General features: G+C 37.5%; 1 protein-coding gene, 1 long non-coding RNA gene and 1 other non-coding gene across 6 annotated transcripts; 1 reads left to right on the top strand and 2 right to left on the bottom strand.

Moving 5' to 3' along the window:
- Positions 1–44,240: 44,240 nt before the first annotated feature.
- On the bottom strand, positions 44,241–137,278 carry LOC119539461. Of its 3 annotated transcripts, none has more exons than XR_005217884.1 (5): positions 137,168–137,278; positions 136,302–136,353; positions 127,806–127,967; positions 124,381–124,497; positions 44,241–44,286 (listed from the first exon to the last, which is right to left on the bottom strand). It is a non-coding gene; the product is annotated as an uncharacterized LOC119539461 (long non-coding RNA). The 3 variants fall into 3 exon arrangements; XR_005217883.1 differs by lacking the exon at positions 44,241–44,286 and adding an exon at positions 106,374–106,767; XR_005217882.1 differs by lacking the exon at positions 44,241–44,286 and having other exon boundaries at positions 123,834–124,497.
- Positions 73,571–122,200, top strand: AGTR1 (angiotensin II receptor type 1). Of its 2 annotated transcripts, XM_037843025.1 has the most exons (4): positions 73,571–73,797; positions 82,833–82,923; positions 112,109–112,194; positions 119,677–122,200. In XM_037843025.1, exon 4 carries the CDS (start codon positions 119,726–119,728, stop codon positions 120,803–120,805), a length of 1,080 nt encoding a protein of 359 aa, XP_037698953.1. In that variant the 5' UTR covers positions 73,571–73,797; positions 82,833–82,923; positions 112,109–112,194; positions 119,677–119,725; the 3' UTR covers positions 120,806–122,200. The 2 variants fall into 2 exon arrangements, with proteins under 2 accessions (XP_037698953.1, XP_037698963.1); XM_037843035.1 differs by lacking the exon at positions 112,109–112,194.
- LOC119510432 lies at positions 133,386–133,492 on the bottom strand. The gene has a single exon (XR_005211927.1). It is a non-coding gene; the product is annotated as a U6 spliceosomal RNA (small nuclear RNA).
- Positions 137,279–144,179: the final 6,901 nt, after the last annotated feature.

Genomic DNA, 144,179 nt, shown 5'->3' with positions numbered 1-144,179 from the left:
AGAGAAGTTCTCTGCATAACAGGAAGCCACTCAAGTTCTGGAAATAAGGAACAGAGAGAGGGAAGAGGAGAAGAAAGGCATTAACTGTGATGGATTAGGCCCTATGATTGGGATTTTAAAAATAAGACTTATGAGGAGAAAGACAGGTGGTTCGGCTCCCTGTTGCACACTTCCAAGAGTGGGAGAAGGGATTACTCTCTCTTCAGTTCTCATGGTACCACCCAGACAATACTCTAAGAATGACCAAGGAAGATTTCAAGCAGTATGATCTGGTCTAGGGTTCCTGTCTGCACATAGTGTAAAGAAATCAGAAATTCCCATAGGTCTTAATGGAGGTGGGGATGTGTCCTGAAAGTTCTAAGTGAACCATAGGCTAGAAGAGGTCTAGAGTTAAAAGAAGAAGGCTATACCTTTCTGAAGGTCAGTGTGGTGGTTCCACAAAAAGTTAAGTATGTGGGGACCATAAGGTCCTGCAACCTCATTATGGGGTATGTCATTTGAAGATCTGAGAGCAGAGACATGAATGGACATTTGCAAACTGTTGTTCATGGAGACAGTAATCATGATTTGCAATGGGTGGAGGTGACCTAAGGGTACACAGACTGAGGAACAGAATGGTGAACTGTGGCGTATGCATACCATGGAATATTGAGCAACTACAAGAAGGAGTGAAGCTGTGAGACACACAGTGAGGTGAATGGATCCTGTACACAGTATTTGAGTGAAGTATACCAGAAATAAAGGCAAACACTATAATGCCTCACCAATATGGACTAACTACAATGTGTAAACTCAAAATTGAATCTTAGAACATAGCCTAATGTGGACATGATTATTGTAATAGTCCCTAGATGGTAAGCTCTTACAGCAGTCAACTCTATTCCTGAATTGTAATGCTTATCTCTAAATTTTGAGATGCTGATCCCTTAGTGTATAACCTGATTGGTCTCTGGAACAATGCATATCTCTGAGACACCTGAAACTCAGAACTAGAGCTCGGCAGATATGAATGTCAGTATTAGTGCATACAGCAACTCTTTAAAAAAAGCTGAAAAAGAATCCAGACTTCAATTAGTGATATGAATGAAGCAGATCTGGTTAAGACTAGGGCAAACCAGTCCAAAGGGTAAAGGTCGAAACTGACTGTGCTTTAAAACTTCAATTTCCATGTGAGACCAAGGGAAGAGATGTCTATTTGGTGCAGGATCTATATTTTCTAAACAGTGTAACTCTACAGTCAGTTTGTTCAAACACCACAATTACATGGAAATTTGAATAGGAAGTGAGATACGGTAGGTTAGTATATGTTAGCGTGAAATAGTGACACATCCCAAAGTAATTTGGGCAGAGAATAAAAAATATATTTACAGCCCTCCCTCCACCCCCACCCCGAGGAGCTGGGGGAAGGTGAAGAAGTGTTGGATTTCCTCACCTGGACAGGTGTTGATGTTGTCACAAACATTGGGACTGGCGGTTTGATGTGCTGAGCCCTCGATCATGGGACTTGCCCTTTTGAAGCTTGTTACTGCAAAGGAGAGGCTAAACGTGCATATAATTGTGCCTAAGAGTCTCCCTCTGAGTATCTCTTTGTTGCTCAGATGTGGCCCTCTCTCTCTCTAACTGAGCCACCTCGGCAGGTGAACTCGCTGCCCTCCCCCCTACATGGGACCCGACTCCCAGGGGTGTAAATCTCCCTGGCAATGCAGGATATGACTCCCAGGGATGAATCTGGACCCAGCATCGTGGGATTGAGAATATCTTCTTGACCAAAAGGGGGATGCAAAATGAGATGAAATAGTTTCAGTTGCTGAGAGATTTCAAATGGAGTCGAGAGGTCACTCTGGTGGACATTCTTATGCACTATATAGATAACACCTCTTAGGTTTCAATGTATTGGAATAGCTAGAAGTAAATACCTGAAACTACCAAACTCCAACCCAGTAGCCTGGACTCCTGAAGATGATTATATAATAATGTAGATTACAAGGGGTGACAGTGTGATTGTGAAAACCTTGTAGCTCACACTCCCTTTATCTAGTGTATGGATGGATGAGTAGAAAAATGGGGATAAAAACTAAATGACAAGTAGAGTGGGATGGGGGGGATGGTTTGGATGTTCTTGTTTTACTTTTATTATTTTACTCTTATTCTGATTCTTTCTGATGTAAGGAAAATGTTCAGAAATAGATTGTGGTGATGAATGCATAACTATATGATCTTACTGTGAGCAGTTGATTGTATACCATGGATAACTGTATGGTATGTGAATATATTCCAATAAAACTGAATTTAAAAAACAGAAAAGAAAAAAAAAAGAAGGCGGCTACAAATTTCAGCAAGTTTCAAACTGAGGCTAGGTAAGGATTACATATAAGTCAGCAGATACCAGTGCTAACATCAAAGCATACCCTATTGGAGATGAGTAAGGAGCAAGAAGACCCAAGTTTTCTATATCTGACACCATATAATGATACAAGCTTATTCCTTCATCCCTTTGCCAATTTGGAAAGTTGAAGGGACATGAACTTACTGAAAGAAATAGCCTTGATTGAGAATTTTGCTTAAAATTAACTTGCATATTTACCCCTGAGATCCTGAGATGCCAAGGCATCCTCAAACTGTTTTAAACGAATGAGCCCAGAACATGTTGAGTTAAATATTTTCTGAACTCAGCAGGAATGGGAGCTTGAAATAAAGATGAAATTGATTACAGTTAAAAATGGTATCTATTTGGAGGAAAATTTATCAGGAGCTTAATGATGAGAAGTTTAGTGAAATTGATTTGGAAACATGTTGGAATCAATTGAGTCCCTGAGGGCCAACAATCAGAAAAAACAAGAATTGACCTGCAGCAAGTGTAACCTGAGGATAATGTCACTCCTGTAAATTAATGAACACCCACTCTTTTCAGCTTTTTTGCCTTGGAAAGGAACGCCTGACTGGCTGAGTTTGGACAAGGGCCCTTTCCTCGGTGAGGGGAAGGCTAGTCACTCTTACAACAGTTTATGGGGAAGGGGTGATTCCTGACAGAAAACTCAGGTTTTGTTGAAAATGGAAGCTCAAGATCAAAAGCCCACACCTATCTGCCTCACCAGGCCAAAGACAACTAAGACTTTAGAGGGGGGAGAGTTTCTCCTACTTCCTTAGAGTCACCTTTCAAGCACCAATTTCAACCTACAGGATGAATAAGGAAGCAACATCCACTCCCTTCGAGTTTACATCATCTCCCTCAACAGCTCATGGTCTTGTCTTTTGCCTCCCATTCCCCATCAAAACATCAGAACACTGTAGTTTGACAATACTAATATTCCCCAAAGTCTGGGTAATTGCATCTTAGAAAATAAGCCAAGATCCAAGGAAAGCCTAGCCTTTGTACACTGTTCACACAGCTCCCCATCTCCTAAAGTCATCTGGTCAAAGAAAAACAAGCAGAACTCTGCAGAAAGCCATGCTTACAAAAATTTGTGTTCCTCAATATTTATTCTATAGGAAATAAAATCCACAAAAATGTAGATGTAACAAAAGAGAAACCCAATTTATATCAAACTCTCATCTGTAGAGTTTACATTTAGATCATTTCTCATCATTCAGATCTTCCCCAAGAACCATGATTGAGTACTTGCTTTAAACATACATAAACCTGAAAACCTAACTGTTTCTTATTTTTGTTTCAAAGTAAATGAAAATTCCACCTTAAATCTATTTACTTGACATGCAGAGATCACTGCACCAAAAAAATGTAGAATACATTCTTTTAAAGTGTACACAGAGCATTACCAAATTTAAGCATATAGTGGTACATAAAGCAAGTGTCAACAAGTTTTAAAAGATTTAAATCATACTGAGAATGTTTTTGACCATAAAATAATTAAGATGGAAATCAATAACAAAAAGAAATGAGAAAATCCACTCATGTGGAAATTAAGCAATTTACTTCAAAAAAAACAACCAAAAAAAACCTTTGGGACAAAGAAGAAATCACAAGGAAAATAAAAACTCACAAGAAAATGTTTTAAATCCAATAATAAAAATTGTACAAATCAAAATTTGGGAGATGCAGCCAAAATTATGCTTAAAGGGAAATTTATAGCCTTAAATGCATATATCAGTAAAGACAAAGGCTAAGAATATTAATCTAAGCATCTATCTCAAAGAGCTAATAAAAGAAGGCAAATTGAATAAAAAATAAGTAGTAGAAAGGCAACAAGAGATATGAGAGCAGATGTAAAAGAAATAAAATACTTACAACAGATCAGATTAAAAAAAAAAGAAAAAGCCAAATGTTGGTTCTTTGAAAAGTTGAGTAAAATTGGTCACAGAAGAAAAGAGAAAATACAGATCAATAGCATGAAAATGACAAAGTGTAAGTCACTACAGTACTGTAGACATTATAAAGATCATATTAGGAGATATTATGAACAACCTTATGCTGATAAATGTTAAAATGTGATGATAAACAAATTTCTAAAAACTAAAATGTAACCTACTTACCAAAACTGATATAAGAAGAAACAAAATCTGTATATTTCTATATCTTTAAAGAAATTTAAATGATTTTTAAAAACTGCACAAAGAAAATTCCAGAAAATAGTAAAAGAAAACATGATTGACATAATTCCCTATGCAGATAATTAAAAAGAATATATAAGTAAAGTTTAGAATTAATAAGTGATGCAATGAGACTGAATAAAAATCAATATAAAAATAAATTTTATTTCTGTAAATCAGCCACAATAATCAGAAAATGAAATTTTAGGAGTAATCATTTGCAATAACACAAAAATTTCAAATACCTAGAAATTAATAAAACAAAACCTTGCCTCAAAAAATTATAAAATATTATGAAAGAAAATAAAGAATGTTTACATAGAAAAATATATCAATAGTAAGTTCCTGGACTGAAAGCCTCAAGATCATAATTTGTTCCCAAATTAATCTTTAGTTTCAGTGCAATCCAAATCAAAATTCCATCAGATTTTTCAAGTCAATCTGATTTTAAAATATATATGATTTCAAGGGCCAAGAAAAGTCTTATCTAACAGAAGAAACAAGTTAAGAGGACTACTCTAATTTGTTTTGTTAGAGATCAGGTCCTATTTTAAGCTATAATAATTAAGACAGCTTTTATTGATGCAAAAATAGACAAATCGATAAACACAGAACAAAATGGAAGTTGCATATCAGACCCTCACGTATGGAAATCTGACAGGACATAAGTGGCACTACAGAGTGATGGGAAAAGGACTGTCCTTCAAAAAATAGTGCTGAAAAAAAATTAGATAGCTATACGGCAAACTATTAAACTATACCCCTTCCTCACATCCAGAAAAATTAATGCCAACGAGATTGCACTTTGAAAGATGAAAGGATCACAGTAAAGGTTCATGAAGGTAACACTGGAGAATGTACTTATAACCTGGGGGCAGCAAAGATTACTTCAGTAGGACACCAAGCACACTGACCAATAAAAGAAAAGCTGATTACTTGGAATACATGGACATTAAAAATCCTTTCAACAAAAGATTTTACTAAGTGAACAAGCAAGCCACAAGGGCAGAGAAGATAACTGTAGCAAATAAAATCAACAGAGAGCTTGTCTCTCAAATATATAAAGAACTCTTACAAATCATAAAAAGACAAGAAAATAGAAAAATAGGCAAAAGACTGGAAGGGGCACTTCATAGGAGGATATCCAAATGGCCAATAAAAATATTAAAAGATGCACAACCTCATTGGTCATCAAGAAAACGAAAATTAAATTATAAATATGTATTACCCTACACCTACCAGAATTGGTGAAAAAGAGACTAACAATACCAAGTGGTACTGAGAATGTAGAACAACTGGAAACCAGAGTCATACTGAAAAACTGTGTGGCAATATCCACTGAAGCTGAATGAACACATGCAAACCCTTTGACCCAGCAATTCTATTCCCAGGTATATGAGCAACAGAAAAAGTTGCACAAGTGTATCAAAAGACAGGTATAAAACACTCACAGCAGCATTAATTTGTAATGGTTGAAAACTGAAAACAATTCAAAGATCCATCAATAGGAAAAGTGATGAAAGATTAAATAATTAAATAACTCATGGTATAGCCATATAATGGAACACAATATAATTGCAAATAAACAATTTCAGCTACAAAGATCACAAATGATTCCACAAACATATGTTGAGTGAAAGCTACCAGATCCAAACATTGTTATTCTAAGAGATAAATTTTAAAGACATTCAAGACTGTGGTAGGTAATGTGGCTACTGGGACCCATAAATACATCCTGTACTCAGGCCCAGGAGTGTCCACATAATGAGATAAAACACAATCCCTTAGCAGGTAAAGGGGTTGCTGGTACATTCCTTCCTCTATTATCCATACCATATTTGACTATTTCACTGAGACAATCTGATTAAAGTGGGCATGCAGCTCACACTCCCAGTGGTATAACTGTCCCTAGCAGGAAGGGAGCAGGTTCCTCCAGGATAGCACATACAAGAGAGGTATCCTGCACATAGAACATCTCCCTGAACTGGCCACAGATTAAGAACCACTGGCTATGGAGGACCGACATCCACTCTCTCTTCTGTATGTAACTAAATCATTGTTCCACCCAGTGCTGTGTGCTTCTGTTGGCGACCCAGACACCTGCCAGCCATGGAGAGAGTTGGTTCCCTTAAGACTGAGTTCCTGGAGGCAGTTATGCCACCCTCCATGTGGTAAGACTCCATCCCTGGCAGATGATACTTGCCTCTTTTTCTTACCAAGGAAGACTCATCTGGGGTTAGAAGCCAGGATAGTGTCACCTTTGGGAGGAGCAAGGAGATATTACTGGGAGGGGACATGAGGGCTTCTAAAGTGTTGAAAATGTTGTATTTTGTAAATTGTGTGCCGTTAACGTGTGTGTGTTCATTTTATGATCATTCCTTGAACCATACACTTATCATATGTGCACTTTATTTTAAACAGATGTTATACTTCAGTAAAAAAGATATCTTTAAAAATACTCTTGTGACTGTTAAATAATGCTATTTCTGGTAGCTCTTCAATAAGTGTTCCAAAACAATCATAGGGTCTATATTCTCTGAAGGTCAACATGATTTGGGGAAAAAAAAAATTTAGATGTTAAATATTAACATGGAATGTTAGAATAGGTGAACACTGGAAAGAAAGAAAATCCCAAATATATTAAGATATTAGTAAATGGAATAGCAAACTTGTATAATAGATCTCAGCTCTGGCTGATTATCCCCAAAACACCATACTGTATTAACTTGATGACAAAAATGAATGTGATGCTCTCTACACAGGCATAGAAACTCATGTATTAAAAACCTCTTAGCTTGACTTGGATCATTTCAATGCATTCCGCTTTCACTTCAGGAAGCAACCATGAAAGAAAATGTGTGTAAAAAATAAAATAATGATGAACAATTGGACATTTAGATAAAGGATTAAACCAATGCAAAAAGAAAATGAGGTGTTTTTACAATTCTGCTATTGTGTTAAATGTTTTCTCCACTAATGAAAAAGGAAAATGGAAAAAACTGACAGAATGCAGGAATTGCTGAAAAACAAAATAATTCAAAATGAGGAATTTAAGCATTTGTTTTGAAATCGTTCTAACTCATTCCTGGTATACAGTAACACGAGATAAAATTTAATTATCCCCCCCCAAAAGTAAACAATTTCAGAGGTAATTATCCTTTATCTGCAGACACATTCTTAGCATTTGGTCTTGGTCAGGAGTTTAATACTTTCAATACTCTCCAAGTGGGGGTGTACACACCAAATGCCTGCTGTATTTTCAGAATTTTTTGAACCGAAGATTGCCATTGGTGCCAAGTCAGGCAAAGCACGAATCCCTGTGGTAGGCAATGTGAATGGTAAAAGAAAACAGAATTTGAATTCCTTCAAGCTGACTTACCCCCTCAGAGACATTTAGGGTAGAAGGGAGAAATACTTTAAATGGCGTTTCATTTTGTGCTATTTTCAGCATTTGAGGTTTTTCTGTTTGTTTTTGTTTTTAAGTTTTGTTTTGTTTTTGTGTATATAAGGTTTAGACAGAAAGTTTAGCCTACTCAGAATTGGCATGCCACTTTCAATTTTTTTGTTTGATTCCTCCTGGGTATTGATGCATTCACCAAAATCTAATTAAATAATAAGTTTCTTCCTGGTTCCCATCCTTGGAAGAAAGAGGATAAATCCATGTGATTTAGGGTAGACTGGACTTGAGATTAACTCCTAAAATAAATCTAGCACCTTCCAATTGCCAAATCTATCTTCAAGCTACTTTGAGTACACCTCTGAAACTGCATTTTATTACTTTTAAGACTTTATTTTTAAAAAGTCTTATTGATATGTTTTGGTTAACTATGTCCCCCACCCATCCAAATGCGTGTATGTCCATATGGTGTTTAACAATGTGAGTTCTTTTTCTCCTTAGCCTATTAATGGTCAATGTTCACACTTAGCTGTTCCCAGGTAGCCTGGTGAATGCAGTGCTAAATTTTCACTGTCTCTCTGATGTTTTCCTTTCCTTGCTTTATATCATGTATATCTTGAACAAGAAGTGTATTGACAAGACACTATTAAAAAGGTGATGGTACTAACAGGATATAAACAGGAACATGAGAAGGAAGAAACCAAGTAGTCAATGGGAGTAGAAAACAACCAAGTTGTAAGTGACAACACAGGAAGACTCAGCTCACAGCTAATCTATCCCTGACGCTCTCACCCCAAAGCCTAGCACATTGGAGGTGTTCAATGGTATAATTTGAGTTAATGAATGATTCTCAGAGCATAACATGGGGAAAAGAGTGAGATCTAAAGCTAGCTTGCCCAGTTATTGATTGTATAACTCTGGGCAGCTTCCTCCTTGTGGTTACATACATATACACACATTTGTAGCAATAATAAAATGTATGAAAACATTTTTATTATTATTATTAATAAACTTCCAAAGAGGGAAAACCTCGTTGCAAGTTGAAATGTCTACTGCCGAACAGGCTTCATAACCATTTCCTGTTTAATGTGGCTTTCCAATGGCATGGGAGAAAAAGTAATCACCATGGCTGCCAATTTTCACATCCACATTGTGGAAACTTCAGCCAGATGCTCCTTATAATGGCAATCATTTCCTCTATGGCTCTGGGAAATTTCCCTAATCATTATTTATTTAAAATAAGGGAAATTATATAGTCAACAATGGTGTTATTTTTGCTGTCAAAAGGCATGACGGCTTGTTTATCTTAAAAAACTGGTATCTAACTTGGCATCCGTTACAAACTTTCAAAGATATAAATAGTTCCTTGCTCAGCGCTTGTAATATATCTTTTTCCAGATCAATATGGCTACTCGGTTCCAGGAGATCAGGGTGGTTACCGCATTTTCTACAATCCCTTTCTACTGTGTCCTTGTCATCTGCTGGTCGTTCACTGCCTCTCCAGACAGGTCACAGAGACCTTCTTGACAGCTCTCTGCAGTCACAAGGAACTCACCACTGTTTTCCAGCATCCTCCCAGCAAATACACACAAACACTCCTTCCGGTACAAGAAAACCAAACCCAAGCCTTTCACTCACCCTTTATCGTATTCTTCCCCAAAATGACCTTGACAGGCTGGTTTGTTGCCTTTTGAACCACAGAGTAGTTTTAATGTCCCTTGGGGCAAGGGATGCAGGAACAAATAGGCAAGACTATATTTCTAAAGATAGTATTTTAGGGAATGTCAGGGATAGAAAGGAGAAAGTTACTTTTTGTTCATTCAATTTCCCATGGAAGCAAGAACAGAATTGATGTTAAACTCTCAAAAGATCATTCTTCTGCATAAATTATATGGAAGAAGTGATAGCTGTCTTGGATAATGAGAAAGAACAGGGCTCACAGTCAGACAGACCATGGTTTAAGATTGACCCAACAATTCTACTTTTAGGTATATACACCCAAGAGAAATTAAAACATATATCCACACAAAAAATTTTACATGAATGTTCATAAAAATTATTCATAATTTCCCAAAAAGGCAAACAACCTAAATGTCCATCAATTGACAGTTTAGCAAAGTGTAGCATATCCTTACAATGGAAAATTGTTCAGCAATAAAAAGCAGTGAAGTACTTATACATGGTACAACATGATCTTGAAAAAGTTATGCTAAGTGAAAGAAGCCAAACATGAAGGCCACATATCATATTATTCCATTTATATGCAATGTCGATAGTAGGCAAATCTACAGAGAGAAGAAAGTGAGTTAGTAGTTGCCCAGGGCCCAGGGAGAAAGGGCCACAGAATGAGTGATTTCCAGTGGATATGGGATTTCTTTGGGGGATAACAAAAATATCCTAAAACTAGATTGCAGTGATGGTTGTAGAACTCTGAGAATATTAAGTCCATTGAGTTGTAAAATTTATGTGGGTGGACTTTATGATATATGAATTATAAAGCTAAAAGGCAGTTAAAGAAATCTCTGAGTTTCTATGGGCAAGTTACTTATCCTTTAAGAGCCTCTATTTTCCTCTGAAAAACAAAAATACTATTGGAAGATATGAAGCAAATGGTCAATGATTTATTTTTCTTTTCTTCTATATCATTTCTGCCTTACAATTTTTATTGAAAGAGTAAGGAAAAGTGTAGTTTCTGTCTGATAATTATGAAGATATTCTCAGTTTTTCAGAAGCAGTAGTAAGCTTTAAATTATGATTTTATAAATTTCCCCCTCCAATCTAAGAAATAAAATAACCTCTACATAGTAAGATAAATATTATTATATCATGTTAAATCATAGAAAAAACACAAGAATTTGTGTTAGGATGTCAAAAGGAGTCACATGTGTCTCTAAAATTTAAAAATAGATACATTTGCAGTAATCAAGACAGTATGTTATTGCTGTAATGAAAGGCATATAGATTAATGGAAGGAAGAGAGATGAGAAATAGACATTTGCACTTATGATCAACTAATTTTTGACAAAAAAGTGCCAGGTAATTCAATGAAGGAAGTAATAGTCTGTAGGACAAATAATATTAGAAGAATTGGATATCCATATGAAAAAATGAATTGTGACCCTCTACCTCAAAACACACAAAACATTAACTTAAAATAAATCATAGACTTAAATGTGAAAATCTAAAATTATAAAACTTCTAGAAGAAAATATTGGAGAAAATCTTCATGACTTAGAGTTAAGCAATGATGTCTTAGGGCTCAAAAAGCACAAACTATAAGAGAAAACACTGAATAAATTTTACCTCATCAGAGTTAAAAACTTCTATACTTACAAAGATACCATTAAGAAAGTGAAAAAGCAAGTCTTTGGTATGAAATATTCACAATATATATATCAGACAACTGACTTGTATCCACAGAACTCTTAAAACTCAAAAACCACTCAAGCAAAAAGTGAGCAAATAAACACATGAAAATATGTTTAATGTTAGCCACCTGGGAAATGCAAATTAAAATCACAATGTGATAAAATGAACACCCAGAAGTATGGCAAAATTTTTAAAAGACTAACAATGCCAAGTGTTGGTGAGGATGTGGAGCAACTAAACTTTCATACATTATTATTCAGAATGTAAAATGGTACGATCACTTTATAAAACAGTGTGGCAGTTTCTTAAAAATTAAACATACACTTAACCATGTGATCCAAAAATTCCACTCCTACATATTTACCCAACACAAATGAAAGCTCATGTCCACACAAAGCTTGTACACAAATGTTCATGGCAACTTTATTTGTAATATCCAAAAACTGAAAACAACCCAAATGTCCACTACCAACTAAATAGATAAACAAATTGTGGTATATCCATATAATGGAATACAACCTAGCAATTAAAAAGAATGAACACTGAAATACAATATTTTGAATCTCAAATGCATTATGCTAAGTGCAAAGAAACTAGACAAAAGAGAACATAGCACAATTCCATTTATATGAAACTCCAGGAAAGACACAACTAATCTTTAATGATAGAAAACAGATCCATGGTCACCTAAGGATGTGGGTGGGGAACGTAATTGAAAGGAAACCTTTCAGAATGATGGAAATGTCCTATACATTGACTGTGGTCATCAGCGTATAGAGTCGTTGACTCAAATGACTCAAATGACACTTAGGTGGTCTGTGAGCAACCCAAGGGTCTAATATCTACAATAACCTTTCACAAATATCTAGTTTGACACAAAGAGACTCCAAATAGGAAAAAGAATTCCATGAGGACATGTATCAGACAGAAGGGTGGTCACATGGGTGTATGCACGTGTCAAAACTAATTAACTGTATAGTTTAAATGTGTGTACTTTATTGTATATAAATTATGTCTAAAGAGAGAGAAAGGAAAACAATGCATTAGGATTAGATTTGGCTGAAAGGAATAGAGGCTTTAAAATAGTGACTGAGAAATGTAGAAGTTTATTTTTCTCACATATAAAAAGTGCAGAGTCCAGAGGTATAGTGTGAGCTCTGCAGTCGTCTAGAATCTGCCTTTCCATTGCACTCTCCCTAAAGTGTGGTCCCCGTCCTTGTGGTCCAAGATGGAACTCCAGCCATTATGGTCATCTTTCAAGCAGTGGAATGGAGAAAGTGTAGAAAAGGGAGCCAAAGGCAGTGCCTAATGTCTTTTAAGAAATGTTCACTGTCACTTCTACTGACATCCCATCAGCCATATCTCATTCACATGGCCTCATCCGGCTGTTTAGTAAAGCTGGAAAACGTAAATCTTTTTCTGAATGACCATGTGCACAGCTAAAATTTGGGGATTCTAACACTTAGAAGAAAAACAAAACTCAGTATTGGGGGACAACCACAACAAACACTGATCTCAACATGGAAATCTTGAGAGCAGGAATTCATGGTGTCCTGAGACTCAATCATGGAGCTTGGCAGATGATAAATGTTCAGTAAATGCACAATGAATGAATGAATGAATGAATGAATGAACCATATCCAAGAGGGCAAGGATCATGTCTTCTCTTTCCCAATCATTCAGCACAGAGGGTAGAAACTCACTGACCACTTGGTTGGCTAATTTACGAGCTATTGTTCCCTAGTAGTCAAAGACAGTGCTCAATTTATTTCATCATTTAAACCTGCATCCCCTGTCCTTATAATGTGTCCTCCTCCTAAGTCATATGAAAGTAAGTACTTACATGCCCTGATAGTTTCACCCAGGGGCATCCAGCCAGGAAAGCACCAGTTTAGCATGTTTTGTTGCTGGGAGTTGATTATTGCCACATCGTCATATATTTTATATTAAATTTGAATTCCTAAGAGTGTAAAATTAGTGCTCCTGGTAAGAGTATGAATCAGTCATATGAAATAAAAGCCTCTGTTGGTGGAACAATTTTTATGGAGATAACAACTATTTTCTGACAAGTACAAAGAGTATGTCATGTTTGGTTAATGCCTTAGGAGAAAATTCATCAGTGTGAACAACATAGTCATTATGTTTATTTAATTTTGTCATTCTATTTGCAGTAAAATGAGAACAATGGATAATGCCAAACTGCAATAGTATTAATTGGCACAAATGATCATAAATCACACTTAATTTCACATTTCGTTACCTCAAATTTCCCTTACTGCAGGCAAAATAAGTTTATTACAGCAATAGATAATACAACTGGACATGAGAGTATAATGAATAACACTGAATACTCAGAACACTCAAATAAGGGTAATTATCCATAGGGTCATTAATTGGTCTATAAAACAGAAAGTCAGATGAGCCTTGAGTACCATCTAATCTGACTCTTCATTTTAGAAATGAAAACACTGAGGCTAAGGGAAGTCTCACATCTGGTTAGTGGTCAGTTCATATTTCTGTAATATTCCTTATACAAGGAACAGAACCTTCTTGAACAAGCTCAAGAAGCAATGTTGCTAATGGCATATGGAGCATGATAGTTGAAACCATAAATTACCTGGACCTCAGAGACAGCACTGGAAAGGGTCTTGGGCCAGGGAGGGCCAAAAACATCAGCCGTAGGAGTTCCTAGAACTCTTCTCTAGTACTCCAGCAGTAATGCTGTTTATTTATTCTGTGCTGCCTGCTTCTCACTGCCTCAATACTCACTGACCAATTCTCACCCTATCTCTGGATATCTTATGGTCTTTTAGCCTTTGCTGAATTGTAATTCATATTTCCTTATAAGTTAGCCCTTTGGGACCCTGAAAATCTCTGCTTGCTTTCAGTGGCCATCACTGATTTCTTTGTCCAGTATTTTAAAATTTAATTTCCCCAAAAATGGAACCTGGCTTGCCCAGCTCATCTCTTCATGCCAGACCACATTTTAGGTCCTTGGCCTGCATACATCCTCAGATCAAGTGCTCAATGCTGATTCAATAAGCTATGGCCTGGGGGAAACAAATTCTCAGGTAATACCAAATATGGCCACCCACAGCTGTCCCTGAATGGAGGTGTGGATGTGGCAGTGTCTCCTTAGAAAAGACTTTGGGGCACATCAGGAGTGTTATTGACTAATGAATAGAACAAGGGTGAAAACCCACAAAACTGGTGCTTGTTCCTCTGCACTTCCAGAGTCTTCTAATATTTGAACAGATACAAACATTTTAATTGTAATCCCTTGCTGGATACAATTTATGACTGCATTAAATATGAGTAAACTTGTTGTAAGACAGAAGTTAGCGTACAGGCCCAAAAGATAAGGGCAAAGAATAGCAGGCTAGTCAAGGATAAGAAGTGGACACCATCTTCAAGGCTGGTTGTTAAAATGTTTAATAGTTCTGTACCAGTTGATAAATAACATAGGTTATTGAATAAGGTCTAGAAGTAGGAGCAGTGGGCTGAAGTGTCATTAGGGAGACAGCAGGAAGGTAAAGTACCCAGCATTGTCAGTGGGGCTGTGGGAGCAATACACCAGTCATATGGGGATCAACAGCATCCACACGCTATATGGCCAGAGGCTATGGGCAAGAAGGGTGTGCAGATGCCACAACCAAGTACTGGGCATTGGGGCCCTAATAAATTTCCATTTATTGTCAAAGTCATTGAAAGAGTTTAGTGTGGTTTCCTATTTCAAATCATGGCCTAGGTGGGGCATTATTTAGCAAGGGACAGATGCATCCAATGAAAGATTCCATCAATGATTTCTAAACATCAACAAAAAATTTGGAATTATAGGATAATTTGTGAAAAATCTATGCTACTTGTTCCAGTTTGCTAATGCTGCCATTTTGCAAAAGACCAGAAATGGATTGACTTTTATAAAGGGGGGTTATTTGGTTGCAAAGTTATGGTCTTAAGGCCATAAAGTGCCCAAGCTAAGGCATCAACAATAAGGTACCTTCACTGGAGAAAGCCATTGGCATCCAGAAAACCTCTGTTAGCCGGGAAGGCACGTAGCTGGCATCTGCTTGCTTCCAGGTTGTGTTTCAAAATGGTGTTCTCCAAAACGTCTGCATCAGCTTCCAACAGCCGTCCTCAATATCTGTCTCAGCTCCAGCTTGGTATGAGCTCCTTCTGCTGAGCTTATATAGTGCTCCAGTAAACTAAACAAGGCCCAGGCTGAATGGGCAGGGCCACACCTCCATGGAAATTATCCAATCAGAGTTATCACCTACAGTTGGGTGGGTCACATCTCCATGGACACTGAACCGATAGGTTCCAACCCAATCCACACTAATATGTCTGCCCCCACAAGAATGCATTAAAGAATATGGCTTTTTCTGGAGGACATAAATATACAAACCAGCATACCTGCTCAACCCAATTTAACTTAAAAACCAAATGACAGTGGGTATGCATTTATTGGCCAGGGTTGTCTGGATCCAGAGGCTGGAAGAATCCTATTGGGACCCAATCTCTCTCTCTCCACCTCTCAACTCTGCTTATTCATGAGTTGGCTTCATTCTCAGACTGATTCTTTCTGTCTTGGCAGTCCCAGACTTAACATCTGAGCAGTTTCACAACTTCAACTTTTTAAATAGTTCCAGAAAGAGTCTTGTGATTGACGTTTATTGCATCGAGTTAGGTCGTATGTCTGTCACCGAACCAGTCATTCTTCCCTAAGGGATGGCATTTGCTGATTGCTCATCACTGGTCATTTAACCTCTCTAGAGCCAAAGGATAAAGTCAAGTCACTAGAACCACATGGACTGAGATAATAGGAGAGGCTTTTATTTTTGTCCCCAAGGTAAAATCAGAAGAGAAAATGGTTTCCAACCAAGTAAGAATAATAGATGGCCAAAATAACTTTGGAAGAAAAAAAAAAAAACACCAATAATTTTTCCCTTCATTTGTGTTGCAAAGGATAAGTATTTATCAAGCAATGGGACCATATAATTGCTTTGGTGTGATCTCAGATGTCCTTGATATTTGAAGTTGGGACCCACATATGCCTCTACACTTTTGCTACAAAATCCATGTAATTGCTACATGAAGGCATAAAATTGACAAACCAGAAGGACCTTAAATTCATTTCTTCCAAATCCCATGCATTGTAAATAAAAAAAATTAAAGCACAGAGAGACCATCTTATCAAAGTGCGTATAACATGGCACAATGGAGACTAAAATCCAGCTTCTTCTGTGCCTGTGAGTGAGTTAAATGCCATTTAGTATGATCTCAAATGATTGTAATACGATGATGAAAACAGCCAGTGCTATTAGGAAGGTACAAATAAAGTACTATGAGAATTCAAATATAGTAATCATCTTTGGGAAGGAGGCAGGCCATGCATTTCATCTAGATAGCTCAAACTTACCCCTTTGGATGCTCAAACCTATTTTTTATACCATTTTATGTAAATTTTTGAAAACTGCACTAAATTCTTCCCTACCTTTTAAAAATAGCAGCTGCTGAACATAATTTTGCCTTTCTGATAACTGTGGCATCATCATGAACCACTGTCACTGCATTATTCTGTAACACAGAGTTCTCAGCCTGTTTCTTAATGTTCTGTTTCCTCCTTCCTTATCTTATAACAGCCACTTTGCTGCTGCCAATTTGCTTGCCTCTAATATCCCCTCACCCCTTTATAATTTGTTACTTATAATCTACTTTGAGCTGGGAAATGAGAAAGCCCACAATTATTATCACCTCATTAAGTAAGAATAAACAATCTCTAAGTGAGAGCACACAAGCCTTTCTTAAGAAGGAAAGTCTATGGCTTCAGTTTGGGGACATGAAAGCTATTTTGGGTAGTCAGGGCCTTTTTTTTTTTTTTTTTTTCTTATTTCTGAGATTGCATTCCAGGGAACAGAGAGTGCTGGGAGTTTGACCCCTGGTCAAGTAGGATATTGCTGTGTAAACATTGTGGAGATCTAACGAGAAGTTCCATAAAAGATGCAAGATGTGCTGCCAGGTAAGTATGGGTGCTATGACAACCAGCTCATGCAGAAGCTCCCCCAGACACACTCCAAGAAGGCTCCTAGTATATTGCATGTGGTTTCAAACTTGTTTTAATATGAGCCTAGATTTGTTGTATATCCCAGTTTCTATTGGCAAGAACGTAAACCCAAGTCCCGGTCCCCGAAAGCACTAAGTTGCTCAGAGTTCTGAGGTTAGAACCACGAGTCTCTTCCCATCACAAAGGTGATCTCACATCTTCCAGCTGGTATCAATGTGGGCTTTGTGTAGCCCACAAAAACTTCAAATCAGGCCAAACATTCCAGCTCATCTTATCCTAGAGTACTTATTTCTGTTTAAACTCAGTATCCCTGATCTTCATAAAGGAATGGGATCACAGAAAAATTATAACTCATTCTTTCACTGGCTCTTGCCTCTGAGAGTGGATTCAAAACCATCAGTTCCCTACAGAATTCTCCATCAAGTATTTCTGGGAATCCCCAGGGAGTTCCAACAACAAAAATGCGATGATACTGTTCTTCCATCTTTCACCAGGAATGGAACATGCCACCTAATGTCCCCATTGTCCAAATAAGAAGTATCTCCAAAGCACTTAAAACTTCACACAGCCCATCGGCTCAGTGATCAGAACAATTAGGAGTGTGTGCCTGTTTCTTCTTCCTGCTTCACTAGTTAGAGGCATCTCTAAAGCTGTGCTGTTTGTGTTTCAATGGTTTACAAAGTTTTCAGAGCAAGAGGTGTTTTTTGTAGCTGCTGTAATCTGCATAGGACTCACCCATGAGTCAGAGGTAAAGTTGCCTGAATCAGAAGATTTAGCTGAGGAGCAGGTACCCTGTTCTTCCCAGAAAGGCTTTCTCAGCCAGTGGAGCTCGCAGTCCAGGAGCCTTTGCCTCAGGGTAAATGTTTTCCTAGGCAAGTCCTCAACTCCCATGCAAAAGGCCTCCAGTAAACTTGTCCTGTTAATTTGCAATATATTCCACAAAATGTTGGAATTCCCCTAAGAATTTAGTTGTGGAGGTTGAAAAGGAAGAATGTATTTGAATTGAAATTCTGGTGGTTATTAATTGCTTCTCCTCCCTTAATTTTAACGTAATTGATCTTCATTCAGCTGTGTCCCCTCAAGTTTACCTTTAAATTTCATCCTTTCCTTCATTTGTGTTGAATAAATCAATGCTCATTGCATGGGAGCAGCTTGATGAACTGATTTATAAAGGGAAAAATTACTTTATTAAAGGACTATTTGTCTCCTCGTTTATTTGCTTCATGCTCAACTATTACCATGATTCATTTTGTAAACATGGCAAATCTGGGTATGTGGTCTCTATGCTTTGAATCCCTAGAAGGCCAAAAAAAAAAAAAAGTGAATAAATGAATAAACGAAATATTTGTACCCTGGGGAAATGTGTAGAAGCTGCATGTTGTAAATGTTTCATATTTTCTAGAAGAGTGCATTCCTATCAAAAAGATAAGTCCATTCAGATATAACCCCCATTAATTTTCATGTTTTTTCAAGCAGATATTATCATTTTCCCTCTTCTGGCTATGAGAAACAGCACCTTCCAGGAAGAGGCAGGGACTAGGTAAATATAAGAGCTGTGTCAAATGGTAGAATACCAAGTATCCCAGGTAATGAAATTCATTTTATAACAAAGTTGGAAATATGTTACACACTGCTTCAGAAATTTGCAGACTGGGCAGCCAAATAGCATAGGGGGTTGGGAGATATGAAAAGACATTTTCTCAGGCTGGATTTGTGGCAGAGGCCCCCAGGCCTGACAGACCTGGGCACAGTCTTCTCAGAGAGAGCAGAGCCCAATTCATGGCACTGTTAAATCCCAGGCACCCACCCAGCATTCTGGGAGAGGTCACTGAGGGCTGGAATAGCTAAGCAAAGGCTGCACACACACACTTGCATGGGGCCTCAAGTGTACCCTCATGTACTCGTAGGGCACACACACAGTATTTTACCATTTATGCAGCACTTTCACACATGTATTCTAGGTGAGTGAGCTTCACTTGAAAATGCAGGGACATCAGCCTTGTCCCTCCCTATTGTTTATTTAGAGCAGTTGTAGGTTTACAGAAAAATCATGTAAAATGTACAGAGTTCCCTCACACATGCAGTTTTCCCTATTGTTACATTTTTCATTAGAGTTGTACTTTGTTACAATTAGTGAAAGTGTTATTATAATTAAGCTATTAATTTTATGGTTTTTTTTGAAGAGCAATCCTCAAGATCAAGGGCTTGACTTATTAAATAGGGGTTCCTAATTTCACGTAGCATATATTCTGTCCAAGATAAACAGTGTCTCACATTATCTTCACTTGGTTGTACAATCATCATCTCACTCTCAATTTTAAATAATTACTATAACACAAAACACCCCAAAGTTCTTAACCCCTAATTATTCATCCCTAGTATTAGTAGAGTACTGGTAAGATATTCCTATTAAATGTAGTCTATAATATGCAATGGGTAGTTGTTCCCATTTACTACTCTGTTGTTCACTCTTTGTATCAGTGTCACATCTTAGAAGTATATCATGCAAACATTTATATTTGTAGTGCTAATCTGGGATACATGCCTTTAAACAACCACTTTCGATCATGCTCGCCTTCTATTCAGCACTGATATTTATAATTCCATTAACAAACAAGCATCACCCCTGTTCATTCCCATACCTTTAAGTTCACCCTCATTATCATATCTGTACATATTAGGTTACCATTCCCCCTTCACCAGCTTCTGTCTATATCTAGGTCCCCTATATTATACATTATAAGACATTGATTTTACATTGATCAGAGGGTTTATAGCAGTGGTAACATACAATATCTCTCCTTTTGTATCTGACTTATTTCACTAAGCATTTATGTCTTAAGGTTCATCCATATTGTCATTTGTTTCAGGACCTCATTCCTTCTTACTGCTGCGTAGTATTCCATCATATGTATAGACCACATTTTGTTTATCCACTTGTCTATTGAAGGACACTTGGATTGTTTCCATCTCTTGGCAATTGTGAACAACGCTGCTGTGAACATCAGTATGCAAGTCTGTTTCTATCACTGTTTTCAGATATTCTGGGTATATCATGAAAAGTGGAATTGCCGGATTTTATGATAACTCAATATCTATTTTTCTGAGGAACCGCCAAACTGTCTTCCACAACAGTTGTATCATTATACATTTCCACCAGCAGTGAATAAAAGTTCCAATTTCTCCACATCCTCTCCAGCATTTGTAGTTTCCTGTTTGTTTAATGGCAGCAATTCTTATTGATGTGAGATGATATCTCATTCTGTTTTTGATCTGCATTTCCCTAATAGCTAGTGAAGACGAAAATTTTTTCATGTGTTTTTTGGCCTTTAGTATTTCCTCTTCAGAAAAAAATGATTTTTCATGTCTTTTTCCCATTTTATAATTGGGCTATTTGTATTATTGTCATTGAATTGTAGGATTTCTTTATATATGCTGGATATCAGTCTCTTATCAGGTACATGGTGTCCAAATATTTTCTCCCATTGAGTTAGTTGACTCTTCACCTTTTTAAACAAAGTCCTTTGGGGTACAGAAGCTTTTGATTTTCAAGAGTCCACATTTATCTATTTTTTTTCTTTCATTGCTTATGCTTTGGATGTAAGGTCTAAGAAGCTACCACCTAATACTAGGTCTTAAAGATAAGACATTATCTTCTAGGGGTTTTATGGTACTGTCTCTTATAATTGAGGTCTTTGATCCACTTTGAGTTAATTTTTTATAGGGTGTGAGGAAGGGGTCTTCTTTCAATCTTTGGATATGGATATCCAGTTCTCCCAGTCCCATTTGGTGAAGAGACTGTTCTGTCCCAGTTTGGTGGACTTGGAGGCCTTATCAAAGATCAATTGACCATAGATCTGTGGGTCTATTTCTAAACTCTTGATTTGATTCCATTCATCAATATGTCTATCTTTGTGTCAGTACCATGTTGTTTTGACTACTGTGGCTTTATAGAAGTCTTTAAAGTCAGGAAATACAAGTCCTCCCACTTCATTCTTCTTTTTTAGAATGTTTTTGGCATTTTGATGTCACTTTCTCTTCCAGACAAATTTGATAACTAACTTCTCCAAGTCTGCAAAGTAAGTTGTTGGAATTTTGATTGGAATTGCATTGAATCTGTAGATCAGTTTGGGTAGAATTGACATCATAATGATGTTTAGCCTTCCTATCTATGAACACGCAATATCTTTCCACTTATTTAGATCCTCTTTGATTTCTTTTAGCAAATTTTTGCAATTTTCCTTATAGATGTCTTTTATGTCCTTGTTAAGTTTATTCCTAGGTCTTCATTTTTTTGTTGTTGTTGCTATTGCAAATGGAATTTTTTTCTTGAGTGTCTCTTCAGTTAGGTCATTTCTAGTGTATAGGAACATTACTGACTTTCGCACATTAATCTTGTATCCTGCCACTTTGCTGAATTTGTTTATTAGCTCAAGTAGCTTTGTTGTCAATTTCTCAGGATTTTCCAAATATATGATCATATTGTCTACAAATAAGGACAGTTTTACTTCTTCATTTCCAATTTGGATGCCTTTTATTTCTTTGTCTTGCCAGATTACTCTGGCTAGAACTTATAGCACAATGTTGAATAATAGCAGTGACAGCAGGTATGCTTGTCTCGTTCCCAGTCATAGAGAGAAGGTTTTCAGTCTCTCACCATTGAGTAGTATGCTGGCTATGGATTTTTCATTTATGCCCTTTAACATATTGAGGAAATTTCCCTCAATTCCTACCTTTTGAAGTGATTTTATCAAAAAATGGATGCTGAATTTTGTTGAATGCTTTTTCAGTGTCTATCAAGATGATGCTATTAACTTGAAGCTCCTATTTACATTAGAGATCACTCTTTGTGTTGTACAGTTCTATGTGTTCCTGGTTTTATGTTAATTATAACAACCTAAAATTTCCCTTTTTAATTCCTTTTTAAATATACAATTCAGCAGTGTTAATTATATTCACAAAGTAATTCTTCTGTCACCATCATCCATTGCCAAAATTTTCCCATCATCTCATCACTACATACCAATTAAACATTAATTCTCCATTCCCCTCCCCCACTAGGCCCCTGGCAACATGTATTCTAGTTTCTGGCTATGAATTTCCATATTCTGCTTACTCCAAATAAGAAAGGCCATACAATTGTTGTCCTTTTATGTCTGGCTTGTCTCGCTCAACATGGTGTCTTCAGGGTTCATCCAGGTTGTAGCATGCATCAGAATTTTACTCCTTTTATGGTCAAATAATATTCCATTTTATATATATGTATATATCACATTTTGTTTATTCATTCATCCTGTTGTTGGACACTGGGTTTCTTCCACCTTTGGCAATTGTGAATAATGCTTTTATGAACATTGGTGTGCAAATATCTGTTTGAGTCCCTGCTGTCAATTCTTTTGGGTTTATGCCTAGAGGTGGAATTGCAAGGTTATATGGTAAATCTATACTTAACTTTCTGAGTCATAGGAAGTTTTCCACAGCAGCTGTTCCATTCTACATTCCCACCAACAATGCATGAGTGTTCCTATTTGTCCACATCCTTTCCAACATTTGCTATTTTCCATTTTTTTAAGAGTGGCCATTCTTGTGTGTGTGTGATGGTATCTCATTGTCATTTTGATTTGCATTCCCTTCATGGTTAGTAATGTTGATCATATTTTCATATATTTATTGGCCATTTGTATATCTTTTTAAGATATGCAAGTCTTTGTATTCAAGTCTTTTACCCACTTTTTAATTGGGTTGTTTGTCTTTTTGTTGTTGTGTCATAGGGGTTTTCATATATTCTGTATATTAAATCCTTATCAGATATATGGTTTCCAAATATTTTCTCCCTTTCCGTGGGTTGTCTTTTTTACTTTCTTGATAAAGCCCTTTGATGTACAAAAGGTTTTTAATTTTGACTAAGTCTCATTTATCTATTTCTTTTCTTTTGTTGCTTATGCTCTTGGTGTAAAGTCTAAGAAATCATTGCCTAACACAAGGTCCTGAGCTGCTTCCCTATGTTTTCTTCTAGGAGTTTTATAGTTTTAGTTCTTATATTTAGGTCTTTGATGCATTTTGAGTTAATTTTTGTATATGGTGTGAGGGAGTGGGTCTACCTTCATTCTTCTGTGTATGGCTATCTAGTTCTCCCAGCACCATTTGTTCAAGACTATTCTTTCCTCATTGAGTGGACTTGGCACCTTTACAAAGATCAGTAGGTCAAAGGTGTGAGGGTTTATTTCTGAATTCTCAGTTCAAATCCATTGGCTTATAAGTCTGTCCCTGTGCCAGTACCGTTCTGTTTTGATCATTTGTTTCTTCATTTCTTCCTCTGTCTCCATCTCCCATTTTCTCCTTCCACTCTCTCTTCTCCATTCATCTTGTTCTTCCCTTCCACTTTCCCTGCTCTCCCTTCAGGTATGCCTGTCCTTCCCCTTTCCTCCACATTCCTTTATCACCTTTCTCCTCTTCAGCTTCTGAGAGGACTGGGAAGGCAATGCTCTGAATATGTGGGAATACTTCTCTGGACTTTTTATGTTCATTCTACGACGAATAGCAAAGTTTCCCAAAACAACATGGCAGAGCACAGCCCTTTCACAAATAGAAGTAATATTGCCTTGAGTAAAAGGCATTGCAGAGGGGAGACATTAGGTGCCCCAGTCACCCAGAGTCCCTCCAAGACACTAGCTCCCCAAGCCTTGGGCTGTGTATCTTAAGCTTTTCACAGCTGCCAGGCAATTGCCCTTTCCCGTGGATGGTCTGTAGACTCAGGAAGCCTTCGCAGATCTCACATACAATCCAAGTTGTGCCTGGTTCCAGAGGCAGGCTGTAATTTCATATATTTCCATTGTTGCTTTATCCCTGTGCCAACGCAACATATTTTTCATCAGCCTCTTGCTGTTTTAATCGGCATCTCAAGGACTCCATTTGGAGAACAGGTAATTTAGTTCAATGTTGCCAGGGGTCAGGTGAGCCTAAAATGTTCATTTGTCATTCCCATAAACTACTGAGATTATCCTACAGAAACATCTATCAAAATGTTTGAAAAATCTGTTAAAAATGAATCTCTGAATGTCTGAACTCTGCACCTCTTCTCACATATACAAAAGGAACACAAGATTTTTAAAAAGAATGCCCTTTTTGTGTCAATTTCTCAGTCATTGAACTGCATGTTCTTTTATAGATCATTCTTATTTCTCTTCTGAGAATAGGAAAATGGGAGACCCTTTAAGGGATTTTTTTTTTTTCAATTAAAATGAGTTGCAGAAAACTAAGAAATGTAACACTTCATTAGCAGGCATTTAATTCCCTAGCTTTTTATTTTTAAGAAAATTAAAAAACCATATGCTCTCTGGTACCATTTGTGTATTTTCAATTGCAGTATACTTTATAACCTATAACAGGGAATTTTTTGATAAATCTGAAGTTTTTAACAAACGACTTCAACCAGAATTACTAACTGCAATTTCTGTCATTTAATGCCAATGAATGTAAGTTGTTTTTGCTTGAGGAAGCAAGAAGAATGATTTAAAAGCATATATTAGAATCGGCGCATTCTATGGATGTAATGTTTTAAACGTGCTTGCTTTTAATGTTGGATGTCAAACTATTCTTTTAAAGTAGTCCTAATAAATAAAAATTAAACAACATCTTTTCTAATATTGACCTATTTAATATTAAAACTGCTTACCCATTCATGAAACATTTTGCTTTTAAGCAGCATTTTTGGAGATCAGAACATGGTACAGTAAATTCTAATAGATTCAGAATGGTAGGAGAGAATTAAATTTTGACTGGCTGAAAAATTCCATACATATTATATGCCTAGTAGGAATTTTTACAGAATTCAAGTTCAGCCAAAATACCTTTCTCACTAAAGCAACTCTGGAACAAAATTTAATTTTTTTATGGTGATGATTCATAAATCATTTGTAAGTCTGGTGTATATAAGTTAGTGCTATGAATAACCATTCTCATTGCACAATACAAGCATTAAAGTGTTTCTTCTGGGCATTTTACTGAGTACAACTGCTTGAATCCTACATAAAGGGGAGTTTAACATAAATTCAAATTCTGCAACAGAAATGAGAATGCTGTCTTTTGGCTTTATGACATCAAACCATTGTCCCAACTTTAGGCATGTAAGATACAGCCCCATAAGAAGAATAACAGATACATGTCAAAAACTATAATAAAGTATCCTGGTACTAAATTAATATTGTCACATTCTCTCCTATATAGAACAATACAAACCTAACTCTTTTTTTCTCATTTACTTTTTTTTTTTCCAGGATGTTCTTCTTTGTGGAGCAGACCAAAATTCTAGTATATTCTATCTGCACTTTAATCTTCAAATGTGACATGAAAGTATTAACAACTTTTTATATGAGGCATTATGGTCAAATTTATATGCACATATAATCATCAAATGTGTACCAGCGTAACTTCTGATCTAAATAAACCACTTATATATGATTTCAGAGGCTTTCCTGAAATTGCTTCACTAAGGCCCCGTTCAAATGAAGCTTCCAAAATTACTTTTAATTTAAAAAAAAAAAATCTAAAGCTCCTCTCTAGTTGTATTAGCTACAGCTCAGCTTTTTTAAACTTTTTTAATTTTTTTTTATTGCCAGAATTCTTAGTTTATTCAGTTTATGACCATTCCTGAATCATTTAAAATACACATTCTAGAAATAGTCACAGCTCTTTTACTCAATGTTTCCTGCCTTTATTTCCTTTAAATAAAATATTTTCCATTTTACAAGTCTAAGCAAATATAATGAGCAATTTGTGATAAAAGGGTGACAATTTAGAGACAGAGTATATGCATTTTACATGCTGACTACAAAAAGATAGAGATTTCAGCTGAGCTCTTTATGTGCTGCTTGCCATCCTTAGAATAATGGCTGATAATGACAGAAATCACACTGGCTAATAGCACTATTAACATCTTCCACGCTAGCATACACTCTTTCTATATATGAATTCCTTTTACAAATTTTTGAAGTTCTATCTGGATTTTCTATGCAAAAAAATTAAACAAATAAAACAAGAAACATGATAATTTGGAGAATTTAATTACTAAGCCACAAACGTTGTCTTCCATCTTTAGTCTTCTTTTGTTGAAACCAAAGATCTTGACTTCATATTCAATTCATAATTCTGTTTCTCACAATTCTTTGAACCTAATCTATGAAATCTCTTGTGGATCCAGTGGATCATTAAGCAGTACAGTTGTCATTAGATGAATTTATCTTTTTGAAACAATGTGAGGCTAAGAAACAGTGTGACGACGATGCATATGTTCTTTCAGAGGCTGCAATTTAGATTCTGGACATTAGTCCAGTACTGATATGAATGTATGTACATTTTTATTAAAAACACCAGACCATTATGAACAAAATGTGTGTCCTAAGTGTTAAGCTGTTTTTGTTGTTTTTTCCCTCTTGGTGACTTTTGAAAGGACACAACTTATAGAAAGAACACCTACAGGAAAATTGAATCCACAATTGGTCATGTAGCTCTTTTCCCCGAGGATTCTTTGCACAATTTATTTTGGCCAGTTTCTGTTTCTTATGATGAATCATAGAAACTTTGCAGGAAAAACTGCCTCGGTCTCTTGAGCCAAGATTATTACAGTTGAAAAGAATGGGTTCATTTCTTGAAGATAGGGAAGTTAAAACACAGACGTCGTAGCTCAACTAAAAAGAGATTTGCTACCTAAAAGATATGGCATCTGAGTTTTCCACAGTGTAACTGTGAACACGAATAATTCATTTTTAGCAATGTTTCTCAATTTATTGTTTATAAACCACCCTCAGTTTAAATCAACAGAGTAAGTTCCAACAGTGCATTTGTAACTCACTTATTGGGAACTCAAACATATTTTCTTACAGACGAAATGTTATGAATGTTTTTAGGCAGCAAAGCAAGCCCACGAAATGTGTTTCATGCTTTCCATCCCTTCACGTGTGTTTATCAAGCACCAGTCAGGCATAGTCTAAGAAACTGGGGGTGCTAGTATAATTGATAAGGTTCCTCTCCTCATGAAGTTCATGATCTATACCAGGGATGTCCAGGTTTTTCTGCAATGAACTAGATGAACAACAACAACAAAAAAAAAAAAACACTTGTAGGCAGATAATTCAACCTTAACAAAAAACAGCCTTTAAAAGAATACAATCAAGTATATTGCTCTTCTGTTACTTCAAATATTGTCTTAAGTTAGCTTGCATGGCATCCATACAACAGTGACACAAGCAGAGCTGCAGGCATATTTTTAGGCATTGCTGGTTTTCCAGAGTTTGTGTTATCTTGGTTGTTGAAACTCAGAAATCTCAAGCAAGCCAAAGTGTCAGGCATTCAAGCTGAGTCAGGGTAGAGTGGGAAAGAAAGGTCTATAGTTGGAGCTGCCTCTCCTGGCAATCACAAGGTTACAGGGTAGTGGTGTTTGAGTTTTAGGTAATGGAGACATGCATTCCTGAAGGTGCCCCCATAATTCAAAACTGACATTATTCAAGATTAATTTTCCAATGGAATAAATGGAAAGTAAGGGAATAAATGGAAAGTAAGGGAGATGCATCCCAGCCTACATAAATCTACAATCCTTATAGTTTATTTTTGCTTAATGTTGCCTTTGATTTTCTCAGCATTATGTCTGATATTTTGCAGAGTGCTCCCTCCTAACTGCGCACAGCAACAGTTTGGGCTTCATGTTGTTTTATGACCTCTAACTTTGATTCCACAGGTACTGACTTTTAGGTAAGTTTTCCAGTACTAGCTAGCTCCACCCTTAATTAATGCTCATGATACTCTTCAAGGATATTTTACAAGATTTTAATGTATAATAACCATGGAGTTTAAAAAAAAAAAAAAACAACCAATAGTAAAGTAGTGACCATAAGAATTCCCAGAAGCGCCAGTCTATGTAAGCATGTGTCCACAGGACGGTGTCAAAAGTTGGTGGTTATTTCTGAATTCCAGTGATAGGAATAACATGGTTTGTAATTTACTGGACCCATTGGCATTGAAATTATACAAGCCTTTTGTTTCTGTTTTTTGTTTGCCCAAGGGGAAAACTCTCTTGATCTTGATTTTCAGCATAAATACAGATCATGAAGGTGGGACCTCCTGACGTTTTAGGTTATAAGAAAGAGGTGTCAGAAAAGTTACCACAGGAATATCAGTTGATTTCCAATTTGACATGGATGTAAGACTTCATTAATATTTTGTCATAGTATTTTAAATGATCATATTTCAGGTTAATATAAAAAGGGATTAATCACAGTTCCCAGGAATACTCATAGCACAGTACCTTATTCTTACTCCCCAAAGTGTGACCAGAGAAATATGGGTTACCTTTGATTTTACAATGGGGAAGAAACTAACTCTACTCTCCACCTCGTGGGCAGGGACTTGGTTTTGAAGGAGGAGGAAGGGAAGGTGGTGTCAGAGGGAATGTGAAGGTTTGGATCCTGCAGCCTGACCAGATTTGGCAACTGTTCTCACTCAAGTCTCTGCCCGGAGAGCTGAAGCTGAGGCACACTCAGTCCTGCTAGTCCAGGAACCCCAGAATACCTAGGGTATTTTTTTTTTAACAATTTGCAAGAATTTAATTCTTCCTTTAATATAAATAAGTCAGCACGAAACACCAAGTGTCTGCAAAGAGTCCCGTTGTATTTTGCATCAGAAGCAGCTTTGGTACATAAAGGATCCCCATTTCCCCACTGAGTTCTGTTGTTTCTGTGTAAACAAGAAGCCATAAGTTATTTTTCAGTGAACGTTCTCCAGGAAGCAAAGGTGAATGCTGAAGGAGATCAAGGTTCGTTCTTGGCTTCTGAAGGCTGATTCTTGGTTGCTGGGGTCTCTTCAAAGCACAATGGGATAAGAAAAAAGAGGGGACAGGAAAGGTATAGGTCGTAATGAATAACGAAATTCACCCCGATTCTGAAAATGGATCCCAATGGAATGGAGGCTCGGGGCTGTTGTTAGAGGTGTACATGATGAGGAAGTTAATGGGAAATTCATGCAACAGGATGATGAACATGAAAATTCAGTGCCGTCAGGTGTAATCTTTGAGGATAAACGTTTAAGAGTCTCTTCTAGTCAGGATCAGTTAAGTTTGTTTAGAGAAACCTCAATGTTCAAAGTAGTATAATATAAACACGGAAAAAAAGGGTACTGAGGAAAATAATGGAAGTTTGAAAATAGGATGTAAATAAAGAACTATATGTAGAAAAGTACAGAATTTGACCTAAACTTTTTCTTTAAGCCTTGCCTGTGACTGACACTCTATCTTGTATCTTCTTCTGTTTTTGATATATCTTAAAATCTTACCATTTTGCTATTCCTCTGTTTTTCTAAGTAAAAGAAAGTGCATAAGACTTTCTATGTGTTTTCCCAGTGACATTTCAAAAATCCTTTCATAATTCCCTCTACTTAAACCTGATGCTTTTATTAGTGCCTCATGGAATTGTTTAGAAGGTTGTTACTATGAAAACCTATGCGGAATCTTTTATGTGCTTTTCTACCCATACCCAGAGATTCTTTTCCTCTTGAATGTTTTGCAACATATGGCTACTGACAGCACATCCCTTTTGAATTTAGTTTCTAGGATCATTACCTTACATTTCTATATACTGAATACCACTTATTTACATATGCTTTCTAGTCAACTAATTCCCTCAATTTTATTGCATCTTTTATGCTTAGCATCCACCACCACCATTTTATGTCATTTGCACATTTCATCACGTCAGTTCATGTTTCTTTTTGCAAGTGATTGCTCTATTTATATATTTTTAAATTGTCTTTAGGGCTTCTTGGGAAGTTCTGCAAGTTGCTTTTTATAAAGCACAAATTGAAATTTTAACTAGCTGATGTCTTTTTTTTTTTTTGGTCTCTTCTTCAGTATGGTAAAGAAATGCATCAGAGTCTCCTGAAAGTGTTACTTTTCAGGTCTATGACTTTTTAACGCTTTATAATGATGAGGAACATTTTTGGTAATGAAATCTCTTTGGATTTTTGCCCAAGACATAAAGGCTTTGTATGGAATTTGACACTGGCAAAGAGGGAGTAGCCATTGCATTTAGAATATGACATTTATCCCATTATGTTTGGAATTCCAGGAAATAAATGCATAAATCCCTTTAATATTTCTGTGTAGAATCTTCTTATAAAATTATTAGTATTCAATTTTTTCTCTGTTTTCAAATATATTTCTAAATTATGTTATAGCACCTTCCCAGTTACAATCAAGTATAATTCCAGGATGGCATTGATTTCTGAAACTTTTATCATCCTGACATTCTAAACCAGGTCATAAAACACAATTGTGTTTTATCCAATTTCTAAATTCCTTTGTTAAGTCTTTGCTTTATTCTGTGATTATATTTCTAAGTTTCGCAATTACAAGGTAACACTGAAAGATCCTTATTAGACTGTGAACTCTTAGAGGGAAGAGACCCCATCTTATTTATCTAACTCTGGTACCCTTTTGGAAAATAACCCTACTAGAAATATAAAACATATTTGCCAAATTGGCTTTTGAATGCATTTTTTTTCCCCAAAAGTTTTAGTACTTTCTCAATTTCCTATTAAATTCACTGCCACCTTCAGGTTTTCATTCTATTCTCCCACTGCATTTTGTATCCCATTCTCCACTGGGGACTCCAACATATTTCGCAGTTTTTAGTTAAATTTTATTACACGATATATGTTCAAGATAGAAAAGTTAGAAAACACGAAAACAGAATTACCATGAACTTCTCACCCAGAGATAACAATGATGGGTGTTTTCTGTGGGTATAGTATAAGTCTTTCCCTCTGTATAAAAATGGGACAAATATATGTGATATGTACTTTGCACAAATTGGGATCATAACACACATGCTATTTTTTTCAACATCTGGAAAATCTTTACATGTCAGTAAAGATACAATTATAGCATCACTTTTAGTGGTGACATTTTGCTCCACTATAGATTTTCATATGATTTATTTTTACAAGTGTAGTATACTGGCAACCCATGTCTAAGGGCCCAAAACTTCATTTGCTTTTGCCTGCACATAATTTTAAACTTTGGAAGATACCTTTAAAAAATACGAATTTTCATTTCTTTTGATAACTGCAAACCTCTGACAGTCCTAGGCCAAAACTCTTATGTAGCTACCTGCAGCTACAAATGCCTGCATGGTTTGTCTCTCTCCCTCCTTGCCACCCTCCCTATTGACTGGCACCCAGTCTACTTCACTTATTTCAGTCTCTATTCATTTGAGTTATTACCTCTGATTAGATAACTCCCTGTTTTAGAGGATTTTTAAACCCCTATGATGAATAAACATTTTTATACAGGCTTCTTTGTACTTTCTTCTGATTTTTTACTTACGATAAGTTCCTAGAAGTGGAAATGCAAGGTCAAAGAATATTTTAAGTGTTTTGATTCATATCACCAGAGTACCCTCCAAAATATTTTTACAACTGAGCACTCCCACCAGCAGAACTGGCTAGCATGCCTATTTCCACCCGCCAGCCCTCCTCACCTTGGTCCGTGTGGGCTTTTTCTTATGCTTTATTGACCCGTAAAGTCAAACATAATGACAGTTCTCATTGTTGGAAAGGATGAGGCAGAAATGGGATATCCCATACTTGCCCAAATCAGTATTTCTCTAACTGCTTGCCTGCATTGTAAATATTCACATGTTTCTTTCCTTATTATAGTTCCTAGAACATTGTTAGACATGGAATTTTCAGCCTACTCATTATGATTAATAATAATACAAAATTTACACTTTTCACAAGATTCCTTGATTGTACTTCTATTCTGTTAACCAAGCTTATTCTGTAATTGAGGAAAATTAAAAAGGAGAATTTAATTTAAAATATTAAATTTAATTTAAAATATTAAATCATATACTAACTGATAATATCTCCAGGAACCTCTTCAGTTATTTACTTTATGTGAGAAATCCAGTTTACATAATATTATCCTTTGAGGGAAGAGTTACTAATCATGCAGGTCATGTTGATTTCAACCCATCCTCGGTTATTAAAAGAGTTCTGATAATGGAGAGGAAACACTGAGGGAAAGAGATTTCAACCATTAGATTCTGAATTTTTTTTCATACAAATGATGGATAACCCCATAATAAAGGCCAATCCTAAATTGTCACTTTCTGAGGAACGAGGATACAAGAGATTTCCTTTGTGTTTCACTCTTCTCCCCTCCCCTATACTTGCTTCTAGACTTACAGATGATGTTCAAAGCATACTTGGTAAATCCAGTGAATTTCACAATTAAACAATCAATTCTCTTAAAAGGAAATAATTTCCTGGCATTTTACCCAACTTTCACCTCAATGACATTTATATCTATATTTATTAATGCATTCAATCAACTCAGAATCTCATTGTACAAGAAAAGACTTCAGTTTTGAAATAAAAAAAAAAAAAGGGAAAGGTGTGATAATGTTCTTCAGTTTTAAAAAAGACCTTATGGTTAATGTGGTTCAATTACAATCATTTCATCAGCAATATGCTATAGTAAGTATCACTTAAGACATATTCTTAGCTTTTGCAGACAGGCTATTTGTAAGTGATTGTCAGAATTAACAAATTAATAACTCAAAATATCTCTCATGTGTGAAAATTCCTAAATGGAGGAAACTTTCCATTGGCAAAATATATCTTGGGGAGAATTATGTTTTTCTCCTCTTCCAATAAAATCCTGGAAGGTGGGGAAACTTTCAAACCCGCAGTTAGATAACTGAAGAGACTTTTCTCTTTTCTAACTCAAGAAGATATTGCTGAAAGACACTAACATCAACATAGACTGTAGCATTATCACCAATGAAACTTTTTTCCACAAGAAATAATAGAAATAGAGATAGATGAGCGAGGGCTACTTTATAAATCATATTTTGAATTGTGAATTTTTTCAGGTGACTAAACTGAAGGGTAGAAGATGGTAAACCATTTGCCATTTAATCCATTTCATTTAAAGGATCACTAGCTATATTTAATGACATCCAAAACTAAACTCTTCAGATGCCAAAATACTAGGTTAGGAAGGCAGGTAGTGGAAGCAGGAAGGTTATTCTAGTTTTATTTCATTTTCTTGAAGGGCAAAGGCAGCTTCTCATTCATAATAAGGAACTGACCCCAAGTGACAGGAGATAAAAACTATTCCAGGATTGTGGAACCTGAGCTGACAATTGATATCTATCCACTAGCAGTAAATTGTTTCCTTTTATAGAAATTCAGGAGAGTCTCTGCCTCTTATGAAGCTGGATATTGTAGTGGTCATTAATTCATCTAAATAATGTGAGGAAGTATTACGTAAAAAGTGTGAGTAGATCAAGTATTGATTTGGAGCAAATAAGTTCTTAGTGATTGCATAATGCACACTTTTCAAAGGAACTGAGATTACTAAGGAACTATTTCATTTAGCGTTTCCAACATCCATTTTCTTTTTATACAATCAAATTTTTAATAACAAACATTTATTTTTTAAAATGGTCAAATATACTTGGCTAAGTCCAGATTTAGGGGAAAAAAATGCATCTAGCCCAGCAGTACAAACATACAGCTTTGTACAGAACCTTTCATAGATCAACAGAAAACACATTTGAGCACAAAAATAAAAAATACTTAAAGAGAATCTCTAACAGCATTTTTATGCTATAGTAGCTCAAGTGGATTAGCATTGTCAAACTGGATAAGAAGTTCTGAAACTTCCACCTTGTATTATGGATCTTGAATTTGTATATTAGTATCTTTTTCTTTTTTTTCTTTTTCTTTGTTTTCTTTCCTTTTCTACTTTCCTTCTTTCTTTCTCCCTTTCTTTCTTTCTTTTTTGCTTCGTTTCAGGAGTATGAAACACCCACATAGATAATACCTGTCAAAAAGCTGTCCTTACTAATTAGATAGCTGTTGCACAGTTGGATTGTTTAGCTAGAGTCAGTACACAATATATTTAAAACAATTACTTAATGGGTTATAGCTGTCTCTGTTAAAACACTGAGAATATTTCTTATTGCCTTTTCTTCTTTCTAGATTCCCTGCATTCTAACGACTGAGCTCTCTGGATTAGTCATGTGGAGCCCATTCAGTTTTATTCAGGCAGTAACCGAATCTTGAAACAAATAATGTATCAGCAGTCTACAAGATGGAGACATGGCCTGCCAAAGAGTGTCATATCAGAAACTCCTAAAGCACTTTTTCAAACTGTACATATAGACACCCCTCACTGGAGATTTGCAGTTGTTTCTCTGGGCAGGTGGGGGTGAGAGAAAATGACATATCATAACAGTTGAAAATCAATACCACAGAGTCACTCTTGTTGACTGTGAATATGTGATATCCCTTAAGTATGCTGGTAAAGAAAATGTTGAGAACTATTCATCTAACACCAGCTCCCCACCAAGAAATATACTTATGGCTGAATTCCTCTTCAAGCACCATGCCTGGTCTATAATAAGCAATCAGGGCATTATTGAATTAATGAGATAATCAATGGATGAATAAATGTGAATTTTTTACATGTGCTAAATATTTTAACATTTACTTTACAGTTTAAAATTCTTGAAACCATTGTGGTGGGATCAGAGATTTCACAATAAATACTGCTCCTGAACAAAGCAATAAGAGCGATTCAACAGTGAAATACCAAAATGAACATTAATTCTTAGAAGTCTCAATTAAATGAGGGCTCAATTTAGTAGAAGGCCATACCCTTGTTCCTCTAATAGCTAAATCTCCTCCTGTTCCAGAGGCCACCTCTGTGCACTTTCTGAATAAATATTTCCTTCAATCCCCACTTGCTCCAAAAAAAATCGGGGTCTTCAGGAGGGGTGAAAAGACAACTATTTATCTACCACCCATACTCTCCTCTACCAGTAAACAGCCCCACATATTTTTTTCAGCTCTCATTTCATTCTTTAATTAAACTAATCAATGAGAAGACAATATGGCTAAAGGGACAAGTTGTTCGTGATGACTGAGACAGCTCACTGTCCACAAAATCTGGTGCTTCTGTAATATTAGTTGTTGAGAAGAGGACTATATTCCCTAGCTCTCTTTGCATTTAGGTGTGGTCCATGTGACTAGTTCTCTAGTTCCTGACAATTTAAGTGTCAACAGTAGTGAGATCTGCTACTTCTTGACTAAGACATTTTGAGAAGTAGATGCACATTTTTCTCATTCTCTTTCCTCTTTTGCAAGCTGGATGCAAGAAAGACAAGGTCTTAGGAGATGGCAGAACCACAAGATGGAAGGACCCTGGGTCCTTGAATCATTGTATGGACATAGAAGAAAAGCAATTGCCAATCAGGAACACCCACACTGGCTTCTTACATGAATAAGAAATAAACTTGTGTTCTGTTAATTCACTGAAATGTAGGAATTTATTTGTTACAGCTGCAAGAATTATACTAATGAATACACTCACCTGCCTACTGCATGTCATGCTCCAGCAGTAACAACCTAAGTGCAAATTCCCAAACCAGCCATGTGGTTTCACGCTTCCATGTGTCTGCACATGCTGATCCTTCTACTTGTAGTGCCTAATTTTCTTTACCTATTCTCTCTCCTTTCCAGCCTTGTTGTCCTTGATTGGCTCTTATTAATCCTTAAAAATCCAGTTCCTGAGCATCTCTGAAGCATTGTCCTGGCACTGGGCTCCATGTGCTCTGCTAGTTTACACATAATTCCACTCTTGTACATGTCACAATATTTTAGGATTCTCAGTTTACAAATATGTCAACCTTACCTGTTACACATTTATCATCTTTCTACCCCCTAAAGCTCCTTAGCAGAGTGGCGATATGACTGTATGCTAAATTACTATCTAATCAGGATTTTGTTTCTTCTCAGTTAATCTAATCCATGGAGGATTGGAAAATTGAGAATCTGTTAACCATTGAAAGACACGGACAGCAAAAATGAGAATCCTGATGTGTGCTGTTAATTAGTCCCTGAATGAGTAACAGCAAAGCAAGCTTGTAAATAAGAAAACAAAAGAAAAAGCACACAGTCACTTTTATAGATTTATAAATTTGGCAGAAGTTCGTGGGAAACACAGACCCTGATTTGGGTGGCCAGGCCCGATCCCTAGGTTAAAGTCAATAAATCCACCTAATACCTTTATGGTATGTGGCATTCATATTTTAATATAAATGGATTTTATTTTAAAAGATATAATCCTGGTTTTTGCTGGAACTTCTGTGGGGAATAAATGAGATAACATATGTAAAAGTACCTAGAATAGATACTTTTGGGTAAATGAACCTACAGAATGATGTGTCAATGACCAAAACTGTTTTTAAACTGAATAGTATCATTTTTATATCATAAGTGCTAACCCATGTTTTTCATCCTCTATCTTTTCTTGAGGCCAGGGTAAGAGGGTAGTACATGGGAAAAGAATAGGGGACACTGTGGGTCAATTCTTTTTTTTTTTTTTTTTGATTCATTTTATTGAGATATATTCACATACCATGCAGTCATACAAAACAAAGCATACATTCGATTATTCACAGTACCATTACATAGTTGTGCATTCATCACCAAAATTAATCCCTGGCACCTTCATTACCACACACACAAAAATAACAAGGATAATAATTAGAGTGAAAAAGAGCAATTAAAGTAAAAAAGAACAGTGGGTGCCTTTGTTTGTTTTTTCCTTCCCCCATTTTTCTACTCATCCATCCATAAACTAGAAAAAGGGGAGTGTGGTCCATATGGCTTTCCCAATCACATTGTCACCCCTTATGAGCTACATTTTATACAATTGTCTTCAAGATTCATGGATTCTGGGTTGTAGTTTGATAGTCTCAGGTATTTACTCCTAGCTACTCCAATTCACTAGAACCTAAAAAGGGTTGTCTATATTGTGCATAAGAGTGCCCCCCAGAGTGACTTCTTAGCTCCTTTTGGAATCTCTCTGCCACTGCAGCTCATTTCCTTTCACAACCTGTGGGTCAATTCTTAAGGCCTTAGGAGCCAAGGGAGCTCATCTAAAGCTCTTCTGGTTCCTCCATTTGATGCAGATTTGAGATGGCTTGTTTTTCAGTCTAGAAAAAGAATCTCCCCTTGAATTTTTCTTTTTAAATTATATTTTATTCTACTGACTAGTTTTATACTGGTCTCCATAAAATGTACATTATGAAAAAACACAAAACCTCATTTGATAAGCCTATTACCTTATGTTCATGGCTGCCAGCTTTATTCTATTGAATTCAAATTTGCCTGTGGCAGTGCTTCGTATCTAATTTGTGACTTTTACAAGGTGAACCCTGCATCATTTTCCTTTGCCTCTGCTTTCATTTATCTAAATGAAAACAGTTTCTCTTAATGCATAGGTTTGCTTGATAAGCCATTAATACCACAGATGGGCCCTGAACTGCTCATAAAAAAAAGCATCACAATAAATATTTATTGTTGTTTCACCCAGACACACAAACCCTGGATATCTTTAGTATGGCTGGCTACTTGGTTTCTCTTTTAATAGAGCTTATTTACTTGATTTCATTTTCTCAAATAATTGCTCTTCCTCTGAGGGTTATCCGAGGGGAAGGGGTGGTTGAAGGAATGGGAAGAATATTGAAATATGTGAGAGAGAGGCTGGTAGTGCATTTAAATTGATTAGAAGATGACTGAAACGAAATGAGGGTCAACTGTTTTGTGCTTAAATGGATGAACTTGTATGAAATTTATCTAACTCTGAAAAATATATCTTTGTTAAGCAGAGCATTTCATAAACACAGCTTAAGGAAACACAAACAGGGTTCTTGACTTACCAAATTTCACAGAGAATAATTCTCAAAGGGAAAAACAAATCATAGAGGTGCTAGTGATGTTTTCTTTAGCTTCTATATCCTTTATAGTTAATACCCAGTACATTTCAAAATCATATTCACCCTCCAAATGACTTCTACAATGTGACAAGTTACATTTGCTCAAATTCAAAAAATCCTTAAGAGATATTTAAAACAATAAATTGTATTAAAGGACACACAACGAATTCAAAAATTCCTCTTTTACTGCAGAATCTTGGGAAGGGCATAGAGTCTCTGAGGGTCTTGAGTTCATAGTCTCGTGGAAAAAGTCACGTGTTAAGTGTGTCATGGACACAAATGGGAAAAGTCAGCCCAGTGTGGGTATCAGGGAAGATGTTTTTGGATGGGACGTCAATTGAACTAGGCTTAAAAAATGTGGTGAAAGGGAAATTAGGGGGCAAAAAAGGAAGTGGAGAAAAGGAATTCTGATGAAGGGAAAAATATGGATCAATTTCCCCATGTGTGAAAGAGCATGAAGTGCAAGAGAGAAAACAACTAGTTCCTTATTGCTGGAACATTTCTGAACTTCCATTTCTTGATGGCATTTGAGGACATTATTTTTAGGAATTATGTCTATTTCATTACAGGTTCTTTAACTGAAGGTTTATTCAGTTAAACCATGACTTTTTTTAAAAGTACTTATAATGAGGATGGAAGCATGGGATACTTTCTAGAAAAGGAAATGTACTATATATGGGTGTCTATATATGTCTATATTTGTGTGTTTACTACATATACATATACACGGATCTGAGACACTTAAGAGGGAAAATTGTGAAAACCATGAAAAGTAAAATGAGCACATTGAAAACCATCAGATTTCCTTTTCACAAAATGGTCAAAAAAGCTAAGGAAACTTTTCTTACTTGAAAGCATTTTACTCTGCTTTTTTGTAATTAAGGGAGAAACTGGGGTAAGTGAAGAATCTTTATTTAAGAGAATGATGACTTTAAAGTTGTTGGAAGAGACTGTAAATTAAATAAAATTTAATCTATCTAAGCTTAGATTTAACAAATCCCTGGTGCATCGTTTGAACCAAATGAAAATTATCTCCTATAGAGTCCTCCAGATACTTCCCTGGAAATAGCATCCCCTGGGAACCAAAAGAGATATGACTAATACTGGGGAAACATACACCTAATCTACAGAGAAAACTTAGTTTGTATTTCCATAGGGTATTCTTTGATGATTATATACTATTTACTTGTTAACAAAAGAGGTTCATCTATTATTTCCTCATTTTTAACCCACTCAGTTTCAGGAGTTATATGTATTTTGCACTTATTCTAATTCTTAGCAAGTAATTATATGTGATTCTTCAAATTAAAGCTTCCTAAATTGAAAGAGTAAATAATTTACATTTTGTCAGAGGAGTTAAGTCTGCAGAGGATTCTAGTTTTATAGGTAAAGCAATGCTAGGAATGACATCAGTCTTGCACAAGCAGATTTCTAAAATCTCATTTCTGTGACCACAACAATTTTAGATGAACTCAAAAATACTCAAAACTTCTATTACTATGAAGTATAATAGCCAATCTACTTAGACTTAAGTAACCTCTCCAGATATATAGACATTGATTCCATAACTGGATTGTGAACTCCTTGAAGCTAGGAATTACTGTGCCATGTGCCACCTCAGAAACTGATTTTTCTTCTGGAAGCATCCATATTTGTAATTTTTTTTGTATTTTTCAACAAATAATCATTAGTGTGCAGCTATTTTTTAACTTGAAAAATAACCTGTAGAACATTAGCTTGAATTAGATACCTAATTCTCAAACACAGAGCCCACTGACTGAAAGAGATGCTGGCATCGCAAAAAAAGGACCCCACAACACCATGGCAAATGTGTAAAATAGTGATTTCCCAAGTCCCCCATAAAGAAACCCATAGCCACTTATTCAGGTAACCATATACAGAGCAAAGGATAATACCCTATTGGAGACAGGGTCCAAGTTGATGCTTATACCCAGTCATCCAAAGCACCGTCACAACGCCTCTGTTAATGTAGGGACATATGGGTGCCAGGAGTCCAGGTCTGTCTCAGAGAGAGTTCAAGGATCCACCTTGTGGCCATTTCACCATTTCTCAAATAAATAATTGGAATGGATATACTTAGCACTGGTAGAGGCCTCACATTGAACTCACATTGATTATTTGATCTATAGAGTGAGAGTTATGGTAAGAGGAACCAAGTAGAAATCCCTGAGACTACCCTTCTACTCCACCAAAATAGTAAATAAAAACAATAATGCAACCTAGGGGAATGGCAGAGATTTGTGCCACCAACAACGACGTTAGGACGTTGGAGTTGCAGTCCTCATCATATCATCATTTAATTCAGCAGTCTGGCCTTTGTGAAAACTAGATGCGCCATGGAAGATGACAGTGGACTACCACAAACCTAACCAAGTTATGGCTCCTGTTGCAACTGCTGTGCTGAATGTGGTATCTTTATTGGAAGAGAGCAATACATTGATATACAGCTATTGAAAGAGCAAGTGCAGTTTTCCATACTTATCAGAAAGAAGGATCAGAAGCAGCTTGCATTATTTTGGAATGGACTTCAGTGTACCTTCCTGCTTTTGTCCCAGAGCTGTGTTAATTGTCCTGCTCTGTCATAATATAGCTCAAGGGACCCATATGATCTGATCTTCCTGCAGAATCTCACCGTGGTCCACTATATTGATGAACCATGTTAATCAGAACTGATATGAAAGAAACGCCAAGTACTTGGAGCCTTGGTAAGACACATGAGCTTTAGATTGTGAGAGATAAACCCTACAGTGATTCAGGGACATTCAAAATAAGTGAAGTTTTTAGAGGTCTAATGGTCTGGGCATGCTGGAATATCCTCTTCAAAGTAAAAGACACCTAATACTGCTAAGGAAAAAAGCACAATGATTGGTGGACCTCTTTCAGTTTGGGAAGCAGCATTTGGGAATACTGCTATGGCTCTTTTATTGGATTATGCAGAAGGCTTGTTACTTTGAGGGAGCCCAGAGTAAGACATAGCTTTGCAACAGATCCAGGCAGTCATGAAGAAAGACATGAGAAGTCTTTGTTACCCTAGGAGAGTTGCAGTGAAGGGTTCTAGAGCAAGAGTTCATGTCACTTGTAGCAGAGAACAATACATCATTCACAGAACTGACCCTGGCATGCTACTGGGCCCTCACTGAAACTGAACATCTGATCACAGGACATCAAATGACCATGCAGCCAGACTGTCTATCACATGCTAGTTCAATCAGACCAACAAAGTCATAGGGTTGCAAGAGCAGTAGCAATACATTATTAAATGGAAGTGGTACCTCTGGTTTTAGGCTAGTCAGGTTCATACTGCAAAAGTAGGATGCAATAACAGGTGACCCTTAACTCATATCACCTATCACTGTTGCATTGACATTCCTTCCTGTTAGGGATTAAACCATGTCCGCCACCCCACCGCCCATCAAAGGACATGTTCAAGTCCTAATCTCCGGTCCTGTGAATGTGACCCCACTTGTAAATAGGGTCTTTGAAGATTTTATTAGTTAAGGTGAGATCAAACTGAATCAGGGTGGGTGTTAATCCAATATGACTGGAGTTCTTATAAGTGGAGGAAATTTGGGCATGGTAGGAGACAGAAGGGCATATATAGCCATGTGATGGAGGCAGAGTTTGATTTACACATTTCTACCAAGCTACCACAGAACACCACAAACTTCAGAGACATCATGATCCTGACAACACATTGATATTGGACTTCTAGCCTCCAAAACTATTGTTTAAGCCAACCAGTCTGTGGTACTTTGTTGTAACAGCATTGGAAAACTAAGGCACTACGACCAATGGATGGAAATGGAAAAATCCTAAGCTTGATTTATGAATAGATAAGCTTGGTACGTGGGTGCAAGATGAAAGTGGACTAGGGCTGCATTACAGCCCCATTCAGGCATGGTCCTGAAAGACAGTGGTGAGGGTGAATCGTCCCAATGAGCAGAGCTTCCAGTGGTCTTCCACTTTTTGTGGGTTTGAAGCGGCCCAAAGTAAGGATATATACAGATTCATGGATGATGTAGAATGATTTAGCTTCTCAGGGTCCTGGAAAAAATGAGACTGGACAATCAGAGATATCTGGTGAAGAAGAATATGAATGGACCATGAGAGTGAGCACAAACTGTGAAGATATTTTTATTGCACATTAATGCCCACCAGACAGCATCCACTGCAAAGGAGGAACTAAGTAAAGCAAGTGGACTCAGTCAGTAGATGTCAGGCAGTCTCTATCCTTAGTCACCCAGTGTTTAAACAATTACCTCTTGAAAGGGAGAAGAGTAGTCATGATGGCAGAGTTGAAGGTGCTGCCTGGTCCCAAAAATCTAGGCTCACTCTCACCAAAGTTGAGTTAGCTATTACTAACCTTCCAGCGACAGAGACCAACACTGAGTTCACTAGGTGTTACCGTCCATCACTGGAAACCTCAAGCCACTTGGTGGCAAGTTGATTACATTGAGCCCCTTCCACCCTGGCTTTATGTTGACCAAAAGTGACACATATTTTGGACCCGAGTTATCTTTCTTGCCTGTAATGTCAGCACCACTACCTAAGGTCTCATAAGAGTTTCTACTGTACCCTCATGGAATCCTGCCTAACAATATCTTAAACCAAGAAACCCACTTTAAAGCAAAGGACGTGCTGGAATGGGTAAATTACCATGGGATTCAATGATCCTATCACATATCACACTATTAAGAACCTGCCAATCTGATCAAGCAAGGAAAGCCTTTTGAAGGCAAGCTGGGAAATGACATGGTGTGAGGATGAAGTACTATCCTTCAGGGAGAAATAAACAAAATTAAATCCCTTTGGTTAGCACTTCTGCTGGTCTAGCTGGGATCCCTCCTCTGGTGGAAGCCTCCCCCAACTGGAGGAAGTGTTAACAAAAGCGGAGGGAATCTAGAATGAGTATTGGAGGAGGAAGATGAAGAGGATCAGTTACAGCCTTGGGATCCACTAGAGCATCAGGGGCTGTGTCCCAAATGCTCCTCATATGTAAGCCTCAGGAATTGTAACCAAACAGAATCCTGGAGAAGCTGTGCCTGGATGGAATAAAATAAATATGAAAAGCAAGAAGTTATAAATGGCATGAAGGGAGGTCTGTAGTGGATACTATTGACGCCCAGCCTAGATCCCCTTTTCTGACTGGTGCCAATGTGTACAAAAGGCCAGCTCCCTCACTTCAAGGTGGGTCAACTCTGTAGTGCATTTTGAACTCTAGGACTTCCTTATGGAGTCAGATGGAAGTTAATCTCTGGGACCACATCCCCCCTTAGCTTTGTCCCCATCCTGTTTCCCTCATTCCTCTTCTTGTGAGTATGCTCCCCTAATGAATGAATCCCTTGAACAAGAATTCATATTTAGGCTCAGCTCCCAGGGAGCTCAACATAAAGTACCATTTATATAAATTTAATATGCCTGTACATAAACAACAATACACAATTTTAAGACCACATATAAATAAAAGGAAATATGTAAGAAACATTAGAATCACTGCATTGGTGGAAAGTGGGTATAAAAGAGAACAAATAAATAACCACAATAAGAGAGGAGCTTGCATGGGCCAATGAAGATACTGTGACATGAACTGAGAATTGTGATTAACTCTTCCTCGTATATCTCAAGTCCAAAACCAAACAAACAAACAGAAAGGTACTTTGATGGTCTTTTTTGGCAAATTCTTCTCTCAAACTATGTAGTTGCTTTCAGGCAAGGGGTCAAATTGCCCTCTCCTTCACATTGAGTATTCTTCTACCACATGAAAGATCATCCTGAAAAGATTAAGAAACAGTAAAATCCAAATTGGTTTTCATGAGTCTAGCCAACCCTATTTCTAGTATTCTAAATAGGAAATTTGTAAATAGCTGATGATGTTATAACTAACCAGGTCCTACTTTTTCCTTTCCCTGCTCTGTCCCAACTCTCCTCTTCACCAAGGATAATATGAGAAACTTCTGCATCAAAAATCAGCATCAAAGCTACAAGGAGCCATTCATCCTGAGTACTCTTTTGCAAATCCTAAGAGTATGTTGCAGCATCACAAACACCTAAGGACAGAAAAATTCAATTTTAGCATAGCAATTGGTTAATGGATTTCCTTCAGAATTGTGTCAGACAACAATATGCAGTCTGTTTTATTTAATTGAATTGGCCACTCTAATTTCTTCTGATTCAATTAAGTTTAATAAATATTGATTAATAATTACTGCTCTTAGTTGCTGAAAAAGTCATTATGACATAATCCATCTCTATAAGAGATTTGCAGTAAATGTTGGAAGAGAATATTTGAATATATTGGGCCTTTCTTCAAATTTTCAAAGAGAAAATGTTCACCCTTAATTTCCAATAACATTCTAATTTCATACTTTTAATATTATCTTGTGTTTCACCTGGAAAAGAGTTAAAATTATGTCCTGATACAATCTTACTTTTCAAATATTCTTTGTAAAAGTTTTATATTATCCATAATCTCTTCCATGCCCTGGGTGAGACAGAAATATTTTATTTATGACCTCCCACCCCACCCTGTTGGCTTCTAAAACTGCCCAGTAAAGATCTTGACAGACCTTCAGATGTCCATAACAACACAGCAGTGATAAAATATGCTCTTTTTCTTGATAGCAGAAGTGGGTTAGACTGTTGAGAAGATTAAGGATTTAATCAGAAGAGGAAATTAGCATAAGATGCTCTCTGGATTTCTGGAGATAAAAGTGACTAAATCATTGCTTGAGAATATTGGGAAGGTGTTCCATGCTCTGCTTCTGGCTCCAGAAACCCAAGAGTCCTGCTAACTCCAGGGGTGTATAAGTAACCACACCATTAAACATTGGTATCTTTTTCATAGACCACTGGCATGAAGTTCAGGGATGAAGTTCAGCCTCCTGAATTAGGTTTACAATCTGGCTGCCAACCATCTCACTTGACTTATGTCCCCAACATGACTTCTGCTCTTCCCAGCCTTCTCAGGAACCCCATGGGAGTTCATCCGGAGTGGTTCAATACAAGCTTTTCTGATGAAATACCCTTGCCCCCTTTTTCTATTGGTGAACCAGGACAATGACTGGTCCACATCCCTCTTTTCCTATGGTCTCAGAACTACAAAAGTAGTTGTGGGTAAGATAATGGTGTTACAGAAAATCTTTTACTCCCGCTTGTTACAAATCCAATCAACGGGACTGGCTACACAGCTTCCACAAGTTACCCTCAATTCAGTCAGCTCAGGAAGAAACTCAAGTAAATACTTTCACATATCTCCCTCAAAGCCAGTGGTCCTCTTTCCTCCTCTGTGAATGTAAATACCAACTCCATACTCTTAACCTCTCTCACATTCTCTGACCTCCATATGCTCAATTCCCACTGCCTAGGGATAAAAGTGAGCAGCAAGGGGAATTACTGCCCTCTCAATGAGTGTCTGCCATTTCCCATTCATGGGACTTATCTCTATTCCAGAATTAAACTGGACAGCTAATTCTCCATTCTAGGAAATATTACGTATGATTGAAATTCATTCTTAAAAACCAAGGGGCTTCACAACTCAGCAAATAAATTCATTAACCTTCCCCTACTTGGGACATGACTCCCAGGGGAGTGAATCTCCCTGGTAATGTAGGATATGACTCCCAGGAATGAGCCTGGCCCTGGCATCAAGGGATTGAGAATGCCTTCTTGACCAAAGGGGGAAAAGAAAAGCAACAAAATAAGGTTACAGTAGCTAAGAGATTTCAAATAGAGTCGAGAGGCTATCCTGGAGGTTACTCTTCTGCAAGCACCAGCTAGATATCCCTAATGGCCACAGTATGCCAAGCCCTAACCAACACTAGTCCCAAAATACCTAGGTCCCTATTTGAGATTCTATAAACGTTTCACTCACTAAATTTCTCTCTCAGAAACTTAAATCCACCGGAGTGTTCCTATGCCAAACAAGTCCTAAAACCAGAGGCAACAGTCTCTTTAAGAACAACCAGATGCAGCCCCCTTTCCCATAATGTTGACACCCCTTTTCAATATGAACAAGATAGGGTGGTCACTGCCTAGACACCCCTGAAGATCGAGAAAGTGATTAAACAAGAAGAAGGGGTAGCAACAGATAAGATAGGATTTGATAAAGAAGAACGAATACTGAATCTTTATATAAATATTTTTTTAGATGCTAAGGTAACAGAATAGCTAGAAGGAAATTACTGAAATGGTGGCAATGTAACCTGCAACATTCTTTGAAATTTGCTGTATAGCTACTCACTAAATTATACTTTGAAAGTTATCACCTTTCTGTATCTATCTTATATTTCACAATAAGGAAATAACTGGAACTGTGGAACTATAACCCATAGCATTCTTTGAAATTACCTATATAACAACTTGTTAAATTTGTCTTTGATACTTACCACCTTTTTGTATATTATATTATATTTCACAATAAGGAAATAACTGAAATTGTGGAACTGTAACCCACAACATTCTTTGAAATTTGCTCTCTAACTACTTGTTGAATAATACTTTAAAAGTTGCCACCCTTATTTATATATGTCAAATTTCACAATAAAAATGTATTTTAAAGAAAAAGGGGCTTCAGTTTCTTAGGAATGAATAATCATTCTTGATGCGCATAAGAAATACATGGTGTTATGTGGAAAAAAACTCCTCTCAGCAACCCCATTTTAATGACAGCAATAAAGATTGTTATATTAAGACATGAGAAAAGCATGTGGGAACACACAATAGATAGAGGGGGAGGGAAGGGTAATCCAAGAAGAGGACACAGCATGAAGAGAGAAAAAGAAGCATTCAAGCCAGTCGTGGGGTGTTCAGTAGTTGGAAAAAACAAGGATACCTCGAGCATGTTGGGAATCAAGAATGTTGATAAAAGGGGTTGTGAAGAGTCCTGAATGCTTGCTCAAGGCATGGGGTTATGAGTGTGAAGGATCCAAAACCTAACTCCACCACTTACTAACATAAGGGAACTTGGGCATATTATTTATCTTCTTTGGGTCTCAGTTTTCCCATCTATAAAATGGGGATAAGAACAGTACCCATGTTGAATAAAAACAGTGCCCATGTTGTAGGAATAAATGAGATAATCTATTTAAAGTGTTGAACTTGGCATCTTTTTATATGTAGCAAGTGTTTAATAAATGTTAGCTATTACTATTGCTGTTTCTATGCAATACAATCAACAGCATAAACTTATTTTTGTGGGAAAAAAAACAGACACAAAAAACAAGGGGCCGGCCGTTAGCTATTTGTCTTCCATGCCCCTTACTTTATCTCCCCAAAACAATCTCAAGTAAAAAGTGCAAATCCTTAGTGCAAAACTTAAAGGACTTTAATTCACGATTTAAGAGCAGTGAAGGTCCTGGGACCAGCTTGTGAACATCAACCAAGAATTCCCAGAAAGAATGGTTAATCCAAGGCACTGCAGACTCCTGAGACGCCAGATCCCTATCTCCTTTTATCAGACACAAGGAGACTGCTGGGAAAACTTGTGTGGGAAACTTGCAATCAGTGAAAGGCTTCACGTCTCGCGTCTTCCCAACTCTAATCTCCGTACTGTTCCGGGCTTCCACTCCTCTGATCTATATCCCCACATACTTCTCCTCTCAGATCTTCCTCCTGTGCCCTCTGGAATGTCTGTGGAATCATAAACAAACTTTCCTGTCATAGACTTCTTGACAGAACAACTTATCTACCTCCTTTCCATGAGACATCACGTTCCCTGTGGCCTTCACAAGTGGAAACAGTATCAGCTCATGTCCCTGTCCCACTTCCAGACCTCTACACATCTCTCTAACTTGTGTAACCAACCTCTCCCTCTTTGAGGTCTTGACTCTCTCACAATATCCTCTTTCCAAACTATCACCACCACTCCCACTTCACCATTTCCCTCTCAAGCTTAGCCTCAATAGTTCAGCTCTTCAAAATTCACTTGCCAATGTTCTCAACTCCCTTGACTGTTACCCCTTCATAGCACCCACCTGAACCAAAAAAAAAAAAAAATCAACTTTGTCTCTACTGTTTTATTCCAATATTTAACTTGGGATATAGTGTGAGTTATTTTATCTTCCATGTTATTGTTTTAACCTGCTAGGTTTTATTATACTTTATTGATTTATAAAATATTTGTTAGAATTTGCTCAATCCCACTTAGTGTAAAATACCATGAGATACTTGCAACTGTTGTGCAGAGCAGAAGTCATGTTGGGGATATAAGACAAATAAGATGGTTGGCAGCCAGATTATAAACCAAGCCAAGGAGTCTGGACTATGTATTTCATTTGTTTACAGCATGGAGAAAATTAGTTTATTTTTAACCATACATTTATAATGTTGCATTCTGGATTTTGCTTCATAAATGAAGCAGAAAATTTGTGGGAGTGTGCAAAGGTTGAGTGGGAGTCAGCTGTGCAGCAGGTCTTCTGCTTTGTTTCCATATATTTGCCCCTGCTTGCCAGTCATGGTAGGTGTTTCCATTCAGAGCCACCACGAACCATAGTGCAGGTTGTGCCCTGTCAAAGGGCACCCAGAAAGTGAATGAGTGGAGGCCAGGCTTGGTTGTTCATGCTCTGCATTCTGAGTTGTGTCCTCTGGTTTGGAGGAAGAAGTACGTTTTCATAATTCATGCAAAGCCATCGTGTCAACTACGGGCAACTCCTTTCCCAGCCCCTCCATTGCTGAATCTCTAGTTCAAAAATACTTAATACAAGTTGATCCAGCCCAGCCACCTGCTAGCCTCATTCTCTGCTCCTCTTCCTCCAAACCCTCTACTCTGGAGAAAAATAACCTAGAGAAGCAGCTTTGTGTAGTGCCTAGAGTGAGACATATCTGAATGTGATCCTAGCTCAATACCTACAGACTTGGAATTTGGACAAATTACTTGACCACTCTGAGCTTCAGTTTCCTCATATGTAAAATGAGTAGGTAATAAAGTTTGTGTAAAGATCAAATGAGATAAAGCCCCTTATACAGTGTCTGGCATATGGCAGGCACTTGAGAAATGCTTGCAGCCAGCTAGGAAGCAAATAAGCAAATAAGACAGAAGGAAGAAAGGAAGGAAGGACAGGAAGGAGGAAAGGAGGGAGGGAGAAAAGGAGGGAGGAAGGGAGGGAAGATAGAGCAAAACATTGTCTTCAGATATCTCAAGCCACTCATTCCATTTATAAGGAGTAGCAGATGAACTACATGTCTGGACTGATGACACTGCAGGAAAGAATCCTAAGAAACCAATAAGGGAGAAATTTTTGATAAACAGCCTTTGTTTCTGAAATTTCTTCCATTTATTTTCCCTGACCAATCAAGGGTTATGTTACTGTAGAAGGAGAAATGTTATGTGTCCTGTGGATTTGTCCATTATTCAGGTCTCTGAAACTTTTCATCTGAACTCAAAGATCTTATGCATTTGGTAAAGAAATTAAATGAAAATTAAATGAATTTTAAAGATATTAAATGAATTCAGGTGGCTCAATTTTACTGATAACTTGTTTGCAGTGATATCCTAATTCTAAGAAAACCCTGCTTATCCAGTTTACAGATACATAGTACATGGGGAGAATAAAATGACATGAATTAGTTTCATGCAGAACATATCAAAAAACAAGAATGAGTTAAGTAAATAAAAACTAAAAAGAGACACTATCCAAACTCCATGCTTCACTAATGACCATAATAACATTCTTGTTTTTGTGAAGAACTTTTACAGTTCTTCATGTTTATTCATTCCATTTTAGGTGCTAACCAAGTGTACGTGATAAAGTTCCTGAATTTAAACACAGTAAAGGCAAGGTGATAGGATGATTTAGAAACGTTTTATAACTATGAAAAAAATTGTTACATTTACATGTTCTACTTATTCTCTCCCTCTATACCATACACACACACAGAGATATACATGCACATGCTCACACATATACTTACACACAAGGAACAAAAGAAATGATGCAAATACAGACACCACTTAAAAAATAATGTAATATGACTGTTACATTTTAAATGTTTTACCAAGGAAAAAAGATTCCACTTCAGTCTACAAAATGGCATGCTGATGTTTGTCTCTAGTAAGGACAGGCAAAAACAAGGCAATGATTTTGCTTGTCCAACTCCTACACATGGTGAAGAAATCACTGTGTAACTCTGATATTAAACTTTTGGGCCAATGTTTTAAAAAATTTCAAAGAGGGGGAAAGTATTTAATAAACAGGAGTAAACTGAAGTCTCTTGGAGGCTTATAGAAAATTTGTATTTATATACTGATTTCATCTCATGGCAGAAAAAAAAAGGGGGGCAATTTAAAAAGATAGCTCCCAAAGAAGACTTTCTGATTCTTCAACCAATCAAAATTATGCTCTATTTCCCATATGATGCCATCTGTCTATGCACCTTCAAATAAAAATTACTTATTGAACTCGTACCATATCCAAGAGATATCAGCTGACCAAAAGCCTGTGGTGTTGGAGACAGAGAAGAATTGATCTACCAAAGCACAACATGAAATGTACCACAATAAAGATATAAAGATCCTAGCCAGTCTTAAGCAATCAAAGAGGGTCACCAGGGGATTCCTGAGCCAAATCTTAAAAGTGTTTAGGAAGTGAAAGCATGTGATCCATTACTAATAATTTTAGAAGTGGCTAGAGCTTAAAGTGTTTTCATGGACTGGAGAAGATTGCAGCTAGAGAGATTTGCAGAAGACTAAATCATGAAGGGCTTTGTATGCCAGGCTGAGGATATTAGCATCCCCTAAAGTCTCCAAGGACATATTAAAGTAGAGGGGTCATGCTTCACTAGTGGAAATGGAAAGGTTTATATTTTTATAACTTCCATTTTGAGCAAAGAATAAGATATGACACACTTCACTCTCCCTACCATCAAACCATTTCCCGGCTTGTTTTTACAGTAGAACTCTTTCAAGAAATACTTCACTCTCACTACCAAATTCTGTAACAATTATGGTGCCATGAGAAAATCAGAAGATGTATATGATAATATAATTTATAGCAGAATTTGACCTCATGCAATTGCAGGAGCTGGTTTAGCCATTTCTATAAAGCTGTTGTCTTTACATCTCATGTTGGAGCTTGAAGGCTGATGGGCAGACAATCAGGAAGCATGGATGTAAATGGGGCAGAGAAAAGATAAGCTGAAACCCACAGGCCCAAGCTGGAAGTACAAGGACAGACTGGAACCCAATCTGGTTCTCATTTCCACCAACTTTGATAATATGAGTATCCTACAATAAAAGTTGGTGCTCTTTGTTATGGCACTAAACTCACACCTGGCCCAGGAAACTGAAAGAAGATTCAGAGGAAGGTGGATAAGGCAGTTGCTGCCCCACACTGCAATAGAACTTGCCCTGATCTTCTAAGTGTAAAAACAACATGGTGGCTGCTTCTTTTCCATCCTCCAAATCTTGTACACACACACACATACACACACAACAACAACTCTTGCTGTCCACCCTAATTGGAAACATACAATGAAGATAATTCTTTTCTGAGAAATGAGGTTGAACCTAGCCAAGCTGACATACTACAAAGCCACCCAAGTCCATCTCTTGTCAACGCGGCATCCTACGCACCATTAAACCATACTTAACTTCCAAATAAAGACAATAGCCGAGTCATGCTTTCAGCTAATATGATACAACTATTCATGAGGCTGTAAAGACCCTTTTCCATCTCGGGTGATGTTGATTAAGTCCCTGATTATGGCACAGCAAGGGCTGGTCTTCCCCTAATCATGCAGCTTAAGACATCCCCAGCCTAAATCTTCCCTCTCTTAGAGCCTGGCATCTAACACAGCTAGATTGCCGTGCTATTCCAGAGTGCTGGGGAAACATGCCTGCAAGGGTCCTGTCTCTGTGAGTTTCCTCAAAAAAACATTGCTCTAAAAGTCGTGACGTGTACACTATGGGTCATTTGTCCCTCCTCAACAATGTGTTCTTCCAGTGAAATATAATGAGTCATTTAAGAATTTAATTTTAAAAATTTTCCCAAAAAATTGTATTAAGGATAGCATTTTGCATGATTGTTCACTGAAAAGAACTCAAGCAATTACAGAATTTTAGCATGAAAGGATCTCTATCAATTCAAAGAATTTTTGCAATCGGAAATCCTGATATTTTTCTCCTTCTGAGAATTGAATGTGATAAACACCACTCTTTCTCCCTATTCAAAATGTGCTTGTTATGAATGAGTTAAATTAAATAAGTTATGGTGTTAAATTTTGGAAGGGGATTTGCCCAAGGGTCAAAAATCTTACCAGTCTATTCAAAATCCTATTTACCTGTTGCTTATTGATTTTCATTTCCTTCTTTTTCACATGCAAAGTACCAACTACTTTACTAATCTTCACATGTTTAATTGCTGTCTTGGAACCCTGGTCTTAGGCCAAAATCTGTTATTTTTTTTTTTTTCCTCTATGATGCTGAGACATGGCAACAGCTGGGAATAAAATGAGGAATTATCATTAAGACAAATAAGGTTGTAATGGTCAGTTGAGCCAAGAGATGAGAAGAATTCTAAGTAAGGATAGTTCTGAACCTGATTTTTTAATTAGCCATGTTCATCCTCAAGTTACTACATGTGAATTTTTTCAAGGAACTTCCTCTTTGCTTAGTTTTACCAGTCTTTCATACATTTTAATGAATAGGATATTTTAGACTAATTTAACACTTTCCCTTTCTTATTAATTGCTCTTTTATATCACATTACTAACTTTGCAATATAAAAACATATTGATTTTATAATATAACATTTTAATGCCATTATCAATAGTGTTAATAAATACAGTGATGCTATGCTAGCTTCATGTAAATTAAACCAATTTAATCCTCACAAAAACTCTGAAGTAAGTACTATCATTATATCCATTCTATAGATGAGGAAACAGGCCTGGAGAGGTATCTTGCCAGTATGTGGCAGAAACAGTATTACTGCACAAGAAATATAACCCAACAGTTGCTCTTAAATACTATATTCTGTTATGTCATGATGACACCGTGCATTGTATAACATTCTGCAATTTTCAAAAGACTGCCACATATTCTTCACTCCAATACCAAGAGGCAAATGTATCCATTTTCAAGATAAAGGGGCTGAGACTCAGAGAAGCTCAAATCAAGCAGCTGGTACATGACAGATACAGAACGAGAACCCAATTGTCTTCCAACCCACATTCTTTCTTCCTTACACTTTGCTTCCTATAAAATATGCTAAAAAATCAACTTGTAAAATGCATTGCAAGAATAAAAATTCTTGTTTTCTTGTCAAGTCACACTATTTCATTTAAAATATCTATAATGTATTAGTTACATTTACTTCTCATTTTTTGAAACACATCTGTACTCTAATAATGCGTATTAGTATCAGTTTGAAAATTAAAAACTATTATTATGAGACTAGTGGTTTCTTATGATTTATCACAATTATTTATCAATTTAATTCCTCATTTGAATGTGTGCTAAATAATAAGCATTGAATGGATAAGTAAGCAATTTGACTTCTGGCCCTGAAACAGTCAGCAATTTAGGTGAATCTGGATGAGTCGCTTAACTTCTCTAGGCTTCAATTTCTTCATCTATACAATGGGAAGGTATTCCAAATTCTTTCTGGTTCTACGTTCAGGATGCTACTTCTGTACTTTACTAAGCCTCTGGCAAGTGAAGGTAAAAATCTACGCATTTTATACAACAGAGAAGTTCTAAAAAAACTTATCAATGAAATGACAACATGTCACATAGAATGAGGGATTGTCCCCTAGAAGAGAGGAGATGAGTGTTGCTAATAATGGTTTGAGCTCTTTCTCTTTTCCAGATACTGCTCTTTTCATATACAAACTCTTATGTTACGTAATTCAAAAGCACCCCTTGAAGTTTAATAAATTTATTTTGAAATGTGATTGTGAACTGCTAAATCTGCTCCTTTTATTGCCAACGTTACTTACACACCATTTTCTGTTTGGCATCTCAACTTAGCACTGTTTTTTTCCATGATGTTAACTGATTTCCACCTTGTTTTTTTCCAAGCATTGGACCCATTCTACTAAAATACAGTCACAGTTCAGAAGTTGGAGCAGTAGCACAGAAGCCAGAGTCAGTCACTAATCAAGCAACTTAAAAAAACTTATTTATCAATAGATGCATTCCAAATCCTCAGAACTCTCACTTATGTAAGAAGTTCAAGCAGTTAATAGTAGAAATAAAAAAGGAAAAATAATTATTTTTGGAAATTATAAAAGCCACTACAATGTCAAAGTATTGCTGAGCATTTATTTGTACTGCAATATGCATTAAAACCCATTACATTCTTTTCCTTTTCCCTAGGTACAAATATTACTGTAATGTGTTGATACAAATTGTATTTAAATTTGTTCTCTTTATTTAAAATGCCTTGTGTTTTGTGTTAGGAGAGGACAGTTGTAAAATTATTAACTGTACATTAGTCTCATACTGATTTCAGAGGCTATTAAGCAATACAAACAGTATCTTGGTGGTTTGGAATTGGCCCCATTCACAGCACATTCCATAGGACTCCATCCTTACAATCTGTTTCGAACTGCATGCAAAATTCTGAAACCATAAGCAACAGAATCATTAGAATATCAAATGAGGTTTTTATCTTAATAAATATTTGGCAGGTAAGAAGACATAGAATGGAGCTCTTCAATGAATGGATAGCATTTGGCTTTCTCAATAACAACATATGGTCTTTATTGAGCAGCTACTATACATCTCTATACATCTGGCATTGTTCCAAGCAATGAGAATATAGCGGGCAATATTACACAGTCCTTTTCCTTAGAAATAATATACCTAGACCAAGACTTGACATATTATTTCAGATACACACTAAGGTTTATGTATTCAAAGGGAACCAACTAAAATATTTTAATAAATAAAATCTTCATCACTTATATCTAGTAATAATACAATATCTTTGGATCAATTGAATGGATTGACAATTATTTCTTATTTTTCTTCCCCATATAGATGTGGAGTCTGCATGTTTGTGCTTAAATATCTGACACTTATGCATTCAGAAATAACAAATGGGGCTAAGGAGAAACACTCTGATAGATTATTAATCTAAATATTTCTGTTATATTGAGCTACCACCGTTTAAAAAAGACTAACTCCTTTGGTCATCTAATGGAATTTGATAAAGTTAAAATGCACAAATATGTTGCCAATAGGTGTTTCCTCAATGTATATTTAGATCAGAGGCTTTCAAAGCCTGATGTCAGGATCAGCAGCCTTAGCATTACTTGGGAATGTATTAGAAATGCAAATTCTTAGGTCCCATCCCAGACCTACTGAATTATAAATCCTGAAGGTGGGGTCCATCATGTGGCTTTAACAAGCCCTCCAGGTGATCATGATGTGCATTTGAGTTTGAGAACCACTAATTTAGAGTAAGATAGAAGGTAAGGTTTTCTGTTTCCAAAGCTGGATGAAGCCAAGCACACAAGGCTTGGAGGCATCAGCAGGAGCAATACCTGTAAAAGATCTGAGCTCAAAAGAGTTTGAAATAGGGGTAAAGCCTATGGCCAGTTGAAATGTTAAAATTCCATGGTTCTTTCAGGTATTCAGCCTATATCTTTGGCCTTGTTACCACTAGCATGAGTGTGATCTACTCTCTTCCAAAGATTAGAACTAAAGGAGGTCGGATAAAATGCAGGAGATTAGTTTAGTTGGCCATAAAGAAGAACTTCTTGGACACACTTATAAAAGGAGGGTAACTAAGAAATCCTTGAGTATTAGAGATTTAGAAAACCATAAATAATTTGACAAGCCACCAGTTTGCAGGGATGGCATATGGGCTCCAATTTATGATCCCAGCTTAATCCATGTGATGCATATTTCAATTCACGTGTAACACACATCACCTAACATTCAATTACTCTGGCCAATCTTTGGTGCCTCTTTATATATCTGGTTGAGTGCTTTCATTTTTAGCTATGCTTTTCTACTTAAAACCTAAAATTAAATATGACAATAATTCAGAGAATTTGAGTGGGCATTGAAATTGAAGAAATATTTGCAACTTCTATATAATAGAAATTAAAAACCGGGTATATCAGGGTCCAAGCACGAAAGAGAATTCACCACAGATGGATCAAATAAAGACTTTCAAAAAAACCTTACAGAAGTGTTGGTAGAGGTAAGGAAGAAAGAGGTAGTAAGGTGCTTAGAGACTAGCAATAGTAGTAAGCCATCACACTCCTGGGACTAGAGAGACAAGGGCAGGAGTTGGTGTTCCTGGTGGAGAACTGGAGCTATGAAGAATGAGCCTTCCAGGAGGAACAAGATTCATGAAAGAGTGGAGCTACTGTTAGACACTCAGTGCCAAAGCAGGGAGGGAGCCAGGAGGAAATACCCCAATCTCTCTTTTCTCAGATCTCCAACCTGTGCCACTTATTAGCCAAATATAACAAGACACCAGAATCAGAAGCCAAATCCAACTTTCATTGGCCAAACCCAACCAGAAGCCAGCAGCAAGAAGCTCCACATGATGCCATCAGTAAAAGTCAGCCTCCCAGGATGTAGAGCAGTACAGAAAAGGATAGTGGATGGATTTTGGAAGTATAGGGGTACAAATAGAGAGTAAACAGCACACCAGGATAGCTAACTGCCCTTCAAATTTAAGACAGGAATTGGGAAAGTAAACAGGGTGCTTCTGTGAGTTCATTGAGTGAGAAAATCATGAAGAGAAAAAGCGTTCAATTTCATTCCCTACGAGAGTGGTTGCTACAAGGCTATTAAGAGACAGTCAAATTAAAGTCTATGCTCCTACTGCCTGGGCTTTTTCTCTGCATAAAGGTGAGCCAAGAATGGAAGTATAGAAGCCAGGTATAGAAGTTAAATTTCTGAAATAATTTAGATGTAAAAGTTATTATTTTAGCAGACCTTATGACCCAGCTATTCCATTCCAGGGATATACCCTTGAGAAATGTGTGTATAAGTGGAAACATGTACAAGGATGTTCATTCCAGTAGTACTCATAATAGCCAAAATGTTAGCCCAATGTCTATCAACGGGAGAATGCATGTGGTAGGTAGATTCAAACAATGAGATAGTCTATCATAATGAAAATGAACAGACTAGAGCAACACACAGCAACATGGAAAATTCTTACCAACATTAAGTTAAGCAAAAGAGGCAAGATGGAGACAAATACAATATATGATCCAATTTATAATATGAAGTTTAAAAACAATATTGCTTACGGTTACAATGATAGGTGGAAAACTTATAAAGAAAACTAAGGAACTGATTGCCATAGAAGTCCACAAAGTGATAATCTCTAAGGGCAATGGAGAAGACTGTGATAGAAAAAGAGACCCATGGGCTCCTGGAATTCTGGCAACATTTTTTTTTTTTTTCACTTGGATGGTTTTACATGGGTGCTTGCTTCAGAGTTATTTATTGTAGTGTGTTTATTTGAGGTACTTATCTGTAATATTTCTCTATAAAATGTTTTAAAAATTATTGCCTGAGGTTCTGTTATCTGCAAATTTTGAATTCTACAATGAAGAGCCTTCTTGGTAATTAAATGGCTAATCCTTTTCCAGGAAACATTGTGCTTTAAAACCATTTCCTTTGGTTCATAATCTTTAATTATAGCCCTTACCGGATACAATAGATTGGAAGGAAAAATACAAAACATTTGGTTTCTAAAACCTCTTTGGAAAGGATATCTTGGTTGTATCTCTATTGATGAAGAAAATTATCCCAGAAACACGTGCCAAGCACCTGTTATTGGAAGTAGAAATAGCATAGAAAATATGCATCCTACATGGTTGGATCTCAGAAGGGAATTATAGTATGAAAATACAATTAAATTAGCACTAAAATAATATTGGGGTGCCAAAAACAAACCTGGCTTCTGGGAGACTTTGGATTCAGGTAAAGGTCAAGGTTAGTGATGAAAGAGTGATGCCCTCAGGGATCTGTGCAGAGAAGTAGAGAAAAAGCAAGCCTAGAGTGGGAAGGAAAAGGTCCACTGAAATTGGATATAAATTAAAATAGGATCCTAATTATAGCTGTAAAATAACTTATTAACAATGTGATCTAGTCTTAATACACATATCTGACTCCTATTCCTTGAAATTTAGAAAGTTCCATTACACCTTAGTGTTATATCTTTTTCATGAACAAGCATGTTAGAGACGTCACTTTACATAGGTAATGAGAAATATTTAAATAGTAACTGGGGGGTTGTTGACTTCTATCTTTTATGCCCATTTTCTTCCATTTTTTTCCATTTTTTAAACAACACATGCTCTGAAGCTCTACTAAGGCTCCCTTCCTCTGTCAAATGTATTTTCCCAACATTTTTTCTCATGGCCTATACTGTTTCCACATGTATTATGTTTTATGCTTGTTCATTTTTCATTTTTAAATGACTTTCTCTGGACCACCCCACTCCTCTTGCCTTTCCTCATTAGCACACAGTAAAGGATTCAAAAAGTTGAAGAGATTAGAATTTGTTGCATTGGGGGAAAGGGAGTGGGGGGAATGGCAGGTAAAATAACAGCACAAAGGCAACAGTAACTTCTTTGTCAGGTTAGACAGCATTGTCTTCAAACTGCCCTGCACAGATGGAAGTCCTAGCCAAATTCAAACTGCAGGTAGCATTTAATTTAAAAACACCACTGCTCCTGTTTCCTTGTTTTTTTTAGATTATGTCTCTAGAATACCCCTCAAATATTTTGAAAGTAGAGGGAAAAGAAAAAGATGGAACAGTTGATGTGGGTAATAGTAAAATCATTTAAGTATGCATTAAATACGCTCTCTCCATTATTTTTCAACCAATTAAAGACAACCCTAAATTTTTGACTAGTTGTTTTCACCCTCAGTAATAGTACATTTGCCTGCTACCCAACAGGCTAGAGGCAAGAAAATAGTAAAAGAGGGACATGCCAAGACAATTGTCCTACAAATGAGCTCATCAGAGAAGGTCCTTGTGCACATAAATAGGAATTACCTAAATACATAGCTTTGAGTTGTAATTCAAATTTCCTAAAAGGTCTTAACAGTCAGAAGGCCAAAATAAAGCTCTAATTGTAAAAGAAACTAACATACATTTACTCTATACTTCAGAATAGAAAATTAAAGTATAGAAAATTAAAGTGACTCCATTTGAAAACAAGCCCTTAAATTAAAAGATCTCTAAACACATGTAGATGATATAATTTTAATTCAAATCTTATTTAATATATCACCACTAAACTCTCTTGCATGTTCCAAACTTACAAGTAGGAAAAGCAGCAAGATATAATGGAAACAGAATAAGACCAAAAATTACAATGTTTGGGTTCTAATCTATATAATCTATCTGTTAACTAAGTATCTTGGGATACATTTAACTCTATTGAGGCTCAGCTTCTTCATCTCTAAACTGTGGATACCAATACCAGACTTATCTGTCACGTAGGATTATTTTAAAGATCACATGAAATAATGAACTTGAAAAGTTTTGTGAAAATTGAAAAGTAAGAGCACTTCCAAAAACTGTCATCCCTGGTCTCGAAGCAGGTGATTATTGATTATTCAAAGGCTTCTAGGTTGAGTCACTCTTATAAATCATGTTCAGGAGGTTCTTCCTTACATAAAATTAAGGTCTCTGTTCCAGTTGGCTAGTGCTGCCATTATGCAAAACACCAGAAATGGATTGGCTTTTATAAAGGGGGTTTATTTGGTTACAAATTCACAGTTCTGAGGCCATAAATGTGTCCAAAGTAAGACATCAACAAGATGATACCTTCAGTGAGGTATGGGCGATGGCATCCAGAACATCTCTGTCAGCTGGGAGCCTTTGCTCCCCAGCTGTGTTTCAAAATGGCTTTCTCCAAAATGTCTCTAGGCTTCTCTTAGCTTTTCTGGGGTGAAATCTGGGCTTGTCTCTTTTAGCTTCTTCAGATCCTGTACATCTAAGCACCTGGTTTCCTCTCTTAGCTTCTCGGGAGCAAACTCGGGGCTAGCATCTCCAAATGTCTCCAAGCATCTCTTGGTGTCTCTCAGGGCATTTTGTCCTCTCTTAGCTATGCATCTCCAAACATCCTTCTGTCCACATCTCCAAACATCTCTAACTGTCAGCAAGCATCTGCGTCTTGGCTTAGCATAATCCAGGGCGTTTTCATCTCTCTGCTCTCTGTGCAAGCTCCTTTTAAAGGATACCAGTAAACTAATCAAGACCAACCCTGAATGGACAGGGTCATATCTTCATGGAAACATCCAATCGAGGTCACACCCTAATCAAAAAGACTAATTTGCCCCCATAAGATTGCATTAAAGAATATGGCTTTTTCTGGGGGGCATAATATATACAAACTGGCACAGTCTCCTTATCTGCAATTTGGTTCTTCCTCTGCATTGTAGGAAAACTTCTGGTTGCATTACCCTGACAAAAGTGGAACTAAGCCCAGGGATGTAAATTGCATCTTACAAAAACCAATTCCTTTAGCCATCTAGTGTAAACCTCATATTGCACCCTGTTTATTAGACTGAGTCATTTTAAAAGCACCTTTCAGTATAGGGACCACAGGAAAAGACACAATACCTTAGGACAAACCTCAGCCAAAGGGCAAAGAGAACCAAATGTAATCTGTCCCCTGCACATAGAACTCTTTGCCTTCTATCTCCAGCTCTACCAGTGCTCTATGCTTTCCTAAATCTATAGTCTCTTTTTTCACATGGCTCCTTTTTCAATTTAAAAAAAAAAAAAAAATGGCGAAATTGCCTAAATCCTAAAACAAAGCAGAAAACTTCCTTAGCTATTGCCTTTCACTTAAGCTATTACCTTAATTCTGTCTTTTCTTTCGCTGCCAACCTTTTAAAGAAAGTCTCTGCTCCTATTCCATTTACCTAGTAATTATTCCCCAACCTATCACAACAGGGTTGCTGCCCCTCCACTCCATTGCAATCACTTTTGCTAGATCACCACCTACCTCCTATTTGCCAGATTCAGGGACATTTTTACGGCTCATATATTTGCATCTGACTCAACCTTTTCTTTTAAACCAGAGCTTGGCAAACTATAGACTGTTCCTTGTTTTTGTATGGCCCATGAGTTCAGAATGGTTTTCATAGTTTTAAATGTTAAAAAAAATCAAAATAAGAGTAATATTTTGTGACGTGAAAATCCTATGAAAGTCACTGTCCATGAATAAAATTTTTTGGAACACAGTCACACTCGTTTGTCTGGGGCTGCTGTCACACCAAAGCAGCAGATTTGAGTAGTTTCCAAAGAAACATTACAGCCCACACAGCCTGAAATATTTACAATCTTGCCCTTTGCAGAAAAGTTTGTTGACACCTACTTTAAACTCTCTCCAGCCAAGGCTTCAGGATGCCACTATTTCCTGGGAAACTTTCCATTTTTAGAAGATTGAGTTATATACCCCAGAAAAGATATTCATAATTTTGATCCTTATTCCTGAAGGTGTGAACCCATTGCAAATAGGATCTCTTGAAGACGTTATTTTTAGATAAGGTGTGGCCCAACTGGAGGAGGGTGGGTCCTAATCTGGATTACTGGAGACCTTTATAAAGAGGACCTGAAGTCACAGAAGAGAAAGTCAGCAGGAACCTGAAAGAGAAAGGAGAAATCATTGCCATGTGACAGGAAAGTCAAGGAACCCCAAGGATTGCCTGTAGCCAGAACAAGAATGCTACAGTCTTTAGAGAAAAAGCAAGTGAGAAGAGTATCAAAAAAGTCAACATCCACAACAGCATTTGACACCAACTCTATTGGTATCAGAAATCCAATCAGCAACTGCTAAGTCATTCAGTCAATTCAATTCTGACTCTAATTATCCAGTATTAGGCCAGACACCATAGGTGAGGGGCAATCCTATACAAAACTGCCCTCTACAAAACAGTCACAAGCTTGGGAGCTCAGCAATTCCAACCAACCATCTTCAAAGTTGGGGATTCCCACTCTGCCCCCCTCAAGTTTGATAGTTTCCTAGAATGACTCACAGAACTCACTGAAAGCATTATACTTAAATGCATAGGATAAGGTCTGGGAGGGTCTCGTGCAAGCTTCCTCATCCTCTCTACATGCAGTCAGGACGTGTCACAGTCCTGCCAGGGCAGCAGCGTGTTTTCTCAATCATAGAAGCTTTTTTGAATATCCTGAGTTCACATGGGGTCTCATTACATGGGAATGATCAATGGAATCAATTCCACAGGTTCAGTTTGATCTGCAGTGTCCCCTTCTCTCACAAAGGGCTGATATGATGTGGCTCAAAGTGCCAGCCCCCTAGTTACATGGTCTTTCTGGTGGATCCAGCCCCATTCTAAGACTGCAGGTGTAGCTGGCCCCTCCCCTGGCCTCACCAGCAGATGAAACTTCAGATGTGGTTCTGGGGCCACCATGAAGAACAAGACAATCCTATTACAGGAAATTCCAAAGATTCTAGAGTCTGCTTCCCCAGGAACAGAAGATGAAGACCAACCAATGTTTTTCAATATACCACAGCAAGCTTTGCTGATATCTAGATTTGGGACTTCTAGCCTTAATACCAGGACCCAAGAAATTCCCCTTGTTTAAGTAAACCCATAGCAGGCTGGCAAACTAAGACACTGTGTCTCTGATAATTCCTCCCAAAGTTGTTGTGAAGATTAAATGATATAGCAAATGCAAAGTACCCAAGACAGTATCCGTCACACAGTTTATTTCTGAATCAGTGTTAGTTCTTTTCTCCGTTGACCCCTCCCCTCTGCTTATGCCTTGAAAGCATATGTTCCCCAAGATCCCATCTTTGTTTTCCTCTTCTCTTTGCTCTTCACACTCTTTCTTGTTAACTTCATTTTCTCCCATAGCCTTGATCATCATCTCCACGATCATTCCCAAAGCTGCCTCTCTCAAATCTGGTCCTGCTTTACTCAGGAAAGCAAACCAAGTACAACCAAAATTAAACTCATCCTTCCCCTAACATATGCTCCTCTTTCGCAACCTGACGTCAGTTAATAGCACTGCTATCCACCCAGCCTCCCAAGCTAGAAAGCTAATCCTTTCTGCATCTCTTACTCCATATCCAGACAATGAGTGAATCTCTTCCACTGAATTTCAGAAGCTTCCCCCACCATCCACAGCATTACCGCTTAGTTTGTCTTCCTCATTTCCCTTCTGGAATGCCTAACTCATCTCTCTGCCAGCAATCTGGTCCCATTTGGGTCTACCCTCTATGTTTCCACCAAAATTACCTTTTTCTTTCTAAACAACAAATGAGCTCGTCGGAATCCCGACTCAATGACCTCTGTGGCTCTCACTGCACACAGGATGCAGGTCAAACACTTTAAACTGCCTTTCACAATCTTTCCCCCACCTCATTCATTCATTTCTTCAAAAAATAGTTATGGTGAATGTACAATGTGCCGAGCACTGTGCCAGATTCTGGGTACAGTAATGAACACAGCTGATTTGGTCTCTGCTTGCAGAAGGATTTCAATCCAGCAGAAGATATCAATAATGAAGCAAAGAATTATTGCATTTCCCTTCCATCCATGCTGCAAAAGGCACATTTTCTTAGTGTCATCTGCACATGCAGCACCTCTGTCTAGAGTACCCTGACATTCAAGGCATGCCTTAAATACCTCCAATAAACTGTGGCAGCTTTCTTCTAGTTGCACCTGTCAGAGTTAATTCTGCCCTTCTTTGTATTCTCTGAACATTCCTCTATTACTTAAATGCAGTACTGTATATTTCTGCTTCTCTCAACTCACTGGAATATGAACTTCATATTCAGAAGCTGTGTCTTCTTCATGACCCCATGGCTAACTCAGTACTTGTTATAGGTGAATTGATTAATTAATTGTGCCTCTGCCAGGACTAAAGGCCAAAAACTGGCTTATTTCTGTACCCTAATGATAAACAATTTATCTGCAAAAAGAAAGTAGTAAAACATATGTAAGGAGACAACATATGTTGCTCATGAATAAATAATATGAGTAGTATGTTTTATTTGCATTTTTAAGTATTTTAATAATTTGACTTTTATATTTTTTTTTCATTCAGGAAAACCCAAATGATTTGCCAAAAAAGACACATTTAGCTGTTAGTACTTAATTTTTATCCACTAATTTCTTTTTCTTATTTTAGTATTTTCAAAACACATTTTAGTAAAACATGAATTTCTCTGCCAAGAATTTTTTGTGACTATTATCCACAAAATGGGATCTTTGTTTTCTATCAATAATATGCTTACATCCTGTAGATATTTGATTTACATGGTAAACATCGCAGAAAATAGAGAGTGATGATGGACCACAGGAACATTCATGAAAATAATTATAATAATAACCATCCTGATCTTTAAGGTGTGTGTCAAAGGGGAGATCCAGGAAATTACCAACCAGTTAACATCAGTACTAGGAAAAAACAAGAACAAATAATAGCAGAATTAATCAGGAAGTACTTAGGCAAAAACAATTTAATGAGCAACTAGCAGCATGAGTTCATGTAGAAAGCTTGTGGAATACAAACCTGATAGAATACGTGAGTACAAGCAGGCTCAGCCAAAGGAATATGAATTTGTCTACTTTATGCCAACAGCCATGTTAAAGAGTATTAAGTTAAAATAATCCTATGAGTATAAATATAAAGTGAATTTTTGATTGATATAGTAGAAAAGACAGCATTAAATTAGAAAAATTTGCTATTCAGATGACATCTTTAACCCAACCATGCCTCCACCACTGGACCCCAAATGGTGCATATGAGTGCTGGTTGTATTTACTTTGTTCAAACCTCGCTAATGGGTGGTTTTCAAGTCAGCCACATATAATCCTGTTAATGCAGGCTGTCTTCGTGAATGTCTTCAGCATGAAAGAAGTCCTGACAAGATGACAGCTATTGGTAATCCAGGTGAGTGCATCAAATTTTTATTTTAAAATATTTTTGTTTATATAAGGACTCAAAGAGAAGTCTTCAAACATATTGGAGTAAAGGATTCTAAATGGGCCAAAGGAAGCTTCATTAATTGGGGGCTGTCCCCAACCTGTAAACATCTCCCTTCTATCCAAGACATGCCTTTCACTGATTAGGGAAGAATCTCCCACTTGGATCATGAATTGTGCATCTCAGTCAGCAGGGCAGGAGTGTGCCCTGGGCCTGCAGGGGTGGCCAGGTGCCAGAGAAGCATGAGCCAAGCGTACAACTTGATATCACAACCTCGGCTGTGGGTAAAGGACGGCCAGCATGATTGTGTGAATGAACTGTTTGGTAGTAAAGAAGGGGTCACCCACCAAAACTGAACCAAAATAAGAAATATGGTGGAAAACCTTTGGATTGTGGTCTGAAGACACAATGGAAATTTAACTAAAAAATTCGGACAACTTGCCTTCCCCAACATTCTTCAGCCAACTAAATTCAATGACAGTTTTGCAAATGTTGACCATTTTTCTAGAATTTTTAATCTGAAAATCTGTTGATTCATACGGATCAAAACATATCCTCTTTGCCATCTGAAATACCAAAGCACATGTGGCAACACAGTTTAACATCTGCCGTGCATGTATCTCAAAAGTATGTCTATTCTCTCAGCATCTCTGCTGTCACTAGGATCCACGTCCACTTGGTAACAAACTTGAACATGGTAAATATTTATATGTATTTATAACATCCTTTCCCCAGTAAATTCCAGGCAATGAATTGCCATAAAATATGAAAGAACCAATTGCATATTCTAAATCATAGGCTGTCCTAAAATACAGACGTGTGAACACTCACAGGATTGAAGCCCTTGGGTCTTCAAATTTAGTGTCAGCAAAAACTGTCCATGAAAATTCCCCCAGTGTCCCTATTCTCCAAACAGAGCCTGTGCTAAGTTCTCTGTCTTCTTGTCCATTCCACTATGTTGTAATAGTGATTTAATTGTTATATAAAATTTGGGCAACAGGAACAAGCTGAAAAAGAACATATAATTTAAAAGCACCCATAACCCCTACATTCAGAAAGAACCACTGAAAGCATTTTAGTGAATATATATCCAATCGTATTATATGCATATTTATATTATATAATACAAAATTTGGATCACAGTATACATATTATTTCATATCCCAATTTTTCACTTATTTACATACCATGGACATTTTCCATGCCAATATCTTTACAGATCTCTTTTAATTTCTACGTTCTATTCTAGATACATCATAACCTATTACATTAACCCCCCATTTGGGGAAACTAAGGTTGTTGCCAACTATCTGTCTTTATACATAACAGTGCAAATAACATCTTTGTACACAAATCTTTATATACATATGCACACATGCATACACATCAACACTCTGAGAGTGCTAGCTTTCCCATATCTTTGCAAAAACTGAATTATGTTTTCTTTTTAATTTATGCTAATTTGATAGATTAAAAATTACATCTTGTTGCTTTAAATTACATTTTTTATTACTAGGAAGAGTGAGCATTTTTTCCTGTTTACTAGGCACTGCACTTCTTTTGTGCATCCTGTTGAATTTTACATCAGAACAATATTCAGAGATGCATCTTTTCTGGCTTGTCCAGAATCAGGCACTAGTCAAGCCCTGGTCTCAGCAGCAGTGAGCCCCAGTCACTTTGCTCATCTAGCATTTCAACCGCTTCCTGCCCTTTAATTTTGCCTTGACACTTCCAGCTTCAGAGTGAAGCCTCACTCCCACCTGCCTTCCATAACATTTTAAGAGAGAAAAGAGAGAAAGAAAAGCCTATGTCTGAGTACATATTATCAGAAGACTTAATTTATTTCAAAATGTAAATACTGGAAACAAATTAAATAATCAGAAAGATATCGAGGTTTTATCCCTTTTCGTAAAGCACCATGTCTTAGTTTGCCAGAACTGCTATAGCAAAGTACCACGGACCCGTTGGTTTGAACAACAGAAATCTGTTGTCTCACCTTTATGGAGACACCAAGGTGATGACAGTGTCATGCTTCCTCCAAAGTTGGCCAGGTTCTTGCATGGCTTGTCAGCAATCCGTAACTTGATCTCTGCCTCTATCACATGGCCGTCTCTCTCTGTTGCAGCAGAGAACCGGTGCCTGTGTTCAGATTTCCTCTCCTTAAAAGGACTCTAGTCATATCGAATTGGATTGGGATTAGGGGCCACCCTAATCCAGCATGGCCTCCTCTTAACTAATAACATCTTCAAAGGTCCTATTTACAAATAAGGTCACAATCACAGGATCGGCGGTTATGGTTTGAACATTTTTCAGGGGGCCACAATTCTACTTGTAACACAGCCAATAAATCCCCAACCAGCGTGCAAAACTGCCAGCTTCTCATGAAAATAGCCGCCATCTGTTGAGTATTTACTACCTGAAGCTTTTACATACAATGTTTCCCTTAACCCTAAGAAAAGCCTAAGGAAGGAACTCCATTGCCCTATTTTTTAAAAAACATCTATTTCAGAGGAGCAAATTTGTCTAAACGTATGGGGCTACCCAGGAAACAAAGCTAGGCTTCAAATCCCTAGCTCTATCCATAATTCTAAGATGCACCCTTTTGCATAAGATCAATTTATTACTATAGTAGAAAAGCCAAGGGTTTAAACCATACCATTACTCAGCCAATTCATCACAAAACTAATAATGTCATTAATTTCTTGGAAAAGTCCCTTCTCTCGCTTGTCTCTGATGATATAATATAGCTGAGACCAAGCCTGCCCTTTCAGGAGGTTTCACCCAACAGAGCCAACTCCCTAAGAAACTTCTAGTCCTTAAAAATATGATCATCTCTAAAATCAAGTTGAAATCACTCTGACAGTGATTATGGCTAATGAGATTTTAAAATATAAAGATCTCCTGAATTATAAACAATAACCACAGAAGTATTTCCTAGTTTCACTCACAGGCTCTGGACTTCACTCCCCCACCCCACGTCTGGCTTCTATAAAAAGATCTTATGATAAATGGTTCCAAGTATCTATGGCACTGGGAGGCAAGTCTCATGAAAGGTCCAATTTCAAAACCAAGCAAACAAATAAATCAATGCCTGCAATGAGATTTTCACTACATAGGAGAGTTTGGTACCGCCAGCCTGCTCTCTAGTCCCATATTCCTTGTGTGTGCACCACCACAGCATTCTGAGCCTGCACCAGAATCACCTGCGTAGGTGCCCTCCAGACCAACCCTCCTCTAAGAAGAGGGAAAGCAGGTGTTCCCCCATCACTGAGCACACTGCCAGATATAAAGGAGCCCAAGCAATGTTTGCTAAGTAAATAACTCTGGAGAGACAACTAACAATTGTATACACAGGAAGGTATTACATAAAATAAAAAGAAATATTTCCAGTGTGAGTTTTTGATTGTAGGGAAGCATGGTAGGAAAGGGTTGGGTATCACATCCAAAAGAAGTGTTGTCTAAAATAGGAAATGCTTGAAAAATTGATGCTGAAAGGTAAGAAGAGTGTCTGGATGCCTAAAAAAGAGTCCTTGGAATCCCACTGAATATTCACCCCTTCTCTTGCCTCCACACCACTCTCCCCAAAGGACTCCTACCCCGTACTGGGGTAACCAGTTCCTCCTCTCTCCTCTCAGACCTTCTTCTCTGTTTCACTGCTCCCTAATTTGTCTCTTCTCTTTCTCCCTGTCTGCTATTTTCCCCTGTCTGCTTATGGTTTGTAAATTTGGTCAAGATCTCTGCTTGGTTCCATCTCTCTCTCTCTTCATTCCCTATCTCCTTGAAGGGCTCATGTAGGAAGCCTCCACTGCCCTCCTCTTTAGCTCCCTGTCATGTGGCTCATCTCTTGGCTCCAGTACCGTCTCCTCTACTGCACAACATTTGGATGTAGTTCCTCATCACTCTAATCTTGAATATAAATACAGTGTATTTAAAACTCACTGAAACCCTCAAATATCAGTTCCAACCATTTGAGTTAAAAACAGGCATTCCTATCAAGAAAAAATAAATAACACAGTAAATAATTTTAAGGCCTCCTAAGAAGCTCTATCTCTCTCCAGTTATAATTGCCTGTGGGACATCTGTATAAGGTCCTTAACTAAATAAACCTCATCAGCTGCTTCTCATAACCAGCTCATTGTATGCCTCCCCTCCCAACTCCTGCCCACCCCCAGTTATTTCTACAAATTCTCTCTACTCCATCCTGGCCATTTCTAGTCCTAATTGTGCTCACAGGATCCTTATTACTTTTTACCTGGTCCACTGTTATTCCTGCTTCTAATGTCTCCACACGCTGATCCATCCTATACATCATGTCCCTCCTCAAAAGTTTCAATCATTCTTCAAGACCCAAATTAAATTCAAATCCCTCTGCTAACTTCTGAACTCCATATCCACACTAATCCCATCTCCCCAGTTCTTGCTTCCACTGCTCCCTCTCAGCATGACAAATGTATACCATTTGTTTTGATACCAGATATCCTAGAAGCTTGGCTTTGCAAATCATGTGACCTCAGGCAATTTGCTTAACTTCTGTACCTCGGGTTCCTCATCTCTGAAATGGGGATAATAATGTGCCTATTTTTATATGGGTATACTGTGATGATTAATTAGGTTAATAGATACAAAGGGCTTAATAGAGGCCTGAGGTAAGCATCCCATAATTGATAGCTGTACCTACTACTATTCATTCATTCTAGAAAGTTCCAGTAACTGTCTCTTCCTATACAAATAACACTTTTGCCACAGTACTTTTACACATGCTGTTCTCTCAGTCAGCAGTTTAAAAAATTCTCTTCACCCTTAAGATCCCCTCAAACACTTCTTCCAAGATGTATTTCTAGTCTTATATCAGTGTGATCTGTTTGCGTTTGTGGGGCTTCTGACCATATACCAGGCCTCCTGGAAATACAGGGAACCATTAAGGCACAATCTAGTGCTGAGGGAGGAACCTGTCTCCCTCCTGGGTTAGCCCATCCGGGGGGCAGGGACCATGTCTTCCTCAGCTTTGCATGCACACCAGGGCCTCCATAGAACACTTCACTTAGTACATGCTTGATGACATGTACTAAGTGAAGTGACATGTACTAAGTGACATGTACTAATTCAGTGAAGTTGGTATTTTTACTTTTATGAGAATTCGAGAAAATATCTTTTTGACATAGAGTATATGACCATTTGAAGCCTTTGCTTAAAAGTAAGTTTTAATTAATAACTAATACTACATTTTGTTTCTGACTTGCAGTGTTGTCTAGCACCAAGGCTGTTAGCCACTACAGAGGATGGCATGTAAAATTAGAATGAAGCACCTCTGCTCTCTTCAGAAACATGGAAGCAAGAAACCAAAGTCAGACATTCATGTCCATACTGTCCTACACAAATCTCATATATTTTTTAACAGCTTTATTGATATGTAATCCATAAAGCATACAATTCATCCATTTAGAGGATATAATTCAAAGGTTTTTAGTATGTTCACAAAGATATACAACAATCTCCATAATCAAACTTGCAATGTTTTCTCCACCCCAAAAAGAAATCCCGTGAACATTAGCAGTCACTCCCATTTCCTCCCACCACACCACCCCAGGTAACCACTAATCTAATGTCTCTCTCTCTGTTTAACTTCCCTGGACATTTCATATAAATGGAATCTTACAATATGTGGTCTCTTGTGACTGGCTTCTTTCACTTATTGTAATGTTTTCAAGGTTTATCCATGTTGTATTCTGACTTCATTGCCATTTAGTGCCAAACAACATTCCATTTCATGTATATGTCACATTTTGTTTATCCATTCATCAGTTGAGAGACATTTGGGTGATTTCTACTCTAGAGCTATTACAAATACTAGTGTGATGAAAATTCATATACATATTTTGCTTGGACATAAGTTTTCATTTCTCATGGATATGTACCTAGGAGAGGAATTGCTGAGTCCTATGGTAACGCAATGTTTAACATTTTGAAGAAGGGCCAAAGTGTTTTCTTAAGCAGCTGCATTTTTTTTTTACAATCCCACCAGCAATATATGAGGGTTTCATGATCTCCAATCCTCTCCAACCCTTGGCATTGTCTGACTTTTTTGATCATAACTCTCCTAGTAGGTGTGAAGTGGTCTCATTGTGATTTGGGTTTACTAATTTGATTAGCCCTGAAAGTTAGTGATGCCTAGCATCTTTTCAAGTGCTTATTGGCCACTTGTATATCTTCTTTAGAAAAATGTCTATTCATATCCTATGCTCATTTTTAAATTGAAGAGTCTTTGAATACTCTGAATACAAGTCCTTGTCAGATATATGATTTGCCACTATTTTCTTCCATTCTGCGGGTTATGTTTTCACTTTCTTGATGGTGTCCTTTGAAGCACATAAGTTTTTAATACTGATGAAATACAATTTATCTATTTTTTTTCTTTTGTTCCTTATGCATTTTGGTATCATAAAGCTTTGCACAACTTAAGGTTACAAAGATTCACTCCTATATTTTCTTTTAAGAATTTTATAATTTTAGCTCCTACATATAGGCCTATGGTCCATTTTGAGTTAATTTTTGTGTATGGTGTAAGAAGGGGCCCAACTTCATTCTTTTTATGTGGATATCCAGCTGTTGCAGTACCACTTGCTGGAAAGAGTATTCATTCCTTATTGAATTCTCTCAGCATCCTCATTGAAAATCAAGTGACCATAAATGCAAGGGTTTATATTTGGACTCAGTTCTACTCCATTAATCTATTCCATTGATCATATGCCAGTACCACAATGTTGTGGTTACTATAGCTTTGTAGTAAGTTTTGAAATCAGGAATTGTGAGTCCTACCACAACTTTGTTCTTTTTTTTTTTTTTTTTTTTCAAGATTGTTTTGGCTACTCTGGGTCTCTTGCACTTTCACGTGAATTTTAAGAGCAACTTGTCAATTTCTGCAAAAACAAGATGTTGGAATTTTGATAGAAATTGTGTTTAATTTGTAGGCCATTGTGGGGGTATTGCTATCTCAACAATATTGTCTTTCAATCCATGAACATGGAATACCTTTCCATTTATTTAGGTCTACTGGTTTTCAGAGTACAAGTTTGCACTTATTTTGTTAAATTTATTTCTAATTATTTTGTTCTTTTGATGCTATTGTAAATGGAATTATTTTCTTAACTTCAATTTGGGATTGTTTATTACTAGTGTACAGAAATACTACTGAATTTTTACATTGATCTTGTATCCTACAATCTTGCTGAACTCATTTATTATCTCTAATAGATTTTAGGGGATTTCTTGGTATTTTCTAAATACAAAATATGTCATCTACAAATAGATATCGTTTTACTTCCTTTCTAATCTAAATGAGTTTTATTTCTTTTTCTTGCCTAATTTTCCTGGCTAGAACCTCTAGTACAATGTTAAATAGAAGTAGCAAGAGCAGACATCCTTGCCTTGTTCCAGCTCTTAGAGGGGAAATCACTCAGTGGGATTTCCTATAAATAACCTTTACGGTTTGAGAAAGTTCCTCTCTACTTTCAGTTTGTTGGTTGATTTTATAATGAAAGGGTGTTGGGTTTTATCAACCACTTTTTCTGATCTACTAAGATGATGGTGTGGTTTTTGTCATTTGTTCTATTGATATGGTGTATAACATAAATTGATTTTCAGTACACTAATTCTGCATTCCTGGGATAAATCTCACTTGTATGGTGTGTAATCTTTTTTACATGTTGTTGAATTTTATTTGCTAGTATTCTGTCAAGGATTTTATTTCTATATACAAAAGAGATACTGAGCTGTAGTTTTCTTTTCTTGTGATGTCTTCATCCAGTTTTAGTATCAAGGTAATACTGGCCTCAGAGAATGCACTGGGAAATGTTCTATTTTTCAGAAGAGTTTGAAGAATTGATACCAATTCTTCCTTAAATATTTGGTCATGTTTTGCTTTTTAGCTTTTCTATTTTTTATATAAAATAATTCAACTCGGGTAGCATGCCCAATAGGAGGAAATGAATATCAACCCTTTCACTTTATAACCCTAAAATTAACCTATGTGATCTATTTATTATCTGCAACGCATTGTCAAAAGTTTGAGTTACCTACAGGAAATAGAAGAAAGTTCTCTAACTCATCCTTAAAAGTTTTCAAAGTTAAAATATATATATATATATATATATATATATATATATATGTATGTATGTATCCCTGCACTCCCAGCTCCCTCCCCTTCGCGATCTCTCCCTATGCGCGGTTCTGAGCGAGATGCTCTGCTCCAGAACCTGATGAGGTGACACCGGAGTTGACTGAGGCAACATCTCCGCTGCAGCCAGCATGTGGAGAGGGAGGGGGTTGGGCCAGGAGCGTCTCCGGGGCGGGGCGGAGGAGGAGGAAATGCAAAACAGAACCTCGCCCCTGGAACCCGTGGAGAGCAACGCCCTCCTTATAAATTCGGGACTGCCTGGTCGGGAATGATTCCAGCCTCTGGGGTCGGAGGCTGCAGGCGGCGGAGTGCCTGGGTGGGCACGCGGCTAACAGCTCTTCCTACCCGGTGGCAGCGACCGATGGGGAACGGCTGGAGCGGGCTCCGGGGATAACGGCGGACAGCCGGGACTCCCAGGCGCTGGGCCGAAGCCCCGCACCAGCGCTGCCGCGAGCTCGCGACCCGACGTGGGCGCCGCGCAGGGGGCGCGGGTGAGTCGGCGCTGACTGCGGGGCGAGGCTGGGGGCTGTTGGGGTGGGGTGGGGTGGTAAGTTTCCTGTCAAGGTGTCTTAACTGCGGGCGGCTCTTCTGGGAGGCTTCTAGGGACCTAGGAGGCAGCGATCGGAGTTCCCGCAGCGCCCGTTCCAGGGCTGGCCGCCTTTCCCCAAATCAGGTGAAGGGCGTCTGGGTCGGGCGGGAACAATTTGAGCTTGTTTGCTTCGAGCCTCGGAAATTTCGTTCGAATCTGTCCAAACTCTTTCAAGTACAAGCAATAAATCTCAAAACAAATGACATTCAACTAAGTAAACTTTCTTCCCGAGGCTTAGCTAACTCTTGCTCTTTAACCGTGACTTGACTGGGAAGCCGGTATGATTAGGTGGGGCGTCCATTGAAAAGTTGTGCTGCTTCTGAGGTGAAGTTAAAAGCATCCCCCATCTGCTTCCGCGGGGATACCCTGGCACCACTCATCCTCGTTCTCCCTTCCCCACACCCCAAGCACGGGGTTCCTGGCACTAGGCACCCCTCTCACCTGGGCAAAACTCCCAATTTCAAGGGCTGCCAGGTGCCCTTTGATCCATCACTTCGGGGAGGGGAGAAGCAGGGGCATCTCCCACCCCAATACCCACAGCCCTGGCTAGTGTGCATTTGTAACTGAGGCAGGATTTTAGCAGAAGCTCTTCTGCTTCCAGGACTGAACCAGAGCCTTTTGCTGGTGTCTTCCCTCCACCCCACTTTTCTCTCTGGCACCTCATTCTCCAATTCTCCCAAACACTCAACTCAATCTTCTCCACATTGCCAGCCTGCTACACTCTCCCAAGACCTCAGCAAGTCTTCCCTGAAGCATCGCCCCATTGTCTTTGGGGAGCCATTGAAGACCTGGCTATTGCACCTACCTTGGGCTGCTTTTTCACCTAATCTTTGTTTGCTGATGTCATCATTAATACAAAAAAAATCCACTACCTGCCCTAAGGGACCCTCTCTTCTCACAGTGAAAATTGGGTCCTCAGTTTTCCCTGGGATCACATTTGGGAGGTGGATGCATTTATTTCCAGTGTTATTGGGGGGAAAGAAGGTAACAGCGAGAGAGGCAAGAAATCGGCAACCCACTGTTCCAACTTTCTTGAGCAACTTGTCCTGAAGGTGCTTCATAACCAGTAAGTCTCTTTTAGTAGTTACCACCTTAGAATCCTGGAACCCCAGTCATTTATTCCCCTTAGCAAAATCTTTAACCCTTCATAAGTCTTCTCTGAAGAAAGAAAATATTGTGTTTCCCTTGTGTCCTTCCCTCTATTACAGTCTCCCTAAGGATAAAAGCCCCTGTTGGATAATCTCACCTAAGGACTGTGATTCCCAGTGATGCCTTCTCCCCTTTCCTTCCTCCCCACAACCCCTCCTGGGTAGTGCAGGGGCAGGGCAGGCATAGTGTTCCTGAATGGGAGCCGTGTAATATTAGGAAAGTTACTTAACGACTCTGAATCTCAAGTCCCTGTCCATAAAGTGAGGGGATTAAATTAGATGGTCTCCAAGGTTTCTGCCAGTGATGAAATCCCTTGATTCCTTTTGTTACCCGGTTATTGCTTAAAAAAATATAAGTCTATACCAATTATCCCTTAGCCCATGTTTGGATTCTTCAAAACAATCTAAATAACTCTCCTGTTAAATCATCTGCTCTGAAAAATCATTACATTTTCCAGTAAGGGCTCCCTTGGCCCTAAATTAAGGTGGCAATTCCTCTAACATGGCTCAAAGTTCAGGCAGTCACCCTGAGACCCGAGATGCTGGGTCTCAACATTTTCTAAAGTTTCTTGGTTATTAGTTTCAAATCTTGTTATCTACTACTTGTTTCTTTCCTTGTTTCTTTCCTGGCTTCATTGTTCTTTACTCCCATCATGAGAGACCTTGATTTCTGGTTTGGCTCTTCTTTGACCTTAAACTGAATCAACTGTTCTATCATCCAACCCAGAAGAACACTGGTTTGCACCAATGCCAATGGAAGACTTGTCTTCCTTGAGATTTATGTCTTTCAGTCACTGATGCTGCTGCAATGCTCTCCATCCCACAGTGCTCTGAGCTGAACGCTTTCGTCTCCCTCTCTTTCCCTGACCCAGTGTTCAGAAGGGGACAAATTTGTAGATTGTTCTGGATTCTTACTTTTGATTGTTTTTTCTTTGTATTTTGTGGTAGTTTCTTTTTCTTTTTCCTTTTTCTTTCCTTTTTTGCTGTTACTGCTTATTATTGTTGTTATTACTATGATTAATTATTTGCCTTATGCTGGAGGAAAATTAATGAAAGAAAAATTCAAAATGCCCCTTATCCATATCCCAAATAACATACCTAGCCGAGAAGGAATCTGAAACTCGTATTTAAATGTATGATGTATGTCTCCTGAAGTTTTATCTGTGCTATCATAGTGCCCTTTTTGAACATATTACTGAGACTTGCTGTATTTTGCCTCCAAATTTGTTACAGATAAAATCCCCTCACTTTTGCATGTTTTGGCTGCCAAAATGCAAGCTCCTGGCCTTTAGCCTCACGGTTGTAAGTTTAGTCATTTTCCTGCTCAGTTATGACTGGGGAAAACTAGATAGACTCTAAAGTAGGCTATTAAATTAAGTTTTGTTTAGAAGTTTAAAGTAGATCGAAATGCTGTAAAGATGAACAGGCTGTAGCAATAAACAAACATGGAGCCAGAGCAACAAAATATGACAAGTATCCAAGGCCAGGCTAGGAGCACTTTTCCTCCCATTTTATCCAGCAAGCTGGACAAATCTTATTTTAAACCCATGACCAATTGGAAAGTGCTGTTATTTTGCTTAAAATGATTCTAAATTTTCCCTTTCAAAATTACCTAAAGTCTTTACATTGAATGGTTCATGTTCCTTTTCACATAGGTGTTTATTAAAGTAGTGTGCTAAAGCTCCCATAAACAAAAGTCAATTTTGTTCCATTTCCAGCCTATATGTAGTTATCATTTTGCCATTGTATTCATAATTTGTGATTTTTAGCTTTGGAAAACAAATTTTCAGTGACTTAATATATAAAGCTCTCTTAAACCAATAAGTATCTATAGGAATTTAAGGTGATATTCAACTAATTTGACAAGTGACTACCGTTATCCTATTAAAGTTCTAAACAGAAATGTTTTAATCACAGCAAAATAATCTAAAGAGCTATAAATTTTCCAGATGTTTCATTCACCAGTTGTTACATTAATGTCAAATATGACAATTGGAGATAGAAAACAAAATACATATTTAGAACAGACATAGAAATGACAAGTAAATCTTGCTACTAGCTCTGGTTGTATTAACATTAAAAGATTTACTATCTGATTTTGATCTTTCCTTTTCATAGCAAGTGTTCACAGGGGGAGAAAATCCCTTGCATACAAGAACCAGAATTGTCTTCTTTTGCATATAAAAATTCCCTTGCCTATAAAAAACAAAATTGTCTTTCAAAATATTTTACTAATCAAGAATTCACTATATAGTATAAATGTTCTGTTTCATTTTACATTCTTCCTATAGCTAAATTTAGAAGTTTGTGTTGGTTTTGTTTTGGTGTGGTTTGGTTTGGTTCCTAAAAGGGTGCCTAAATAGGTACATCATCTAAATTTCTTAAGTGGACATAATTGTAGAATCTGTCAGTTTAGTTAGAGTTTCCTTCCTATATTTTGAATTGTGTTCCTAGTCTCAAGTTTAATCACCTTCAAACAGTTGAAAGTGTGGAGAATGAGTAAAAAGTGGATATTCTTTGTTTTTCATACTTGCAGCATGCCTTCATATTTCAAATCCCAGTTCTGGGTATGATAAAATTTAGAATCATAGAATTAATAATCATTCAGTTTTGTTCAACTTTTATGCATTTACTTGTACACTTTATGTACATATAAGCTACTTTGTTCTTCACCAAATGATATTAAAGATTTTATTTTGATCAATGGATTTTAAATGCTTGAAATAGGTTAAAGAGTAAGTATATTTGGAAGGATGTTGGTCAAGATGAACATACATGTATGGGTCTCTCCAACCACCTCTATTTTAAAACAGCTCTTCTTTCTGTTCTGACTTTCAGACCAGGTGGCATGTCTAACGTGGTCACATTGTTGGTTCTGATCAGTTCCTTAATAACCATCGCTCCTAACCCCTCACCCTCCCTGCCCATGGGATAATAACTCCTTGGATGATAGGGACCACATCCTATTCATCCTTGTATTTTATGGTAAATGTGCCACAAAATCACTTGCACACCTATTTGTGTGTCTGCTTGTTTTGAGGTAAAACTATGAAAATTGTTAAATACATTTTGGGATCCCTATACTACAAAAGAGTATCAGAGGGAAACCATTTTTCCTAATACCTATCTTATTTAAGTATGTTATCCTATTACAGACAATAGAATAGCTTAAAATTGATGTTTTAGTCTTGTTAATTGGGAAACTAATTATTAGTACCATTTTTCAGTCTAAAGCAGTATTGGCAAGGGGAATGTAGAGGGAAAAGTAAGAAAAAGAGAAATGGAAAAGGGAAAAAAGGTTGAAATGTTAAATCAGTGGTTATTAAGGTGTAGGGGGACAGGTAGGGCAAGCATATTAGAATCACCCAGGGAGCATTTTAAGTCTGCAAATACTATCCCCACTTCCCTTTCTGCTCTATATCCCAGCTCCTCCTGTTGGAAACAACTCTGTTACAAATTAGGAGTAACCACCCATAATTATCTCAGGTGTCAAGGGCCTCGGACCAGCAGCAGGTGCATCAACTAGTTGCTTCTTAGAAATGCAGAATTTCAGACCCCACACGAAACAAGAATCTGCATGTTAGTAAGCTCTCCAGGTGATTGCAATTCACATTAAAGTTGGAGTAGCATGAGTCTACAGTAACTGTGATTCCTTTAGAGTGATTACCTAAAGGCTATTTTCTTGGCTTTTTAATATACTAACTTTTTTTAACAAAGCTGATATTGACAGAGCACATATAGCTTGCCAAATGCTGTTGCATGTTTAAATATTGTATTTTATTTAATCTTCACAACAACCCTATGACATAGTTACTGCTTTGTCCTCATTTGATAAATTGGGATACTGAGTAATAATGAGATCAGTAGCTCACCCAAACGTGGAAACCAGTAGAATCAAGATTTAAACACCAGAATTCTGATTCCAAAGCTCCTGCTCTAAGTTTTTACCCACGCCACCTGCTTTACACTAGACTCTCTGCTTTCTAAGGCCAACTAAAAAAGTTTATTTAAGGTTATCTTTTGAAATCAGTCCTGTTTCCCTCCTAAAAGATCTATTTCCTTTTGATTATCACATTTGCCTGTCACCTTATCTTTAAATTCAATAATGAAAAATTCTAGCAGTTCCATCTTCTTTATTTGGAAAATAAATACTAGCACTAGGACAGCCCATTTTTAAAAATTACACTTGGTATCTGTACTTTTCTCATATTTATCTAAAATTTATTGTTTTAGTTTTAGGTGTTCAGATGCTATAAAGAAAGCTCTGTCTTGAATTGAACAAGCTGTTCTTACATGAATATAAATTGCTCGGCATTGCAACTCAATATATATATATATATATATCACTTTTTCAGCTTTTACAATAAACACTTATCTATACAAGCATGGTTTACAAAACTGTAGTTGAACACAATCCTCAAGAAAGGGGTGACTGACTTACTTTAAGGCAGTGACTCTCCACATGATTCAGTCCCTGAACAATTTCTCCCACCACATGCAGATTCTCTGACAGCTGTCAGCTGGATCCAGCAAATATGTGCTGTTTTGAAAGGGCCTCATCAATATTGGTCAAACCACTGAGGTGAGTCTAAGTTCCCTGTGATCATGTTTGAGAGAAGAGATTTGCCAACAAGACTGAGCAGCCACAATTTTTTCAGTGATTAAGGGGCATCCTTGGAGGACAGAAGTTCACCAGCTGCTTGGACCTGTAGCAGTACTAACAGTGCACAGTCTAATTTATAAATTATAGGCTGAAAGCACAATCAACCCAGGGCTGCCATAATGCCAAGCAGTGGGCGTAGGAAGGGCAAGTGGTACCAAGGAGATATCACTACACATAGCAGGCAGAGTTTCTTAGTGCCAGTAAATGATAAAGTGCTGATGGTCCCCTTATGACCTGTTCGTGTCCCACTGGTCTCACTAAATCCAAATATTTGTGATTGTGTGACTGAATATAATCTGTGCCAAGATTTTCTCTAAATAGAGGAGAAAAAAAAAAACTCAGAATTTCTTCCTGGTAAACTTTGTACATCCACAATTTTAATCATCGCATTTACTTTTCTTCCCTTTTTTGACACAAATTCTTGTTATCCAATTCACATGCATTTCACATGCTTTTGCATCTATATAGTATGTCCTTAGAACAAGAATGTTCCATTAGCCCAGCTTTAATAACCTCTTTCCATTCAAATGATGTCACTTCACATAAAACATGCTGTACCATGATGTCTCCCAGACCTTAACCTTCACGCAGTTAATTGCCACGACTTTATCAGGAAATGAAAAGAATCTGATGTGATTCCTGCATAATGATTTTTTTATCATGCCCTGTCCTTTGATCTGCTGAGTTAGTAGAATGGATTTATGAGAGAAACATATGTCTGTCTATTCTTATTCTTTTAAATTCCCATTAGGTTAAGTCATATAATAGAATATTAGACTGTCACTAAGAGTGATGTTTTTAAAAATATTTCATGGCAAGAAAAATACTCCTAAGTAAGTAAATCAATATGTAAAACATGTGTCATAGGGATCCAGTAGTTGTGTGTGTGCTTGGGAGACAGGATTTTGCGCATGTGGACGAGACTCTTGTCTAAGTGCCATTAACACCTTACTCTGGTCATTGAAGTTCTAATGAAAATAATTTAGTTTTGTTAGCACTGATTAGTGAGTAAAATCACTTACATTCTTTTCATGTTTGTGGAGGAAATGAGAAACACTAGGAAAAAAATATAACAAATCCTGAAAGCTTTTGGGTTTTTGAAATCAAAGAAGATTTTTTCTTTCTTTTTTAACTTTCAGAATAATGAATATGTATTACTTCTATACGTCTTCCTCTCCATTTGTCTTGGAATTTTTATTACTTTCCTTATAACCCACACTAGATTTCAGATCTTAGACAACCGCTCTTCGCTCTCTGGAGAATGTTACTGGCAAATTTTTTCCTATGCTACACTAAGCCTTACAGAATAGTCCACAGAATCACACCCTAGTGGCATTTTGTACGAGAAATTATATTATGAGACATTTCTTTTGCTATTTAACACTTCAGCAACCACCAAGTAGCTGCATAAATAGGTCCTTCCAACACCAAATTTTCTATATGACAAATAATGCTGTGTAAAGTTTGTGTTCATTATTTTTTTAAGAAAAAGTAACCTATACACAATTGTCTTGAATAACTCCTCAATTTTAAAAAGTTTTTTATTAAAAGCATTCCCCCAGATCCATAAAGAAAAATATTAATAAACTTGGCCACATAAAAAATTTGAACTTTTGTATGGTGAAAAGCACTTTGTGTTCAAAAGATAAATGAGAAATCTATTTGCCACACATTACATATAAAATGCCAGTTTCCTTAACATAACATGAACTCCCTGAGATGAGAAAACAGTGAACAACGCAATTGAAAAATGAGCAGAAGTCATGACTTGGCAAATCAGTAGAAGAATAACTACATATAATGTAAACCAAGGATCAAAGTTAATAGTACAATTATATATTCTTTCATCAGTTGTAACAAATGTACCACACTGATGCAAGTTGTTAGTAACAGGAGGGGGTTATAGGAACTCTGCATTTTCTGCATGATTTATCTGTAAACCTACAACTTCTCTAATTAAAAAAAAAAAAAGGAAATGAAAAGAGGCTCAACCTCATTTATGATTTAAAAATGCAAATCAAAACAAAGGTTTACTTTTTCACTTATTGCATTGAGAAAAAAATTAAAATTTGATAAAAGCCGGAGTTTTGGTATCATAAATTGGTGTAACCTTTATAGAGGACATATTGTAAATATCAAAAACTTAGAATGTACAAATAATTTGTCCACCAAGTCTACCATTTAGAATTTATCCTGCATATATAATTGAATAAGTTCAAAATTTGTAAATATAAAAATGATCATTGAGGCATTTTTGTAATAGTCTAAAAAGAAACAAAAATTAAGACATCATAATAGGGAGTTGGTCAAATATGTTATTCTATATTATTGCAACGAATGGAATACTGCATAATCTTCAAAATGAATGAAGTTGATTTATGTATACTGTTACAGAAAGCTCTGCAAGTCATATACTAAGGGAAAACAAGAAAGCAAAGAGCAGAATAGTATGACCCCTTTTGGGTAAAAGAAAAAAACATAACATGGATATACACATGTATATATTTTTAAAAGTTCTAAAGGATACATGAGAGACTGTTAATAGTGAATGTCTCTGAGAAGTGGATCTAGAGAGCAGGTTAGAGAGGGCTACTTTATTTTATATTCTTCTGTCATTTGTAACACATGCAAGGATTACTTCTAAGAAAAAGAGAAACAAAAATATTTTTAAAAGGTACCTTTTAAAATCATGGTACAATAACACTTGTTAAGAAAAAAATAGAATCATTTTGCAAAGTTTTGTTGTAGATTCTCAAGTAAAAATTCATTCTAATTGTATTTCTTATCTTATGTAATCTCCAGGAAGCGTCTTAGAATAAGACAGCACTATTTTACACCAAACCTTTTTTTCTTCTTCTTCTTCGGTAGTGTGTTTCTTCTTCTGTAGTGTTCCAACGGTGTTGGGAAAGATGTTTACCATAAACTGGAAGAGGACTAGATCCCATGATAGACAGCTGCTAAGTAAAACCTAACTCTATATAAGGAAAGATATGTTCTTCATGTGGACCAGATGGTTTCATTCCCTTCAAAACACTTTAAAGATGCAATGTTAATACTTACTCTGTAAATTAAAAAAAAAAAAGAACATATTCAGTGAATCATTTTAATCTGTTTTTTCCTTTCCAGATTTGAGACATTATAAATTTACTTAAAATGGCTGGATTTTCATCTGAATAAGTCACTGAAACTGAAGCCATCCAAGAACGTCTGCATCCAGGTAAATGTCTTACATCTATAGCATTATCTGTCTGTAAATTTTCTCTAATGCATAAATAGTAGAGGCAATGCAAGAAGTGATACATACTGTTGTCCAGCAACAGAAACATAAGAAACAGAAAAGAATGAAATTCCAGACTTGTCACATCCCCTCCAATATACAATTCACAAGCATGTATACTTAATATGATTTTAAATGTAAACAGCATCAGAATTACTAAAATGTTTCCATTCATATACTGGTGGTAAACCATGTGAGAGATTTGCGATCCATCGCAAGGACCTCCTGGCCGCAGTTCCATTGGTGATTGCTCGTGCAGTGCATCCCCTGCCAGGTAGGGCTTAGGAGAGCTGGGGGGTGGGGAATGATTTCGCTCTATCATCAGCTGCTTCTGGAGTGTCTTGGCTCTGAGGCCCTCCCCACCAGCATTCACTTTCAGAAGCCTGTGCAGAAAGGCCATAAACCTTAAAATTGGGTCTTCTTACCTTCAGAAAACCCAAATGCCTCAGAATCTCATTCTTACAAACTCCCCCATTACTCCTAATGATAAGATAAAGGAAAAAGGGCAATGTGAGAGGGAGGTGGTGGCAAAATCTGCATCTTGGCAGGAATCGCATGCAGTCACACTGCACTTGTGAAACTCTTGTCCGGCGCACAGGCTGGGCAGAGAATGCTCTGTTGGCCCATCTCCCGCCCCGTAAGCTTGTAAGACATTTTTCATAAAAAGACTCCTGCATTTACCCAACTTGTAGGATTTTCCCCCCTAACAAAACCACAGCTCAAAGAACAAACCCTCAGTTTCCCAAATTAACAGGGAGATGCTTCCTAGTCCTTCCAGAGAGACTGAAAAGAGCAGCTCACCCCATTCTATTTTGTGGTCCCATTTTATCAAAGTAAAGGATAAGGTGGGATAGGTAGGCAGTGGGTGGGGAGACAAAAGTCAGAGCTGACTTTATGTTTCTTTGCTAGATTGGCAAGTAGGAAACTCTTGCTGGAAGGCACTTTTCAGTGGTGTCAGGAAACTATTTAGGACTGTTTTAATCTTGCAGACAAAAATAGTAACATTCTACAAGAATTCTGTCACTGGCTATCTTTAGGTTTTTTTTTTTTTTTTTTTGAGGTGCGGTTAAGCTGTCCTATACATGTCTTCAGCAAAGCATCTAGTTCTGGAACAACTACATTAAGATATATATATACTAGTTAGGAAGGCACTAAGACGGGAAGCTTTATTTTACATTCTAAGAATACTGTGCACCAGAAGAAGGCTGTTTGTCCGTAATATCCCATCAGCCCTACAGTGGAAGATGTGGAACAATTAATCCAAGGGGTTCCTGCTGGAAATGATTCCCAGATCAGCTTCCTTTCTCCTGTGTTTTGGAGGCCCTTGGTCTCTAATGTTCACACATTTGTTGCAAAATTCCCAAAATAATTATGTTTTGCTTTAGAACAGCAAAACTCTAAAGAAAACATTCTGTAAAATTTTAAACTTTTTCACATCTTTACTTTTCAGATGAAAAAGCAAAATACGTTTAATTCTAAGGAAGTATTTTTGTTGTTGTTAAAGAACTGATGCTGTATGAATTCTGCCACTTAAGTAGCAACTTTGCCCTCGGTTTCCTTCAAGATAATCTCCAAGGTCCCATCCCAGTCCACAGGCGCTATACTCAAATACAAAGAAGTGTGTTCAGAAGGACCTTCTGAACTGTGCAGTATCCCTTGAAAACTTTTACTGATACCTTCAGAACTCTAATCTCTTATTGATTTAACCCGGTAATGCGCAAACAGCCTTTCAGAACTTGTTTTATAAGGCCAAAGAACTTATGTTGAAATCTGCTTTTGACAAATGGAGAAAACCTGATTAGCATATTTGAAAGACCAGGGACGCTATTCAGTGACTTAAAATCTGTAGAACTTTACTGTCCAGTAGGATAGTCACTAGTCACTTGTGGCCATTTAAATTTAAGTTTCATAAAATTAAGTAAAATTAAAAATGTAGTTGCTCAGTTTCACTAGCCATATTTGAAGTGCTCAGTAGACATGTGGCCTGTGACTGGCTGCAAGGTTGACAGAGCAGATCTAGAACATTACAGCATCATGGAAAGTTCCCTTTGATGGTGCTGTTATAGACAAATTTATTGATATTACAGCAGACTTAAGTTGCCAGCAGGTAAGAAAGTTTTTTGTTGTTGTTGTTCTTTTAAACCGCTTTGGAAAACTTTTAAATATTTTCAAAATTCCAGTTTTTTCAGTGGTAGTCAATCTGGTGTATAGCTTTTCCAAGATCTGTTTGTTTTCTTCTTCCTATTTGTTTGCATATTAAAACATATGGAATTAAGTATTTTATATACTCTTCTAAAATTAGAAGTTCTCGATTTCTTAAAATTTGTTAAAAGAGGTATGTACAGTTATATTGAGCTAAGGACGGAAATCTATAGCTATTGGCTAGTTCACCTGGATCACTGACATCTCCAAGTAAGCAAAGGTAGAAAAGATATAGGATTGTTATTAAAGATCATTTTTCTTTACTCCTTATAGTCTGTAAGATTTTATTTTTCCTACAATAAGAGATACACCTAAATTATATTGACTTAACTAAAGCTGATTTATGTTTTTTAACAGTCAGAGAACCAAGCAAAATATTAGAAAAAATTATTGTTTTTTTCTTTTTTTATGGAAAGTACATGATAATAGAAGTGTCCCTTTTTATTTCCAAATTTTTATATATATGTGTATATATATATCATGGATAACAGCTTTGCTTCAATTTTTAATTGATATATTCTATTCCTGCTACATATTCCTAAAGTTCTTAGTCATCATCTTTCCATTAATATGATCCCATTAGTAAAATGTCAGTCTCAATTACTTTCCAGTCACTTATACCTAGCAGTTCAATTACATTTGGTTCCTGGACTAATGGTTGTATGTTACACAAGGCAAAAATTAAAAACAAATTTGTCTTTGAATCATTGAACCATCAAAGATTTGAAATAGCTATATAACTAGCTGTGAAAAAGGGATATAAATATCTACCAATATTCTCTCTATACATTTAATAGTATTGTTTTTCAATGAAAGCATAAGTAATTAAAGTTCGGACTCAGTTTGTAATTTTAAAATATGAACTCCAGAGTCTTACTAATGAAAAAGGCAAGGTAAGGGTTAGCTCTTTGGTTTCCTTTTACGTTTGTTTGTTTTCAATAAACAAAAATGTGGTTTTCTTTATATGGTATACAGGTTTATTCCAAATAAACTATTCATACAATTTATCTACAGTTACATTATTCCTGTGCTTGTATAATATAAATAGATATGCTTAGCACATAACTATGTAAGAGATTCTAATTTAAATTAGATGACTTTCTATATTTTTTAGCACTTAAAAGAGCTCAGAGAAGTAGCCCATTCTGAACTCTAAATTTAGAACCTCCGTTTTTCTGGCAGGAAAACTTCTGGGTCATACCTAGAGGGTTCTTACCCTCTCCCTTCAACTACATAGTAGATCCTTTTAAAATTCTTAGACGAATAGGACTCATGTTTAAAATGTCAGAAAGGTCTAGGATATCTCAGAAATGTAATAATAATACAGTGTAGACCTGCCAGGGGGTAACCAGTTAACCAGAGCTAAGCCTTTTGCACCACTTCAGAATTTAAAGAAACTCTACACTGACCCAGGAAGCCACAGGGCGACAGAAACAACATAACAGAAGTTCAAAATCCGATCAGGAGCAATGTCCCTCCTCTTCTCATTCAGGCAAGACCAAAATACTTCTGCACATAGCGTGGGACACCCTTAAAAGCAAACAAAACTACCATTGATAAAACTAGGCAATGCATAAAGGTTATTTTTTCACCCAGAGCCTACCTCTTGGCTCCTGATGATGCGCTCAGGTCAAAGAGGAATAAGTTCAAGGTGGGTGTTTCACTACCTCCCGGTGCCTCCAACACTGTCAGTGTGCAGAATGGAGGATGAAACCACTGAGTGTCCTCCTTAACAATGCAAAGCAAGAAATACAACCTGCTGTAGTGGTGTAAAAGCAATGCAAATTTGAGTCATTGACGACAACAGCTTCCTATGTGATACATAAGATTGTTTCGTTAACGCTAATTGGCCAGCTGTATTTTATTCCACACTAAACTATTAATGAATGCTACTCTCTGTTTTACATATAGTATGTTTATCTATACACAATTGAACAAATAGGGAGCATTGGAAATGGTCCTGTGAGAAATATTGGCCCACAATGCATTAGCTTGGTTTAGGGCTATTGAAGTAGTAGGATGTTCCCCCTGGACCTCTGCTAGAAGTTAGATTTAATTAGATGGATGAATTAGGCAAAGCACATCATCTGAATTAAAACGTAGAAAAAAGCATATGCACCAATCCAGTGAAGGAAAATCTGTACTCTGAATAAGACAATCAGTAGAGCTGAAAACTTAATTTATTTTAGTTTCTTTAAAATATGTGACAAATTTAACAAACCTAATTTAACAACTTGAAAATCACAATAAGCTACTTATTCTTTGTGATTTTTATCTTCTTAGAAGGATATTTGGAATCTTTAACTTTCATATTATATCAATCTTTTTCTTTTTTAGTTTTTATAGTATCATTATTCATCGATCTTTACGGGATGGATGATTGTGTGTGTGTGTCTGTGTGTGTGTGTGTATGCGTGCATTACAGGAGAAAGTTAACTGCAATCTTCTTCAGCAATTCATTCTAACAATTAAGACCCTTAAGCTAAATAGAAAAATTCATTGCACAAGAAACTTTTATTCAATATGTATAATTAGTTTTAGTTAACTTTATTAATGAAATGTTGCAAATCAATTAGGTTTGCACTAATCAGATGCTGAGTACCCAAGAGGGGCCATTTCTCTCAGGAGAGGGGAAGGTGATACAATTTGGTTGGAAAGTAAATGTAATTAGATTTGATCAGTTGAGTATTCCTGTCCTGATGTGAAGTCAGGCACATACCCGAGCCTAAGTATATAGAAGGAAATGGGGTAAGATAAAGAGTGTGACATTGCTGGTGCTATTGGCCACAAACTGGCACCTAGTAGAGGCCTATGAAACTACAAAGAGATTTTCTTCAGACAGAGCTGTGTTTTCAATTTCTTTTTTCAAATCTGAATGCCTTTACGTTGAGCAGTATATGAACTCCCTTTATTTGTCACAGACCTCCCGACTCCCTAATGTCTTATATTGGTTCCTTATCACATTTATTTAAATGCCCAATTTCTGATGGCATTTCAGTTTGCAACTATCATAGACTTGAAGTTAGTTATTGAATTAGCATGGAGTTACCCTTAGGTTTCTTTTCTCTGATTCCAAAATAGAAATATCAAAGAAATTCATAAAAGTAAAAATATTTCTGAGTGAAAATGATAATTAAACACAAGTCATTGCTAGTCAGGACTTCATGCAACATTTCCTGTTCAGGAAGCTGCAGTAAATTCTTCTGTGATTCATTTGAAGTATTTTTGGGCACCTTCTTGCCAGTCACTGTTCTCAGCACTGGGGATACAGTAGTGAAAAAGCAGAGAAAAACAACTGCCTTCATAGAGCTTACATTCTGGTATGTGTGGACCAAAAAACAATCATGTGAAATAGATAATACATAATATGTTGTATGACATGGGATATGGGGTTAGAGTGTGGAAAAAATGGGGGAAGGGATGTGGCCATTTTTAAAAGGGTGTTCATGGAAAGCTTTTATTAGTGGAGGAGAGAATTCTGTATATATCTGAGAGAAGATGCTCTTGACTAGAGTAAAACCAACGCAAAGGAAGGTCCTGATGCAGCAATATGCCTACATATTCAAGGAACAAATGAAATTGGTCAGTTTCCTTAGAAACCACAAGAAATAAAAACAGATAGTAAATATTCAAGAGTATGAACTGACTGATAGAAATTAGAGATATTTAGAATGGATGCTAGAGAAAGGAACAAATGGAATTTAAAAACCCAAATAGTTTAAAGACTTAAAATGCTGTAAAATGTTCTCAAAATTTGGTGATTTTAAAAAGGAAGTCAGGCTGTGACTCAATCCCCAATAGCTGGTTCTGCAGCTCTGACTCTAATCATCGTAATCTGCATTTTGTGTCTATTTTTCCCCAATACCCAGTTGCCTTGTTTGGCACCCTTGGTGTACTTCAGGAACACTTTGCCCATCACTGACCTTAATCCTGTGCCTCTGGATCTGAAAATAAAATTCCTCAAGTAATAGAGAGTTAGGTGTGCATAGTGTTTCACTGGATTATTTTTAATGAAAGCTTTTCCTTTTTAGACACATATAGAAATGATTTAATAAGTCCTTAAGAAGTCTTATCTTTGAGATCAACAAAAATAAAATTAAAAATAGAAAAGATACATTTGGAATTTTGTGTATGACATCCATCCACAGGTAACTAGGAATAAAATTATTTAATGGACAATTTTAAATGCAACCAACTATATATATATATATATATATATATATATATATATATATATTTAGTCTGCATGAGAAGAAACTATCCTGACTTTGTGTTATTTTTTAATGGTTTCTTATTTTTTCCTAATCCCCCTGCTTTTTTCTAGTCCTGCTATTCTTCAAGATTTCCTAATGAGGATTAGGGAGCAGGCATATTTAGCAATCTGTACTTGCAGGTTGGAAACAAGAAAATGAAGACTAATAGTTTCTCTCATGCTAATGTGATTTTCTGGAACTCCTTTCCTACCAGTTTAGGCAACAGGCACAGTTACTATTTCCAATAGATGGGGCCAAGGAAGATTCAAGAATCTGTGATGTCATGCCTCCCCAAAATGGAGCAGCTGCCTCACATGCTTCCATTAGAGACTTCCCCAAGAGTAAGAAATAAGAAGTGATCATGAATGAATAAGAAAAACTACAACTTCCCTTATCTGGAAAAATAATAGCTCAATGCCAGGGAATATCTATGGCCAAAAATGTTTAGAAAAATAAAATGATTTATGATAAAATGAATGTCATTATTATACTTGTCACAGTTTTTGCCAAATAAGATATTTCAAATTGTTCTAAATTTGAAGAAATAATCATTAATTAAACACTAATATTAGGAAGCATTTTAATATTTAAAAAATAGACTATAAAAAATTAATTCACCCTTGTACTATTCATATTTACATGTCCTTCTCTATAAAAATAGTTACCATTTAATGAGAATCTATGATTTTGCTTGCCCTTTACATAAGATAACTTATTTAACTTAATCTTCACACTTTTCTGAGTCTTAGAGTTTGTGACTTAGAGACCTGTCAAACAACCACTGTATCAGGTTTGACCCAGAATCACAGATCACAGCTGTACACTTAATCACTATGCAACAGTGACTAACACCAACTGTCAATCAAAATGTTTTCAGTTTTTGTTTTGTTTTGTTTTGTTTCCCAAAAAATTAAATTGCATTGTGTTCAGGGAACCAGGCTGGTCTGAGAAAAGTGAGAGAAGGAGTAAGTTGACCTTTAGCATGACCCGTGTCCCCTCTCAAAGCTCTCGACCAGAAGCCCCTTGTCCTTCTCTGTAGGCTATGCGGTTGTACTCCTTTTTTTCCTTTACCCCAATCCCACAATGTAATCATATTTTTCTCAGAAAGTCCCTACCTTATAGACCTAAAGGGGAGGCTCCTGGAAAACCGGGTCATGCTGAGTTGACAGAAAGTTATGTGGCTCGGTCCTGAACTGCGGTGTTGTGGCTGAACCTCTAAACTGAAATAAAACTCAAATAAACCTCTTCCGGTAGAATTCCAAGTCCTCGGTCTAGTTAATGGTGCAAAAACAGTTATTTTAGGACCACAGGAATTTATTTCTCAGTACCTCTCTCATCACTAACATCACTAACAGCCCTGCAAGAAACCAGAAAGAACATTTTGAGGATATACAATACATAATCTTAAAACAGAAGATTTTCTTTTCTTATGCAAAGATATGAAAGTTGGCTCAAGTTGAGCTGGACTTAGGTCCAGGTGAGTGCCCGTGGATTTCAGGAAGTAATGTACTTCTTTTGTAACTCCAGGGGCCTTTGGAAATTGCTGCATAAAGGCCAAACTGCTGAAGTTTAGTTGTTTTCCTCTGAGTAAAGCTTTTTAGTTGTCTATTAGTATCTGGGTGTTGTTCTCTTCATTGCTCATTATAAGATATAGCAATTCTAATTCTAAATCCCAATAGTATTGGGAAGAGAAGTTGAGTTAAAATAATGCATGTAATTTAATCAGCATTCTGTTTCTATCAAAAAGCTAGTTAGTCACAACTTCCTTCAATCCCTCTGCCACAATTTTTCTACTGAAAGGAAAAATCTATATAGTATTTTAGGGAAAACAAACTTCTCTGAATTGTGGGGGGTGAGGTAATGAAAGGGTTGGAAATAGCATTTTAAGCAAGATCACTTGTTTTCTTTCAATTCCCTCAAGTTAAACAGGTTCTTAACTTCAGTTTGTTAACTGTCCTGAATATGGTTTCTGTCTCTGGTTTGTCACTAATTTTAATGCAATATTTTATTTTCTTAATCTGGCAGAGCACACGAATTTAAGTCATCATCCAGGTCAGAAAAATATAAGTAAGACAAAGTAATCTAGCTGAAGTGACCATCTCACTCAGTGAAAATAAAAATTAAAAACTCTCAAATCCAGAGATGACTCATCCTTGAAACTCTCCCAAGTTGTGTTCTAGTTTAAGGGTGATAATTTTGGAGGGAAGCTTAGGGGAGCAGCAGCTGCCAATTGTTTCACACACATAATCTTATCTACTTCTCAAGACAACACTTAGAGTTAGCTATGTTATTGCCATTATATTATAATGCTATTTGATAGATGAAGTCACCGAGGATCTAAGAAAATAGTAGTTAACAGCCATTAATTGAACACTTATTGGATGTCAAGCATTTGTCAGTAACTCCATCGGCATTTTCTCATTTAATACAAACACACACACACACACACACACACACACACACACACAATTACAGGTGAAGTTCTCTTACGGGCTACATGTTTTCACAGAAAATGAGCCCAAGGGGTCCACACTACTAAATGGTTCCAGAGCCAGGACTTGGATTTGGGACTGATTCCGATGCCCTGGTTCCGATCATTCTCTCCCAGCTGTAACCTGCAAATTCTCCAGAGCCTAAGATCTTCCTGTTTTTGTTTAATCAACTATTACAATAGCAGCATTTTTTTTTTGCACATATGTATACAAGTGAACACTGTCCTGATATTTAATTACAGGATTAAACTCATATTGAGTTCAAGTAAAAGGTAACAGCATTTTGAATAGTAGAAAAGTCAGGAACTCTGAAAGAAATGTTCATTATAAGGTAAAGGAGATATTTTTCTGTAACATATCAGTGGGAAAATTGTTCATTCGTATGCCATCAGCCAGAAGCAGAAATGCAACAGGAAATGAAGAAAAATTTAACTACTTTAAATAAGGTAGTCTGTAGTACAAATTATTGCACTGTGAATTAGTTTCCTTCTGTTTTAGAATTGACCATTTGGATTCTGTAGACAAGCAGTATAAAACATTATTAAAATTACTCTTGAATCCTAGCTTTGAGATTGGTATAAAACACTAGGCAATTTGCCTGAGAAGACATACAAAACACTTTTAAAGAGAATTGGGATGGATTCTTTTCCTTCTGTTAAATATTAGCCTTTGAAATGAGCCCAGCTGACCTGCTAAATAACACTTGCAAATTGTTGTGTTTAATAAAGTGACAGACTGAGAAGGAGGCCATACCAGACTTGCTTGAGCTTCAGGAGGCATTACAGGAGGCATTATAAAATGGTATCTTTTAAAAAAAGAGAAACTTTCTAATGGTTTCTTAGACTTTATACCCAGAGCACAAGCAACGAAAGAAAACATTGATAAATGGGACCTCCTCAAAATTAAGAACTTTTGTGCTTCAAAGGACTCTCTCAAAAAAGTGAAAAGGCAGCCTACTCAATGGGAGAAAATATTTGGAAACCCATATCAAATAAGGGTTTAATATCCAGAATATATAAAGAAATCCTACGACTCAACAATAAAAAGACAAGCTCTACCCAATTAAAAAATGGGCAAAAAACTTGAATAGACCTTTTTTTCCAAAGAAGAAATACAAATGGCTAAGAAGCACATGAAAAAATGCTCAACATCCCTAGCTATTAGGTAAATGCAAATTAAAACCACAATGAGATATCATTTCACACCTGCTAGAATGGCCACTATTAAAAAAACAAAACTAGTGTTGGAGAGGATGTGGAGAAATAGGAACACTCATTAACTGCTGGTTGGAATGTAAAATGATGCAGGTAATGTGAGAGTTTGGTGGTTCCTCAGGAAGCTAAGTATAGAACTGCCATATGATCTAGCAATTCTGCTACTAGGTATAGGCCCAGAAGAACTGAAAGCAGGGACTCGAAAGACATTTGCACACAGTTGTTCATAGTGGCATTATTCACAATTGCCAAAAAAAGGAAACAACCCAAAGGTCCATCAACTGATGAATGGATAAACAAAATGTGATATATACATACAATGGAATATTATTTAGCTGTAAAAAGGAATGAAGTCCTGATGCATGCAACAGCATGGATGAACTTTGAAGATATTTGTTGAGTGAAATAAGCCAGAAACAAAAGGACAGATATTGGATGAGCTCACTGATATGAACTAATTGTAGTAAACAAACTCATTGAGTTAGAATTTAGAATATAGGTTACCAAGGTATAGCATGCGGGTTGGGAATGAGGAGCTGATGCTTAATTTGTGCAGAATTTCTGTTTAGGTTGATTATAAATGTTTGGAAATTGATAGTAGTGAAGGTAGCACATTATTGTGAGAGTAATTAACAGCGCTGAATTATGTTTGTGAATGTGGTTGAAAGGGGAATTTTTGGGTCATGTGTGTTACTAGAAGGAAAGTTAGAAGATAAAACATCTAGCTGTATAACACAGTAAACCCTGTTGTGGATAATGGACTGTGGTTAATAGGACAAATACAAGAATGCTCTTTCATGAATTATAACAAATGCATGGCACTATTACAAGGTGTTAATAAGGGGATGGTGTACAGGGAAAAATACACCCAATGTAAACTATGGATTATAGATAGTTAACAGTAACATTTTAATATTCTTTCATCAGTTGTAACAAATGTATCACACTAATGCAAAGTGTCAGCAGTGGGGAGGGTATGTGGGAACACTGCATTTTTTATATGACTTTTCTGTAAACCTACAATTTCTCTAATTAAAAAAATAATAATTTTTTTAAAAGGAACCTCTTAACATTATACCTTGCCTGCCAACAAATGTAGCCACTTAGTCCAAATGCAGGTGCAATTAAAATCTATGAAATCTAGCATTAGAATCCCAAACCCCTGATGCAATGCTCAGTAAATTACAGCTTTTATGTTTGTGATATTTTCGACTACTTCATTTAAATATGTGAATATATGATTGTGCAGTGCTTTAGGAGGCCTGCTCCACATGCTGTGGAAAGGTGTCATCATTCTTAAACAGGATGATGCAACCAAGACGGCTCATTTCTGGAAGACTCAGAGCACAGGCTGCTGCTGGCGGAGGGTAGACCCACAACCGCGGGCAAACATGGAGCACAATGAAAACTTGGGGCAGTCAGCTTGCCTTGGGTACCACTAGCAACCATCATCTTTATTATAACTTTAACCAGGCCAGCCTGGCTTTGTAAACCAGGCCAGTAGTTTATAAAATTGCAGCAGAACCCTATAAAGTAAGCCTGCAAGGTCATTAATTTTTAATAGAATATAGTATGACCAATAAAAAAATTTTCATTTTAAAATCCCTCATAAAAGAAGTAAAATTGGTGTTTTAAGTGAACTCAACTAAGACTTCAATTACTTTAATTTTCTTATTGCAACAGGAAAACAAATGCTTGAAAATTTAACATTAAAACACAGATATCAAACTATGTTAGAGGGGCTAATTTATTTAGGCATTTTGCAGAAGATAAATTTTGTTTCTGTGATTCATGACTGGCCATTCATTCCCGTATTTAAGTATTCGAATGTGCGCTCAGCTGTATACCAGAAATAGCAGAGAAAACTCCATCTTACTCCAAATGGAAAGGTTCCTATTATCATTTCTCCTTCATTTCTTAAAGTGTGATTTTTATTCCCTGGTGTTATGTCTTAAGGAGATTTAAAATCTTGTAGAACATAGAAATAGGTTTTGAAATTGAGAGCTGAAAGTCTCAGCCAGCTGGTTATGATTTCTTTAAATAGGTAATACAGACCTCTAGTGGTTGAATAGTTTGAAAGCCTCTGTGAGGAAAGCTAATTGTGCAGAAAGTGCTTGCATTTTAAGGAGAAAACAGTTGTTGGTTAAAAGTAATCACATTGCAAAATACACATATTTCGTACAAACAAACAAACCCTTGAGGGAGGGCAGAGCACTTCCCATCCCTTATAGATGCTCCAATATTCTTTAAAACTGGCTGAGCAGGAAGTCTTCAGGAAATGGCCACTATAATGTCTTTTCTCTAAAAGATTAACATTCAATTGATTTTTACACAAATGGAGCTGAAAGGTATCTGCGTCTTGTGAAAAATATATATATATTTTTCCTTTGTGCTTAGTTTTGTCTCATTGGGGCTCTTTTTCCTCCATGCTTGAAGGGCTCCCCACGAAAGCTCATGCAAGCCCAGTTCGTTTACCCTTTTCTCAGGTTCTCCTGGTGGGTATTCAGGTCATTTCTCAAATCTACATGAGGGGAAAATCATTTGACCCACATACAGTCTTAAGTGATTGCTAAATGCGCCTCTGGACTAGAGCTTCTCAAATGTTAATGGTCACACAAATGACCGGGCAGATTCCCAGTCCAGGAGGTGTGGGGTGGGGCCAGAGTGCTCTTAGCTAGTGAGCCTCTGGGTGATGTCCAGGCTGCCCATGTGCAGACCACACTCTGAGCAGCAAACCCACTCTACAACATGTGTCTTTATTATTTTTTTATTTTGTTTTTTAATTTTGCTTTTACTGATTTCATTTGTTTTCTTCTTTTTACTTTAGTGACATCTCTTAAAACTGAATTGAATTTTTGAATTTATAAAACTTTTAAAGTTCTCATTCATCTATGTACAGATATCTCCAGGAACCTGAAAAAAGTTTTGAAAAACTGATCTTACATTTCGAAAAATTGATTACCTGTTATGTTGAGCTGATGATGGTTGTGTGCTCCTCTCTGTACACTTGAACTGACTGTGTACTTGTAGGCACAATTAAATATTTGATTAGCCATACATAGTGGGAGAGTGGTGATCAGTCAGATTTTGTGCACGTTGTAGATGCATAGAAAAATACTAAGGTCCCAAAGTAACATCCACAGTGTGGGTCAGGTAGAATATAAAGAACTAGCTGAAAGCATAATAGTCAACCAGTCAGAGTAAAACATGGGAAAATATGTTTTTCAGACCAAATCTATGGTAATTCTGTTGTCCAAATAAATTTATATCATAGCATGCTGTCAACCTTAATTTTGAAATCCATCATTTTAGAACTTATGTCACAGAGTAGTCTTTAAAAGCTCCTTGCAAACTTGTAACCTCTAGTTTCAGATACAAAAATATATATTAATGAGCTGTGGCACAGAGGGAGTACATAAATTATCATCATTGCCCTGCATGAACAGTAATTCACAGGTTGGCTTAGACAGGACTTAGATGAAATAATTAACTATGTACAGTACTTAACAATGTAAAAGTAATTAATCTAGCTACCTCATACTGCTTTGGCCTAAATAAACATGCAATAAAAAAGTCATATGATTTTATTATTTTTTCACTCACGTTGCTACTTTAGAAAGTTGGAATTTTAATATGTCGGAAGAAAGATATCTTTCCTTTAAAAAATCATTTGCTTTTAAAATGTTAATAACTGATTATAAGCTGAGTGAGTTCATATATTTATAATTGTGGGCAGATGTTCCCAATTAATAGTTTTTATGCATTCATTCTACTTCACAGGAGTTTGGTGAAAATGATTATTTTTAATTAATGTGTAAATAAGAAAAATGAGTTTGGTTTTTTTTAACTGCAAATCACATAAGCTCTGTTGATAGTAACTACAATCCTGTGGTGGCATAGCTTTGGCAAAATGTTTAAAGTAAAATTGTTTGTAGCCCAATGGGTTTGGTAAGGGGGCAACTTGCTGTTTGATGAATAGGCCTTTGCTCACAGGTCCAAAGGTTAAGGGCTGGGTCATTCATTGGCATGAGGGCAAAAAATAAGGCAGGTACACCTGTTTTGGCAAGAGGGAAAGGTTCAAGTAATTCTCTGCTATGGGAGGAGAAGTTTATTCAAGCTCAGGTCCTTTCTCAAAAAGTCCCCTCTTGGTGAGAAGAAGTGCCTTTGTCCAATCTTATACCCTAAGATTATATGATTATATGTTTGATCATTGTTTTATGAAGTATTAATATCCCCATTTCATAAATTGGTGAAGAGGAGGACAAGACTGAGTAACTCTTCCAAAATCAAATAGCACACAAGATGTAGGGTCAAAACTAAACCCAGAGACTTCTGTTTCCAGCCAAGACATATTAACAGAGATGGATTTACCCTCCCATCTGAAACAACTAAAAAACTGGACATAACATATGAAACAATGGTTTTCAAGAGAGTGGATATCAGGCAACAAAGAACACTGATCCCTGAGGAATGGGAAACAAAGTGAACCCTGTGATTTCCCCAGCTCATTCCCCGGAGGGAGTTTCTAACCACAAGGCAGGGAAGGAGAACCCAGGAAGAGCTCAGAGGTCTCCTTGAGGTGAGGAGATGGAGCCGGGGATCCAGAGAGGCCAAGGAGGCTAGAGTTCACAGAGCAGAGTACCGGAGAGTAAGCAGAGAGAGCTGCAGAAATCTGTAGTGGGGCCTCCTGTGTTTTCAGCTGGGCACTAATCAGCACGTGTGGATGAGTAAACACCCCCAGGCCAGAGTAAGAATTATCCAAAAGGATTAGAGCAAACAGTCCCCAGAGATCATCTAGAGCCAGGAATAGGTCTTGTTCCCACCAGCCAGAGTAGAAAACCTTATAATCGGTGAAGCATCAGATAGCATAGTCAGAAGCATTTTCCTCAGGAATGGGAAAAAATTAGCCCTAGACTAAATGCTGCTCTGGTCCCATCTACTAACAAAGCTTAAAAACCAGACCCAAAAGGATCAAAGTATTTGCAAGTAACTTATTTGCTTCCCAGAACAAACCTGGAAAATGTTTATAGGAATATAAAATATATATACTTGTTATATACATTATGTTCCTATATAATATAATATGCATATTACACATATTATACAATATGATACATATTATAAATTAGTATAAAATATGTATCATATTGTATAATATATATATTATATTATATAGGAATATATACCTAATACCTAATAAGTTAAAATTCACAATGTTTGGCATCAAATAAAAAATTACCAGGCATACAAAGAAGCAGGAAAATATAATCACCAGTGATAGAATTAATATACAAGGACATTAAATCGTTATTATTACTGTGTTCTATATGTTCAAGAAGCCAACAAAAAGGTTGACTATGTTAAATAGAGACATGAAAGATATAAAAAGACCAAAGTTTAACTTCTAGAGAAGAAGACACAAACTGGGCCTTTCAGGGCTACCCAACAATAGTCTCCCCTGGATGCTGAATTGGACCCAGCATCTTTGCCTAATACTAAAATAAACTCCGATATGAATGCTTCCTTGTAAGAGGAGTATTAGCCACTGAAGATAACAGACTTCCTGAGCTCTATGTGGGCCCTTTTCCAGTCACTCCGACCCTGTTGGCCTGTCTGACTCATGGACTGACCCACCTTCACTCCAGCACAGGATTCCAACAGTCTTCAACACAGAACCTTCTGGGTTATAAAGAAGTTTACATTATCTGAGCACCATTTTCAATCTCTGTTTTCTGTCTCACCCTGCAAACTCAAAAGTTTGAAAAAGTATGAAATTTGATCTCTTCACATGAAATGCAATTAAATGAAATTTAACATTTTTGGAGCTAGCCACTCTTCCCATCTAAAGTACTGTTCTGCTCTTCTAGCCAGCCAAGCAGTTAACCAAAATGTTCACTGTCCTTTGTTTACAGAATTCAAAATATGCTCATGAGAGTTAAACTGTTGTTCCAACAAAGGCAAAAAAAAAAAAAAAAAAAAAAAATCAATTCACTTGCCCAGGAAGTTTTATTAGGGCTAGAATCCCAAACAACGTATGTGCTAGCCAAGTACTGCTATTAATCAGAAACATTCCTTACTCAGGCGGTATTAACCCTCTGTGATTCCCTCGGTCGATGTGTCTACTTGGTCAGTAGCAGACATGTTCTCTTCATGCACTTTTTTTTATGTTCCCAAACCTGCACTGAATAAATTTAGAAAATATATTACTATCAAAAACACAAATGCAGCCTTGTAACATAAATTTGCAGATAATATCATGCTTGGAGCATCCAGTTCACTTTAGAAAGACTTTACTTGATGGAGCTCTCAAAAAGAAATATTTTCAGCACTTACTAAAAATATTGTAAAATTTAGCCTCATCAACAGTTTTTAGCCATTGAATAGTGCAGCTCTAGGAAATAGTGTCAATTCCTTCCACTTTTGATGATCTTTGGGGGCACAGATGATATTTGTGGAAATGTCAAAACAATATGCAGGAATACCCAGATATCACAGCTTCTGTGATGTGTTCACCCACATCAAGATATCGCTTTAGTAAAATACAGCAACAGCTTGAAAAGGCATATCAGTATCTTTTTACAGCAAAGAAAAATGAAAAGGGAAAAATAATTTGCTGGCAGGAGCCACAAAGTGGAGGGCAAAGTCCAGGCTGCCATTATGAGATAGTTCTCGGAATCTGAGCCAGGCTGGTCTCAGGCATACAGTGTGGCAGCCTGGCTGATGAGACCTGCGATGGACAATAACCTCATCTCATCACCCCTCCAACTCCACAGTCACGGATGGATTGGTGTTGAATGCAGAAATGAAAGAGGGTGAGAGGATATCTAACAATCAAGAGTACATTTCCAGTTTTTAGTGTAGTGTCAGAAACATAGGAACCGGGGTCTACAGCATCTCACCAAGGTTTAGAATCTTTGTTTCCTCAGTTGTAAAATTAGGTGATTAGCCTGGTTCCTAGTGTGCAAATTGGCATCCCTTGAGCCTGATCTGGTCTGCGAAAGAGTTCTATTTAGTAGCACAGTGTTGTATGTGTGTATGTGTGTGGTGTGTTGTTTTCACTAGCAATAGTTAACATTTTTAAATAGGAGATTTCACATAAAATTTGACATTTCCAGCTTGTCTTCAGAAATCAGCCCATGTGCCCCCCGACTGTTGGCACAATTGGCTGTAGCTGAGAAATAAATGACTTCCCCACTGAAAGAGAGCATTCACCCCGGTCCCCACCCTGCCTGCCTCACCCAGATCCTTTACTGCAGGCCGCTCTAAGTATTTGAATGTGTGGAACGCTGGAGCATTTAATTTCTAGGGACCATTACAAAAAAAAAATGCTATGAATTTCTGACTCAGGTTGTTTCAATAGAAGCAAAAGACAGTAGAGAATTGTACTTTAACTACATTATAGGTTCAGATAGACTTTGCTTCGATAACTTAGTAACCAAAATACCATTTTGGAATAAATGCGTATGTGTACAGGGACAGAGGATATATATTCCTATATTTGACAAAAGAAACAGTATAAATTTGATTCAGAAATTTCCTTCTGTGATGGAACTTCTTGTGATTTCCTGATCCACATTGAGATAAAGCTACTCTAAATTGAAAGTCTATAAGTTGCAAAATGATTTTTTTATGTAAAGAACATAATAAATTGTTGGTATACATGTAATTTATCTATGGAATTGCTTTAAGCTGATGATTGATTCATGTATGCAGCTGTGGCTACTGGAAGTAGGCATGTTTCTAAAATGTATTTTCTCTGAATCAGAACCTCTTCTTATCAAGATAGCAAAAATTATTAGCATATTATGTTACTCTCATAAAATTCTAATGAACTTCACAAATCTGCTTGCTCTATTCTGAGTACAAAAATATTTAGCCTAATTTGTTTTTCCATTATTTCATATAGTAATAAAGAAATACCAAAAATGTTATTACCAGAAACAATACTGTGTTGTATAATTATTAGAAAGTGAATCTCATGAAATCATATTAAAGAACAACAATCACCACATGTTAAATCAGATAATTCAAGGATGAGACTTACATGAATACTAGGGGAGCTGTTGGCAAAGAGATAATTGTCTATGAATCCTGAATTTTGCAGGAAATGTTTGCCATTTAATTAGTTGAGGTATACTTCATAAACAAAAAGTCTACAGTTATGATATTTTTCCTCCTTCGACTTAAAGTAATCTTAAAATCATCTGACTTCAATTTAGATGTTCATACTTTTGCTTCATCTTAAAAATGGATCCTTTAAATTGCTTTATGGGATTAACAACACCATATAGTGTTATACTGATAGGACTTCAAACATCATCCCAATCAATTTCATGACCGTATGTAATAATATGACGAATTACACATATATAAAGTAAAGTTTTATGGGTTAATTGACTTAGTATATGTATGGATAAATGGTTATATATTGAAAATATAAAATATGATAACAATAGATAACATTTGTTTAGTGTTTAATATATGTCACTTTTTTCATATTTTATTTAACCCTTATGCTAACAGTACAAAGTAGGTTTTAATCCCATTTTTACAGATTAGGAGACTAAGGCTCAAAGAGGGTGAATAAACTGGCCAGTTATAGTCCTAGTCAGGGACGGGGCTAGGAGCTTTCCTTGACCTTTGTGACAGCAAAGCTTATGATGTCTTTGTTTATTTCCTGTGATGCCAGCCTGCCAATATATTCTGCTAAATAGTTAATGTTCCCTTTTAAGATTCTAAGTGCTAAATATGTATTTCTTAGCATATAGATTAGCTTTCCACTTCAGCCATTTATTAAATGTGTTTATTTTATATGATCTATCCAAACTGAATGGAAGGAATATAATATATTATTATATTTTGAAGAAATTATTTTTAACAATTAATCTTACAACATTTTTTTCAAGGGCAAGGTAGGGGCTTCGTAGTATCATTCCCATTTGTCAAGTTAAAGCCCAGTGAAGGTTTAAGGATTTGCTTCAGTTCTAGATTTCTAGAGAGGCAAAGAGAAAGCCCCAAAATCCCTTGCAACCAGTTCTATGCTAGTGTTTGTTAAGTCTTTATTTTCCCCCTGCTAAATGCTGCAGTTAACAGATTTCTATTCTTCAGCTTCTTAAACTACACTGCTTGTTTTCTCATTGCCTTTGGTGTTATATATTAAGATTCAGCATCAGCATTCACTGTATCTTTTCACTCCTGTTTCTGAGTGTTTCCAATTGATTGCTTATTTTTGTACTTTATGGGCTTTTTCTACATTTCTGTTTTTCTCCTATTATCCAGGAGAGACTGCACGCATCTTTTGAAAGCTCTGATGTTGTCAATGAAAAGGCCTTCTGAGTGACCTTGTTTATCTCCCATGGAGCTGCATATCATGACTTCAAATGCCACTCTAAAATGTTACCCATTTGGCATCAGTATATAGAAAACGCTGCACTCTGTGATAAGAAGTACAGTGTTGTTTTCATAGTAAGAGAAAGTTCTTAATGGGGGAATAGGAGAACACGACTTCCTCAGATTTAGCTGTTCTTTCAAACTTTGTGGTGCTTTTCTTCTAGAACTAGTCTGTAAGAAATTTGTAGGGAAAATGCCAAAGGAATTAATAAATAAAAAAAAAAATTGCTCAGAATTTTGGTAATCAAACTCTATTAACATTGCTCCTAAGAAAGCTTTTTCCAGAAATCTTCTTCCTTGGCTACAAAAGGAACTACCCTATACCCTTAAAGGATCAGAATAGCAGTTTGGTAGAGGAGACAAGTAACAGAGAACCAGGCTAAGTAATTGACAAAACTTGCAGAGAATTTTGTTCGTAGCTAAGTATGTTTATTCTCCTTTCACTTTTCTCTACTTGGTTTAATTATAGTGAAAGCCTTGATGACATTTTATATTTAGTGTGTTTTCCATAGAGAAGGAAAGCCAAATGTGAATGCAAGCCAAATCTACGTTCAAATATTGCAAAGTCAGCTCAGAACCTAAATAGCCAGGAGCACCATGCAGATTGCCTCCCTCTGGCCCTCAGTCAAGTTCCTTGCAGTGTTTGTGGTGGTGATACCACTAGAGGGCAGGGTTTGGCTTCTGACACTGTGGCTCCCTCCCTCAGAGAATACCTTAGGGACACTACAAGGCCCTTTTAATGAATCTAAGCTCAAATTCTCTCTTCCGGTGTACTTATGCAGAATCCTTGAGCTCTGAAAAATGCTTAGAGAAGTTAAGTTCTAGAATAACCTGACACACAGGTATTTAGCCAATTCACAGATAATTGAGTAAACAAGATTCCACCTTTCAAGAGGCGTATAGTTTTCCTGGGAAGATAAAAGAATAACACGTGAAACAAAAGCCTCCAATAAAATGCAGTATACAGTTAAATTATTCCATAAAAGATAAGATCTACAGACTATCAAGGATTTAAAAAAAAAAAAAAGGACTAGAACAATAAGGCTTCTCAACTACAGAATTATTGACATTTGGGGCTGGATAAATCTTTGTTGGGGGAGCCTGTCCTCTGCATTGTAAGGTAATTAGCAGTATCCCTGGTCTCTACCTACTTGGTACCAGTAACCCTTCCCCCCATCCCCAACTCTCTCCTCCCCTCCCCAGGGAGAGAATCAAAAACATCTCCAGACATTGCCAAATGTACCCTGGAGAGAAAAATTACCACTGGACTAGAGAATGAAGAGATGACCTTACCAAATTAAAAAAAAAAAAAAAAAAAAAGAGTTGAGCCTTGAAACTTTAGTTATAGAATATAAGGACCTGATCTCTAAACCTCAGTTTCCTCACTGAAGAATGGGAACACAGGCGCCTTCTCTCACAGAGCTCTTGTAGAGAGGATAGCACAAAACTCGGCACATTATAGTAAGCATTCGATAAATCATAAATAACAAATCATAAATGTTACTATAATTGGTATGAAGCCAATACTATAAGTTTTCTATATGAATTAGACACCAGCAGAACCTCAGAAAAGTATAAAACAATTTACAGTAAAAAAGCTAAATTGAAAATTTGTATGTCACTTTGTCCTATACTTATGTAGCTGAAAAGTTGTCAATTGACAATTTCCCCCATTGAAATAGCTAATCATTTCAAGGATGCTGTGTTTTCCTTTATGCGAAGGTCAAAAGGCTGAAGGTCAAAAGGCCGTGGCCCACAATTGCGTGGAACTTTGAATAGGAAGTGAGATACGGTAGGTTAGTATAGGCTGGAGTGAAATAGTGACACATCCCAGAGTAAGTTGGGCAGATAATAACAAATATATTTATAGCCTCCCCCTCCCCAGCCCCGAGGATCTGGGGGAAGGTGCGGACGTATTGGACATCCTCACCTGGACTGGTGTTGATGTTGTCACAAACATTGGGACTGGCGGTTTGATGTGCTGAACCCTTGAGCATGGGACTTGCCCTTATGAAGCTCGTTACTGCAAAGGAGAGTCTAAACTTGCATATAATTGTGCCTAAGAGTCTCCCCCTGAGTACCTCTTTGTTGCTCAGATGTGGCCCCCTCTCTCTCTCTCTAACTGAGCCATCTCGACAGGTGATCTCGCTGCCCTCCCCACTACATGGGACTCGACTCCCAGGGTTGTAAATCTCCCTGGCAATGCAGAATATGACTCCCGGGGATGAATGTGGACCCGGCATCATGGGACTGAGAGTATCTTCTTGACCAAAAGGGGGATGCAGAATGAGACAAAATAGTTTCAGTGGCTGAGAGATTTCAAATGGAGTCGAGAGGTCACTCTGGTGGACATTCTTATGCACTATATAGATAACACGTCTTAGGTTTTAATGTATTGGAATAGCTAGAAGTAAATACCTGAAACTACCAAACTCCAACCCAGCAGTCTGGACTCCTGAAGATGATTATATAATAATGTAGATTACAAGGGATGACAGTGTGATTCTGAAGACCTTGTGGATCACACCCCCTTTATCTAGTGTATGGATGAGTAGGAAAATGGGGATAAAAACTAAAGGACAAATGGGGTGGGATGGGGGGATGATTTGGGTGTTCTTTTTTCACTTTTATTTTTTATTCTTGTTCTGGTTCTTTCTGATGTAAGGAAAATGTTCAGAGACAGATTGTGGTGATGAACGCATAACTATGTTATCATACTGTGGATTGTGTACCATGGATGATTGTATGGTGTGTGAATGTATTTCAATAAAACTGAATTTAATTAAAAAAAAAAAAGGCCGTGGCCCTTGCATGCCCAGCATCTGATGCATAATGATCCAGAAGTAAACTTTTAAGTGCTTTGGGGGGTTTCTATATGTAAAGAAATTCTATGTAAATATTTCTTCTAGGAGACTGGAGACATAATTCACTTTCACTCTCTTCATTTGATTTATAAATCTCGCCTATCTTATAGGAGATGAGAGCCAAGATAAACTGGGGAGACAAAAAATTAAACTGTCTCAGACAGCTTTGTTAGCTTCCCATCTTCAGTTGGAACTCAGTAACTGCAGTGATTTTGAAATGATGAAAGAACATAGGCCTTCATCAGCCAAAAATATTTGTTTATAAAAACTAGAGGGTGTTAGATATTTCTACCACTCTGGCTTATTTGAAATTTCTGCTGACTCAAGTGAAATTGTGTTCTCTCTCCTGTTTCCTACCATGGGGTTCCCTCCCTAACCACAGTTGCTTAGGATTCGAGGCCTGAAACAGAGGGAAGCACATGAAGAAAGGGAAGCACTAACTTGTTTCAGCCGAGTTCTGGAAAAGTGGAGTTGACATTGACAGTTGCTGACTTAAACAATTTTCTTGCTAATTGTAAAAGCAGAATCCGCTTGCTAAAAATAAAGGCAAGAAAAGGAGAAATTGCTATGACAAGGTTAAAAACAAGAGGAGAAGATGGTCTTGGTGTGGCATAGAATGTTCAAAAATAGTCTCCTTGTCCTGAAGGGTTGCTGCTGTATGAGTAATGTGCTGCTTCACTACATAGCCTTTCTTTGCAGAAATTCTTTATTTCTACTTTACAAACCGAGGATTGCATTTTATTTCACATTTAGAGGAGGAACAAACAATCAGAAGGCAAAAGGGGTACATTATCATATCCAGCTATCTTAGAAAGAGTTCATTTTTTTTCCTTCTGCTCAGACTGCACACAAATACTGGGAATATATTTTAATTTCAAATCTGATGTGTGATATCTGGTAACTCATTTATTGCTAATGAAGTTTTCACAGGAAGCAGCAGTCACTGGTATCTGATTTTATTTTTCAGTTGGCAAATTGTTGTTTACCTTTTATTGGCCCAGCATCCCTGCCTCTTACCAAGGCTGTTTAATTAGAAAACACAAGTGGCCCAAAGTAGAAAATGAATGGAGTGGGAAATAATAGTAGATAGAATGTCTAAACTTTTTATTATAATCAGTGGGGTAGTATCATTATAATTTGTTTTAATGTATATGTATGTGCATATATTTTTATATATGTATGTCTTTATACAGATAAAGATAGATGTAGATATTCAAGAAGATTATCAGAACTGGCAAAACTCTTCAGCCCATGCAGCTTGTCAGCAGTGCCTTTCAGCCTCCCGTCTCTGAGCCATTTTCACCCCTCTGGTACTTTAGTTTCTTCCACTTTTAGCATAACGTGCAGTTTCCCCATCTTTCAAATCAGTCTTGGGGACAGGGAAAAAAGTAGTCATTCACATTTTAGTGTAAATTTAATAACACTAGCAAAAGTCCTAAAACTCTAGGATCTCACACCAACTGAATGTACACAACCTTGTATGATCTTTCCAATAACATTGTGAGCTGGAATCGATAGATGCTGTTGTATCTTCGGCAGCATCAGCATCATCATTTTCCAGGTGAAAAAAATAAGTCACAGATTAAGTGAAAAGAAAAAGACACTACAGTTCCTAAGAGGTAAGTCATGTACTTGATTCCGATCCTTTGGTTCCCATTGCCATGTTATTCTGTCCGGCGCTTCTCCGCCCCGCCTCGAGTCCTCGGTCGGCCGGCGATGGGGACCAGAGAGATAAGGGGAGAGAGGGTGCGGACAACGTCTTACCCGGAGCACTTGTGATCACTCAGGACTCGCGGTGGTAAAGCAGATAAACTTTTAATGGGACTAGGCAATCATCATCTTTACAGGTTCCACCCGGGGCGAGACACCTCGGGGGAGAACAACCTCGATGCGGCCGTCAGGTACGGCTCCTTGTGGGCTGTCTCCCCGAGCTTTGCCCGGGAACTTTCTTATAAACCTTGCGTGTATCCAATGGGCTAACGCCACGCACACAAGCATGATTGGTGAATACAGCGGGTGGTTACATACATCAGAAGCCGGAAGCAGGATGTGGGCGCCATCTTGGCACCACTCGATGGGCGGGGGGAACTCAAGGGCAGGCTGCAGCTTGTCTACTAGGCCAAATCCGGAAGGTGGCTGCTCACATCTCCCCCTTTTTTGTTTTTTATGCCCCAGTGTCTCCAGTGATGAATGTGCTCCCATGGACCAAGATGGCCCACAACGTATTTTTTGGTGCTTTGGGGAGTCTGGACTAGGTCCCGGCCATACCAAGGTGGGACCTCTGGCACCGACCAGAATGCTCACTTCATATAGAGACCGGAGAACCCGTGAGCCGGAAACCACGTGGCCCTCCTTGCAGTACTCAGTCTCGCAACTGGGGGACAGGAGGATTAGGAGAAGGTAGCCAGTGCCGAGGGCGTCACTAGGAGCCTCTGTGCAAACGCCAAGGGTCCCGTCTGGCCACAACTAGGACTCTGCGTAAGAGGTCCACCTGAGACAAAAATTAGGGCCACTGGTACCGAATGTTTATATACAAGATTTTTTCATATACTTAGCTGCGAACCTTACCCCCGAATGCCCAGCTTCGAGTGGTTGGGATGGGTGCTGGGCAGAGGGACTATAGTTATCAGGAGGGTTACAGGCAGAGGACATGGCCATCATGGCGGTAACACGTAATTGCTGTTGTCTTTGAAACAAACGCTCCAGCAAACTCTTAACAATGATCAAACCTACTAATAACCCCACAGCAAGAAGAACCCAGTTGGTCAGATTAGGCCAAGAGAACCAGGAGGGAAAAAAGGTCAATATTCCTGGCCCTCTTCCCGGTCTGCTGGGGAGTGGTCGACACCGTCGACATCATTTGACCGCTCATCACGCGAGTTGAGGACTGGATCCAACAGGTCACGTTGGGGGTTTAACGACCCGTCAGGCTGCAGTTCTTTGGTGTTCTCAGGCGACTGCACGGTTCTCACCAATCTCTCCGGTACCCACACTGGTTGGCGTCCTGGTTCCTTCTCGCGGTGATCAGTCGCGGAGGTCAAACCACGGATCCCGGGAGCACGTCTCCGTCGGGGCGAGGGGAACGCAAATGAGGTTGCGGGTTCGAAGTTCCCCGTACGGGCCACCACTTGTCCGGCGCTTCTCCGCCCCGCCTCGAGTCCTCGGTCGGCCGGCGATGGGGACCAGAGAGATAAGGGGAGAGAGGGTGCGGACAACGTCTTACCCGGAGCACTTGTGATCACTCAGGACTCGCGGTGGTAAAGCAGATAAACTTTTAATGGGACTAGGCAATCATCATCTTTACAGGTTCCACCCGGGGCGAGACACCTCGGGGGAGAACAACCTCGATGCGGCCGTCAGGTACGGCTCCTTGTGGGCTGTCTCCCCGAGCTTTGCCCGGGAACTTTCTTATAAACCTTGCGTGTATCCAATGGGCTAACGCCACGCACACAAGCATGATTGGTGAATACAGCGGGTGGTTACATACATCAGAAGCCGGAAGCAGGATGTGGGCGCCATCTTGGCACCACTCGATGGGCGGGGGGAACTCAAGGGCAGGCTGCAGCTTGTCTACTAGGCCAAATCCGGAAGGTGGCTGCTCACATTATTCCCACACTGTCCTTTCACTCTCACCTTAGTCACTGTGCTCCCTTCCAGATCTTAGTTCTAATAAGGGTTTGGAAATGGGAACCCTCCCACCATCCCTCCACCCCCACATCCCAGTTAAAGGAATATCAGACTCTGTGAGTAGGTGTAAAGGATATTTTACTAGACGACATCGTGTTATCTACATCCCCTTAACTATACCAGCCTTGAATGCTTAAAGGAAATACACAGTTTAAAGACTGGTTCTGAAGCTGTACTTAGGAGTTTGTCATACTGACTTTAGTTTTTGATACCTTGTAAGAGGCAAATGAAAACAATTTGTCTTAGCTGAGGTATTTCTGTTGTTGTTTGATTTGGTTTTGCCTGTCAATCATGGTTATCAACATTCAGGCCAGGGTGGCAAATTAAGAAGGCTCTAGGGGCAGCAACTTTCAAACATTAGTGGGCATCGAGATCATCTGGAGGGCTTATTAAACCCCAGCTTGCTGGACCCACCCACAGAGTTTCTTATTCTGGAAGTCTGGAGTGGGGCCTGAGAGTTACATTTCTAAAAACCCCAGGTGATGCTGATGCTGCTGTCCAGGATACCAGGTAAGGTGATGTGAGTGAATCACCTAAAGCTACACTGTCCGGTATACCAACCACAGGCGGTGACTGAGCACTTGAAATGTGGCTGTATAAATGACGTTCTGTTATTTGAAGACTTGGTACAAAAAAAAAAAAAAAAGAATGGACAATATCTCGACAATTTTTATATTGGTTACATGTTGAAATGACAATATTTTGGATATATTGGGTCAAATAAAATATATTATCAAAATCAATCTGAACTTTATCCTTTTACTTTTTAATATGGTTACTAGAAAAATTTAAATTACATGTGTGACTCGCATCATATTTCTATTGGAGAGCATTAACATAATAAGTGTACAATAGGGAATGGTGGGAATTAATGAACTGCAGAGGATTCAAAGCCCAGGAGGCATAAACATTTTGGGGGACAAAGATAATATGTCTGTTGGTCAGATTTGCCCTGAGAGCCCCAGTTTCTACCCAAACATTTGCTGCCACAAGATGTATGTAGAAACTATACATCTACCATTTTACCTTTCTTTCAGCAATAATCAAGTGCCAGGTTATAATTCTTGAAATGGAAGCATTAGATTAACATAATGAAAAATAATTGTGCTAAATTTCTGAATGAAAAATTCCTTTAATTTTTTGAAGATCTGAGCTCATTTTCATTAAATTCATTTCATTTATGCTTCAGTTATGGAAAAGTTATATTTTAAAAGTGCTACTATGTCTTCTATAGAATTCACTTTTTTCCTTTAACAATCTGTGAAATAGAAGTGAGGACAGGTGTCAGTATTCCCATTCTAAATATTTGGTTATATTTAAGGGTTAACAAATTAAGAGATGAAGTTACCTGCCTACGATTATGTTGCTGGTTACTGACAAGAGTAGACTAGATAGGATTCCAGGCCAGTGCTTTCTCTGCTAGACCATACTGTCTCTCCATTTTTACAGCATTTTAATGTACAAGTATAAAAATTAAAGAATCATAAAACCTACATAATTGTATTCAAAGGAAATGGAACTAGATGATAAAATCAAATAAGCTTTACTATTATAGAATTCATTTTCTTAGGACAGAAGTCCATTTAGCTCCTCACAGTAATAAATAATATATTACCATGAGGTCCTTTTGTAATGCTCTACCCTCACCTCTAATCTTTAATTGTGTTTTTATCTGGGCAACTGATAAATCATGGTAACGAATTGCTAGATTTTAAAAAGTTTTACTTTCCCACAAAGAATCAGAGAGTAGTTTCATTTTGTATGAGTTGCTTTACCAATAACACGTTGTGCCACCCTTTCCATAGGACAATATAATCTGGACACAATTACTGTAGAGCATACTTTTAATGTTGTTTTTTAGCCATGGCAATACATATGGACCAGTCTGTCTGTACTCTTTCACTTGGAATTTCCTGTGAATAACACGGGGGTGCCTGGAAGGTCCACAGTCTTTGCCTATAGATGGAGGGAAACAAGCTAGTTTAGATATGACCGAAACCCATAACCTTGACTACATTGGCCCAGCACCACAACCAGATCCCCAAATGCTGTGCTTGGAAGACTCTTCCTTGGGTGATAGTTAATTTAAAAAAAAAGAAAAAACCCTCACTATAGAAATCTTATGTGGACTTTATTCATCTTTAAGCAAACGGTAACTTTCTTTCCATTTTGCTGTTTTTAAAACAGAGTTCTTGTGTTTAATTATAGAATGCTATTAAATCAGTGTGTTGTTAATAATATCTAGATAGATTGATTTAATGATATATCATAGGTCATTTCAACTTGTCAAGCCATTATTGCCTTTGTCTTCAAAAAAAAAATGTATCTATTTAGAAGAAAGATTATGAGCTTTTTTTATGCTGTTAACCAACTCACAGAGGATGAAGAGACCTAGAGAAACTAAGTGCCTGGTTCACCGTCACCCATCCAGTAAGTGGGAAAGCCAAAATTAGGACCCCAGTCTCCAGAACCAATTTGAAGACTGTAATTCCAAAGAATATTCCTTCTGAAATTTGAACAATTTAGGGAAATGTACAGTATACTGAATATTTAATCCTTCTAGCTTCACTTAAAATTCATGGTTATGTGCTTTGTATAATGTTAAAAACTTTAATCTGAAATGAATTACCATGTAGCCAATTATCTCTAACATAAAACTCATAATACATTTAAATTCTATCATATTATAATTTCTTAAGCGTGTCAATTAATTAATGTTTCCTGCCCAGTAACTTTCTTCATATGCCCTTAAAGTGGGTTCAAAATGAGATCAACAGTTTTTGCTGCTGAATTAATGTTCCAATCAGCAAAAGCAGAGTGGCTTCACATATGGAAACTGGCATTTGTTCACGAGTTGGAGAGAGCCACTGTTGACCAAGCTGGCCACATAGGCACTGCCTGTTTCATCTGTTGAGAAAGAAAAATTTGTGGGCAATCTCCAAGAATCATGTTATTCAAAATGATATTTCCTCTCCCCTTGATTGTGAAGATACTGATCAATTAAAATGTGGTTATGATTCTAGTAGGGAAATTCTATGAAGCCATAAGTTTGAAGAATTTGTGAATATAAGAGGACTGTGGATCCTATCTATGCAGACTTTCTTCCAAGGTAGGTTTTAATTTTCTTTATCCCTAGTGTCTGGAGCTCTCCTCTCTCCAGATTCCCCAGCAATCCTTCCATGACCCTTCAGACATAGCATAAGCATATTTTCTGCTAACACCAACACGTCAAAAGGAAGATTTTTTAAGCATGTGAATTAGACTTAATGACATGTCTTTCATCCCTATCTCCTTCTCCTTTCTTTTTGAAATAAAAGATAAGACAACAAAAGCAGCCAAGAGTTTGGAATAGAGAAGAGTAGGAGGAAATATCATAGGGATGAAGGGAGTTGTGGGAGGAGTTATGACTTTTATCACAACTGACTTGTTTAAACCATAATTTATGATAAATAAGGATTTCTGGAGCAGAGAGAAATTTAATTGTAATTTTGTGTTCTATTATTAGATATTAATTCTTGAATAATATCCAAGAAACCAAATTTAAGGATTAACATTTTACTTTTAGTGAAATTTGTAGCCTAACTTGAAATGAAATGATGGACTTCCTTTATTAACGCTAGGTTCTTTGAGTTCTTGGGCCATTTGGGGAAGCAAAGGGGAGAGCAAGTTGGCAATGAAGGACCACTGAATCACCATCACTACAGTGGTTACAGTCAGTACATGTGGAAGTAAGAAAGCAGTCTGTCCTCTCTTAATTTCTTGTGAGGGCAGGCCACCGTGAATGATATTGACTTGGGAAGGCAACCAGAAATGATTATTTACCATTTAGATATATCACACAGTCATTAAGTTTGAGGAGTTCAGATCTTACATACTAAATTAGTATGGCAGTAATAATTTTAGTAAAATATGTTTTGTTTTGAGAAAAACAGTCACCCAGGAATTGCAGGGGATTATTCTGATGAACAAATATATCTCCAAGGAAAATGTTTTGGCCTAGAGAATTCAGGCTGGAATTTCTAACCAAGAATATGGCGTTCTCCTGTGCATCTGACTTGAAAGCAATTCTAGTTACTTGCCCCATAGACCCAGCTTCTCTACCATGCTCCCCTCTCCATGGGGGTCAGGATTCCTAGCACAGAAAAGAGTACAGCCCAGAAAGACATAGATACTTTATCAAAGGGCATTACATGGGGTTGGAGGCAGGTGGAGCAAGACTATATATAGCCCAGTAATCCAGAGCTTATTGAGTTAAAGTAACTATTATCTCCAAGTAATGTGTAGGGCAACCTCCAGTCAAGATGAAGATGATGAACTAAGCAGGCATGGAAATAACCCCTCCTGCTCTAAACACATAAATACTGGATTACAACTCTGAAAAGGAGTTAAGACTACATGGGCCAGGAGAAGGATCAATCCCAGATATACACCTGAGATAAAGTTCCGATGACTTTACCAAAGACCATTAGATCATGTTCTGAAGGCAATTAAAATGGGTTTCCTGGTTAAAGCCAGGAGTTGGCAATTACTACCTATTCACGGCCAACCACTAGAAAACTTCTGTACACCAACCTAGGTTTGAGAGTAGGTGGGAAGCCTACGCAGCAATATCTGCAGAAAACGTTTGGGGTTAGAAACTAATCAGAGAACCTGGCTTCAACAACTCTCCCAGATCAAATGAGTTTGTATCCCAAGCAGAAGATTCATAGGCCTCCACCATCTGAGCACTCAGGCCTCCTGCAAAAGTCAACTCCCAGTGGAAATGAACTCACAAAGATTACAAAACCTAAGAGGAAGGCCAATACCAAAAAAGAGTGTCCACAGACGCCACAAATTGTAAAATTTATACCTGAGGAACTACAAATAGCAAAGAATAGAGTAGGGGCTCTAAACATACAGATGTTCAAAATGTATGGAGATAAAGGAAGAAATATATGCCATAAAATAAGAACAGAAGATTAAGAAATAGAAAACAAGTGGATTTGAAAAAGAAACAAGTAGAAACCCTAAAAATTTTACTGCCAACTTCTATGACTCAGTGGATTCACAAATGGATACTTACTGTCAGTTGTTCCCTCTAGAATGCCTCATTACTTGGGAGAAAAACACACACACACACACACACACACAGGAGCAGAAACTTGTTTTCTAAAGTCTGACATCTAAAATAGGAACAATAAAGAGAGTGGTTTGTTGAGCTGTCCAGCACTAAAAAAATCATGCAAACATTTGCCTACTCATTTTGATTTTTAAGAAAGATACTTTGATAGTAGATTATTCTAAAATATAATTACTTGGTCTTTTAGTTCCCTCTTTATTATCATAGGAAACTATGGCGTATTTTTTTTTCTTTAGATTGCAAACTCATTAAAAAGGAGCTTGTAATGAACAATTTAATTAGATTGGTTTCGGGTTGCCTAAAAGCTTAAGAAGGTATTAATATTCTAATCAAAAGTCTTGGGGAAATATTCTTAGAATAAACAAAGAGAAAATCTTCTTTTGTTTGCTTGTTTTTAAGAACTGGGGAAGCTGTCAAGTATACAAGGTAACTGCTACGGAAGTAAGCAGTAAATATATGTGGTTTGGCCACCATGAGCCACCCTATGTTTGCAGCAGGTTGATAGTTCCCACCTGACTCATGGCAAATTTATTCAGCTGCCTAAGATTACTTTTTACTCATACTTTGAAAGAAGGTAGTTGAGCCTTCTAATGACAACAGAAGGAGCTTACAGTGGTAAATCTTTTTTTTTTCCCATGCTTCTTGACCCACGGTTGTTTTGAGTAAATGCTTGGCTTGGCATTCAAAAAAAGTACTAAAGATTCAAAATAAATTTAAAGGATTTATTAAGCACATACTATTTGAATGCCTGGTGCTTTCACATTATCTCATTTAATTTCTACAATAATTACGTGCAGTAAGAATCTCTGTTCCCATTTCGTACAAATGAGAAAACTGAGACTCGTATTCAGAGAAAAGGAAGATTCCATTATATGTCCTTAGTGTCCAAACCCCATCTTCTTCCCCCAGGGGAAAAGGGCATGACATGGGGTTGGGGGCAGGTGGAGCAAGACTATATATAGCCCACTAATCCAGAGCTTATTGAGTTAAAGTAACTTAACTATTATCTCCAAATAATGTGTAGGGCAACTTCCAGTCCAGATGAAGATGAAGGACAAAGCAGGCATGGAAATAACCCCTCCTGCTCTAAACACGTAAATATGGGATTACTTCTCTGAAAAGGAGTTAAGACTACATGGACCAGAGAAGGATCAATACCAGATATACACACAGTCTGGGTAAAAGCTCTGGCTAGACCCAGAAACAGTAAGAGGTGGAGCCTCCCAGTTTTTTTCAGTGCCATCCCTGACTGTAACCCTGCTGGGAGAACCCTGAATATTCCCGATTTTTCCTTAGGCAAAATCCAGGTGATCTCAACTAGATGTTAGAAGGTTACTTAATCCAAGAGAAGTAAATTAATCCAAAGGATGAAACTGAAATTTAGCTGCTTTCTGAGACACAAATTTGACTCTTACTGGATCGCATCTCTCTCTCCTTCAGTTCCTCACCAAAACAGCATCCATTCAACTTCGGTGAGAAAAGTTCCAAGCTCTTCCCCACCCACTCATTGTCAGTCTAAAGTGGTTGCCAAGCATAAGGGTTCCATTTCCCCCTCTTTTCTGGGAACCAAGTTTCTCTAGGGAGGTTTATCAGTGGCAGCAGTGCAGACTAGAGAACTCTGCCTTTTACAAAGCCGGAATGACCCATGTCACCCTCCATTCAGAAATGCCGGGTCCACGTTCAGACCTCACACACCTGCCCAGAGGGTTGTGCAATGTCTGTACCTTTACACAGAGCAGTTTCCCATAGATGATGCTGCAGACATTGCTAAGGAGGGGAAAGTTCAATTGATAACACAATCTGTACTCCAGCTTGGCTGGCCAGCTGGTTGCCTTTAATTTCTGACCACTCTGCCTCCCATATATCCTTCAAAGCCCAAATGCCATCTCTTCCAGAAATGCCTCTGCGGTGGCATTTGACAGTTCATTATTCCTATAGTTAAGAATACAGTGGGTGTAGAGAGTGCTGGTGTTAAGCTGATTATTAACAGTTAATTAAATCAAGTATTTATTTGCTATGTTATTTCATATTTGTATTTTTAGGTTTCCTTTTACATTCTTTTTATATGCTTTGTGACATTACGTATTTTTAAAGTCCATGGAAATAATTTAAAGATTTGAGCTCTGGTGGATGATTACTTAAGTTTGAAAATGTAATATTTTAATAATACTGTACCATGCCATCTCCTCTGGCAAGTGTCCCCTATTCCCTCCTTCCACCCACTGAGCTAGCTCGGTTATAGACATTCCACATGCCTCTAGTATGTATAGTATTCAGCACACTGTAGTCTAATTCTGTCCTTAAGGCTCCTGTTCACCCAGCTATACTAGAATGCCTCCAAGAGAAGGACCACAACTTTATTCATTTTGCATCCCTGACTCCAGTACATAGTAGGTGTTCAGTGAATATGCAATGAATAGATGAATGCCTCCTGAATGTGCTATTTGCATTTCTGCTTCCCTGCACCTGCTTACATGGTTCCATCACCTAAAATTCCTCACCCCCTTGCCTCCACCCTCAAGTATGAAAACATTTGTTTCCTTACCAGGTAGGAAATCTTGGTCATAACTTACATAAACATTTATGTAAATGTTATTCTAATTATCATATTCAATGCTATTTCCAGAGACTCTCAAGCAATATACTCACTAAAATAATAAATAGCTTGCTGAAATTTCCAAGGATGCTGCCCTAGACATTGAGAGTGGCCTTTTACATATCAAACATTGGTCAGAATGACTCAGTGGAAACCAAGGAAGAAGCTGACATCAGTTTGTGAAGAAGTTGGAGTAAAAACAATGTTTGTAAATTAATTTGTCCTTTCAAATGCAGAAATTTGATGGTTACAGTTCCATTATTAGTCAATAAAATTCTAGTCACTCTGGAAATAGGATTAATAGAACCAACCTGACTTGTGTGCTCTAGAAGTCAGGTCAAGAGGGGAAAGGGAAGAGAGGGAAGAGAGGGTTCGCTTGGGTGACCCTGTTCTCAGAATTCAGGGTCACCCAAGTGAACCTAACACATCAGGTTTATCCTTTCCATCTTTAAGTGTTCTTGTGCCCAAGCTGAACCAAATACTTACCTCTGCCATAATTCCCAGTTATGGCATATTTTATCCAGGACCCTTATAATCTTTGAGGTTCTTTTAACTTGAACATTTCTGATTTTTCCTTAGGCAAAATCCAGCTGATCTCAGCTAGATGTTAGAAGGTAGATTAATCCAAGAGAAGTAAATTAATCCAAGATGCAGCATGTATGACAGCTAGCCCCTAAACCTTTAGTAAAACATTGAATTTTTAATAGAAAATATTTGTTTACCCAAATGAATTTGTACTTGTATATTGGCAGGAACCATAATAAAAGGAATTAAAAAATCAACAAGGTGCAGGGAAATCTGTCCAGATGAGAAAGAAATAGGTCATACTTCCCTAAGAGCCTAGCCTTAGTTTCTTTTAAATTGATCTTTCTTTCATCTTCTGTTTTCCAAACCACAAGAGTTTTTTAAGTACTAGGAGTTGGGAGTGTGGGGTTTTGTTTTTCGCTTTTGTTTTTCTTGCCTATAATGATTCCCAGCCAAGCAGCACTGGGGATTTTCTGTGAGGTTCTATGGGGAGTGGGATGCAAACTGATTTCATAGGCCCCATATAGAAGTTAGTCTTGATATTCTATACTCATAGCTTTTAAGTTATATGCTATTCATGCATTCATTTGTCCACTCACTGTCTTATTCATCAGACACTTACCATGTGCCTCGTGAAATGTGTCAGATCCTAAAGTATTAAACAAGATGATACAACACAGGCCTTACCCTCCAGGAGCTGACAGACCAGTGGGGAAGTCACATATGTCAACAGACAATTACAATATACTGTGAAAAACTGCATCGTAAGTGTGCCAAAAGGCCTCAGAAAATAAAGCAGCCAATTGCCCAGAAAAATCAGGAAGGCTTCACAGAAGAGGTGACATCTAGGATTGATAATGGTTGTTTGTGGCTACTGATATCCCCATGAATGATAGATAATATAGGGCTGAGTATAAAAGAAGATGATAATGATGGCATGGAGCCAAAAATTATTTAGGAGAAATAAATTTACCTACTCGGGGAGGCAGAAGCCACTGATGAACCCTTTTCTTCCATGTGTCATCTCTTAAAGGCTGGCTACAGGAGACTCATCCCTTCTACAGCACCTCTTTAAACCAAGATGGGCACAATCTTCAGAGAATGTGTCCAGCCATCCCAGATGCTGAACACAACCATCCTGGGCAAACCAGTGCTGCCTTGGTCCTGCTCTTGTTCTTCCTCAGCACATGCTGCTACAAGGGGAATGCACAGCCATACTCATCTAGAGACCTTCTGCTACTGTAGTAATAGGACATGTGCCCCCAGCACCCCTGCCCTGCCTGGGCTATACCTACCTGTGCCCAAAGCTGACCTCTGCTTCCTAGCACACCTGTCCCATAGCCTGCAGTGTCACTCACTGCACCTTCCATCTCCTTCCCAGAGCTTCCTGATGGACTCTCGTCTAGGGCAGAATAGGTTGATTTTTCTCCATCACGTAAATGAATAGCTTGAATGCTAATTATGTAAAATGGTGGAGCAAATATTTGCAGAAGTCTTTGTGGCGCTCATTCCTGATCGTCTGATTCTTCCTAAAATCTGAAAAACTGCTGCTGGCATGAGCCCTCACTAAGGACATGTTTTCTTGATAATTCTGACCTAAGCTATTCATTTGAAATCCTTGTCACATAAATGGTTAACCTGAACGTTAACTCCAGAAATGACTGGGAGATGCAAAAGTTAAGGAATGCAGACCCCATGGATAGACTGAGTTGAAAGGTAAAAAGTAAGTGGTTACCACTTGTAGTGGCCTGGAAAACCATGTCGTGAGCCCTCTATCCCTCTTAAATCAGACCCCACAAGGTCCAATAACATAAAAGGCAGCTATTCAGACTATTTAGGGAGAATGCTAATAATTTTTAGACCTAAGTAAAGATTGTGAGATGAAAGGATCTTGAAGAGTAAGATAGGGGTATATCACACTTCTGAGGTTAAAGACAAACATTAATTTGCCTTGCTTACCTCACGAAAAACTCTTCTTTCAGAATAACTAATTTAATTCAGTAGTGTTTTCTTAGTTAAGCTTGTGATTTCTAATCAATTTGCAAGCAAAGATTTACTTAGAGAAAAAATGCAATGGCCCTGGATAGGCTTATTCAAATACTATCCCATTTCCATTTGTCAGGAGGACCTTTATTACTTACTACAAAAGCAATGAGTTCTAAAAGTTAATTTAAATTTGCAGACATGGATTTTATCAGTTTACAGATTTTCTTCAGAAACCATGATCAAATTTTTTTTAAAAAAACTTGAATAAATTGGATTTATGATTGTGAAAGAAAATTAATTTTAAAAAATTTGCTTGTTCACAACTGGAAGTTAAAGTGTTTTAACCTTAGTTTTATTTTCTCCAGGGGCATTTGGCATAGTGTCTGAGACACGAATTCAACCAAAGAGATCAAAATGATCCTCAACTCTTCTACTGAGGATGGTATCAAAAGAATCCAAGATGACTGTCCTAAAGCTGGAAGGCACAATTACATATTTATTATGATTCCTACTTTATACAGTATCATCTTTGTGGTGGGAATATTTGGAAACAGCTTGGTGGTGATTGTCATTTACTTTTACATGAAACTGAAGACGGTGGCCAGCATTTTTCTTTTGAATTTAGCGCTGGCCGACATATGCTTTTTGCTGACTCTGCCGCTGTGGGCTGTCTACACTGCTATGGAATACCGCTGGCCCTTTGGCAACTACCTGTGTAAGATCGCTTCAGCCAGCGTCAGTTTCAACCTCTATGCCAGTGTGTTTCTACTCACATGTCTAAGCATCGATCGCTACCTGGCGATTGTTTACCCGATGAAATCCCGCCTTCGGCGCACAATGCTTGTAGCCAAAGTCACCTGCATTGTTATTTGGCTGCTGGCTGCCCTGGCCAGTTTGCCAGCTATAATCCACCGGAATGTATTTTTCATCGAGAACACAAATATCACAGTTTGTGCTTTCCATTACGAATCCCAAAATTCAACCCTCCCCATAGGGCTGGGCCTAACCAAGAATATACTGGGTTTCCTGTTTCCTTTTCTGATCATTCTTACAAGTTATACTCTTATTTGGAAGACCCTGAAGAAGGCTTATGAAATTCAGAAGAACAAACCAAGAAATGATGATATTTTCAAGATAATTATGGCAATTGTACTTTTCTTTTTCTTTTCCTGGATTCCCCACCAAATATTCACTTTTTTGGATGTGTTGATTCAGCTGGGCGTCATAAAGGACTGTAAAATTGCAGATGTTGTCGACACAGCCATGCCCATCACCATTTGCATAGCTTATTTTAACAACTGCCTGAATCCTCTTTTTTATGGCTTTCTGGGGAAAAAATTTAAAAAATATTTTCTCCAGCTGCTTAAATACATTCCCCCAAAGGGCAAATCCCACCCAAGCCTATCAACAAAAATGAGCACACTTTCCTACCGCCCCTCGGATAATGTAGGCTCGTCCACCAAGAAACCTGTCCCGCATTTTGAAGTTGAGTGACCCACTCAAATTTGTTTGCGAAGTAATCTTGTTAAAGAAGAGGCAGGAGAAACATTCCTCTACAGCACTTCACTTTTGAATGAACATTAACTACTTTTCAGAATTTAAGGAGAAAATGGATTATGTGGGCTGAACTGACTTTTCTCAAGCTCTGAACAAAAGCTTTTTTTCCCTTTGCACCAAAACACAGCAGAGCCACTTTTTTTTGGCATCATTTGTATTATATAGATGATGGTCACTCAAAGAAGGATGTCAGAAACTAGAGGAATGTGTTGATTTGGAAAATTTTTACGGGCTGAAATGCAGTGCCCTGGTCTGTTCTTGTTCTGTTATTTTTTATTTCCACATAAAGATATTTAGAATATGCTGAACCTTTAGAGGAGCAGCAGGAGATAGAGGTCAAGATTGCTCTGCCCAATTTCCAAAGAGCAGTCAAGTTTTGGGGCCTTTTTTATCCATGTGGCAACTGTGGTCTGCTTGTACCTGCTGCTACATGTTTGTACAAAGATTTGCTTAGTAGTAGTTGTCAAGTTCCAGAAACTTTCTATGAAATTCAGTTAGCATCTTATGGAATCACACTGCCAAAACAATGCCAGTTAAATGGCTTATTTGTATAACGGTGTTACTAAAGTCATGTATAGAAGTTTACTTGTAAAGGTGTTACTGTGGTCCCAGCTAGTAAGTGTCTTCCTCATTGTCTTAGTTTATTTCATACCTGAGAAGTAATATATTTTGTGGTAAAAAGATTATAAAAAAGATTATATGTCATAAAGTATGCCTTACTGTTTTCAAAAGTAAATATCTCTATATAAAAAAGATTATATATCATAAAGTATGCCTTACTGTTTTCAAAAGTAAATATTCTCTATATATGTGTATATCTATATCTCTAAAGTGTCACCTGATTAAAATTTGACCATTATATTTACCTTAAAATAAAATAATTTTATTATAATGTATTTAATCTTCATTATTTAAAATATACAGTGATTTTTTTTCCTTGATTTTCCTCCAGCTACACTCTCAGGAGCCTGAATGGTTCTGGGGACCGTCCTAGCCCAAAGGCCACTGTCAGGGGATTTCTTGAATTGACAACTTTCCTTTCCTGTCTCACTCCTTGCTTCCCTTGGATGTCAGACACCCTGGCTATGTGGGCCAGGAAGGGCTGTGGGGTTTCTTTTTTTTAATTATTATTTTTACAAATAGACATTCCCATTTCCCCCATCTCTCTTCCCTCAGTAATCTCTAATCTGCCTTCCATCTCTGCAAGTTTTCTATTTCTAGTCATCTAAGGGATATTGTACAATTTTTGTCCTTAGGTGCCTTGCTTATTTCACTGAGCATAATGTTTTCAAGGTTCTTCCATGTTGCTGCATGTCTCATAACTTCATTCTTTCTAACGACCAAATATTCCATTGTGTGTATGTGCTATATTCTGTTTATCCATTCATTTGTTGACAGACACAAGTTATTTCTACCTTTTGGCTATTGTGAATAATGCTGCTGTAAACATTGTTGTACAAGGATCTGTTTTCACCCTCTGGGTATGTACCATGAAGTGGAATTGCTAGGTTGTATGATAATTCTACATTTAACTTTTTGAGGAACCCCCATATTGCTTTCCACAATGTCTGCACCATTTTACATTCCCACCAACAATGCACTAGAGTTTCAATTCTCCGTATCATCTCCCACACTTGTTATTTTCTACTTTTTTAATAATAGCCATTTCTGTGAGTGTGAAGTGCTATCTCATGTTTGTTATTTGCATTTCCATAAAGCCTAATGATCTTGGCATCTTTTCCAGTATTTATTGGCCAATTGTATATCTTCTTTGGAAAAATGTCTATTCAAGTGCTTTGTCCATTTTTTAATTGAGTTGCTTGTCCTTTAGTTGATGCATTGTAAAAGTTCTTTACATATTCTGGATATTAAATTCTTATCCAATATATGGTTTGAAACTATTTTCTTCCATACAGTAGGTTGTCTTTTCACTTTCTTGATAATTTCCTTTGATGCACAAAAGTTTTCTTTTGATGAAATCAAATTTATCTACTGTTTCTTTTGTTGCTTGAGCTTCTGGTAGCATATCTAAGAATCCATTGCCAAATCCCAGGTCATGAAGATTTGCCCCTATGTTATCTTCTAAGAGTTTTATAGTATTAGCTCTTATATTTAGGTCTTTGATCCATTTTGAGTTGATTCTTTTTTACAATGTGAGTTAGGGTTCTAAATTCATTCTGCTGCATGCAAATTTAACCAAGGATACAAAAAATTTGTATACTGAAAACTAAAAAACAGTGCTGAACTAATTTTAAAAAGACCTAAATAAATGGCAAGGCATCCCATGTTCATGGATTGGAAGAATTAATATGTCAATATTACCCAAATCAATACATAAATTCAGTGCCATCCTATAAAAATTACATCTTTTTTTTTTTTGCAGAAATGAAAAACCTGGTCCACAAATTCACATGGAACTGCAAGGGGACCCCAATAGCCAAAATAATCTTGAAAAGAGTATAGGGTGGGAGGACTCACACTTCCTGGTTTCAAACTGTGCTACAACAATAAAAACAGTGTGGTACTGGCATAAAGATAGACAAATAAATCAAGAAACAAAATCGAAAGCCCAGATATGGATCCACACATCTATGGTCATTTGATTTTTTATTTATTTTCTAAATAAGACAACCATGAATAAGTGTAAACAACTGATAGTTGTATAAAAATAATATTGGTTTTAGATTTTATATTCTGCCATTGAAAAGAGAAAAGAGAAAACATTTGTTCCACTGGATAACATGGAATATACATATCATTTTGAATTTTCCTGTTTTTCATATAAAAAAGAAAAAAGTAACTCTATAACACTAAAATAATACATTTCTCTGCACATAGTTTTTTTATAGGATTTTTTTGTATTACATACATGATCCTTATAGGAAGTTTAGAAAATATAGAAAAGCATAAAAAAATGTAAGAAAGGTATGTATAATTATCTCTAAAACTTAATATTTTTAACACTTGGGTGCATTTTCTACTTTTTGTATTCTTTATACATACATGTAAATATATAAATCATGATATTGGAGTCATAATATATAGTGCTTTTGTATACAGATTTTTCACTTAATCTTATGGCATAGTCATGTTCTGCACCATTAAATATTTTCTAAACCATTCTAAGAATTGCATAATATTACAAAATATTGACACACCCTGATATTGTTAGCTAGTTCCCTATTTTGGAGCATTTAGATTTTTTGTGATTTTTTTGGTGTCATAAATTGCACCATGATGAACATCCAAGTACATGAGTTTGATACATTCTTCACAGTATGTTCCCAGAAATGACACAACTAGTATGAATATTTTTAATATTCTTAATACATGTTGCAAAATATTTTCTAGAAAATTTCATGACAATTTGCAACACCACCAACTCTGTATGAATATAACTTGCTACAACCTCACCAGCATAGAATATTTATTAAATTCAAGTAAAAAGAGGAAATTTACAATAAAGATCAAGGTGCCTCATGGAACAATGCAAGAATAGGATGTAACTGTACCTGAAAAAAGTGTTATGGTATTTCCACTGCCCTCATTCTTGTCCCTGGATGTCTTCTCTGCTCCTGGAGTTCACACAGAGCAGGTTGAGGTGCTCATTCTGGCCCAATAAACTGTGGCTGAAAGATCGGGGGATGCATAAAACAGCTAATAGAAGCCAACTGCAGGGGACAAGTAGGGGGCCATTCAGAGGGTTTTTTGTGAGCTAGAAGACTCTCCACAAAGGAGCCTATTACATTCACATTCTCAATGAAAGAGACATTTTATTAATAAATGTGGTTGCATATGCTCATATTATTTTCCTTTATATTATTTTTTAAATGTATTAATGTAATACCAGCCACTAACTCCTTTACTATTTTCACAAGCATTCATCTCTAAATAAAGTAAATTCCAGCTTATCCCCAATTATAATATAGATTCTTCCTATTTGAAGTTCCTCCAGGTCAGTTCTCTAACAGTTTATTTTTTATTCAAAAGTCATTTTAATCCAAGTGATTGCAAGCACTTTAAACTTGCTGAACAATTTTATAGGTTATAATTGGTAGAAATTTCTAGTAGACAATTGTATTTAGGTATCCTCTATCTCATGCATCTATTAATGAATATAAATAACTTGTTCCATGACTCATTTTTTTTATTTCATAACATTACATTGTGATCTTTCCTCATCCCATTTCATGAAATAGATATTGACAATCTCATTGATTAACCTTGTTTTCTCAGTGAGTCTAACTTAATATTGAAGTTGAGACTTTATTTACCAAAATGTTAGGATGAGATGCCATAACTTATTTCTCATGAACACATTTGGAAGTTGGGGGAATTCCTTATTTTGGGGATATTTTTTAAATGTATGCAGAAAGGAAAATGTACCATAAGGATCTCAGTTTCTAACAGAACACTAGGGGAATGTGTGTTATTGTACATTCCAATGCACACTCCAATCCTTGTTTCCCCCATGAAAGATTCATCTTTTTGGTCAATCATTCATTCATTCATATGTTCAGTAAATTGTGTATTGTTTCCTTAACCTGTGCTGGGAGACTTGAGTTGTGCTTGCTTAGCTTAGAACATAGGGTGGAGGTTTCAGTTAGCTGGTGTGGGCAGGATGAAAGAGAGTAGAGTGAGAAATGACTTGATTGCCAAGCCATGGAAAAGCTCATAGAAACAACAGATGTTCAGTTTCATAACTCTGTATACAGATGCAATTTTTCCAACAGTATTTGCCAACTTGGGGAGCCAGAGAAGAGAAAACAGATTCAGACAGGTCACAAAAGTTGTGAGTGAAGAAAACTAGATCCAGGGAATTGGGGGCACTGGTGTGAAATCCCTGAGGGTAGAGAAGAAAGTAAATCAGGAGAGGTGAGATGCAGAGAGACCAAGGAGTGGACAGGAGGCTGGAGGCAGCTCCACACTGCCTCAAAGGCCAGGAAAACTGTATTAAGATGTTCAGAGCCCAGGGTCCATGGTCGATCTACTGAACCCAGAACAACCAGAGTCAGTGGGGGAAGGAGGCTATAAACAGTAGACAGAATGGTGTGAGGCAAAACCCAATTTTATAATTTTTATATATTTCAGGCTTGTTTAATGGGAGAGAAAAGGCCTCCTATAGGACCCCACAGGAGCTCCTGTGAGAGTGAATAAATGTAAAGCAAATAAAGGAAAGGAAGAGGTGTAATATTGTAGCTACAATGAACAAAGAATCAAATTTTCAAAATTTAAGATTTTGATAGAATCAGCTAATATATAGCATATGTAACAACACTAATTCTTACCTGATATCTTTGTGTAGCAGACACCTACTGTGGAACTATCTGCAGTGTACTTCCTTCTCCCCTTATCCTAGAAATTGCCCTCCTCACCAAGGAAAGGAGCACCTCAGGATCAGCCATTTTCCTATCTGCCATCTCCAGGCAATGGTTCATCAGTCCAGGCTTGAACTGGACAAATCACAGTGCTTCTTAAGGATTTTTTGAAGGTAGTAATGAAGAACCAGCCCCTCCCCAGTGTTAGACGTTGTAAGATGTAAGCTACTAGTAGCATATCTCCCACCATGTGGAGAAAGCTGGTCTGCATTATGAGTAGTTAACAGAAAATGTGAGAGATCCCTAGCAATCTATGCTTGTGTCCTTTATTGTATCTGTGTCTGATGCCCAGCTGTAGCCCTAACATTTTTTGGAACTAGCATCCATATATCTAATCAAGGGACTGGAATATAATGATCTATAGCTGAGGAGATCTGTGCGTGGTCATTCCTGCCTGTGTCCTATAAGAATTTCCCTTCTGTAGCAACAGCATATAGCCTATTGACCATGCAATGAGAGCTACCAGTCTGGGTCCCAACACTTCTTGCCTTATCTTAATAAGAAGTCAGATGGAACTAGCTCTCTTTTCACATGAGAGGGTGGTGACCAGGACATCCAGTAGCACGTGCATTGGGGTGGAGGAAAGGGGCAGTGGAGTGGCATAAAAGGCCCTGTGGTTGGATCAGACTGAAGGCACTAAAATGCCTACTATTGTAAATTGTAACCTCCGATCTCCCCCTGAGATGAAACAGGAGTAAAATACTCTTCTGTTAAAGGAGAAATTATAATAAATATGATTTGGGTCATGAAACAGTCAATAAAGAGAGCAAAATGGGCACCTCTGTACCCTCACCCGAGAGCCCAGTTGCATGGCCCACAGTGCTGCCGGGGCCACCCTCTCCCGACTGACCTGGCTGATCTGAGGATCTCGCAGAACCGCCAGCAAACACAGCACCCACCCAGCCCAAATCCAACCAGGTAGACCTTAGTTCACCAAGCCCATAACACCTGACTTGAAAAGTGAGACAACCTATGGCCAAAAAAGGAATTAGCAAAACTTTCATCAGAAAAAGCCAGAATTAGAAATCTGACTAGCCTTTTTTTTCCCAAAACACCATAACTTAGAAAGAGCAAATTTCGCTTGAATAATATTTAATTCTAAATCATCCATATACAAGGAAGCTTTGCATAATAACCCTGAAAGAGTTTAAATATCCTGAGATTTACCCTTCAAGCAGTATGATAGGAAAATATTTATCTATATGCACAAGAGATGTAAATGTTATGGATAAATGATGTTAATTTTAAAACTATTAAAAACCAGTTTCCTCTTATGATTACTTTGCTTCAAGTATCAAAATGATGATGAGCCATGTATGTCCCTGGGCCCATTTCTTGTTCTTTCCATATCGTATAAAGCTGTACTTGAAATATGAACAAGATGAGACATAAGGATCTTAGTGAACCTCCCAGTGAGTTGGATAGATCTCAAGGAACAGCTTTTCCAAGCCTGATGAAGTTCTTCTGTGCTGTATGGGCACATACACTTGCTAAATTATAATTTTCAGAAAATAAGCTTCAATTTTCCAAAATGGCATAGAAAGTGAGCAGGCACTGACCAGTGGGGAGAAGCTCTCGTTGAGGTCACCACAGAGAGGAGAGTATCCTCATGCATCCTCCGGAGCGGTTCTGCTGTGAATCAGCCAGCGGATGGAAGAACCCCGTCTTCCTTGGTGGCTTTCTCCTGGTTGTTGCAATTGCACACAAATTTCCAAGCAACACTGAAGGAACGCAGAGGAAAGGAAAGTATATTAGCCAGGGGATATGCAGGCAATTCTCTCCTAAACTGGCCCTCAATTTGAATCATTCAAAAAATACTGGAGAAGGTCAACAAAATAAATAAAAAGAATTCCCAAGTACATAACCTAATGCCCTTACAAATAAGCAACTGCTATTCTCATTAATTCACATAGTAAGTAGATAGTAGAGATATAACATCATCATTTTTATAGATATTCACTGAGTCCTTCTATCTACTCTACCTTCTTCAGAAAGGGCCTCCTATTTCAATCTGGGCAACTGCCCCTTTCCCACCTTTAGAAAAGGTGATCTGGCTGGGGCTCCACCTCCAACACATCCAATGGGGAATGTGAAAAGACCTAAGCAAATCAGCTGGTCATGTTCCTCAGGCCACAATGGGATGGGCACATGACCTTAATGGACCCAATCAGTGTGAATTCCCTGATTTTGCCATCGACTACCACACAAGATGATTGCTCCTCATTATAAGGGAGCCTAAGCGGATGTGAGAAGCTGCCGCAGCCAGTTTGTCATGCCAAAGAGAGAGACAGGAATGTCCAGTTTTCTCGGGCTTAAGAATAAAGCCAATATAGGAAGCCAACATATTGAAAGGCTGGACCAAGAGATGGAGAGGAACCAAATCCTTGTAATATCATTAGAGAACTGACTTTCTATGCCAGGAACTAGGCCTACCCTCCAGACTTTTCTTTTTTCTTAAGCCATACTTCTCTGATCCCCAGTTCAGGATGGGTTTCCTGTCAAAAATGCCCACTAAAATCCAACTTCAATAAAATCAGTATAGCTACCATGTATCAAGTTATTATTATAGGAAAGACAGAGAGTTCTCTTTCTACACATATCATTTAATCCTCACAACAACCAAGTCACGTTGGTGCTATTATTATCCAATGATGCAAAAAGAGGCTTAAAGATTTTGCCTAATCAGCCCAATATCACACAAATGGAATTTGATACCAGACATTCTGACTCCAGAATCAGTGTTCTTATTTGTTACACTATGTTGCTCTCCAAAAAATGGCATCACAAAATATGACTCATGTAGGTACCTTCCAAAATGTCCATTCTATTTATTCAAAATCAATATGAGTAATATTTATTTTGTTGTTATCTCATATATACTGGATTTCAAGCTAGAATTTCAAATAGTCTCTATCCTTGAAAGTTAGGGGTCATTAATGGAAAGCACTAATTGCCCTTACACAGCATAGCACTGGATTTTACATTCATTGTAATTTGATTTTGGATGAGCTTATTTTGGGTCTAGCAAATAGGCTACAACTGTTAATTGTTACAGTAATTAGCTAAAAGCTCTGGTCCTCTCTGCAGCCAAGAATTTAGATAGATTAGTAAATGAGAGGGAGAGGAAAATTCCTAAATTAATTTTTCTGTCAAACTTTTACCTTCTTTCAGCCTAATGGAATGATGGTCTTTTGAAAAAAATGTTATGGAGAAATTAAATTACATTCTGAGAAAAAAAAAAATTCCTATTAGGGTACACAGTTCAGATTTGGCAATAGAAGTATAAGACCTGAAATAATGGACACAAAAGTGGGATTTATTTAAACTCTGCACAAAGACCTAGAGGATAAAGGTGATATGATCACAGCCATGAGTCCTGAGGAGTGTTCTAGCAATATCATTGAAAATCACTTCAAAACAAATGCAATTAAAGACAGTAAGAGGTGAGAAAAGAGTTGCAGCAGAACAGGCAAAACAATTTTTTTCTGACTGCAAAAACAGGTCAAAAGGAACATAGAATATTAAAAGATGAGTCAGATTAACCCACAGGCTGAGGGAATGGCCATGGCCCAATAAAAGTTCCAGCAGCCAAGATAACTCAGAGAGCAGTGAAGAAGTCTTTCATGGCAGGAGATTGGGTGTAAGGATAGATTAGTGATTCTCAGATGGGGCAATTTTGTCCCCCAGGAGATCTTTGGCAATGTCTGGAGAAACGTTTTTGGTTGTCACAACTTGCTACTGGTATCTAGTGGGTAGAGGCCAAGGATGCTGCGAGGCATCCTACAATGCACAAGACAGCGCCCACAACAAAGAATTTTCTGGGGTGGAGGAAGAAGCAGAGAACATCTTTTAAGCTGTATGAATTAACTGTAATAAACTGTGGTAAATAAACAAGTGTTGGCCTCCCGATTTTTATAACCTATAAAGTGCCCCTACTTCCTCTCTCTTTCCTGTGCAACCACTCACTTTCTCAAATTACATTGAATGTGGACTTCATCCAACTAATGAGTTTACTGGATTTACCTCACACTCTGAAAAAGAAAATGTAGTATCTCACTTCCAAATATAATGCCCTCCTCCCATACACATATACACAGAGAGATTATCTCTATGTAAGTCCACAAGTAAACAGAAAAATTGTGATAAACAGAACAGTGTCATTTCTGGGGCTGAATAGACAGATTTATTCAGTTTGAGCAAAAAGTGGTATGTTTTAATTTCACTCACGAATGTGAGGAGCAAAAGCAGCTGGCGGAGGATGCCAAGTTAAATGGTTACAGTCCCACTTCATGCAAGACGAATGAAGGTGTGGGTCCCACTGAGCAGCTAATCCTCAGAGAAGCCACCAAGTGCAGAAATGAAACATGTGGGAGGAGCTGGCAGCTCCTCCAGGACATTCTATAGTATTTCTGGCATTTGATGCTATTCTGATGAAAATTTTTGTGGACAAAATCAAAGGTATATTTTACATTTACTCTAAGTATTTCCATAGAGAATTAGAGCAGATTCCAATGAAGAGTACATTAAAGCAGTCTAATACAGTGGAAATCAGAACCACAAAAAGGCAGAACCACCAGCTATGCAGGCTAAAAGTTGTAGCTGAGAAAATTACTGGGTTCTGAGCTCCTTGCAGTCAAATGAAAAGGCAACAACACTACATCTCCAGCTCTTTTATCACAGCAAGAGGCAGACCAGGTCTTTAAATGGAGCAGAGTCTTCTTGACACTGAATTCCTCAAGAAATTTCTCATGTTGATTGTGGATGGAGATTTAGAGTCATATAACAGATCATTTTCAAACATTTTTAGTATAGGCCTTATTTTTATGTGGTTGTTTTTGTAATATTCTTTTTTAATGCAATTTTATGGAGATATATTTACATATCATATAGTCATCCAAAGTGTACGATCAGTTGTTCATGGTATCATTATAAAGTTGTGCATTCACCACCACAATCATTTTTTGAACATTTTCATTACTCCAAAATATAAAAATAAAAATAAGAATAAAAATTATAATAAAAGTTAAAAAACAACACCCAAAACATCTCATACTCCTCCCCCCACTATTATTCATTTCCTTTTGGTCTCCATTTTTCTACTCATCTGTCCATACCCTGAATAAAGAGAGTGTGAGCCACAAGGTTTTCACAATGACACAGTCACATCATATAATCTATACAGTTATATGATCATCTTAAAGAATCAAAGATACTGGATTGCAGTTCAACAGTTTCAGGTACTTCCTTCTAGCTATTCTAATACACCAAAAACTAAAAAGAGACGTCTATATAATGCATAAGAATAACCTCCAGAATGACCTCTCAACTCCACTTGAAATATCTCAGCCACTGAAACTTTATTTGGTTTAATTTCTCTTCCCCCTTTTGGTCAGGAAGGCTTTCTCAATCCTATGATGCACTGTCCAGGCTCATCCCTGGGAATCATGTCCCATGTTGCCAAGGTGATTTATATCCCTAGGAGTCATGTCCCACCTAGCAGGGAGGGCAGTGAGTTTACCTGCAGAGTTGGCTTGGAGAGAGATGCCACATCTGAGCAACAAAAGAGGTTCTCTGGGGGTGACTCTCAGGCACAAATAAATAGACTTAACCTCTCCTTTGCAGTAACAACGTTTCTAAGGGCAAGCCCCAAGTTCAAGGGCTTGGCCTTCTAAATTGGTAGTTTTCAATGGTTGTGAGAATATCAGGAATTCCCCAGGTGGGGAAATTTAGTATTTCCACATTTTCCCCCAGTCCCTCAAGGGGGTTTTGCAAATACTTTTTATTCTCTGACCAAATTACTCCGGGATGCATCAGGGCTTCACACTAACCTGTACAAATCAACCCGATCTCACCCCTATTCAGTGTTCCATGTAATTATGATGTTTGAATAAACTGATCATACAAGTTAAATTATAAATTGTACTACAGAAAATACAGATTTTGCACCACATAAACATCTCTTCCTTTGGTCTCACACAGAAGCCAAAGTTTTAAAACACAGTCAATATCATTTGTTACCCTTTAGTCTGATTTACCTTAGTCCTAACCAAGTCCATTTGTTCATATCTCTAATTGAATTCTGATCTCTTTTTCAGCTTGTTTAACATTTGCTGTGTGGGGTAATGCTGACATTCATAGCTGCTGAACTCTGGCTGTAAATCTCAGGTATCACACAAATACCCGAAGTTCCGGGGCCCAACCAGGTTATACACAAACAGCTCAGCATCTCAGAATTTAGAAATAACCATTACAACTCATGAATAGATATGACTGCTGTAAGAGCTTCCAATCTGGGACCTTTACCGTAAGCCTTGCCCTGATAACCTATGCTCTCAGATTCAGCTCTCAGAGTTTGCACGTTATATAGCTAGTCGATATTAGTGAGGTGTTATAATGTTTGTCTTTTTGATACTGGCTTATTTCACTCAACATACTGTCCTAAAGTCCATTCACCTAGTTGCATACCTCACAACTTCCTTCTTGCCACTGCTCGGTATTCCATTGTATTTATACACCACAGTTCACCATTCCGTTTATCAGTTGATGTAATCTTAGGCCACCTCCATCCATTGTGAATTGTGAATACTGCCATCATAAACACCAGTGTGCAATGCCTATTCATGTCCATGCTCTCAGTTCTTCCAAGTATATACCCAATAATGGGGTTGCAGGACCATATGGCAACCCCACACTTAGCTTCCTGTGGACCAGCACACTGCCCTCCAGCTTCCCTCTGGTTTTTTTTAAGCAGTTTATTCACACACCATACAATCCTTCCTAAGTAAACAATCACTGATACCCGGTATAATCACATAATTATGCATTTACCACCACAATCTATATGGGACGTTTCCATTTCTTCCTTAATGAAAGAGGAAGAGGAAAAAAAAATGAAGAATAAAAATATAATAGAAGAAAAAGAAAAATAAAATAAAATACAATGAAAAGGTCAGACAATAATAACACTGCCAAGAATCCCATATCACCTCTTATAAACCCCTCTTATAGACATTTAGCTTTGGTATATTGCCTTTGTTACAATGAATGGAAGCATATTACAATGTTACTGTTAACTATGGACTCTAGTTTGCATTGATTGTATTTTTCCCCATACCATCCAATTTTCAACACCTTGCAAAAAATGTATGGAATGCTTCATGAATTTGCATGTCTTTTTTGTGCAAAGGCCATGCTAATCTTCTGTGTATCATTCCAATTTTATAATACGTGCTGCTGAAGTGAGCACTGTAATATTCTTTTATGACTTCAAAGCCCAACTCAATGAAGATGTTGATGTGAAGGTGTCCAGTACAGTGGGGTGAGAATACAGTCATTCAGTGGTATCCTTGATAGGAGTATGAAGGTAGTTGAAGTCAGTGGGGACCTCTGGGTCCATTGAAACCTTAGATAAAATCAGCTCAGACTTTCTGAGAAAATCCAAAGTTCTGCAGAGACACCTGCAGATCCTCGAAGAACTTACATTTCCATGGTGTCCTCTAGTTCTAGCCACCTGCTTCACCCCAGTTCTGTTTTGAGATCATCTCTCAATAGGCTGTGGGCTATCTCTGTTCCATGTGATACATACCTGGAACAGCTCCAATTACACACACACGCACACACAAACACACAAACACAACACATTCACCAAACATTAGATGATATCCTTGGCTCAAAAAGTCCTCCCTCCTCTGATCATTTCTAGACACTTAACCCCATGCAGTTCCCACCTTCACCCCATTTCACACATCACCCCCCTGCCCACTCTGTCACCACCTCCCTTTGGAAAGCAAACCCATTACTTCTTATTTCCTCACATAAAGCAACCTAGCCTTTCATCTCATTAGTTCCCCTCTGTTCAATGTCAACTAGGCCTTCAAGCAAGGATTCATCTTCTCCCCCAAGCAGATAGTCAGGATTTTCCTTAGAGAAATTTCTTGAGAGAAATTCCAATGCACACTGCTAAGATAAAGAATTTTTCACCCTGTTACTCACAGTCCAGTGGTTCTCGAATAGTAGTACCAGCCCTGACAGTGGGAAGAAGAAATATTCCTCATGGAATGGAGGGTCTTCATAATATGATTTATTCAGAACTCATGCTCCATTGATCCTCATGTTTTTCTTCCAATCTGATGGTCTCTTCCTGCTGTTCCTACTTGCAGGGACTGTCCGCCGCTTTGTGTGTGGAAGTGGTCCATGCTCTATGCAGCCATCCACTCAGGAAGGCACACTCATGGGTTTCATCCAATGGATGTTTAAGTCAAACTGCCTGCTCAACATGTTCCCCCTTTGTATACACTGAACATATCATTGGGCTTGGTTTTCAAGAAATTCTCAAATTCCACAAAATTAGTTGCAAAATTTAAAACAATATAACCTTCATTTCAAAATATAAATTCTAGCTTAGCTCATACCTAGAAATACATAACCTTGGTAACCATTTTCTTCATTTATCAAATGCAAGCACAAAAAATTATTGATGTTATTAATATAACCTCACATTTTCAAAAATACTGGTGATGGGTGACTAATTTTACTTTAGTTAAAGATTAATTTTTGTTCCCTTGAGCTATGTGTTCTCTTCATAACCTTCTGATGGTAAGGACCATATCCAAACCTTGTTGGAAGCAATAATATGAAGGATGCAACTCCCACTGGGTCCCTTGTCTAGTTCTTTGACTCAAGTGCACCAATACAAGTATGAAAAACGAAAACTTTCATCAAAGAGTATATTTCTCACATTACCTGTATTATTATTTGAAGAGCCCAGAACCCACTTAAAATAAAAGAGCCAGCAATTACAAAATACGTTCACCTCTATTTTCCTTCTCCATGCTCAATGCAAAAGAAAAGTCATGACTCCAAATCAAACTTGAGACCATTCTCTGAATACATTTTTACAGAAATTCCTTGTTATTTTATTTATGTAAGGTATAATTTGAGATGTTTTACTTCAGGAAAACAGATTTATTATTTTTCACCAGGACCCAGCTCCAAGATTTGGTGGCTATAACCTGAATGATTCCAGAAATTTCCTAAGAGCAACTTCAGAAATAAGAACACAATACACTGCCTACGTACCTTTGGGGCAAATTCTAAATGTTGTATGGAGCAAAATACCAACCTAACAGAATTACACAAATAACCGTCAGCCCCGTGTTGTTGCTGCCCCCATGAGACACAGGTTATACAATATCTTCCCCAGCAACACTAAAGTCCATGGAAGTTGGTGGCCTTTCCCCACAAGCTCTACAAATCCTCAAGGGACTGCAGGATGTCAAATTCCCCTGGAGGCAGACTCTGAGACAAAGATTTGAAAGATTTGTGTGCAGTAATTGAGGAGTGCCCTCAAGAGCTACATATGGGCCTGGGGTGGCGGTGGGGTCAAGAGGGTGGATTAAAGGAGGAAGGTTTGGGAGGAAGGAGCGTCCTTTATGCTCACGTTGACCAATCTTTGGAAGTGATCCGTCCTCCAGAAGCGGGTATGCCCTAGGTGGGCTTTCCTTAGCAGAGAGCAATTGTTCAGAGGGGGAAACAGCTGAGAGCTATCCGCCCTTAACCAACACTGCCAGCAGCTGGGAGATGACTGTGCAGCCCTGAAGGGAGGGTCTGGGCAGAGCTCTACAGTGATGACTGAAGGCTGAAGAGGGTGCTTGCCTCCCCCTCCTTCCTCTCCTTTTTCTCCTCCTCCTCCCTCCTTGTTCTTTTCATCTTCCCCTTCTCCTCTTCCTTCTCACCTCCTCATCTATGGGCTTCTCATTTAGCACACATTGCTTCTATCCTACATGTCAACCAAGGTGAAATTCAGCCTATTCTTCACTGTGCGTAAGAAATCCGCCCACATCAAACACTTTTTGTTTTATTCTATCTCAAGAGGGGAGGAAGGGAGTGCTACAGCCTGGAACACATCATCTCCTTGGTGATCTCTACGCCTCCCCTCCCTTTTTGGATTCCCCAAGAAATGATTTGACTTTCCCCAGATTCTTCTCAAAAACCTGCAAACCCACCCTTTCCATGAGAGAAAGCTGAAAACAGAGCTTATCTGTAAGAGAACCCACCTTTCACAGAAAGCAGTCGAAGCTCAAAGTGGTGGAGTATTTTTCCTGTTTCCTGTAGATTCAAAAACAAAAACAAAAAAAAAGAAGAAGAAATTACAGTAGATCTCAAACAATCATAGCCCAACTATTGGAATCCACAAGCAGCTCTTTTTTTTTCTTTTCTATAAAATTGTCAAGTCATGAAAACATGAGCAAGCACACAACCAGGATTATTAAATGACTGATTTCCAAATTACACTGACATAAATATATATTCAGACTCTTCAGACTACTCACTTCAACTTTCTACACGTGCAGACCTGGACAAAAGGAAGCCTTGCCAATCTCTCTTCTATGTTGGATACAACTATCTTGAAACACTCTCCTCTCATGTCTTCATCAGTACTACACTATTCTGGATTTTCTTCCAACCTTGAATCACTCATATTGCCCCACGGTTGCTACATCTTGTGTCTCCCACCTACCAAATACTGGTAAATACCAATACCCTGTCTTTGCCTTTCCCCAAGACCCAGGCCTGTATTTCTAACTGCCTACTCTCACATTCAACTTATCCCAAACCAGTCTTAAAAAACAGGCAAGAAAAAATGGTGCACAGAACCTAAACCATACCCCAGAACTCCCTTCCCACGAAACAGAACAGTCCAGCAAGGGCACTGCTGCTCTCACCAGTAAACTCAAGTTGCTACATTGCCGTGGCTTATCCCACCATCACTGCAGCACCAGATTTGAATTCTTCCCCCACGCCCTGGCCCACTGACACTGCTGGACCTGGATACCAGGCAGTGGTGCTGCCTACACCACAAAGAACTTTCCCCAAACCTGCTGGCTTTTTTTCCCCACCAACTCCATGTTTCGGCATGTACCTCAGCCCAACTGCAAGGGAAGATACAGAAGTGAGTTTACAGCATTTCAGCTTCCACTGCTGGAATCCAGCTCTGCCTCCTACCAAGACTCACAGGGTGAGGAATTCTCCAAGCATACAAAATGGGTTCGGTTGCTGGGCAGCCAAAACAACAACAAATGCACACCGCAAAAAGCATTTATTACTAAGAAGGAAAGGACGAGGGAAAAAGTCATAAAGAACAGAGTCCATTGCAGAATATTGGGAAGTAACTAAGTTGCTCTTGGGGTCTGTCCCGCTGCCCCCCACCATGTGCTGACTGGTGGCTTCCTTCCTATTGCCTGGGCTCCCACGTCCCCTGTCCTTCCTGCACTAGCCCAAACACAACTCCTGGCTCATCTCTCACTCACCAAGTACCTTACTTTATAAATCCTTCTCTCCCTGCCCCTTACAAAGGCAGGTTTCAGTTCTGGGAAGACTCTAATAAAGTTTAACATGCTATAAATTTAGGAAAGGAGAACTGCTTGGCTGTAATCTTCTTCAAGCCCCTCATTTTACGGAGAAAGGCACTGTTACCCAGTAAGCTGAACATAACCCTCCAAGAAGCATTTCTGCTTTAACACAGGATAATGCCCCACAAGAATGAACTTCAGACTTAAATTCCAACTCTGAAGTATCACAGAGGGGAGAGAACTTTAGAGCAGATCTTTCTGCGGCTCTTAATATTATACCATAGGTCAGCTCTGATAATAGGAAAAGGCAATTAGAGGAAGTGACAAATCACCCCTGGGAAGTAGGGAAAGGGGAGAAAGGGAAGGTAAGTTTGCAGGTAATTAGGAAAGAGAAGACTAGAATTTCATGCAGAAGCTGCTCTAATAAGCCATACCGAGCTCAGCAGCAGCTTAGCCTTTTTGGTCCTGCACATGGATGATTTCCACATGCCCCCAGGGAGCACAACTCCCATCTGCGGAGACACTGAGCCTCCAAAGCATAAGGCCTGTGATGGGGAGGAATCCTATCCTGTTTTGAAATTATCTCCCAGAGCAGTGCTTCTCAAACTTTGACATGAAGGTCTACATGTCACCTGGGCATCTTGTGAAGATGCAGATTCTGACACAGTAGGTCTGAGGTGTGTTCGGAGATTCTGGTTTTCTTACAGGCCCCGAGGGACTGCTGATGCTGCTAGTCCACAGGCCATAATTTGAGTAGGAAGGGTCTAGGACATGAGGTCAGAGCTCGCCAGTGTTCAGACTCGAATCTCCCACTGCCTACCTATGGAAGCCACATTTTCTCATCTAGGAAGTTTTTCCCGTATTTAAAAGTTGTCGTAAAACGAAATTTAGGGAGCTTCTGCTCAAAAAAGTGAGTCTTGTTACTTTGGGCATAGATTACTAGGAAATATTGTCTAGGTTGCTTGGAGGACAATAATAACAGAAACTCAAAACATTAACAGAATTCAAACCAAAACCACTTCCAAACCACAAACCCAAATTACTATGGCTGTTCCAACAGTGCTTCTAGGATTTCCCTAATATCTCTGAAGTGTCTGTGGCTCTGTCCTTGCCATTTAATTTGGTATTGCTTTGAGAAACAAGTTGCAATTTCTTGCCTGTTTAATGAGAATGCTTTGGCTTCGTGTAGCTTCTAAGACCTGTCTGCACAGCAATGCATAATCTGAGGCAGATGCTCTATTTAAAGATGGAGAGAGAAAGAGTCATTATATCTCTTTCAGGGTTTTATCTTCTCTCAAATGCATACGGATGCACAGCAAGCTAGCAGCCATCCCACACTTCCCTGGTCATTGAATATCCTGCAGTGTACTTCTTAATTAAAACCAGCATCACAAATATGATTGCTTAAGTGCCAAAAACCTGGCTTGCTTAATGGCCAATCAGAGAACTACATGATCATTAAATCCAATTGGAACCACTTTTTTTTTCCTGAGGTGAATACAGTTAAGCTGTAAATATTCTTATTGTTTTCAACCAGTGTAAGTTTTTTTTAGTACTGCTTCCTTTTTCAGCATCACAACTTCCATATCACTTTTGTCTTCAGAATTTAACCCTATGTTATGATAATTTATTACAATTTTTTTTAAGGTAGAATTTGCAGCAAAGCTGGGGATTAAGGAATAATTTGAATGAAAGACACATACAGTGTTGCCTAGTAACACAGGCTGATCTGTACAAAGCCATAAATTGCAAAATTTCATAGGAGCATAAAAACTTTTACTGGCACTTAAGCATATTTTTCCCTGATTGAAGCAGAATTCATGCAACAATTACAACCACACAACAAAAGCTGGTAATGATTAGCCTTCAAGAGCTGCTGTTACTTCCTGACAGTTCCAAAGCTGTTTTTGTTTGTTTCAGGAAAGAAAGCATCAAATCCTTTATGGACCAACCTCACTGAAAAGGCAGAATTGAGCCTACTAATTAGCCAGTGCCAGCATTTTAACCACAGCTCCCACTAAAAAAGGAAGAGTTATGTAATAAATTGCATTTCTAATCAGTTAGTGTCAACCAAACCCAGCTCATAAGTGTATGGATACACCCTTTAGTGGGTGTCCCTCTTGTTATGGAATACAAAGGTAGAAACACCTAATCCAGAAATGGCACAAAAGTGCTTGTGACCATCATCAAGATAAGAACTCCATGAAGATGAAAGCTGGAAGCGAGGAAAGCTATTTTCATTTGTTGTAAAAAACATCTCAGGAAGATATCTTAAAATATCTTCATTAGATGCAGTTATTGACATAAAAATTTTAAAAATACAGTGTTAAAGTGTCCAGAAGAAATTATTTTCACACTGATTTCAAGACAGATTGCAGAGTAATATCCCATAGCCAGCCCAACAAAAATATGGCTTTGTAGAAATAATAATTGATCAAACTCCAATGCACACACATATACACATACAATGAATGAGTGTTTTACTGCTTGGACACTAGGTGATTTCTTTTCCTCTGACACATATTTCTATGAATAGATTCACCAATGTCAAGGGATTCCAACTATAGCTCAAGGAAATTGAGAAATAAATGCTTTGATCCTTTCACATAAACTTTTCATTCTTCTAGCTCTAGATTGAATAAAAAATGCTTATAAAAATTTAAGAGGTAATGCAAGCACGAAAGAATGAACCCAGAATGCACTGTGAAACACATAAGAAAACTGTGCTCAGGCTTAGTCTTGCAATCAATCTCGTGGCTGAGCTTCCTGGTGCACATTTAGGTAAGTCCTAATTTACTTTCATTTGTGCCTCAAAATGTCTAACTTCTGGTTTGATTTCTCAGAATCCCCAAGCCCTAACGTCTACAGTATGATGCTTGCAAAGATCCAGATGCCACCAGAGAAAATGGAACAAGATGGCACTGAAAGTGAAGATAAAGCCTTTAAAAATAAAATAAAACTAGATGAAAGAATCCATCTGATCCAAAGATTTCAAGCCCCAGAAAGACCATCAGCACACCATGGAAGTAACACCTGGAATGCATGGAAACGATCCAGAAGTGCAATGAGCTCACAACTTATAACACAACTTAGTAACTTAGTCACTTACCTTCCCTGAGTCCCAGTTTTCTCCTCCATAAAATTAGAGGATCGGATTAGATGAGCTCTAAGATCTTATACAGCTCCAAGATCCTATAACTAAATCTTTCCGCTGATCTGTAAGAAAGTCCTCATGGCTTTCTACTCTGGCATTTCCTTACAAGCAATGAAAAAGGCACCAGCAGTCAGAGGTAACAAACTAAAATGAGGCATAAGCCACGATGTGCAAGATGTGATATGTTTTACAAACACCCAAAAATTTCACATTGCAAAATGAGACCTGTATAACTACTTAGCACAGTGCTCAGTGCATAGCAGGCATCAGCAAAAATCACCTCCCACTGCTGGCCCTCTTACACACACAACCTCCAACCAAAACAGCCCTCCTTTAAGGAGTGAGCTTCAATGATTATGTGCCTCAGTTTATGAAGCTCAAAAGTAATTCTGAAAAACTGATTTAGAAATGGCAGTAAATTGCCTAGATTATGTGTAGATTTGTAGAGACAATTTAACCACTAAAATATGATTAAATTTTAGGGCAGATCAACTTAATTACTTTTAAAATTAATTAACACATTTGTCAAATAAGTCCTAATGATGAGTGAAAACATGTCTCTCTACACTGTTAGAAAGCAATGGAAAAATTAAATTCTTCAATGATCATTAAATGGGTGAGATGGATTATGAATATTTTACGTTTCATTAAACTAATCATTCTGAAAAGAGGCTATAGGATGTGGACACAATAAGCTACTGAAGATAAGAAAAGCATAAAGATGGCAATAGAACCTCTGAGCCTCTTTCTACAAACAGCCCAAGAAGAAAACAAATAGATTTATCAAATGGATGGTTATTTGTTGCTAGCCAGAATAAAATAAAATGTAAGGATTCCCTGAAGTATATTTTCTAAAATATATTACATGAACTTTTCAAAGACTTCTTACAGATGAATATTTAATAATCTTCAGATAACTAAGGTGGAAATTCTAAACTCTGTGGGTTATTAGAGTCATATGTAAATTTTGCACTTTGCTAAGTTAACCACATTACTGAAGTGCTTTAGACACTGCATTACATAAATGTAATGCAGTCTTATTAAAAGTCCCCGGACTGAATTTACAGGTGGAAAACTTCATGAATCTCTTTAAAAAAAAGAGCTTACTTCATCCCCTCGACCTTATACCTGAGGAGTAAGGGACTATGTAGCCAAAATTGCGGGAGTTCAGGTTCTTAACCAACTAAAAGCCAAGTGCCAAATTAATTTTTTTGTCTTATCTACAATGTTATTTCATTTCCAAGAGAATGGAATATCTTTTAATTATGTTTTAAATTGGTTTTAGTTTAAATATCCTTCATGTTCTGTTTGGGGCTCTTCCCATTTATATGAATAATGTTCGACACAAAAATTGCCTGATGTAAGAGATCTGAAGGTTCGAACACCAGATTTCTTTAATGTATGCTTTAAAGCAGCAAACTGTTCAAATAATGTACTTTTCTAAAAGGAGTGTATTAGAAGTGCTCTACCTTTTAAACAAGGTGCAACAGCCAGTATCATTATCACCCATTATTCTAGGATTTGTAATGGGAGAACCATTAAAAGGTAACTTTAGTGAAGAAGAGGAGGAATCAAGCATGAGGGTTTTATTTTTCCTTCCACTTGAAATAGTGACTTCCTAAAATCTCGTGGAAGACTGTAAAGAGGTTTACAACTTGGAGACACAGAAAGTAAAATAGGTCAAAGTACACTGCATCCATTTTCAATTATTGAGACATACAGTCCTCAAGGAACCAGAGTCAGCCAGAATTGTCTTAGACCTGGGGATCATAATGAAAATATCTTTTAGCAAAATGTATTCCCCATAGGTTTAAACACAAAATGAGAATCCAACTTTTTATTACTCGTTAAATGAAATGTGCTGTCTTGTTCCCCTTTTAAGGTCAAGTATGCAGTAGTTTGGAAAACAAACCATAAAAACATGATTAGAGAGAACAGAGGAAGTCATTATTTTCTCCAGTCATAAAGAATTCGGCATCATTCTATCAATCTAATGTATCTTTGTAATGGCAGCGGCAGCATGTGGCAGTGCTTAAATTGCAAATACAGTATTTAAGAAAAAGCTGGGATTAAAAGAGCACTGAGATGAGTTGGAAAATATCCATACAGATCAGATGAATGTTATAAATCCCATTTCCTTCCCAAATACCCACTTAACCTTATGTATTGCCATATTATCTACCTACATGGAAATAATACATTCAACAGGCCAAGTCATAAGGTAAATCCAAATGTATATAGTTAATGACCATGTTGTAATGTATAGTAGATATATAGGATACTAAAATAACTGTGAAATCAACATAGAAAATGTTAAACCTGAATCAATAAATTTATATATAACATCTCTTGGTTTTCTTTGCTTTCTTGGAAAGATTTACAACTTTCTGATGATAGCAAGATGTGCCTTCTCAGTGTTACCATCAGGACAGACTTCATGCCAAAGCTTATCACAAAGACAAATATTTCAGAGAGTGTACAATAATGAAGTAACAACAACTTCATTGTTGAGGTAGTACCAACACAGTGTCAGTTTTACAACAGCTGTTAGCTATCTGTCATATATGGGGCAGTTATGCTTTCTATATACTTTGCTAGAGGCAGCTGTATCAACTCGAAACCAATTTGAAAAACATGTTTGGAAAAGTAAAGGAAATGACCTGTAACATAAACACGCCATATTCTACATGAGATTCCTACCAGTCTTGCTCTATCAAGTTAGATTATCAACAAAGGGCTGAATTTTTAAACCATCAACCAGGCTCAGGATTTCATATTTCAAGGCTTAGCCATGTCTTCCATTTCCTATTTGTCTTCTTTTAAATGATGTATGGCATTTTCTTCAGGCTGTGGTTCTCAAAAAAAAAAAAAAAGAAAAGAACAAGAAAGTAAATCCTTCAACAGCTTCACTGCTTATAGCACATGATGGGCAAAATTAAACAGAATAAATTACCATCTGGGAGATAACTGAAGATTCTGCAAAATCCACTGGACTTCATTTTGTGTTGGTTCGGTTTGGTTTGGTTTGGTTTGTTGATTTTGTTGGTTTTCTTTTTTGTTTGTTTTGTTTTATGTGTTGTGTTGTGTTTTGTTTTATTTGTAGAGAATGAAAATGTTGCAACCCATTTTCATGAAGCTAATGTGAATTAGGCAAGTTGTCTTTCTCCAGGGCAATTTGTTCCCCATCCCAATGGTTTGTTACTGTAGTGAAGGAGATAAACAGTCTGTGCAAGAATAAAACTGACCTCATGGATAGGCTTTGGAAATGTCAGGCCCTACTTTGTTACTGAAAAGTCAGCAGAAACCTACACAGAATATTTGGGGGGAGGCCAAAGGCACAGGTGCCAAATAAATTGAAGACTCTCCTTCAGGCTTCAGTTTCCTTATTTTTTTCTACACGTCTTAGAGTAAGACCCAGGATTTTGCCA

The sequence above is a fragment of the Choloepus didactylus genome, chromosome 1, assembly GCF_015220235.1.
Source record: "Choloepus didactylus isolate mChoDid1 chromosome 1, mChoDid1.pri, whole genome shotgun sequence".
In the NCBI taxonomy this organism is placed as follows: Eukaryota; Metazoa; Chordata; class Mammalia; order Pilosa; family Megalonychidae; genus Choloepus; species Choloepus didactylus.
This window is presented reverse-complemented; position numbering and strand designations above follow the sequence as displayed.

Bases quoted from the DNA above. Each gene is read 5' to 3' on its own strand.
- AGTR1 (XM_037843035.1), top strand. From the start codon at position 119,726: ATGATCCTCAACTCTTCTACTGAGGATGGTATCAAAAGAATCCAAGAT.